Below are 115,518 nucleotides of genomic sequence, written 5' to 3' on the forward strand. Positions count from 1 at the left end.
ATTAGCGTAATGTGACCCCATTCTCGTGACTGCAGTGAGATCGTAGTGAAATCATCAGGTCCTGAAGGGGGGGTCAGTCTTCCTTATTCTCATGATAATGAATGAGTGGTTCAGTAACAGTTCAGTCCAGGTTGCTGCAGTTCTTACAGGAGAGTCTGTGTTGCTCCAGAGAGACACTGGAGGAGCTGCAAGGGGATCTCATTAACTCAACCACATGTCTTATTAAAGCAGCTATTTCCTGTTGTGTGCAATGCAGAGTAAACTATCTTCCTTCCAACACCACCAGCGGTTCCCTTGTGATGCTGCACTCAACACTTTCTTGTGTAACTCTCCTGTTTCTGCTCTTCTGTGTTCTTCTCTGTGCAGTCTGAAGCCAGAGGATGACAGCAGCCAGTCCTGCCTGCAGCCCCACCTCAACCCAGTCCTCACCTGTCTGCCTCCCAGCATGCAACAGACACCTGAGGGAAGGCAAAGCCCTCCCAACCAAACTGCACCTGCGCTCAGCCCCGGGTGTGTGGCTCATACTGGGTGTAGCTGTGGTGCTGGTGGGGATGGGTGTGGCGGTGGCGGGTTACGTGTCTGCTGTACCAAAGCCCGTGGGTGGCCGCGGCAGTACCCACGTTGAGAGGATGAAACTGGCTGGGCCCGTGGTCATGGGAGTGGGCCTCTTCATCTTCATCTGCGCCGCCACGCTGCTGTACGAGAACAGGGACCGTGAAGTCCTCAGACTAGAGACGCCTGAGGACCTTGAGGATCTGAAGGGAGGAGATGGCTGGGAGGATTCACAGGAGCAGCCCAGCTTCAGCTGTCAGGAGCAGTGGGAGTGTAAAGATGAAGAGCAGGAATCCTGGGCCACTCTGGCCCACACACTCCCCCTTTTAAACGAGAACTGGGGTCCTGCTCCTCCTCCTACTCCTCCTTGCAGGGACAGACACAACATCAGCAGCAGCACCTCCTCTGCTCCTCTGGATGCAGGAGGTAGAGATAAAGAGGAGGTGGACAGAAAGCAGGAGGGAGCAGAGGAGGGAAGGTCAACTCTTCTGGCCCGAGTTCTGCACCACCAGGAGCCCACTCCTCACTCCTCCTCCTCCTCCTCCCCTTGCCCATCCGTTTCTCAGTCCTCCGTCCACTCAGACTCATGCAACTCCAGCGAGATCAACTTTAACGTACGGACATGCTCTCCTTTGCCGCCCGAGCACTGAACTTCTCCTGTCTTATGAAACATGCATGAAGAGATAGATACATGTACAAGTTTCACGTGCAGACGCTCTAACGACACGTCTATGCATTCCTCAATAAACAGATAAAATGTTTGTTAGTATGTTTTGGATTAGTGCCTCTGATTGGCGCAGTGGCTCTGACTCACTGTCTGTAAAGAGTGTTTTTGTCCTTCATCGTTCTCTGACTCACCCACGTTTGAGAGATTGGAGCTATGCTGTTTGATGTCAACTCGCCATCTTGTTGTCTTTGAACTCACCCATGCCAAAATCCCTAAAGCCGCAGCTTATTTGACCATATTTGGACTTGGGAAGGATTGCTAAAACTTATTTGGGTGCCATTCTGTGAGACGGACACACACACTCTCTCTAGGCTTTCTCTCCCTCACACACACGTCTTCCCTGCAGAGGTACAGCATCTACATTTGGAGGATGAGCTGGTCTCAAGAGTCTTTATCTAATCTCACACATACTCTTTATCTGAGGGATTGTGTCTCAATATAAGCCCTACAGTGGTGGAATGTACATTTACTCAAGTACTGTGATTAGGTACTGTTTTTAGGTATTTGTACTTTACTTGACAATTCCCATTTTGTGCTACTATATACTTCAGTCCTCTACATTTCAGAGGGAAATGATGTAATTTCTACACCACTGCATTAATTTGACACCTTAAGTTACATTTCAGATGAATATTTGACAAAAAGAGTAATATAACAAACTTATAAAATAACAACATATTGTTTTAAACCAGTGGTTTCCAACCTTTTTGACTTTTGACATCTTACAAAGAGCAGTGTGTAGTCAGGGTTACATTTCAGATGTCTGAGTTGTTAACAGCTCCACCAAATATTGATTTTTCCCTCTAAACTTCTGACATGGTTTCATTTCAATAAATGTGAACATTATCCAACAATTCACCATATTTATTTTTTCCTCTCCCATTAATCATCTCACAACCCCTCAGACTTATCTGTTGACCCTTTGAAGAGGCCCAACCCCTAGGATGGAAACCACTGGACTAATCTAGCTAATTGTAGTTCAAACTAGCTCCACCTCCAGCAGCTACAACAGTAACATGCTGCTTACACACTGATGCTTCAGTATGAATAATATAATGATGTCATATATAACAATATATCAGTCAGAGGGACCAAACAGTAATTTTACTTTAGTACTTTAAATACATTTTACTACTAATACTTATGTACTTTTAGTTTAGGATGATTTTTTATGCAGCACTTTTCTTGTTATTGAATATCTTTACATTGCTGTTTTGGTACTTTTACTTAAGTAAAGGGTCTGAGTACTTTCTTCCGCCACTGTCAGTATAAACCAGAGAAGCATATAAGGCCAAACTCCTCTCACTCGACACCTACAACCACACTATAAATACCAGCTAGTGCTCTGTACACACTCAGGCTCTATTTTTTGTGTGTGTGTGTGTGTGTGTGTGTGTGTGTGTGTGTGTGTGTGTGTGTGTAATTCAACTTTTTTTTTTCTTCAAAAATTCACAGTGTCAGCTCCTCAGTTTTCTTTCTTTCCTTAAATGTGGTGAGGCGAGTTGTTAAAGAATTTCAATCAGAGGCCGGATAGAAAAGATCAATGATTCAAAGAAGAAGAACAAAAAAGGATAGAATAAAAGAAATCCCGTTGAGGCTGTTATGAGTTATTCCTGACACAGCTTTACTGAGATAAGCGGTCCTACGAGTCGTGTAACTGAAGCTTCACTCTCCCACCATCCCAACCTTTCATCTCTTCATCATCTGAGTCCTACGCTTTTTTCAGATACTCCAGTAGTTGGATATCTCACTCCTTGGCTTCTGCAGTAAAAAGGGAAGAAAAAATTGAGAAAATAGAGCAAAACAATGCAGAGTAACGTCAGGCACAATTAAGCAAAAGCGAGCATGTTTGAAAAGCTAGAGAGGTAAGGGGTAGGATTTTAATTATCGCCAATGTGTTCTCCTCCAGCCTCTAATTACACAGGGGTCCCCTGTGTAATTAGGTTTAGGGCTTTAGGGCTGCTGAGTATTTCCTTGTTGTTTGGGCCCATGCTGGGATCCTGTCATCCAGATGACGACTGAGACTGAAGTGAATAATCTGCAGCCACACACACTCACTAAAAAACAGTCCCCATCCACACACTGGGAGGACGAGTTTGTGGAGGTAGCTATGCTGTTCTAGGATGCCAGATGTATATTTCAGTAGCAGGGATGAGTTTGGGGAGATGTGTCTGTTCTTGACTGAATCTTGTAACATGCTGCCAGCCTCCTTCGCACTTATCGCCCAGAAAGGCAGCTCTATCTCCTCACTCTCACACATAGTCCTTCGCAGCGTGAGATGCTTTGTTGCGTTCACATTTAGGGTCCTTTTTTCAACCACGCAAGGTGGCCTACCTACCACGTGGTAGGTAGGCGCACGGACAGTGTGGGCGTCTCCATGTGCACCGGCTATTTTGGTTCATGTATGTAATGCAGGGCAACGTGCAAAAGGGCTGAGTGAAGGTGAACACAGATCAGTGATTATTGGTGATTAGTAATGTGGTGATTATTAAATACTGTCTCAGCCAGTCACATCTCTGCTCTGAAACAGTTGAGCCAAACATTATAACGAATGGAAAGTTTAACTTCTGGAAATGTCTGGATGGTTCAGAGCATCACATGAACACGTCATCACACATCTGCAGCCAAAGACAGATGGACTAGTTTTGTTCATCAGTTTCTATGATAATGATAGAAAATTTAAAAAAAATAAAATAAAAAATTGATTTGGTGAAGCTGTTTATGTGATTATATTGGATCAAAGCTATTTCAGAAATAATGTAATGTATCTCACCTCCTGTATGGTTTCAGTTAAGTATTTAATGTTTCACAACAGTGTTTGCACTGTAGTGAGTGTTTCAAAAATGAAACATGAGAGGATACTTCAGCCAAAAAGAAAGTTGGAAAAGAGGCTGATGAGTTGCTAGCCTGATTTCTCCTTCATAAATAGCAGAATATAATTTTATAACTGACCGATCTGATGTGTGTAGAGGTGTGTGTAATAATATTGTAGCAGTCTGGTGTTTTCAGACGACTTAATGAATGTAAACAGTGAACGGTCGTGCGTAACAGCACTGCGCTCTGGTGCGGCACTCAGAGGCTAAAAATGTATAAACACATGAGTCCAGCTGCCTTCAGATGCTTCAGGGATTAAATGAAGTGAAGAAGAAGCTTTTCTTACAGTATAAACAGCTGTAGACAACAGATACTGTAAGAATCACCCACACTCATTTATAGATCAATGCAGAATGACTTACTGACTTTCCTGCTTCAATCAAATTGAATGTTATTTTCTGTGTTGATTTTGGTTGAAGAATGTTTAATTTAAATAAATTATTCATATTTGAAGTATTAATCTGTTGTTGCAACACATCTGCAGCAAGTATTTAGTTTGATCCTGTTGATAAAATCATGATGTTGCCTCACAAGTAGACGTGATTCTGATGTGTGTTATCAGGGCAACATCTTGAACCAAATGTCAACCAAAATACAACAAGTGTCTTTACACTTTTTCATTTGAATGAACCTCCCATCTTTGCACCATGCTCTCTGTGCTGGTTACCAAATTTTTGTCAGACAAAATTACACATCAGAGTGTTGCTTGCACTGGTTGTTGCACCGCCATGAACATACTGTCTATTCTATTGTCAAGTAATCGATTGACCCCTCCCTATAAAATGTCAGAAAATAGTGAAAAATGGCCGTGACCAACAGTCCAAAGCTAAAAAATATTAAGTTTTACTCTCGATACAAGACAAGACATCAGCAATTGTTCAGACCTGAGAAGCTGACTAACAAATGTTTGGCATTGTTACTCGAAAAATGACTCAAGCGATTAATAGGTCATCAAAATGGTTGCAGATTTGTTTTCTGTCAGTGGATGTAACGATTTATCGACTAATTGCTTCAGCAGCAGCAGAAGTAATATCGGTTTTGGTTTTTCAGATAGCTGACATGTTGTATAAACAGTTTAATTTACCAGGCAGTAATCCTGATGATCAGAGGGAATTTCAACATCTTTATCTTTACACACATGCACAGACCTCTGCAGGGGCTCAGTACATCTCTCTGCGTGTCTAAGATGACGTTATGTAATTCACGTCTAATGCTGCATTGAGAATATGACTGAGTCTGAGAGAGCAGTTTTGTGTGTGTGTGTGTGTGTGTGTGTGTGTGTGTGTGTGTGTGTGCGTGTGCATGTGCATTGATACATATCTGAGCTGATGGACAGGAGGCGGTAAGCTGCTTAACCCTACGCTGACTCAGGACACATGCAATTCCTCTGTTCCTTAAGAGAGAGAGGAGCTGTGGTCAACATCTTTCAGTGTAAAATATTCGCTGAGGATCAACCAGCCTGAAGATGCACGTCTAACTTCACCTGTTACAGCAAGAAAAGAGATTCAGAAAAAAAACAGTTTTTGTGATTAAGTGGGAAGCATGAAGCATTAGCTGGATGGAAAGTGTGATGTGTTACCAGCTTTATTTCACGTGTTACATTCATACTGTTAAAATGAACCAAATAACATTTTCTGACACTTAAGGAGACGTAAAATCCCTCTGGTTCCCAAACTCTGCATCCTCTTCTCTCACAGTTTTTTAAGTAAAGCTGTAGTTTGCATTTAATCCCAAAACTTCAGTTGTATGATCGTCTGCAGCCGTTCGGCAGCTGTGATTGGTGCAGAACAAATAGCAGGTGCATTACTGACTAATCCAATTTCAGTCCAGCTTCCGGGCTCCTGAGCAGTCCGCATGGTGCCGTCAGTAGAAAAAGTATCCCGCTCAAAATGAAAGGACTAATATTCTGTGTTTTTGCCATCATGATGTTTACACCTGTTCGAGGTAAGACAACATTGTTTCATCGTTCGTCCTTTAATGCAGGTTTGGATCTAACACTGTTCTGGTCTAAAACATTACTACTACTGCAAAAATGTACACAATTAACACCTTAAAGTCCAAGAACTGGGAGTGAAAGTCCCAATTTGATTCATTTCTGGTTGATATTTATTCATGAGCAACATATTCTTGCCAGTTTCACAACAATTCTTTTAATTAATAGTTAATTCATTAATAGTAAATAGCTATATGCATTGATTTCTATCAAATAAATAGTCCACTTGAAGTGTGAAATATCAACAGGACCTGTTCTGTTACGCTGATATATTTTTATATATAAAAAAGGATTTGACTGAGAGGTAATATAAAGCTCTGTCTATATTGTCATACACGCCGTGGCCAGTGTATTAGGTACAATTACATAAAACTAATACAATCTAAATATCTTCAATGTCGATTGTTTTCTTGATTAATAAATACATTTGTTTGGTCAATAAAACATGTGAATATACTGAAAATGTCCATCCCAGTTTCCTGGAGTACAACTTGACATCTTCAAATGTCTTGTTTTGTCCGACCAACACTCCAAAACAAATTTCCTATAATGTAAGACAAGCTAAAGCAGCAAATTCTCCTTTAATGAGCTGGATATCTCACATTTCTGGCATTTTGCAGGAAAACGACTTACACAATGAAATAATTGCATATTTATTTATTTATATTTGTCAGTTGGCTAATGAATCAATCAATTGACTGATATTACAGTAAATTCTACCTTGATGACAGTTATAAAGTTTATTTTTGGTTAGAAATGTTTTATAGTGCTTTTGATTCAACTTCAGCATTGTTATTTTGCAGGTTCTAAATTATAAATACATAATATTCATGAAGGTTTATTGTAGAGCTGTTGCATCAGACTACATTAGTTTTAGCTGAGTGTAAAGAGTCAAATAAACTGGAAACTGAGTGCATATTAAGCCTTCAGGGTTAAAATAATGAATGCTACACGTCAGAAACATTTGTTCAATACATCTGCCCTCGCCTCACTATTCTTTGTCTGCTGGTTCACCTGAGCTGGCACTAGCTAACAAGATGAGAGGGGATCAGCATTGTTAGTTGCACTTAAATTCATCTTATGGGGCCATGAAAGAGATTAGTCCTCCTCCAGCAGCAGCCTCCAGCAGTGCTGAAGCCAGCCATTTAGCAACCAGACCTCAGAATGAACTCTATACCGAAATCTTAGACAGAGAAACGCTGAAGTCCAAAAGTACCTCAATCCTAACATGCTGTATCCAAATGTGCTGTCTTTATAGTTATTTAAATGTGAAAAGTCAGTTATTATTAACTTGAAATGTGGATTTTCAGCCAATAAATCACCAACTTTAGGAAGCTAACAGTTTCTGGGTTTAATGCAGAAACCCAGAAACTGTGTTTCGCATTTTCAGAACTTCTTTGTACATTTGAGTAGTAGGAATAATTGAGAGTTTGTGTCCCACTCCTGCCCTATATACTGCTGCCAACTCTTTCTATTAACTCCAGTATCTCTCTGGTTAACAAAAAACACGATGCTGCCCTAAGACTTGGAGCGCTCCCCGAATAATTCGAGTCATCCACTCAAAGAAACAAATTCCAGACTGCTGGAGAATTAAACAAAATATTTCGGAGATACTCAAATGCTCTGCCGAATGTGGCTCATCATCAGTTTGGCTTTCAGCAACGCTTAGACATTTCACACATCCTGCTCCTCTGAATAGTAAATGTGTCCAACAAGCGATTACATAAATGTCTCAAAATCCAGAATAATTTAAAGCATCTCATCCAATAATGTAGGTTGTTTATAGCTGAATGTTCATGATTCATTCAAGTCAGCTTCATGCTTGTCATTTGTCAGTTTTAGTCAATATACAGGACATTATTTACATTTAATTTTCAATATTACTTTAACAATTATTCTCCATTATTTAATTGTTTGTTAGAGTCTTCTTTCGCACCAAATTATGCCAGTAGAGCTTTACTGTATTAAACTGTGTGTTGTCTATGTCATGCTCTTTGGGCACAGGTGATGAAGATGAGCAGCTGGAGCAGCTCATGGAGGTGGTAGCATTTGAGGAAGAGGAGGATTTGCTGGACTGTTTCCGTTGTGACCTGGGCTTCTGGGACGCCTGTTACACCACCAAAATCAAGTGCAGTCTGGGGGAGCGCTGCTACACGGGTCGAGGGAAGGCAGGTGTGTTGGATAAGACCGTTTTTGTTTGTCAAAGAATGTGTTTACTGATAAATATTTTACTTTAATGTCATACCCAATACCATCAACTTCTCTCCCCAGCTGACGTTCTGGATATCAAGATGTTGGGTTGTGTGAAAGCAGACGAGTGTGATGTGGAGACCACGGTGGAGCTTTTCCCTAACAAAACTGTCCTTGTCCTGACCAAACACTGCTGCGATACGCCATTCTGCAACTCAGCACACAGACTTCCAGTTGACACTCTTTTATACCTCACCGTGGCCCTCCTAACTACCTGGCACCTAACTGAAGCCTCAATAGATCACAATAACTAATCTGCATTTTTACTGTATGCTGCCAATACTAATATTTGTAATATTTTACTTGTACTCCTACACCAACACACAGTAATTAGTATGAGGACTAAACCAGTAGCTTCGATTTATAACAAAATGTCCTCTTGTGACACCAAACCATTCCCAGTGACAAAAAGATTCTCAGTCTCCCCACCTTGACTGGAATTAGCCGAAAGTCTGGCAGACCATTTTTTCCTCATCTAAAAATTTCACTCATCAGATAATTCACTAAAGTTTGCACACAAATTTTACTTTACACCGGAGCGCAGCTTTAAATTAAAACTTGTTAACAGGAAACTTGTGCACTAAATGTCAAGACTCTAAAGGAGTCTACTTGTTCTGGTATTGTTCTATCAAACCCATTTGGGAACAAATCAATAAAATAGTTGGAATTATCATTGATAAAGCCCTTCCCAGCTGCTCTGCTCGTTGTCTTATTGGGTACAAATGAATATATTGTTATAGTTTCAGGAAAAAAGGATTGTATTAGCTGCCTCAACTGCTGCTAATTAAACCATTATTAAGAACTGGGTTGAGCCCATTATAGTCCTGAACCTGGCTAAACCTTTTTTCAGATGTTTGTTTACATGAAGGCTCCACTTCCAGAGTTGATACTGTGATAAACTGGTCTAAAGCTTTTGAGATTATCAAGGGGCTTAACTAAACCCAACCTTTAGCCTTGCCTTGATCTCATTTCCTTTCACATAACCTTTTCACATGTACGTGTATGTTTGTAATTAGCATATATTGTTTGATGTCTCTGTTGTCACTGTGGTTTGTTACTATGGATTTACTATTGTGTGCTGTTCTGGGTGTTTGTTTAATTGTACATTTACACTAACTTGTAGTTTTTATTTGTTTGGGCTTTTTTGTGTATAATTATTTTACTTTGTCTTTATTTTGTTTCTTTTCCTTTTTTGCATTTGTTGTTTATTGATTTATAGTTATTGTTTTTGCCATCTTTTTTTCATTCCTGCGGACTAACTCCTGTTCCCAGAGTGGAGTTCCCTTTGTGCTTGGTGATGTACAGTTTTGTTTTGCATTATCTCAATAAACATTTGATCATAAAAAAAATGTTTACTTGTATTACTGTATCTGTTTTAGTGTGTGGAGGTTTAACATGTACAAAAGCACCATACACTCATTGTGAATACTCCAAAAAAGAGCCATGAGGATAGTAAATGATGTAGCAAATGCTTTCGTGAACACACTAACATGCTGTTTTTAAAGACACATGCTTTGAAGTTCATGGATCTGGTAGAATTTAACTGCACAACTAATGTACAAAGCAAGAAATAATTTACTTCCTGGCAACATACAAAAAAATGTTATTAGACAGAGGGGGGTTAATTTAAAAAACATTGTACCACTCTGAAGAGAGTGTATTTCAGTTTGCAGGGTGAGTTTGTGGACTGGTTTAGATAAAGAACTTAAGCAAAGTACAAATATAAATCAATTCAAGAAGATGTACAAAAAACAAATTTTGGAGAGGTACAGAGATGAGGAAGGAGCCTTGTTTCTCTCAGGACTGTGGCGCTCGGTGATGTTGTTGCTTTTATTGTTGTTTTTCTCTGAGTGTTGAAAACCAAAGGAAAAAGACAGCATAAAGTGATGCTGAAAGGGCTACAACCACACAAGGTAAAGAAAAATCAGCTTTACTGGAGTTTTGTACATTTTGTTTGAGTTCTAATTTAAAAACATCATTTAGATGATGATTGCATTAAAGGTTATTAAATTTATCTTAGATTAAACTAATCTTACTAAAAAGTCGAACAGTTTTGTATAACATTTAATATTTTGTAAATAAACAAATTCTACGAAACATGAGCTGGTATTTTCTATGCAACAATTTTAACCTTTGTAAGAAACACAAACTGTTTTTGTGTTACAGTATGTTTATCCATAAAATAATTCATAAATGTCTGCTCCTTCAGTAATAGTCTTTTTTTCCCCCAAACTTGGATGAAACTAAGGAGTGACTGCACACACTGACCACAGAGCTGTAGAAATATGTTGGCAGCTGCAGCAAAAAAAAAAAAAAAAAAATCAGCTGTGATTGAGCAGCTCCCCAGAAGAGGGCAGAAGGTCCTCTTTCATGAAGCGCTGCAGGTCCAAATCTTTGTCCTCCAGGTCCAGGCTCAAGAACTTCTCCACCAGGGACCTGCACCTGTCAGGCACACGGACATGTTTAACACACGGCTGTATACTGAGGATTTGCTTTGTCAATTTGTGTAGTCTGAGTCAAACAAACCTGTTAGCCTGCTCATCTGATGATGCTTTGTCAATACGTTTGATGGGTCTTCCTGTCCTGTAGAGTTCAGACACCTGAACAAACACACAGTTAGCTTATGTGAGCATGCTGTGTGTGTGTGTGTGTGTGTGTGTGTGTGTGTGTGTGTGTGTGTGTGTGTGTGTGTGTGTGTGTGTGTGTGTGTGTGTGTGTCTCTGCCATTGGCTACCTTTTGGGACAACATTCAGGAAAACCACTACTTCGTATGGGTAAAGTTAGGGTGTCTCCAGGTAATGAATGTACATTTATGTAATGCCATCAAAAGTGACCTAAGTAAACGTGTCTGTCATAGGGTACTTTCAGGGACACATTTCAGGCTAAAGATCAGTTAATTGGAGACAGCTTGCAACTGGGGACAAAATCCATGTCCCAAATTAGAAAAAAGGTTAGGGTTAGGTTAAAGTTAGGATTAGGAAAGTAGTGGTGATGGTTAGGGTTAGCCTCCAGGAAATGAATACAAGTCTATGTAATGTCCCCAAAAGTGACCTAAGTAAATATGTGTGTGTGTGTGTGCGTGCGTGTGTTTGTATGTGTGTACCTCCACTCCTCTCTGTACAAGGCTGGTTGGCAGACCTGCCAGGGTAGCGATGTTGGCAGCATAGCTGGATTGGCAGATCCCTTCCTTCAGTTGGTACAGAAACACCAACTCATCCCCATCCACTGCTGTCTCTAGAGTCTATATACACACACACACACACACACACACACACACACACACACACACACACACACACACACACGAATATGCAACCACATACACACACAAATATGCAACCACATACACACAAAAATCACATTCACATACTTCTAATGAGGTAAAACAGATCTGAAGTGGAGCCTCATTAGCTAATTGGGTATTTGGAAGTTTGCTGTGTCAACAAAGCTCTGCACCACATTAGTTTTCCATCATATAACTTCATCTTGCATTCACACAAGTGCTTCAGGCTACGTTTAATCATTGTGCAACTTCAGATAGAGTATCTCTCAGTACCAGCAGAGACAGTAGGCCAGAGGAGGGAAGCAGGCCTAGCTGCAGCAAACTGTGGAAATTAGTAGCCAGGAGGACATGAGGGACATCTGCAGGAGCTTTTATCAGCCAATGAGAGATCGATGCAGCCAGCAGGGAGAGCCCATCGACCTGAGGAATAAACATTATACTGTTGACTGTGTTTTTCAAGGATGAAGTTGTGATGGGATAAAGATCTTAATTTAGGTTAAGCTCTTTACTCAAACCCTTGATCGCCTGATATTGAGTTGCTGCCATGAATTAACCAATTAACTGAACATTCCTGGCCTCTGTCTGCCCGCCAGATGTCCCCTTTTACTCGTTGAGAAAACAATATGTCACAAACACTAATGATCATATGCCATCAAAATCTGTGTGATCTTCTTGATTATAATGTTACTTCATCTTCATCAATGACAGTGTATTGTCTTGCAATGGAAAAATAAGCATCTTTATTATGAACATGCATACAAGAATGTAAATACAGTCGATATTTTGTATCTTTTACTTTACTTTTTAGTTTAAGTGCTTTTTTAAATAGACAGATACATTTGAAGATACACCTCAGAAAGAAAGCACTTCAACAGAACTGCTTTGTAACTTACAAACTCACTCATTCATGTTTAGCAGGCTACAGATCCTCCACAAAGGAGAGCTGTTCCCACCAACCTGCACCACCACAGCAGCAGCAGTTTAGATCTGCAGAGGCAGATATGTTTATGTTGCCTCCTACAGGCAAAGAAGGTAATGCCTGGTGCAATTTTTAATACAATACTTGCAGGTAATGACTCTGGCAATTTCTTTCTCATAGCTGTGTGTATTTGCTGTCATAAAGTGCTGCTGCTGTTGCTATTTTCTTGCTGATAGGTGGGACATGTTGGGTTGAACTGAAGGTCTGTTCATGCGGCAGCTCTAAATTGAATAATATTGTCTGGATTTGGTTTCAGTTGCTTCACATTAATGAAACTGTTTGTCCTTTTTATGTGTTTGCGTAACAATGATGGATTTAATTCACAAAGCTTCTCCTTACAGTGTTAGTTCCTTTTCCAAATTCATCGATGAGAATTAATGAGTTGCCAGTACTGCTGTTGAGAGCCTGGGCCATCTGGAGAATAGAGACACAAACAGTTATAATGCACTTTGTTGTTTTATTGTGTGTGTGTGTGTGTGTGTGTGTGTGTTGTGTGTGTGTGTGTGTGTGTGTGTGTGTGTGTGTGTGTGTGTGTGTGTGTGTGTGTGTGTGATTGTGTGCGCACACACATTTTTGTTACCTCCTAGGGACCTTTTCTAAAGTCCTGGTTCAGGTTAGGGATACGGTGTGAGTTGAAGTTAAATTAAGGTTGGGGTTAGGCATGAATTGGTTTTGGTTACAGTTAGAGTTAATGAACAGATGTCAATGCAATGCCCTAATAAGGATAGGTGCACAAACCTGTGTTGTGTGTGTGTGTGTGTGTGTGTGTGTGTATGTGAGATGGCTGTAGGCAGTAAATGCTTTTAAAAAAATGTCTTGACAGGTGGAGAGTGGGAGTGGAGCTGGAGGACAGTAGTGTTGGAAGTTCATATTTTTTATTTCCACACCCACACACTGACACACAAACACACACAGGAGCTTGTGTGCATAAACATGCGTGTGTGTGAGTGTGTGTTGGATACCTGGTTGAGGTCTATCATGAAGGTGCTGAGGCCTACAGACACAGACTCTCTGCTCTGCATGCGGGTGAAGATGCCATCCACCACACCAATCTCTGCCTCCTTTGCCGGCACGTCGGAGCCAATCAGAGCCATAAAAACAATCAGACCCACCTGCCAAAGAAGTTTCGGTTACAAGTCAGGGTTGGAAAAAAGCAACCTGCTTTTTTGAATCACTAAGCAGGATGGCAGAAATAGGGAAGATTGACATGCATCAAAATGTTCACGTCATCAGACAACTCAAAAAGATTGCAGGATTATTAAATATTATGCATTGAGAAAATAATTTAATATACTGACACTGAGGTTTTTGACATTCGAGGCAGTTCCATATTATGGGCCAAGTTGGATATATTGGAGCTTTCAAAAATATAGTAATTAAGACTTGGATGTTGATATGAACGCTATTTGGAAGTTGAACTCATTATTTCAATAACTCCAATATGACATGACATAAACTGGAGTGTAAGATGAAGACATTCTCATTAAGAAACTTCATTGCTATCTTTTAATTTATTGTTCTGATTGTGTTTTCTGATGAAGTTGTAAATTGTAGTTTCCCTCTACCAATTAGTAAAGGAAAACAGTCTGAAAAGACATACACACATTTTAATATTATCTTATTTGGTAGGGAGAGACCTGTGCGTCATGACAAGATGTCATCCTTAAAACATCATCTTGTAGATTCTGAAACGTGTATATGTAGTGTAACTAGTGGTGCTGAAGAATGTTGAAGACAGTCTGCAATTATTTCCTTCCAGTTGTTTAGTCATCTTTTGTTTCATAAAGCTCTCTATTAGTGTTGCTGTACCAATATGCCTAAGCACAGCTTATTGCTGAGTGTAGCAAACAAAAGAGGTATCACTGGGATACGAGACCAGAAGCAGTGTATCCAATCATACCTGTTTTAGGTAGATACTCTTTCCAGATGAGTTGGGTCCAGTGATGACCTTCACTCTGCCTTGCATCTCAGAGCTCTGGAAAGAGTTGGCCACAAACACCGGAGAGCACAGCTCTAACAGTGGGTGTCTAAAAAAAAAACAACAACAAAAAAACCAAATAAAAAATCAAACGTAGCAAGCTTGTACTGCACTCTTCCATAAAATACCACAAATATATTGTTTGACATGAAGTGTGTTTACCTGCCCTGTGTGATTGATATCTTCCTGTGGCTGGCTAGTTTGGGTGTGGTGTAGCCGTACTCCTGGGAGGCGCTGCTCATAGCCATCAGACAGTCTAACTCAGCAGTGAGATCCAGAATCTACATAAAACATACATTAAACAAACTGAACGTCCTGAACAGATTTTTTGACTAATGAAAACGCAACACACCACAGTTCCCAGAGCTCAAGGGGGCCGTGCCTGTGAATTGGAACAGAAGCTGTGTTTTAACTATATTTTTGTGCAAATGTGAGCATTTGGAGCATACAGATGGATAACAAAGGTTTCAATTCTTTTTTAATACTTTAAAAACTATGAGACTTTATTTTTTTCTTTTCCATTAATTTAATTGCAAAGTTGCAATCTGCAAAAATAATTAGACTATTCCCATCACAGCAACATTGTAAACACAATAATTCATCATCTGACCTTATTGCTCTCCCTGCACTCAAAAACCACAATTAAATTTGCAATTGCAGCATATCCATCTGTCATGAGAGAGTTATCACAGCACTGGAAAAGAGATTGTAATGGGATCAGGACTTGTTTCATAATCATAATGAACACAACTAAAAGAAAAACTGACAGCTAATCACAACAAATCCACCTATACACATTGGCAATATTACTTCCATGCCAACAATGATATTGTTAGAGTGGGACTCATATGAAAGTGCACCTTGTAGAGGGAGGCGCTCCTCTCCAGGATTGCATTCTGTAACTGAGTCATGACTGCTGTCTCCATGTCTGAGAAACAGGAAGTTCACTATCAGGAAAATATGTTGACAAATTATAATGATTGTTTTGGTTAAAAATGTCAGACACATATTTATCATGTAAATGTTTTGTGTTATTGAAAAAGTAAGACCTCTAATGTCACAGTGCAAGTCCCCTAAGAGGTCGTCCAGCTCCTTGGTTCTCTGGCTGCGGTAGTGCAGACGATCCTCGGACAGAAACTGGCTCCCACACACACACACAGATATACATAAGTGTTTGAACTTTTAGTACATTTTCACACAAACTAACATATTAAAAAGGCTTTAAGATTAAACACAGACCATAAAATCAAGCCCTTCTATCTCAAAATCCTCTTTCTCCACCATACTGGGCAGCCGAGGGACAGAGAGCAGGAATCCAATCTGTAGGGAGAGTCAGACAATGATGTACTGTATGAGCTCTGATGTGCAGGTGCTCTAGAGAAACAATTCCCATCAGATAACATGAATTCTGCCAATAATATAGTACATGTGCAACAAATGCTTCAATACAAATGTATTTTTGGAAACATGTATCCACCAGGGCTTTTGTAGCGATAAATCTCAGACCAGAGGGATGTAGATGACACAGCAGGAGGGGATGCGAGCATCCAGGTGCTCCAGCTCTTTCCTGGCAACGTCTGTCAGGAAGTCGGACAACCCCATCATCCTCCTCTTCTCTGACAGACAGAGAGAAAGAAAGCAGTTAAGGCTTCCAATCGACCACCATATAAAAAGGTTCACAACATAAACACAGATGTGAGACCTCTGATCAGGCTTTTTATGTATATTATATTATTATTTCTGCAATTCAAACAGAGATTATTTAGTTAGTTTTACATCCAGTATGGTGGCACTTACTCTCATCAATGGCAGGATCCACATTTGGTTTGATGGTGAAGCGTCTCTCGGCTATGCTGGTTTCAAAGTCCACCTACATTCAGAGAAGGAGCTAAACTCATTAACACTCAACATGGTGTAGTGTTGAGCGAGTCAACAAAAGCCAGAATATTTCTCAGATACGTGGCTGTGTATTAATGTGAGTGTCTCACAATGCGGCTGATAAGAGAGGCGATGTAGTGGAGGTCATCAGAGAACCCTTCACTGATGTCACGAAAGAGCTGAATGGACTGAGGCAGGTGACGCACCGTGTCTCGAATACACACTGCACTGTACACTGTCTGAAACACACACACACACACACGCACGCACGCACGCACACACACACACACATACACACACTATAAAACCTCTTTGTGCACACTTAACAAAGCTTGTCACATGGATGTAGTAATAGTGTTGGTCCAACCTTGTAGAGACTCTGCCAGTCAGTCACTTTGGTGTGAGAGAGAGACATCCTGTGGAGAAGAGTCTACCATACACACGCACGCACGCACGCACAAACACACAAACACACACACACACACACACACACACACACACACACACACACACACACACACACACACACACACACACACACACACACACACACAAAGTAAATCCCAGTAAGCATTGTGGTAAATGGTCAAAGATGTAGAAGAAAGAAAAGTCATTGTTCATAGTTGTTACTGGGATGTTTCTGATGTTGCGTAGCGAGGACTGCAGAGTGTTCAGGGAGTCTGAGTTTCGAGGTGATGTGAAGAAACGTATCACTTCCTGTCTCCTTTGTAACACGGCCAGGTCCAGTGTTGGCCGCAGAAACCACTGGCTAAGACAATGAATGGTACAAACAAGCATACATGTCATCTTCTAGTCTCTGACAGTATATTGTGTGCATGCAAAATGATAATTAAATAAATAAAAACATGTCAGATTTACCCAAATGTACATTCAAACAATAATTATAGCATAGAATTATAATCACCATAATATCATTAGTTACAGTACCAAGACAGATGATGCATTATGTTGGAAAAGCTGACACATTTATCTTGTTGCCATAGATACAAGCAGCAGTAAATCCTCTGCTTAAATCGCAAAACAGCAGTTTGTGTGTCAATATGAGACAAAAATTTCATTTTTGTTGCTTTGATAGTGTTTGTTTCTAATGTTCTTAATAATAAATGTACATTTATAAAGTTTATATGATAATTTTAACCAGTTAGTAATGACTATATAATTGTTTTGTTTATTATTATTATCACTTTCATTATTGTCTTTTATGCATTATGTTAAATAAGTTATAAACTTGCCCTGCCTATTAGAATTACTCATAGTAACAGTAGTAGTAGTGGTGGTGGTACTGTAGCATTACTAATGGTATCTGACTAATGGTATCAGTTCCATATACCAAATCCACACATTTTGCACAGCTATGATACAGCATGGCAGTAAAGACATCAGTTAAGTTTAACTGATCTATTAACTGGTCTTAAAACAGCTGTCTTTTGATTAAGTTAAGGCCCCTTTATTATTTTGTTGCCGTGTGATTCAACTCTAGCAAGACATTTCTCACCGAAGCAGTTTGGAGCCAAACTTGCACCTGCAGCGGTTCAGTATTCCTGTAACACAATAATGACAGAAAGTTAGTGTAAACAGCATCACATTGGGCAGAGAAGAGATAAAATCGTGAAAGTCAACAGTCTGAGCAGCGTACCATAAAGACTGAGTCCTTCTTTTTCCCCTGAGTGCAGCTTGTACACTGATGGGTGAAGTTCTGATTTGAATATCTGCAGCACACTGAAACAAATACAAAATCCATAATGATCTCTGAGCTACTCTTTGTGTCTTTAATTAATCTGATTTGAATAATGTATTTTATAGATAATAATTAATAATTTGATGCAAAATAATTTTAAAACTACAACAAAAAGAAAAGAAAAAGAAAATATATCACAGAACTAACAAACTACTCATCATTTTACATATATTAGTAGAAATGTGTATTAAACAGCTGCACTGTAGAAGTTTTAATTATAATTGATGAGAGATTCAGAAGATCAGTTTCAGCTTTCAGGGACATACATTTGTATTGGACAAAGGTCATTAATGTAGAGACTGTGCTTGAACACTCTTACCTGTACGTGTCTTGATCAATACACACCACACCTCTACTATATTGGGAAGAAACACAATGCATATTTCAGAGAAACAGAGAACGATGAAAATTGTTAATTCACGGATACTTATTCTGTTTCACATTAGACAGTTTTGGTTTGTTTGGATGATAGAGAATAAAAAAGTATATAAGGAAAAAAAAGTAATGCAGTAAATGTATGAATACTCTAAAAAAGCAATGCTGCAAAAGCATGATTCACTACGGCTTGCTTGACAGACTAAACGCATGTACTGTAGCTAAATACAGTGAAATAAAAAGTCATTGAAAAAACTCTTTCATGGTCCTCATTATGAAAAATGTGTAATCACAGCCCTGTGTGTGTCTGTTTGTGTATGTTACTTCATTTACGTGTGACTTACAGTGTGTAGGCGTGAAACTGTAGAACAGGAACTCCAACACTGCTGTCTTCCAGCTCTACTCCCACTCTCCTCCTGTCCAGACATTTTAGCAGAGCACCCACTGCCCTCAGCTACCCACCACACAATCACACACACACACACACACACACACACACACACACACACACACACACACACACACACACACACACACACACACAAACAAAACCAAGAAATTGATAATTCATGATCAGTTCTTGCAGATAGATGGACTGAGGGATGAGTGGTATGTACTGTAGACAGCTGACTCACCATCAGGGGTGAGTCAAAGGAGATACAGGAGGAGAGGTACGACATTTTGTCTTTTTCTGAAATGGAGGCAGGAAGGAAAGGCAGATGGGCAGCAAGTAGCCTCTGCTTACCAACCTCCAGACCTGCAACATTCATGCATATTTAATGAGATCTTGCCCAGAAATTGATGAGGATATTTGCATTTTATGAGTAGGTGTCTGTTTACCAAAGTCAACATATGGATAAGTAACCACCTCTGGTTTGTAGTCTGGGTTTGAACCTGGGACACAACGGAGAGGAGTATGAAATAACAATAAACAACAGTTTTCAGAGAGAGAGAGAGAGAGAGAGAGAGAGAGAGAGAGAGAGAGAGAGAGAGAGAGAGAGAGAGAAATAGGTGAGAATTAAAAAGTTCTCATTAAAGTACCGATTTGAGATGATAGCACTGAGCCACTATAGTGTGCTCAGTAAAGGCTGCGTATTACATCACTCTTCTCCCTTATCACACTCGCTGGCTGCAGTGTCAAGCTTCTCTAATCGCATATCATTCCCTTGACCCAGAAACGTCTTGTCTCTCACCACGTCAACAACAAAAAAAGAACTAATTCTTCTGGTGCATTTTTTCCCAGGGCTCACCCAATTGTTGCAGGAAGTGGGTCATGCAGCGCTCCTGCTTTGCACTAGTAAGGATCACATGGGGACACACCTCCTGGATGACTACACAAGAGAAAAAAGAGAGGGTTATAAGGAAAATACAAGTATCAATTTATAGACAAGATAATGGTTTTGGAGCAATTGAAAATAAAAATAAAAACAATTTAAGGAAGAGACTGGGTTAATTGCAGGGGTACTATTTACCTCTGGCCAGCAGGTGGAGCTCATGGTTGTCAGGAGTGTCTACCATGTAGTGTAAAGAGGAGTCTTTACCATCATAGAAACAAAGACCCAGCTGTCCATGCTGGACCAAAACACTCAGTAAAACCTAGGAATAAACAGAGACAGAGAGGAGGGTGTATCTCAGTGCTGCAGTCCAGTCATCTGCTGGTTTTATTTGAGATCTGAGCTGGATTCCTACCTCATGTGAGTCTTCCTCCTCTTCTTCTTCACCACTTAACCTTAGGCCATTGGGACCAAAAACGTGCCCTCCTCCTCCATCTCTTCTCAGATTTTCTATTGCTGCCATGATGTCTTATTTCTGCATAGGAACAGTCAAATTAAGCTAGTAGTAGTAATTTGGCTGTATAAAATGGGTACAATATGTAAGCTAACTAAACCTGCAGACTTTCAACTAACTTAGCTATCTAAGGTTATTCAAGATAGCCGCCATTTAGCCAGGCCAGCTATTTTAAGCTAGCTTCCTTTAGCCAAATTAACAGTCCAGCCTTAATTTAGTTAGCAAACACTTACATGATAGGTTGGGGCTTTTTAAAGTAAAGCCGACAAGTTGTGTGTATCGGAAAAAGTCCGACTTGTAACTGAAAGGAGGGTGATGATAAGATATTTGTACCTGTGTCAGCAGAAAGCTAATGCTACCCGTTTTAAATATGCTGTTTGGCGCGCTCATCCCGTTGTCATGACAACAGCGTCCTGTTACTGATCTTCATTAGTTTCACAGAACAATCAGACTCAATCAGACTTAGTAAAAGGACAAATGAAGAAAAGTTGGAAGGGAAGAAAGTGTGGAGTTTCCTGGTGAACTGTTATGGAGGAAGATAAAGGGAAGTATGCGAACTAAAGTTTTACAGTAGGCCTAATTAGGACTCAAGTGGAGGAATAATCTTAGATTTTGTAGGAGCTCCTGTGCTCTGTACACTGCATAGCTGCAGGAAAACATTGTTTATTGGTATCAAAAGGTTATAATTAATACTGTGCATGCTGCACACTGGAGGGACTAACTGTGCACATAACTTCACTCATGGTGTAAAATGTATTCTTCCATAACTGCAAACTGTAAACTACCAGAAACATTGTTGTGTTAGTGTGAAGAACAGTAACAGATAATATCTGTGGTGATTTAGACCACAATTTACCTAAATGTATGTCTGTAAACACAATGTCTTCAAAAATGCTGCGAAAGAAAATACTCAGCAGATTCATGAATAAGGAAAATAATTGCAGCCCTATTATAAATTATAATTAGGTTAGTCATGATTACAATAGAAACTGCAGTGGAAAAACAGTAATGATAATGTCAAGTCACAGTATGAATGCAAAAATAATTTATTTTATACACAAATAAAGAAACAGTCAGATACAACAACAGAACCCCCAAAATCCCAAACTTCCCCCCCAGTGAGCGTTATGTTATTTAGCAATAAATAATATAATAAATACACTTGTCATACAGTATACTTAATATTTAATATAAAAGAAATGCAAATTCTTGGTGCATTGCAGCAATTGACAATGTTTCATACTGTGTGTGTGTGTGTGTGTGTGTGTGTGTGTGTGTGTGTGTGTGTGTGTGTGTATACACTACGAGAACATTATTTTCTTAAATCTTACTCATGTCATTATAGTCCATGTGGTGATGATGACATTTTTTATGACATACATAAAGGATGTGAGTAGGTGTGTCACCCAAAGATAAATCTTAATAACAATCAATATGACAATAAATTAAGATAGATAATAATAACATTTACAGTACATATTATTAAATCATAACAGTATGCTATGATCATTTTAAATTTATAGAAAAACTTCTTTGATCCTATTTCATATTTGAAAATCAAGAGCACATTATTCACTAGAAACCAGGTATCGCTGGAGAAAAGGTGGAAGAGGCAGTTTGTCAGTCTGATTCTGCCTCTGTTGCCCTAAAACCTGACGAATGGAGAGTCCACATAAAGCCATCAGGGCAGGAGGATCACCTGAGAAGGAGAAAGAAAAACTGCATTAAAGTTTGTGTTTTTATGAGACCCAAGTTACAGTTTCCATCCTCACTGTCACTGCTGTTCTAACTGAGGCAGATTTGTTGTAAAAACATTACACTCACGCGTGGCGCCGTTCAGGTATCGTAGTCGTATGGTGGCGCCTCCTCTCACACTGCTCACCGCTGGGAACAGCTCCACCCCACGGGGAAGGTCTTTAAAAGCTACGCCGAGGAAGCTGCTATCGACAACAAATCCCAGAGTCCCTGCGTCAGCGTCCAGGACCAGCAGGACACGTTCAGGGATGGGTAGAGGTGTCTTTGCCCCCTTTGTGTCTGTCAGGATATGTGGTGAAGTTAAAGACCCATAATCTTCTATAGTCTCAGTGCAGCACCTCCTCTTTCCAGGATACAGTTTCAGACTCTGTCCATCGTGCCAAAGCTGATTGGTTTTAAGTTCCCAGCCCCAGGACTGCGAGTCTCCGCCCACCAGCACCTTGTACCCCGAGGCCTGCAGAGGACAGTTCTGCCTGGAAATACCCACGACGGCGTGACTTCCTCTGTGATCAGGGCTCCACACCACCTCCCAGACGTGAAGCCCACTCTTCACCCCCTTCTCCGCCCTCACCCCATCGCTGCTCCGCTCGACAGGTGAACGTGTCACTTCATGTTTGCAGGCAGAGAGCGGGAGATGAGGGGAGCGGTTTTCTGAGCTCCAGTGTGAGCGACTGTCTCCAGGAGAAACTGGGGAGGAGTTCAGAATGACCATGAGGCGAGAGGATGCCGGGACAGCCCGTGAACAGAACGCTGATGGAGAGGAAGGAGGGCTGTCAGCTGATCTGCTGTACAGCCAGACAGACAGCGAGACACCCATCGGTAGAAGCGAGATGAGCACAGGACGCACACGGGCAGGGTCACCAACGCCTCTGTCAGGTGTCGTCAGAAGGAAACTGAGGAGAAGAAAGACAATAAAACTCTAATTAACACAAAAAATATATACAATGAATACCTTTGTACCAAATTAAATATCTAGGTTAAGTAGCTAATTCAATAAGGGGTTATTTATGGAAAACGAAAAAATACAAAAATTGCTCAATTTTGCTGGAATTGGTGCAAAAATGATCAATGAGATGTTCACCTGGTAGAAGTGACAGTCTCCTATTTTCAATATAAAAGTAAAAATGTCGACTATTAAGGCAAAATGTCCTAAATTTCATATTGTAAGATATACTAAAGGTTAATGATTACTGGTGCATGTAAACAGCATTGTAGTGTAATTGATCGCGGTGGAGTTAATTCTAGGTATTCATACTGTACCGAACAATACTTTGTGCTGTTGATGGATTTAATTTACATTTTAAATGCTCATTATAGATTTTAAATGTGGTCTGCTGCATCTGTCAGTGTAGATTTAAAGGTAAAATGTAGTGGAGTAGAGCTATAAAGTAGCTTAAAATTAAAATAAACAAGTAAAGTACAAGTACCTCACAAATGCACTGAAGTACCGGATTTTAGTAGTTTAGTTTAGTTGAGTTTGCACAAGTTAAAATTTACACAAAAAATGACATCATATACAGTGCAGGGAGAGGCAGAAAACACAAATGGGCTTATTTAAAGCTGCCACCCAAAACATGTTAAAATTTCACAATATTACAGAAATAATATGACCACATAAAAGTGAGAACAAACCAAATTAATATTACAACGCAGTACTACTTTCATATGGAGCAGATTATAGGGGGACAGATAAGAGTAGAAATGAGAAGATAGACAGTTTTAAGAAGTCTCATCCACACATTTAAAGATGTTTCAGGCTCCTTCACTTGTTGGAGCAACTCAGAGAAATAGCTCACAGTAAATCTTAAATCTTAATTTTCAATCTTACCAGCTGTTTTTGTTGACTCCTTCCCTCCAGTTTCAGGATGGTGTCTTTCTGCATCTTTCTGTGCTTGTTTCTGTTTATAAATGACTCTTATCAGACGTCCTGTGCGTCTTATCGCTGCTCGGTAACGTAGCTGCTCCATCCACTTTGGTGACGGGTTTGGGACGACCTCCGGGACGGGAACAGCACAGTCCATCACCGCGATCTGACGACAGTGATAAGGACGAGGGGCTCCGTGACGTGTTTGTATAAACTGGAGCACCAAAACAAGCTGAAATACAGGCTGCAGTCTTAATAGATCACAGGCTGCCTTCCATTTATTCAACCTGGATTTATTTCCCTTTTTAACGCGTCCGGTAATGAATGTAAACGTAAATGGCGAAACATAAGAAGAGGATCAAACTCGGGCTTTTAATTAATAAGACGATGAAAATGAAATAAAACCCAAAGCGACTCATTATTCCGGACAGCGCATGCGCACACAAGGCGAGTAAAAGTGGGTATGTTCCCTCAGTGCTGACTTGCAGGCAGTGCTGGCAGGTACTCGTCTGCACTCAAAAGTATGTTTTTCTTATTAGGGCCCGAGCGGCGACTGCAAGTCGCCTGGCGAAAGCCCTATTGAAATTCGTTCATGCCCCAACGTGCAAGTGACCCCAAAGTGCAAGTGACCCCAAAGTAATCAAGTAATCAAGTAATCATGTGGTATGGAAGACCCCCGGGGAAAAATGCTATATTGAAATTGTAATGTTTATTATTATTATTATTATTATTATTAGGGCCCGAGCAGCGACTGCAAGTCGCCTGGCGAAAGCCCTATTGAAATTGTAATGTTTATTATTATTATTATTATTATTATTATTATTATTATTATTCTGACATTTCGTGCCCCAATTTCGCCCCTTTCCCAAATGCGAAAATGCTTATACTTTTGCACGGACGTCCGGCCTCATCCGAAATTCGATATTTTTGGGTGGTCGCACATGGTCGACGCAGAATGGCGGAATAGCGCCCCCTACAAAGTCCAAAAATGCCCATAGGGAATTTTGCTAACTTTGTCCTATGCTCACAAAATGCTACACATATGTATTATACCCACATATGCAAAAAAGCCTCATGACCTCATGACCTCAACCCAACAAGAAGTCGGCCATTTTGGTTTTGATTTTTCCCGCCTAAAATTAACTCCTTCCACAGCGTTCGCCCGATCAAGTTCAAATTAGGTACGCAACATCTCCAGACCTAGCTGAGCTTAAGTTGTGCTCTGCGCATCCGTAGGTCAAAGGGCGTGTCTGCCAGGGCTCAACTAACTTTGGCGTGCTCACCATGTACATACGAGTGGCTCTCACGCCCACATACTTCATCCAATCAGCTACAAACTTGCTGGACATGATGATGGCTCCGCCCTCAACGTCCCAATATATTAACTTCCCACGTAACTCATAGCGCCCCCCGGTGGTAACAGGAAGTGAACGTAAATTAATGAAAAATACATAGTTGACCCCATCAACTTCATTCCACTTCTAAAACATGCAGAACCAGTTGGTGAAGCTACATTATGAACACTGTGAAGCTACGAGTAATGGCGTCCCTGTGGGGGCGTGGCTACCATCAATTCCTCGCCATGAAAATACGTTAGGCTTTTTGATGGCTTTATTGAACACGTATCATCATGAAAATTGATACACAGGTCCAGGGTGGAGACCTCTTCCATCTGATAGGGGTGTCGCTCATGTCGCCCCCTAGTGGAAACAGGAAGTGCCATTTTTTGCATCAACATTGTCCGATTTCCACGAAACTTCACATGTGTGATGAGGGACTGACCCTGAACACACCTGCATGCATCCCATTACTGCCCCCTGGTGGATGAACCATCAACCTCTCATAACTCCTTCATGCTTTGTCCAATTCACTCCAAACTTCACATAACTGATGAGTGGCCGCCCTGAACACACCAGACCACACCAGACCATATGTGTAACTACCTGTGACTGCCCCCTACTGGATGAACGAAACATTGCATTTTTAGCCTCCTTCCAGGTTTTTTCTCACTTTCTGCTTCACGCCACAGCCCCGCCATGCCTCAGGCCCCGCGGTGGCATGGGTGAGCGAGGCCCGCCATCGCCGCTTGCGGCTTTAATTATTATTATTATTATTATTATTATTATTATTATTACGACATTTCGTGCCCCAATTTCGCCCCTTTCCCAAATGCGAAAATGCTTATACTTTTGCACGGACGTCCGGCCTCATCCGAAATTCGATATTTTTGGGTGGTCGCACATGGTCGACGCAGAATGGCGGAATAGCGCCCCCTACAAAGTCCAAAAATGCCCATAGGGAATTTTGCTAACTTTGTCCTATGCTCACAAAATTCGGTACACATATGTATTATACCCACATATGCAAAAAATCCTCTTGACCTCATGACCTCAACCCAACAGGAAGTCAACCATTTTGTTTTGATTTTTCCCGCCTAAAATTAACTCCTCCAACAGCATTCGCCCGATCAAGTTCAAATTAGGTACGCAACATCTCCAGACCTAGCTGAGCTTAAGTTGTGCTCTGCGCATCCGTAGGTCAAAGGGCGTGTCTGCCAGGGCTCAACTAACTTTGGCGTGCTCGCCATGTACATACGAGTGGCTCTCACGCCCACATACTTCATCCAATCAGCTTCAAACTTGCTGGACATGATGATGGCTCCGCCCTGAACGTCCCGATATATTAACTTCCCACGTAACTCATAACGCCCCCCGGTGGTAACAGGAAGTTAACTAAGATTCATTAAAATTACATACTTTGCCCCATCAACTTCATTCAGAACCAGTTGGTGAAGCTACATTATGAAGACTGTGAAGCTCCGAGTAATGGCGTCCGTGTGGCGACTCAGCGACCATCAATTCCTCGCCATGAAAATACGTTTGGCTTTTTGATGGCTTTATTGAACTCGTATCATCATTAAAATTGGTACACAGGTCCAGGGTCCCCCTAGTGGAAACAGGAAGTGCCATATTTTACATCATCATTGTGCGATTTCCACAAAACTTCAAATGTGTAATCACTTTTCCACCCTGAACGCAACCGCTTGTGTTTTGTTACACTCTACTGCCCCCTGGTGGATGAACCATCAACCTCTCATTACTCCTTCATGCTTTGTCCAATTCACTCCAAACTTCACATGACTGATGAGTGGCCGCCCTGAACACACCAGACCACACCAGACCATATGTGTAACTACCTGTGACTGCCCCCTACTGGATGAACGAAACATTGCATTTTTGGCCTCCTTCCAGGTTTTTTCTCACTTTCTGCTTCACACCACAGCCCCGCCATGCCTCAGGCCCCGCGGTGGCATGGGTGAGCGAGGGCCCGCCATCGCCGCTTGCGGCTTTAATTGGCCCTACAGTTGGATGTTTGAGCTTCACTGTGCAGAGTTGGAAACTAAAAAAGCTGTTTTCACATTCATCTGCTTAAAGTGGAAAGTTTCTCTATGTCCAATATAAATTCAATTTTAAGTGGTGGGCCTACAAGCATGATTTGTGACATCAAAGATAGTTTGGAAGCCATTCATGGTCCAGTATAGGGATGTACCAATCTGACTTTTTCAGTCCCGATACTGATCCAATACCATTGTTTAATTAATAAACTGTATAGCCACCACACAACATGATACCAAGCCAGTGATCCTGCTGAACACTAAAATCCGCATTGTAAAAGACAGGAGTTATTTTTTCCAGTGTTGTGGGATATAGTGCAGGTGGATCGTTAGTATTACACCTGAGGCAGTGTTTCCAGGTTATTTAAGCCTGGCTGCAGTGCAGCTCTTGCTCTCACTAAATGACTCTTCACTCAGCTGCTGCTGTGGTTGCTGCAATGTTGTTCCTCGCCTGTTTGGTTTAGTTATTTTATTTTAGCTATTTAGTTTGCTTTTATGGCCTTCACAACACTAGCACACATCCTCCACTACTGACTTTACTGACATTCACACTCCATTCTTTAAATATTTAGTTCATTTTGTTTAAGTTGGTTTAATAAAACATCTTTTTTTATCTCAAAACGTAATGTGTGATACCCCACAACGCCCCAAAACAAAGTCTTTATTTTACTTTTGTTTGCCTACATGAGAGTTAATCCTTCTTATAACACATCCTCACTCTTTGCCTCCTCATATGAGTATCAAACCAGGCCTGTATGCCCCACTCAGCGAGGGTGCCCCCTTACCTGTAAGACCACACTGAGGGCTTAAATGCCTCACAGTATAGTTGATGAGAGCAGTGATAACAATAGGCCACAACATGTTGTGTGTTGTAGGGATATACAGAAGAAACCAGATTTTATTATGATGTCAGTTTTTATTTTTTTATCACTGATTTGAACTTTTAGGCCCATCAAGTTGTAAATTCAGTCACTGTAAGTGTAAATGTACATATTTTCCTACAAAAGCACAAAGAATTAGTGAACTGAACTTATACCTCCCTTACAAAATGTACAAATCTTATGAACAATCTACAGACTTCAGACTATAAATGAAAGTGATGCATTCATATACTAATCCACTGCACTTCTCCACTGGTAAAATAGTATATCAACTTGTTGGTACCTGCATTCGTCCTAGAATAAAAAGGAAGAAAAATGAGTCACATGTAGCTGACAGTTATTTGATGTTCAAGCGTTAACAACTACACTGTTTAGTTGTCTCAGAGGCTTTGATTAAGATGTGGCAATATGATTTAAAGGTCAATGAAACTATACATCTTCTATAACAGGAACACATTTATACAGGGACGTCATGGCATGTAATGACATTTTTCAGGTGCTAAAATCGAATATAGAATGGCATCAAAACAATTTGTGACTGCTTGTGTCTTCAAAGTCTTAAAACATGCAGATCGCATGTATATTGACCTGTTTTTTTACCACACTTTTGCATTAGCTGCCAACATTGGAGGCCCGAAGAACCTTGTTATTTTTTTTGGTTAATTTGGTCAATTTTCACACCAGTAGTAATTATAAATAACAAAATAGAAAGACACAGTCAGAAACTGTTTTTAAGCTGCTATCATTTCGGCAGAATCAATTTCCGCCATTTTTTAAATGTTAATTTGAATTAATCTCTCACCTCTCTTAGTGTTCCTCATGTAGCAAGTCAGCCCAGCACTGAAAAAGGCCAGACCCAGCACCAGCCCTGCTGTCCCAATAGCAATCTTATTGATGTTTGACTCAGGCATGGGGTCTGAAATCACATTAACACTACATTAAATCCACACACTATACATTAATTTATTAAAAGACCTTGATGTAGAAATCCTCTCCTTTATACTAACATACAGCATATATTTAACCAGCTTTACTGTACGTGAAGACGTCATTAAGTCATTTAAAATGTATCACAGATGATAAAAACATAATGAGGTCCATTGTTTGAAGATGATGAATTAATTTTGCACTGGTTTAAGTTAAACTAATCTATGCTGTCACACCTTACAGCTCCTTCACTCTCCACCTGTCCACATGCACACTGACCCACCCCAGTCATAAAACTTGGGCTCCATGAGGCTGGCATGCTCCACCATGCAGGTGATCTTCTCTCCAGATATGGGTGTGTACTCTAGATAAGACTGGATCTGGTACAGCCAATTCCCATTGGATATCTCCTCAGTGGACGTCACATCAGATGTCACCTCCTTTCTGTCCCTAAGCCATGTCACTCTGATTTGTTTGGGATAAAAGCCGTACGCGCTGCAGACGAGCATGGCTGGATGTCTGCTGCTCGCTGCCTCAACTGACCTCATCTTGACGTTGGGCTCGACTGGAAGAAATAACCCAAACATAAAAGTTTGTCATGAAATAACTTATCTTTTATAAATATGTTTATTATGCACCTGTTAATACTGAAAGTCGCCAAAATCACCTGATTTCAATAAGACATCAGCTACAAATGGGATGCTGGTTTTGCATGCATTTGTATTCTTTTCTTCCTGCTTTAAAAAAGCTTTACTTTTGTTGAGACCATCTGCAATATCCTTTGTTTTCTTCGTGTAGCCGACATACTCTCCCAGAGTGCTGTTGTATTGGACTAGAAGCACCTTGTTGATGTAGATCTGCTCCAGGTAAACAGCATCATGGCCATCATTTGAAGTAAACTGGCAACGAACCAAACCATGACCATAGCGAGCGTCTGTAACACAAAGCCAATAAATATATTAATAGCTTTCTGTTAACACAAATAAACAAAATAAACAGCAACACAAATAAACAATGATATCTTCCATTTTTGTGTTACTTACCTGCTCTTGACAATAACAGACACAGTAGTGAAAAGAAGCTGATAAAATGCATGTTGAGAAACGAGAGCGGAGTCATTTTGGCATGTTGAGGCACTGCCGGCAAGCAGGAAGTGAAGCAGTGTGTGTGACATTTCCAATAAGTCCTCTAAAGTAGGTGTGGCCCTCTGTGGTAATTTACTTCCATTTTCATGCTGCTGCTCATGCAATGACAACATTGGTTCTCATAACTTGGACATGGTTGACGTTACGTTTTAATTCTTCTTTACTATCTGCAGATTTTGCCATACTTTATATAAGCCAAACAAAAGTGTTTGTGTTCTTTTTTGTCTCATTTCATTAAAATTAATTACACGATTTGGCATTTGATACAAGTATTAATTGATTAATTTGTAAAATATTTATATTAATTTCATATATTGAAAGCCTTGTAATCTTAAAGTCAACTTTATTGGTTTGTTGCAGAAACTTAAAGAATAATGAATCACAAACAGCACAGTGATAAATCTTTACTGATTTCTTTTTTCATTATTTTATTATTTCAGAACCTCAAAAGTTGAAGTAAATTTGACATACCTTACGTTTTACACAGAAATAAAAAGTATATTAAAACAAACTTAACCATAGTTTATCTGTCATTATTGCCGTTGCCACAAAGGAGCTCAGGCAAAATCACATGACCAGACTATGTGCAGAACAAAGTCATAAAAATAAATAATATATATATCATTGACCTGTCAGAGATATATTATTGCATTTATTTGATTAGAGGAGACAAATAAAGTAGCAAAAAACTGAAACAACAATAAAAGTTTACGTGAGCAAAATATTACATACTTCAAAAGACTTTGTTTCTGTACATTTTACACAGAAATAAAAAAGTAAGTTAAAACAAAATTATTTTTGTAGAAAGAAGAGCTTAACCAGAGTATTTGTGTTATGCAGGTTTAATAAATGTGGAAGTTAAAACAGCAGCCCAACTAGCAACTTCCTAGAAATGACAGTGTCTATAAATAAACTACCTTTATCTTTTTATGAGGAATGTAAAGTAGGACATTTGAGTAGGAAAACATCTGTTTGTAGCCTTTTAACAGTGTTGTTGGTTATTGTTGCTGCATACTTCAAGCGTAATAATTTATAGCAGTATATAATAAAGGAATTACATTTTTCCTCAGGCCAGCTATTTGTATGGAGGCTGTGGAGGCCCATTTCTGGCAGTAATTGTAAGAAAAAAGAGGTCCATGGTACCAAGTCTAAATTGATTTTTTAAAAATAGATCTTTTAAAAAAGTAAAAATTAACAAGTGATCATTTTGACTTATCTCATTGTGACTATTTAGACATAGTACACATTCAAAAATGTTTTATCATGAATATCATGACTTTTTTGTTTTCAAAATCATGAGATAAAAACCTCACAATTATGAGACAATTTTAATTTTCATCTTTATATCTCATGACTTTATACGTATAGGTCGCAGTCTATTGTGGGGGGTGTCATGCGGGGAAAAACGCTTTTCTATTAATGACTGGTTTATTTGAATGCAATAGTCGTTATTCAGCTGTTTAGAGGACGCTCTTCATGAGTGTGGACGCTCACATCATTATATTTATAGTTACAGTTATTGTTATAGTTATCATTCTTAGTGTGGACGGCCTTTTAAAGACCTATGATCATATCCAGATCCAACCTCTCTCTGTATTTTACTGGTGTATAGGACACACCGGTGTATAAGATGCACCCCACTTTTCAATGAAAAGAAATTGCGTTTAAGGTGCGACTTATACACCGGTTTATACAATAATTGTTTTGTCTTACTGAATCAGTTTTTTTTTTAATTGACTTACTATGAGCAATTTTTAAAAGAATTTTCACAACTACCTTTTATTCAGTTTTTTCCTATTACTGGCATAAATGATCTTCCATACATTTGACTCTTTTTCATTCAATGTGTAAACGCCCCCTTAAAAAAAAAACTACTGTCCTGGAAAAAACCCTCAGCTAGGCTGGTAGAAATTTCAGGACTTCAATGCTGAGTCAGGCAAAAATTCCTTATTGCTTTCACATATTTATGGTATTTCCACAATTATTTTCTTCACTCAGACTTGACGTCATTGATGACCTTTAAGGTTATAGTATTGTACAGTATTGTTATTGTATCGGCAGCTTTAACCCTCTGACAACAGTCAAATATTTCAATATTAATCACATGATTATTGACCTTATACATATGCTGGCTTGTGTCTGCTATAAGTTTCAGTTCTTCGTTTATATCTCTGACATTTCCATCAACTATGAGAGTATCCTAATGAAACTAGCCAACTTCCTACATTTCCTAAACCGCATTTCCTTATTTTAGAATAAATGGCAATATTGCGATGCCAGAAGCTGCAGATTCAGACCTCTCATAGAAGTATTTCATGATTTCGTGGTGCATTGTTTAATTTAATTAGCAATTTCTATTCTCCTATTAAATACAATCTGTTGAATCATAGCTGCTGAACTGCTCTGGTTTTTTTTGTTCTTCCTCGTGGTGAAGAAGTGTACCTGAACACTGGCTTTTTCATTTCATGAATGTGCAATATGTTGACAGAAGATGATAATAGAGCACTCCAAAATCATATGTTTTATGTATCATCATCAAATTAATCTGTATAATCTCTTAGACAGGAAAATTACGGTCCATATTGTGCCTTGGCAATTAAAAATACTCCAGCTGCGACCCCCAACAAGCCCACAGTCAGGCCCACTCCACAGTAAATATTTAGTCCAAGACTATGATGACTGAAGTCAGGTTCTGTGGAGGAAGTAAGAAAATGTTTATTATTTCAGACACAAGAAAGAGTTTCACAACAAGCTGGTGTATTATTTCATATTTAAGTGTCTTTGTAAGATAAAACAATCACCCCAGATTCTTGTTGTAGGATTCTCCAGGGCTGAGTGCTCCACCGTGCAGCTGTAAATGTCTCCCTCCTCTGGTTTGAATGTCAGGGTTGAGAACAGGTGGAAGGTTTGATCATTATTGGGATAATATCGACTCAGAGACACCCCCTCCGACACAGGATGGCCATTTTTGGTCCAGTGGACTTTGATGTCAGGTGGGAAGAAATGATTCACAAAGCAGACAAGACTGTTTTCAACACCGAGCTCAACGTCCTCAGAGGGGTAGAGGACACTCTCAGGTGGGTCTTTGGTGGGTCAAAAGACAAATAAAAACTTTCATTGGTGTTTCATTCATCAGAAATAAATATTGAAATGATTACAACATACACTATATATTCCTTACCTTTCACATCTGGTATCACCTCGTCTTTCTCCTCCACTGCCACCAATACTTCACACACTTTCTTGTTTTTTAGAGCATTTTTATACAAATATATATTCTTAAACATTTCACGTGGGTCAAGAACCATAAATTTGGGCACAGTGTATACAATTTCCTCTCTCTTGAAATCCACGTATAAAATCTCCTGAGCGTCAAATGTAAATTGTGCCTCAGTTGTGCCATTCTCAAAGCAGCCCACCAAATAGACAGCTTCATGTTGAACTGAAACAAAATACAATAGAAAAAAAGAAGTGAATAAATGTATTGGAAAAACCGTTATCAACAAAATGCTAATCTTGTTTAATCCATTTCTCTTTCAGCCATCTGAGTTATCCACAGAAACTCTCAGGTGATAAGGCTACCTCATATTTCAATGCTTATGGAAACTTACTCTCAATCTTATTATAGCAGACAAGTAAATTTGAAACTCGTTCTTACTTTCTGAAAAGGCGTAGAAGGTGTTGAGCAACAGGACTGCAATAGCAGAGCTGAAAGTTTTCATTGTTGGAGTCTCTCAATCTGCAAAAAGCAATGGTTTATCGGTCATTATTGCTGACAACTCAAACAAAACCACGTGACCACACTGTGCAAAACAAAGTCATAAAAAGAAATTAAACATTACTTCACAGATAAATAATCACTGACCTGTATCCAGGTGTCCTTGAGTTACCAAAAGTGCAACACTATAAAACAAAATCTTTTGAAGAAAGAAGAGCTTAATCAGAGAGTGTGTTACACGGCTCTAATGAATATGGAAGTAAAACAGCAGTCAAACCAGTTTGTGCAACTTCCGAGAAATGACAGCATGCATTAGCATACTATGAGGGGCCGTACAAGCCATAATTCATTCTGGCCCTCTCACACACATACATTCTCCTCTCACACACATACATTCTCCTTACACATACATATATTTTGACTCTCACACACATACATTCTCCTTACACATACATATATTTTCACTCTCACACACATACATACATTCTCCTTACACATACATATATTTTGACTCTCACACACATACATTCTCCTTACACATACATATATTTTCACTCTCACACACATACATACATTCTCCTTACACATACATATATTTTCACTCTCACACACATACATTCTCCTTACACATACATATATTTTCACTCACACATACATATATTTTCACTCTCACATACATACATTTTCCTTTTACATACATATATTACTTATAGTATGAAAATGTTTAAATATGAGAGTAAAAATATATGTATGTGAAAGGAGAATGTATGTGTGTGAGAGTGAAAATATATGTATGTGAAAGAATGTATGTGTGTGAGAGTGAAAATATATGTATGTGAAAGGAGAATGTATGTTTGTGTGTGTGAGAGTCAAAATATATGTATGTGAAAGGAGAATGTATGTGTGTGAGAGTGAAAATATATGTATGTGTAAGGAGAATGTATGTGTGTGAGAGTGAAAATATATGTATGTGTAAGGAGAATGTATGTGTGTGAGAGGAGAATGTATGTGTGTGAGAGGGCCAGAATGAATTATGGCTTGTACGCCCCTCATAGTAAACTACCTGCATCATCATATGAGGAGTGTAAAGTAGGACATTTTTCTGCGTTATAATGGTGTTGGTTATTTTCTGCTGCATATTTCAAACATAATACTTTTACAGCAGAGCAGATCTTTAGTTTTTCTAGCTGTGAGTCAGTGCTAACTGCACCACCGTTCATTTGCCCTTTTTTATCAATCACTTATTTTTATTTTGTAATGCACCACAACACCAAGGCAAATTCCTTGTATGTGAAACCCTACTTGGCAAGAAACCTGATTCTTATTCTGGAAAAAAACATGTTTTATATTAGTATATTGTAGAGATATACAGATGGAAACCATAGTCTTTAGTTTTACTGACATTTACGTTTTTATTGATTTCAGGCTCAGTGACATAGTCATAGATGATGAACATGTATAGTTTAAGGCATGTATATCAGTATATCAGAATATGTATGTAGATGAAGATATATAAAACAGACTTTTCTAATGGATTTAATCAATATTCTCAGTGAATCCACATAGGCTTCTCTGACTTATAGTGTGTTCTCTGGACAAAAAACCTGCAGGAAAGATTAATTATTGAAGTAGACAAATGACTTCACTTTATGAACATTTCAGACAAACTGATGGAAAGACATTTGTTAAGATATATGAAAATGCATACCTCAGATGTTGGCACCAACACCCGCACTACAATTAGAAAAAAAACGAAATATAGACACATCTTTCAATTGCTCTATCCAGTGTTGTTGCATGGGAGACTGCGAGCTAGAAGTTAGAAGTATACACATGTTTAAAGTTTTATTCCAGGCTGTTGTATGGGAAGATGTCTGTATATATTACTCTACGCTGGTTTTAAATGTACACTATTTGTCCACACATCACTTACCCCAGTCATAAAACTTTGGCTTCATGAGGCTTGCATGCTCCACCATGCAGGTGATTTTCTCTCCAGGTATCGGTGTGTACTCCAGATAGGAGTGCATCTGATACAGCCAGTTCCCATTGGACAGCTCATCAGTATATGACACATCAGATGTCACCTCCTTTCCGTCCCTCAGCCACGTCACTCTGATTTGTTTGGGATAAAAGTCGTACACACTGCAGACGAGCATGGCCGGATGTTTACTGCTCGGTGCTTCAACTGACTTCATCTTGACGTTAGGCTCAGCTGGAAGAAATAACCCATAACATACATTTGTTATTGATCTAATTATGATATGATACACTGGCTTCGGGTCAATTTCTGTTCTGGGGTCACCAAAATCACCTGGGTTTAGAAAGCATCTGCAAAAAATAATACAAACCGATATTAATTGATGTGGATAGTTGTAGTTGATTTAATATTCTCACACAGATTTTAAAGCTATAAATACAAACAGAGCCTTCTTTGTTTTTGTATGCACCACTGTTTCATTCATGTTCTAGCAAGTCAACATATGTCTCTTTACACAGCAACATTAAGGACATAAAGGCCTGGATGACCTGTAACTTCCTGCTGTTAAACTCAGAAAAAACTGAAGTTATTGTGCTTGGCCCTAAACACCTCAGAAACACATTATCCAATGATATAACTACTCTGGATGGCATTACTTTGGCCTCCAGTACTACTGTAAGGAACCTAGGAGTTATATTTGACCAGGATCTGTCCTTTAATTCCCATATAAAACAAATTTCAAGGTCTGCCTATTTTCATCTGCGTAACATTTCAAAAATCAGACATATTCTGTCTCAAAATGATGCTGAAAAACTAATCCATGCATTTGTTACTTCTAGGCTGGATTATTGTAATTCATTATTATCTGGCTGTCCTAACAAGTCTCCAAAGACTCTCCAACTGGTCCAGAATGCAGCTGCACGCGTTCTGACAAAAACTCGAAAGAGAGATCACATCACTCCTATTTTAGCTTCACTGCATTGGCTTCCCATAAAATCAAGAATAGAATTTAAAATCCTTCTCCTCACTTTTAAAGCTCTTATTGGTCAGGCTCCATCATACCTTAAAGAATTTATAGTACCTTATGTACCTACCAGAACACTGCGCTCCCAGAACGCAGGCCTACTTGTGGTACCTAGTATCTCTAAAAGTAGAATGGGAGGCAGAGCCTTCAGTTATCAGGCTCCTCTCCTGTGGAACCATCTCCCAGATTCGGTCCGGAGGGCAGACACCCTCTCTACTTTTAAGAGCAGGCTTAAAACGTTCCTTTTTGATAAAGCTTATAGTTAGCCAGCTCCTAGTTTATGCTGCTATAGGCTTAGACTGCCGGGGGACTCCTACCTCCATGATGCACTGAGCTCTTCTCTCCTCCTCTCTCTCTCTCTCTATCCATCCATCTATATCCAATAACATTCAAGTACTATTAATGCATTCAATAACCTACACTTCTTCCCCGGAGTTGTCTGTGCTTTCTCGTCTCACAGGCAATCTGGGCCTGTAGACGTCCGGATGACAGATTCCAGTCCCGGACCTTCTAGCTTCAATGTTTATGAACTATGTGCTTCTCTCTGTCTCCTATTTTTGCTCTCTCTCCCCCCTACCCCGACCGGTCGAGGCAGATGGCCGCCCACTTTGAGCCTGGTTCTGCCTGAGGTTTCTTCCTGTTAAAAGGGAGTTTTTTCTTGCCATTGTCGCTAAGTGCCTGCTCATGTGGGAATGTTGGGTCTCTTTAAAATTAAAACCTGAAGAGTTCGGTTTGGAACCTGCTCTGTGTGTAAAGTGCCTTGAGATAACTTTGTTGTGATTTGGCGCTATATAAATAAAGATTGATTGATTGATTGATTGAACACATATAAACATTCACTCTTTCTATTTTCATGTCACTTACCCGCTCCTAAAAATGCCAGCAACAGCAAGAGGGAAGTACAGACGCTCTGAGCACGAGACATGTTGTCAGCTAAATGAGAAAAGTCCAACTGAAGCAGACTTGTTAAACCTGTGCTGGAAACAGGGAAGTTAAGAAAGCCCATCTATAAACAGAATATTTTCTCATCAGGCGCACTGACTTGTCAGTAGCTAAACTGGTTTGTCTTTCATGTTATTGTTTTTGTATTGTTAAACTACTTCTCCTCTCTTTGCATAAAATGGTGGTGTAAGAAGTATCCAGATCCTTCATATTTAAATAAAAGTATCCTCACAGTCTAATGCTTCATTACAAATAAAATGCATGCTCTACAAATGTTATATCGTGCTGTGTTTAGGAATTTGATGGACACATTTGAGTCAGTTAAATGAATCTAAAAATCTAAAAATTAAATCATAGTGACGTTAACTGAGCCTACAAAAAGTGACAAAAGTTACTCTTGTTGTTGGACGCACTGAACACATGTTATGAATAAGAGTTGAACAGAGCAGGATTATTAATAAAAGAAGTGTTTAATGTAAGGTTGAATACAGATGGAGGCTGATGGCCGGGGGAAGGGGGCCCTAAGCTGCTGGGAGGAATGGTGGATCCAAGGAGAGAGGCTGGCGTAAGCAGATTGAAGTGGGGGCTGGGGATGGGCTGGGTGGCAGACTGAGGATGAGACGAAGGTGATTTTGAGTCACAAGAAAGAGCAGGTTAGCACACATCAAGCAAAAAAAAAAAAAGGAGCAGTGAATTCTCAAAAGCAAAACTAGAAGAGAGCCTGACGTGTATCCACCACTGAGGTGAGAGCCAACAATCTTTCAAGGAGTGGTTGGAAGGGGAGCCAGGAGAAGGACCACGCCCACGCCAGATTCACATACATTCTGTACTGTCCTGTCTTCGTATTGTAATTTACATTTTTTATTAATGCTTTATTTTTATTTAAGTAAAAAGTATGCCAAATAAATGCAAATCATGCAGTCATGTTTTCCAGTAAGTATATAAACATTTATTCATACTTTGATTTTTTAACAGTAATCAAATTGCCAAATAAGACAGAACCAAACATACAGTTTGTCACATGGAAACATTTTGAAGTATCAGCTGTCCTTCAACTGTACATTACTTGAGTATGAAAACACAGAGGTGAGTAGCAAAAGAATAAATAAAAAATGTCCCATCATCTTCTAAAGACAACATGTATGCAAGAAGACAGAAACGTTAGCAAATTAATCATAAAAGTCTGCAAATGCTTCTTTATCAAAATGTTAATGTAAGACTGTCTGTCTTATTGTTCTCTTGCTTTGCTTTATATATCCTCTTTAAAGTAAAATAAGGGTTAACAATATCATAAATAGTGCATATTTGTGTTGCACTGTAAAGTCATGCAGTGTATAATTAATTAGATATGATTTGATGCTGTCTTCAGTTGAAATCTTCATCTTATTTAGCAGCAGATACATTACTGCCGGTGGTGTCCTTTGGCAATAAAGAATACTCCAGTTGCGACACCAAACAAGCCCAGAGTCAGGCCCACTCCACAGAAAATATCAGGTCCAATACTGGGATGACTCACGTCAGGCTCTGTGGAGGAAGTTAAAGAGCATTATTACAGACACAATAAACAATTCAACTATTATTTTAAATGTCTTTACAAGATAAAAAAAAAAATCACCCCAGATTCTTGTTGGAAAACAATCTCCTCTCTTTGGAGATCCACATATAACATCTCCTCAGCGTCAAACTCAAACTGTACCTCAACTGTACCATTCACAAAGCAGCCGACAACATAAAGAACTTCATGTGGAACTGAAAAACAATATGAAGAAGATGAAGACAATGATAAATATGTACAAATATGTGTCCAATATCACTGAAAAAGTTCTGTCTGACTGCATGATAATGTTTTTCGTTTTCTTTCAGGCATTTGTATTCACCATATACAGAAACTGAAAACACTATTATTTTTTACTATCATTTTCTTTTTACAACTAGTCTCAACTGGAAAGAAAGACTTATATATATGAAGCTCATACTTACTTTGTGAAAACGTACAGAAAGTGTTGAGCATCAGAATTAAGACAGCAGAGTGCTTCATATCTGGGCTGCAGATCTTCAACTTGGAAACTCTCTGTACGAATGGACCGTCTGAACATGTTTATCTTTCTTTATCCCTGTGCCATTAAGGAAGCTCACACTCACTGATCACATGACCGAATTGTGTGCAAAAACTCTTAGAATGTTTTCTTTGAAAGAAATTTTGGGTCCCTGGTGAATAATCATTGAACAGTATCATATTCGCATGAGTTAGCATAAGATTTATATTGATATAAAACTAAGTGAATAACTTTGTACAAACTTTGTAGAGTTTGATCACAGTCTATCACAACTTCCTCATTATTATAATGTGGACTGCAGCCTAACCTGTTCTGCAGATAATGATCTGATCTCTCAGCTATAGAGAAATGAGCATGAATAAAGCTTTTTTTAGAGAGTGGGAAAAAACCAAGTTACTCATTGATATTTACCACAAAATACATTTTTTAAGCCCATTGGCTGCATTTTCAAATGGTTTAGTGTATTTTCCATCACATGACATTCAAGTATTTTTTAGTTCAGTTGAAATGTTGTGAAGGGAGAGATTAAATCACATGCACAATCCATACTGTGTCCACACAGTCATGTAAAAGCTGATGTGAAGCTTGAGGCTTCATCAGTCTGAGATAGTCATATCAAGTGGTTATCTGCCACATTTAAAGTCTTTTAGCATCAAATTCCCTCTTTGTGTTTCTTCGGACAGTGTTTCCCTGTTGAGCTGCAGTGGAAGTAGGCCTATAATAACAAAAAGAGGGATTTTGGCACTAAAACGACTGTAACATTGAAAGATTTCTACTTAATTTATTTGGACAGCTGAAGCTTCATATTAGCTTCAGATAAACTTTTAAATACTTGCATCTTTTGCTTTTGTGCTTACTTATTATTTATTGTTCTTTGTTCTTTTTTTTATTACTGTCCACTTTTGCTGCTGCAATAATGTAAATGTCCCCATCGTGGGACTAATAAAGGAATATCTTATCTTCTTATGTTATGTTGACATGTCTACATTAAACCAGCAGGTGTCGCCAGAGCTCCACAGATGTGGCACGGTGCTGCGTGTTGGAGAAGCCGCCTGTTGGTGCTGTTCTACTGGGGCATGTGGCTCAGAGGAGTGGGGCTGTCTTCCTCTCTGACCCCGGCCCGTCGATGAAAAAAAAAACCGACCGAGCGGCAAAAAGGGCTTGGGATGCACAACGGGACAGAGGAAACACAGCTTTACGGGCAAAAAACAGGACTGCTGATGCTGCTGAACATGGAGTGTCTCCTCCTTTGCAGAATAAACCGAGTGTGTGCGGATGCGGTCGGTCAGTGAGTTTAAAACAGAGAAAGATTGGGCTGCTACTTTGATTTTTTTTAACTCCGTTTGCGTTGTTACACACATCTGCAATGATGTGGGCTGTGGACCGGAGCAGGACCGTACTCTTCCTTCTCCTCGGATACCTCGCCTCCAAAGCTGATACCAAAACACTCCCGGAGGACACAGCCACCGAAGGTAAAGCACATTAACCCGCTTTGGCCCGCTTTGGCCGGTCCAAGAGGACGACTAGCGGGGCTGGAGGCTAATGGAGCCGCTAACTTAGCCTGGATGCTGATGTGACCTAAACTTAGCTAGCTAGCAGGTTAACTTCAAATTTCTCTAACACAACGCCTGGTTCTCATTTTATTCACTTAACCACATTTTAAATAAGCCTTTCCCACTTCAGACAGCTTTTTATATCTGTGGAAAATATGTTGTTATTGGTGACTTAGTGACTGAAAACATGTCCTTGTTGTGCACAATAATGTAGCCGAGGTCCAGCTGCTGGGGTTTGTCACACAGGGTGTCTTCAGGTGTGGAAAAGTCTTAAAAATAATTGATCCAGGTTTTCTCTTTAAAAAAAAAAAGGCCTTAGATGGCATTTAAAAGTCTTAAATTTCATTTAAAACGTCTGGAATATTTTTTCTACCGTCTACCAAAAACTGGCAGGAAAATCCCAAGTGTTATTGTCCCAGCTACCTCTAACTTTAAATTATTCATTATGGGTATTTTCAAGCCAGTTAACCTAACCATTAGGGTTGTGCAGTATATTAATATTGGACTGATATTGTGATATGGGATTTTGGATATCATACTTTTGTGATATGGCATAATTGTTGTCTGTTCTTCTGCATTTCAGTAAAGTGATGTAAATGTGTGAACCCAGCTGTTCTATTATTTGTCTTTACCCATTTAGTCATTTTATCCATGTATCCAATGTATTTAAAGTGAGTTAAATTAAGTTGGTGAAGCCAGCAGAAACGCTGTCAAGTCAAAGTTGCAAGGAAAAGCACTTTTTCTCATTTTGTATGTGTTTGTCTGGGAAGTGGGGGTCAAACTTGCACATAAATCTTTCATAGTATGCAGAGCTTCCCTTTGTTTAAAAATGTTGATCTGACTGTTTTGTATGGAGGGTGCTGTGTGCTTGTGTTTATGGTCAGTCCTTTTCAGGTGTCCCATTGAAAAAAGAGTAGCCAGGCACATTTCTAATAAATGTTTTTTCCCCATTACCTCTTGTAAGAGAAGATAAACTTTACTGATACCATGCAGAAAAAGTACAACACCAGATGCATAGTGTAGATGAAATTTATAGATAATTAAAAAAAAAAAAAAAAACTAGAATAGTATTACACTGAAGATACACAGAATGAAGCATAAACAACAACTAAAGATATTGAATACTCTTCTATACTACACTATTTTGATAATTCTTTGTATAATGTTTTTTTTCAAGGTTACAATGAAAAGCTTCCTCTGGTACTACAGTATGTAGAGTCAAAATAAGAATAATCTGAGGAGAAAAAGCATTTACAATAACAAATCACATACTAAAGTTGCTCTCGAGGGTGAATTAAAGTGTAATTTGTCTGCAGAGAGCAGCTACTATGAGAGGGATGTGGTGAGATACTTCACTAATTTCCCCTTAGTCAAATCCACACACCAAACTTTGTAAGATTCAGGCCTGCAGAGCTCCTTCACAGGGAATCCCGTGCACCACAACATCATACTCCTGCAAAGTTTGAGGGAAGCATGAATCACAATAATCTGATGACATTTAATTCAGCCGTTCACTTCAAAGCTGCCCTGTCATAGCAGCCTCCATCTCTTTTATCCATCTCTCTCTGTTATCTCTCACCTGCGTGCTATCACATCTCGGTCGCCTGTGCTCACGGCCTACATTTGGTCCTCTCTCTGCAGTAGTGTTTACAGCAGAAGTATGAATGTAAACGTAGGGTAAATCTCGCTGTAAATCAGTCAGGGTTTTGAAAAATGCAACACATTCTTTTTTTGTCACTCAGTCAGCTCCTGATGTTTATAATTTTAAGATTAGTGCAGGAGGTTGTAGAAAAAAAAATTTGAGCTTGAAGGCTTCTCATCAGTTGTTTTTCTGCCTCATGAAAACAACACAACAAACTGTTCAAGGAAGACAAATTGAGGTATAACTGCCTTGATAACTCACAAGATTGCAGCGCTTTGAAGTCTGTTTTGGCCTCCACCCCCTCTCTGTTTTCTCTCCCTCTCTCTCTCTCTCTCTCTCTCTCTCTCTCTCTCTCTCTCTCTCTCTCTCTCTCTCTCTATCTCTCTCTCTCTCTCTCTCTCTCTCCCTCCCTCTCTTTCTGAGTTGTTCACTTTGCCTCAGATTGACCTTCAGTTGTCCCTCTGGGGGTGTGTTCAGGTCGATACTGAGGATTTCTCCTGGTCTGTCCAACAGACAACATGGATGAGTGGAGCCAGACAATCTACCCGCAGATATAGATCTCACTCACATTACTGCTGCCCATAATAGGCATGGCATGGCATCTCCAACAGACAAACATTCGCTGGAGCTGGACGGGGGCTGCCAGGAAGTAGACGAGTCAAATCATATTGTCACCAGCGAGCCAAGCTTGATTACAATCATGAGATGCTGGTGTGAGCGCTAACAGAGGCCCACTTTGGAGAGGATACATCAGGTCCTGAGAAAGGGGGTCAGCTAGCTCCTTACCAAAGAATCACAACCTGTAATATCTGTGTTTGTATTTAGAGTGAAATATCTATTGAAGTAAGATGAAGAGAAGTATTTTATTCTCTGACTGAAGAGTGGAGACCTGGTGATGTAATCCCATGTCTCCAGCTGAGTTAATGGGATTGACCATCGCTATCTAATCTCACTTTTAATCCACATGAAGGAAAATAGCAGGCTGACCAGCTATTGATAGTCCTTTCCTTTGTTTAAAATGTCTGTAACTGTAGTTGTTTATTTTTCTACGTCAGGCCTTGGTTTGACTCTGCACCTGCGTGTTTCATGCTGGGACATGTCGAGGAGTGTTTGAGTCCCTTGTCCTTGCTGGTGATTCATTCTGTTTCTCATGTAATCCTCCTTTTGTTTTGTATCCCACAACTTTTTTAAAAGCTCCATTTTTCTTCTCACAGCGCTGAAAATCAGATGTTTGTCATTTATCTGAAGAGCACACAAATAGCTTCAGTAACTGTTTTTCTTTTGCTGTGGTCGAACAAGTTATTACATCCAGAAACACAAAAAACAGTCTGTTGGTGCTTGAAGTTAAAACGACTTGCATGGTGTTGTTCTCTCAGACTTGAAACCCTGAACTGCATTTCTTTTTCTTTTAGTTATCATGTGATATGTAGATAAATCAACCTGTGATTCGACACACGGGGAGCTTTAAAATAACATCATGCTGCAGGGTTTTGTTGTGAACACAATGCCACTGAATACAGAAATACTTTGAACCCTAATTTGGCCATTCATTTACTTTATTATTAAGACACATTTCTGATGTTTTGGCTTTTACTGGATGCTCCAGTGAAACATATATGCTTTGCTGTGTTTGCCTTCTTACAATACCTAAATATTACTGTTATTTGTTGAAAGTCTGACCTTTTTACAGAAGTCACTCCCTTTTTGGAACAAACTCCCCGACAGCATAGCCAGTAAAAGTGCTACTAATTCCTTCAGTTCAAGCCTGCGACTATTATTTTCATAAACTGCTAATTAAAGTTTTTCAGTTGATCTGTTAATTGTTGGGTCTGCAAAATGTCTTAAGTAAGTTGTGAATTATGCCCATCTTGTTTTCTTAAAGCCCAAAACAGTCCAAAACCCAAAGATATTAATTTTTAAATCACATAAGACGGAAAAAACCCTGGTGAATTCTTACAACCGAGAAGCTGGAACTAGAAGATATTTATCATTTTTACTTGAAAAAGTAAAAAAAAATTGAGTTGATTTTCCAAATAATTGCTTATTCTTTTTTTCTTGATCGACTATTCAGTTGATTAGTTCCTCTCTACTTTTAGCAATTGTTGTTGCTGCTGCACTTAGTAATGACAAATACAAGTCAGCAGGTCCCAATATTGTTAATATCATGATATCATTATTATTATTCACATCAAAGCTTATACTTCATGATAGGTCACACACCTAATTGACTGTTTTTTTTAATACCATCATTTTGGCTGTTGCAGCTTCACAAATGTGGACACTTGTCTGCGTTTTTCTTTTTAATATAATTATGAATTATACTGACATCACTTTGAACTACAGTAATGTACGATAAGCCATCGACTCTAATGAGCAGTCAGCGCTGGCGTGGCTGCATCCACAATACCAGCGAGCTTTCCAAACACACAGAAAGCATCTGCTCCCCCCACCCCACCTCCCCCTCCTCCATTTGGAAGATCCCCAAACCCTTCACACACCCAGCGGAGTCCAGCCATACCAGGCATTTCTAGTTTATAGCACCTCACTTTCCATTCCTGAAACTCCTGATTAATACACAGCAACACGTTTTAATTCAAGCTGTAGTCAGCCAAAAAAAACATGCACACACTTAGTTTGATTGCCCTGTTTTCTCCTCTTAGGTCCATCTTTTTATACCTGCAGTCAAACACACACAACCACCCTGCTGCTTTGGCTGCTGTTGCTGGGGATAATTGGTCTGAGATTTCAGTGCTGGTCAGGAGAAATTCTCTTTGATGCCTTTATTCTCCATATGGTACTCAAACACACTCAGATAAGGAGTCGATACAGTGAGAGGCCGTTATGGAGGTACTGGTTTGTGGTCATTCTTCTTCTTCTCCTCCAAGCTTGTTTAACAATGATGTCACTGCACGGCTGATTTATTGGATAAAGACTGGGAGGGGACTGTTGCATTTGTGTGTGCTTGCATGTCAGTCTGGTGCTCTCCCAGGGGATTTCTTTTAAAGTGAGCACAGCTGGTACCCCTAACAGCACATCACTGGGAGTGGGACAGGAAGTGATGTCATGATCCCTCCAACGCGCGCGCACACACGCACGCACGCACACGCGCACACACACACACACAGAAAAATCTTACAGGCTGTGTGGAGTTTCTGTCCAGGGGAAATCCAGCCCTCTTTTTTTTTTTTGTGCAATCCTCTGCTGTGACAGTACAAATGTAATAAAGGGAGGAATGGAGTGAAGGGTCAGGAAGCAGCAGCGGAGCAGATCATCACACCCTCAGAGTAATGATGTGTTTGGTTTGAAATTGACATGTTGCTCTGCCAAACCTCGCCGCACACACAAAAAGCACCACATAACTTCCATCTCTGCAAAGGTGTTATTTGGTGGTGCGCAGCTCTGTTTTTAGGTCGGGCCTGCACTCACGCTGAACTCCTACCAGATTGTCAGTGGTTTCTCACTGACCACAGGATCCCTGAGTGGGGGAGGGGGATTTGTCTAGCCAGGGGTATATATGTGTTAGCGTGTGTGTCACGGAGGGTGGGGTTACAAGAAAGAGTTACGACAAAAATTCAGTGGCAGTGAGTATGGGGGAGGTGGGCATGTTCAGGTCGATGGAGAAGGAGAGGGAAACCCTTTCAGCCTTAATTGAGAGGTCATCACGGGTCAGCCAGCTACCAATGATCAAACATAGCCCACGTTGTCAAGTGTGTGAAGACTTCCCAAACACAGAGAGTCACTGTGAGCTCATGTGGTTGTAAAATTACAGTGTTTGTTGATATGATACTGAAATTAACCTTTTGTTGGTTTTGCGGCTGGTGAAACATAGGACATAACTATGTTTGAGCTGCTTGTTTTTATACAGAACTACAGGAAGCTCTCCATGGTAGTAAATACATGTGTGGACATACCTCGCTTGTTTTGTTATGTGGTTGTGTACCTGGTTGCATGGAAGTTTCTTAAATGCCAATTTAGGCCCATTCATACTTTGTGATTTTGTGATAAAAAGTTGGTAATAGTGAGAAAAATGTTTCTTTTGTTGATTCAGTTCCCAAAGACAGGCTGCCTCAAAGGTTAGTGTCAGAATTTCAGACCAAAATCCCACAATGTGACCCATGTTTCCAAACCAATGAAATAAGAAAATTGCAGCTTTACTGTATTTACCTCAAACTCTCTTTGTAAAATCTACATGTCATGTTGCTCTCCTTCCCGGGATACCCCTCCTTTTTGAGGTTTTTTGATGCATGAAATTGTCAACGTTGTGGCCAAAGCTTGTTTACCGTTGTGCTTCATTTTGAAATCACAAGGACAGCACAGATGGTTTGCATTTTGGACAGGAATTTCAATTATTTATTTTCTTACTTACATCATCGTACTGCTATTTACCAGGCGTTCTTAACAATCTGATATGCCTCAAAACTGATATCATCGAGTCTGAGTGAGAAGATTTGATTTGATCCACCTCTTAGTGTGACATGCAGTGAACTTTTAAGAGTGTTATTTCCTCATCTATAGGCACCTTTTTTCAATCAACAGGCAATCTGTTTACATTTTTGCATCCGTCATTTCCATTTGGAGAAGATGTTTATATATACAGTTGTTTTTCCCCGCTGGTCCAAGGCTTCTTTGAGAGAGGGAAATGGTCCATTGTTTTCAAGGGGAAGTGCTTTTGGCAAGAATCCGGGAAATGGTCAGACGGCCGTCTCTTTGTGATTGTCCAGGACGTGGAGTGCTGTCTCTGTGGATTGGAGGCAAAGGGCCTGGCGCTGAAACAAAACCCACTTAAAGAGACGACTGTATTTAACACAGCTGCGATTAAAATACCTTTGTTTTTTTAATGCCTGTATGTCTTTCCCTGTCATGGTTGTCTGGAATGTTTCTGCACTTTTTTGTTGTCCCTTCACACCAACACAAAGACGTGCACGGCTTAGTAAGCTTTGTGTTTGTTCACAGAGGTGACTCTGAAGGTTCACCTGAGCGATGCCAGCACTCACCAGCCCCTGGGAGGAGCCACCATACAGCTCTTCACCAACCACACTTCGGTAACCACGGAAACCTCACTGGCTGATGGTAACACCTACCTGCGCTTTCCCTACCGCCTTGGGACACTGTTGGTCGTCACCGCAACCAAACAGGGATATGTGCCAAACTCTGTGCCCTGGACACCCTCCAGATTACCTGGTAGGTGTGTGTGCTGTAAATGTGTAAGGAAAAAAAGAGGTCATTATAGATGGGAAATGTTGGTGTAAACTATGTGTTTGCAGGTTATTGATTTCCATGCATGCTGCCAGTTTAATGTGTGTGTGTGTGAGTTTGTGCCAGGTGTGTGAGCTAATGATGAGTGGAGTGCTCCATTACTAATTTATTATAGTAAATGCCAAAACCCAGCAAGGGGTCTGCTTAAGCTTCCCTCACAAACGCACACACTCACAATACCTCCCAAGAGACTGTGTGTGTGTGTGTGTGTGTGTGTGTGTGTGTGTGTGTGTGTGTGTGTGTGTGTGTGTGTGTGTGTGTGTGTGTGTGTGTGTGTTTGTGTGTGGCGGTGGACTGGGAGGTTATTATGAGCCAACGGAACGGCGGCCAATTGGATTATCACGCTTACCAGCCCTGAACAATAGAGGAGTGAAAGGAAGGAAGGAAGAGGGGAGAGAAGTGCAGTTTGCTGGGTCAGACTTCTGTCCTGCACCGCAGACAAGATAAAAGCAGAACTATTAAAAATGTATAAAGTTGGTTTTAATGATTTATTATGTCTGATAGTGATCAGGAAGTGGCCAGGTGGATTGTAGCTTGTTTCCTATCTTAATTGTAGACTTAATCTTGCAGTTAATGCACTGACAGCGCACACTACGTGGTTTTGTTTGTGTTCCAGTTTTTTCCTCCATCAGCCTGGACCTGCTGCCAGAGAGAGCTGCTACTCTGATGGTGTATGATGACGTTGTGGAGATTGTGTCAGACTTCCAAGGTAAATGCAGTGTGCGCAGATCAATATTATGCCTTTTTGTGTTTAGCAATGAATTCAGCTCATTGTTTTCGATTTTTAACTGTTTCCGCCCCAAATAACTGATTTTATGTTCCCATCATGCGTCCAAAAGACATTGATCACTGTAGTTCCCCTCTAAAGAGAATGACCCACAATGTGCTCTAGGTAAAAGAAAGTGAAGAGCTGCTGATTATGCGTCATAAAAATAAACAGTTGAACTACAGAATATTTGTGCTGCAAAAGATGTTTGAATAAAAAATTCACCTGTTCTATATATTTAAATCAGATTAACCCCCATTTTCTCACATGAATGTGAATAGGGCTGCAGCTAACATCATCATTGATCATTTAATCATTTAGTCTATATAACTGTCAATAATTGCAGGGAAAAAAATCACATATTTCAGTCCAAAACTTAAGATTTTTAATTGACAGTCACTTATGACAAAGAAAAGTAGCAAATCATCATGTTTAAAAAGCTGAAACCAGACAATATTTGGTCTTTGCTTGAAAAATGACATTATTATTCCATCCAAGTAGCTGTAGATTAATTTTCAGTCAACCGAGTAATCGTTGCAAATCTAAACTAGAATAAATAGATATATTCACTATTCATTTTTAAAACTTAAAATAATTAGCCCCAAAGGACCTGTTGTCAAGTGAACTCATGCATTAGATAAACTGCACACCCTGTTTGTACACGTGCGCACACACACACACATACACACACACACACACACACACGCACACAAGAACACACATACAAATATAAATCACTAGTCTGTCTTTGTGAGTCAGCCTCTTTGTTAAGGTGTGTGTAATTATGTTAGATAAGGCTTTCTCAGTGAGGAAGAATCAATTTAGTGCCTTTGTCCACCGGGTCTTTTGTATTTTCGTGACTGACAAGGGAGTAATTGAAAGTGTCGGCTGTTGTCTGGCTAAAAACAACTTCCCAGACGCACACAAAAACATACAGACACCATTAATATGTAAACCCCTTGAGTACACACCGCCTACAGCACGTGCCTGAGCCAAGTGTAATTTCTGCCCTCTGTCCAACACACTCTGTTTGTCACGATGTTGTGAATTTGGGAGCCCAAGGGAACGATAAACCTTGGCGTGTGGCACGAGGAAAGAGAATAAAAAAGGGGGAAGTGAAGAGGAGGAAGAGGATGATACAGTATGTGCTGGAAAGTGGGGATGTGGGTGGAGCAGTTGGAGAGAATAGGGGAGAGGGGGGGGGGAAAGGGGGATGGGCAGAGCAGTGTCCAACAGAAGGAGGAACAGATGAGGTGAGAGAAAAGTGGAGGGAAAAAAGACAAGAAGAGTTGAGAAAGGGAACACACAAAGAAGAGAAACAAGAACAGCAGCCACAAAATGAAATGGACATTCACACCTGCGTTTGAAGAACAAGCTTTACAATGAAACATGAAATTCAAAAGATGTACGCACCGCAGACTCAAAATGATCATCTGAGTTCATGTTGAACTAGAAACCCAAACACAGTGAACACTCGTTTACAGCTGGATCCGTGTCTCACTGCTCAGGAATGTGTGCTCGACCACAATGACATCACCTTGCTGAGTCCGGCTAGGTTAGGTTTAGGTTAGGTTATCTTTATTGTCCCACCAGGGGAAGTCTGATTTGTAGTCAGTTTACATAAAGAAAGAATACAACAGAACAACATCAACAACACATCAACACACTAAATCACAGAGAGATTGGGAAATGGAAACTCATACCAAGTACAAATGTGCAAGCGTGCAGATGTGCAAGTGTGCAAATGTACAAGGGTAGTGCAGGGAGAGCAGCCAGAGTGCTATTTGCCATTAAGCATATCAATAGTACTTTGGATGAAGGAGACATGGAATCTTTTAGTCCTCCAAACAGGGGCCCTGTAACAACAGCTGAAAGCAAGAGCTTAAACTTCCTCTGGAGTGGAGGGTCCTGGCAGGCCCTCCTAAGAACCTGCCTGTTATAAATGACCATGAGCTCGGCCTGACTCCTTCCTGAAATCTTACTGGTCGTTTTAACAAGACTTCCAAGTCTGTCTTTATTGGACAGATTTAGGTTTCCAAACCAAGCAGTTATTCAATGGATATGATGGACTTTTCCTGATGCATTTTTTTTTTTTACTGTTTATGGCAATTAATTGAACTGCAGTATTTGAAAGAAGCATCACACTGGCAGAGAGCAAAAGTTGAGCAAAGCAGTACTATATCGATCCAGAGTTATGTCCATTAAGCCTAATTTGACGGATGAATTGAAAAAGAGGGATAAAAAAATAACCTTGTAAAACATCCTGAAACATCATCATCATCTTAAATCTGAAAGACTCAAGACAACTGACATTCACATTCTTATGTAGACATGGAGGGTCCGGAAGCCTGAGACTGCTTAATGGGAAAGTGGTCTCAGACTTACTTGGATCTGTATTTCCTTGTACATACTGGTCTTAAATGCCAATGATGAGGTAACAACACGTATATAGTAGCTTACAGTGTTTAATCCTAAAATCCAAATTGGATCCTTTACAGGATAAGTCTGGCAATGTTGCATATAATTCCTCCTGTCAACAAATCACCAAAGACCAAAGCCAACAATGTGTTTGTCTGTAATACTAAACAACTTCCATATCCTGTTTAAATCTGTGTAAATCTTTAAAAGGTTGTTAGAAATGTATGGTTTAATTTACGTATGAGATAAGTATGTTTCCTAAAACAGTGAGGCATGTTTCCACAAATCAAATCAATCAAACAGAAGTAAGTAGTGCATTTGTTGGGGGACTATTTATAGCTGTGGATTAAGACACATTTGGTGCACTAGTCTAATGTGTGTTTACCAGGACAGTGCACGCTATGGGGAATTGACTAAAATAGACTACAGTTCCCATGTTCTTTGTAATGTTTTCCAGTGCAACAATTTTGCTCACTGATGTGTTTTTAATAGTTGTTTGACAACAATGGAGGTTAACTGCACAGAGGAATGAGTTATATCAGACTTTGACTATCAAGTATGTTGAACTCATTGTTGGTTTTGGTTCTTTGTGGAATTTGTAGCAATAATAAGTTTCACAATGGCATTCAAGAGGATTAATAGCTTAATAATCACAATTTCAGATTGCGTTCTGGCATATTTTGCCTGGTTACTTTAACAATTTAAAGTACCTAATGTTGGCACTGTTTATAACCCAGAGAACAATATGACATACAATTTTGTTAACATGTGGAAAAATGAATAAACTAGTCCTCTTTTCTTGGCTGGTTTGACTTTCGATAAGACATTGTTACTTGTCATCCTCTTATCCCTATTGTCAAGTATCACAATGAAGGTGAAATGCCAAAAATAAGTAAAAAATGTAATAATTGTCTAAATCCTGACACTTAAACACTGGGTACGCATGTATTATCCTGATGTCTGCATGTCTGTCACTCTATTAGGTTTCAGAGGTCAGCCCAGTGTTCATTTCCAGCGCAGAGCCTTGAGTCTTCCCTCCAACACATCCTACGCCAACCTGACCGCTCTGCTCACTGTGGCCAGCTCCCCTTCACACATCCAGCACTTCCCCTACCTGCAGGTCCTTGCCGGCAACGGCACAGGTGAGGCCTTGAGCACGGTAACCGCACAAAGGAGTTAAAGACTCCTTCATAGAAATAGGGCCAAGGAGAAATGGGCACAGATGACAGGGGAAGAGTCTGCTGAGTGGGGGTGGGGAGTGAAGGCAGTGGTACATCAGAGAGACACTACCCTGCAGAGGCCTCTCTATCTGACCTCCTGAAACACAATAACCCCTGTGTGTGCGCGCTCTGTTCTAACACCAGCCCCGTGCCTGCATGCACTCGAATCCACATCTTGATTATGTGTGTGTGTGCGTGTGTGTGTGTGTGTTGTATGAATTTGTGTGCACTTCTTTCTCCTTCAGCTTGAATACCCCTCAAAAGATCCCCCCTCCCTGCAGCACGTACGTTCTCCCTTCGGGCAACACAAGCGTACTTGTGCTTTGTGACACTTTCCAACCTCACATTCTCTCAGTTTTTTCACTCTCCACTCTGTTTCCTTCTTTCCTGTCTTTCCCTTGTTTTCTTTCCTGTCTGTCTTTCCCCTGGCAACTCTCCTTTATCTATGGTGTTTTATGTTACTCCACCCCCCGCCGTCTGCTCCTTTCTCCGCTCCCCCCTCCTGCGCACCTTACTCCCACTCCTTTCCTTTTTGCCGCATTTTTCTCTCTTACCCGCTCCTGCTTCTCTCACAGGGACCGAGAAGAGGTTTGAGTTGACTCCTGTAGCAGCAGTTTCTGTTCACTTATTGGCCAGCGATGGAGTGGAGCTGCAGGTGACTGAGCCAATCACGGTCTCCGTCCCCCTCTCAGCTGACAGCGGCCTGAAGGAAAATGATCACATCTCTGCTTGGAGATTTGACCCGCGCTTGGGTATGCACTGACACAAACACACACACACAAAGCTTTCCTGACTTAGTAAACAAGACTTCTGATATCTCATCTAGATATCTGTGTTTGTTTATTTGACTAAGATCTTTGAAAAATAACTTTTTGACAGTCCAATGCGGCCGCAGAGTTACCTCTATGTAAATTAGACCTATTTTCACGGGTTAAATGAATTGTGAAATTATTGGAAAAGGAGCATTAACACGAATCACATGCACATTTGCACGCGGCTGCTAGGTCACAGTTTGTAGCTGTGTTGCAGCGGGATGAATGAATTTATTCATAAGGTCATAAAAAAAATTACCAACATACAGCACCACATTAATCTGCAAATCAAAACACAAATTCTGCCACAAATCACAAGATTGGACCGTGGATACATAATCTTCTTGAGCTCGGTCAAATCCTGAAATTAACTGAACAATGGGGACGTGCTGGCGTGGACGGCCGAGACCGTTCAAGCCTCTCTGGGCTCAGATTTATTTGACCATCCTAAAATGTGTGCTGTCAGACGTCCCGCTATGCGACACACCCAGCTCCACTTGGAGCTGAAAGACAGTGATTAGATCATCAGTTGAGTCAGAAATGTTTGCTACAAACCAACCTTCTCCATGTACATTAGTCTCACATTTCCAGAAATACTGTCCTCATCACTTTTGTGCTCTGGCAGCACAAGTTAGGACCTGTTATATTTCTTGTAAATGTATTGGATTGTTTGACTGTTAGCTGAAACAACTTAGTAGTATTTTTTGAGTCATCTTTAAACCTGTCATAACTGATTTTTTTTTGCCATTTGGGGGCAACAGAAAAACAACCTGAGATCACAACACTGACATCTGCTCAGACTGGATTTAAAAATGGATGTAGCAAGGTGTGGCGTCACATGACAGGAATCTTAATCAAGCAACATTTAACTTACAGAAATATTGCAACAATAGTCCAACTCAGTGAGCCCGGGAGCAAAGGAGAGCCAGCAGGTGTGAATCGGCGTCTGTGTGGTAGACATAAAAGCTACTTCAGATCTTATTAAAGGAGCAGTGATTTCCAAAATGACCACCAGCATACTTATTAGAGGGCTTGGATTCAGCAATTGAAACCATAATGACCTGCTGGAAAACATAGTGACTCAGTGTTTCTTGAGAGAAGTTGATGCTTTTTGAGTGGGAGTCAGTTGGAGCCGGGTTTTTTTTGGAGCGAACATCTTGCGGCCGTCAGTGGCGATGCACTTTAAGGTAGTTCCACAATAGCTTCAGCCTCAAGCCACAGTACTTGTGGCTTACATCAGTGCCTGCTGCAGCTGAAAATTGTGCAGATGAGAGCGGTGAGACTGAATCAAAACTGTAAAATGCGCCATAGAGTTGAGGGTAACTGCAGAGTCGGGTGATAATTATCTGTGGGTTTGTTCCCACTAACCATTGTGAATATCTGCTGATTTTTTTTCTTTAACATCTTTATGATTGTAAACTGAATGCATTTGGTTTTATGTTGGGCTCTGCTTGCTATTTTCAGTCATTTTCTAGACTGAAGGATTCATCTATTAATAAAGAAAATAATCTACACCCGAATCAATAATGAAAATAATTGGTAGATGAAAACTTGTGTAGGACTTGTTTAATAAACTGGTAGAAAACATAATGTAATGCAGTTGACACAAATACAAAGACTCCTTTTTTAGATGACACATTTTCTTTACATATTCTCGTCAACTAGAGGGAAGAACGGGAAGAAACAGAAAACAGTGGTGTCTAAAAGGACAGAGGCCTTCCCTGCAAGCCACATGTGTTGAGTCAGACTACATGAATGTTAACAGGAATAAAAGGATTCTTGTGATGGGCATAAATGTCTCCTACATTAAAGATTTGTAGGTCTGAACTGCATGTGTGATGAAACTAACCTTTCTTGTATTCTATGCATAAAATAAGAACAATTTTATGAGTTCAATCAGTACTATAAATCTAGAACATTTTTGCTCTTTGGGGCTTTGATAAAAGCTGAAAGAACACACACACAGCACAGCCTGTAGCGGCGAGTATTTCCACAACAGAAGCCATACCCGGACCCCTCTCCGGGCTACATCTTGTGTTCCTTAGCAACCCACCAAATAAGTAACACAACAGTGGCCCGTCTCCTGATTGAGTTTCTTCTCTGAGTGGTTAAGTGTGTGTGTGTGTGTGTGTGTGTGTGTGTGTGTGTGTGTGTGTGTGTGTGTGTGTGTGTGTGTGTGTGTGTGTGTGTGTGTGTGTGTGTCTGTGTCTGTGTCTGTGTCTGTGTGTGTGTGTGTGTGTGTGTGTGAGTGGGTGTGTGTGTGGTTATGTATGTGTTAAACAAAGGATAAAAAACAGACTCAAAGAAAGAACTTTGTAATCCGTCTGGTGCCTGTTGAAAGAAGACATCAGGCTAATAGAAATGTTCTTCACAAAGAAGCCATTTTTGTTTACAAAGTGCGCACATGGACGACACACACACTCACAAAAACCTGTTTCTCTCAAATAACTGACAGCCTCTCATGTTTTGTTAGATGTTTAGCGAATGTGGGGCAGGTATGTCATTTCCCCATGTCATGAACAGATCATATTCACCTGTTGTGTGTGTGTGTGTCATTCATGAACAGACACACCTTCATCCTGAGGGGCGTTTGATGATGCAAAGAAGGACAGCTTCCTCACATGAGCAGACCACTACCTACACTACTACGACTTTACATGGGCGAGAAGCAGAAGTAATATATGAGCCATACTGACAATATGAATGTTTGCGCTGTGGCGAAGCAGTTGCCAGACTCTCTGTGTTGGGGTTTTGTATGGAAACGTGGGAACAGAGTCATAAAATGTCAGTATTAAACAGGTCAGCCTCACAGAGAGGACTCCCCTGTGGAAACGATTCAGACAGGGCTAGGGTGAATCTGGGCAGGGCTGGGCACAGTGAAAAAGAGAGGGAGAAAAAGAGAGAGGTGCTGAGTCACACAGCTTCTCTCATTTCTCTCTGCCTCTCTTTCCCTTATCTGTCCTTCCATCCCTGCTCTTCATCGCACTTATTTCCTCTCCTTGTAATGTTTTTTTTCCTTTCACCATCTCTTGAATATTTGCCTGTCCTCCTTGAACATCCTCTCCTTCCCCCTTTTTTTTGTTTCCTCCCCTACTGGATCAGTGCTGATTCCTGACTCCTTCATGTTGCTTGATGTCGTAAAACAGCCTGTAAACATAAGAACAAGAATCACTCTCACCATGCTAGCCCTGAGACCCAGAGGAGGGGAAGTGTAAAATCACATGTGAATGTTTCCTCTTGGAGCAGATTTACTGTGAGCCAATCAATCAGTGCCTTTTGGCTTTGTTGTGGTTTTGTTACTGGCACTGCTAAAGTTGCTATTGTGCTCAGTGTTGTCCTTTTTCATAGACTTACTGCCATTTGACTGCACGCTGCCTCCCTGTGGGTGAGTCGGGTACTGCCAAAGCACCTTTCTCTCCTCGCTCACGCTCAAGTTTGAATATATGGTTTACAACCTATTAATGGAGAGTTTACTTCTCTCACATTAACAAATAGTTTGGCCTTTAAATATAAATGATTTACCCTGCCTTGACACGTATCTAAATGAAGGTAAGTGGACTGCTGCGCTGTCTTTACCGACTTAATCAGAGTCAAGTGGGGAACATGTCACCTGTCATTTTGTTGCTTCTGCGCTCTGTACTGTTGGCTCTAATACAGAATAATTGTCAGTAAATTAGATTTTCAAGCTGTGATTGTGTGTGTTTACAGGCGCCTGGATAAAGAGCAGTTGGGGTCACGTGCGGCGGGAGGGCAACCAGCTCAGTCTGACCTACATTGCTCCTCAGCTGGGATATTGGGTGGCAGCCATGTCGCCACTACACTCAGGTGAAGGGGGTCTGCTTTAATGCAGGTTATAGACCTAGAGTATATTTTACAATGCACACATTCTAACACCTTTTGCATATCATATATTTGCTAATTTCACATAACTCCACAAACTTGTAGAAAGGTTTAGAAAATAGTCATATTTTGGAGTAAAACTGGAAATTAACATGAAAATGTGTTTCTTTCTAAGCTCATGTTTTTCGTATTTCTTCTCCACCTCCTGTCCTTCCAACAGGTCCAGTACTTGCAAAGGACATCAGCACATACCACACTGTGTTTCTGTTGGCTATACTGGGAGGCATGGCTCTCATCCTGCTCTGTCTGCTCTGCATCCTTCTGTACTACTGCAGGTGTGTGTGATACTCTCTCCCAAATTTTCATATTTCAGATTTTTGACATGTCACATATTAAAGGCAGTCAGAAGTTGCCAGAAAAAGAAAAGAAATGCACTATTTTGATATGTCAGAAATATGCAATGGTGTGAGAGGGTGCCTGTGGCTGGTTATATGTAAATATACTATACCTGACTGTTTTAGACTTTAATTTTTTGTTTATATATTTCATGCTCTTTCTCTACCCTCACTCTCACTTATCAAATTTGCAATTGTCATATCAGTACCAAATAAATCAAAATGCTTGGAAATAAAAGCAGCAGGTCTCATTAAATAAGCTGTCCTGCTTGCAGCAAGATGTGTACTGAGATGAAATGTGAACAGCGGTGCTAACATTAGCCAGCTGAAACTACAATATCACAATATATTTCACATGCTTTGCAGTAATTTTAGTTTACCTAACTCTGTGTTATGGTGGCTGAGTGGGTCATTTGTTAATGTTCATATGACTCCATTTCTAAGCTAATGTTAACTTGTGTTGAGAGGCAAGCCACTGGGGAGCGTGCATAAACATCACATCCTTTGAATTTCATAGGAAAACTAGCCGTCGTCCGGCACATAGAAATCAGTCCACAGGCTGTTGTAGGCAACCTAGAAAGTTGTGCAAGGTCTCATTTTTTAAGTTACTTTTACAATATGTTCACTCATTGGCAATAGAAAGTGATTAATATTTAAAATTCTTACACATAGCACCTTAAATGCAATTATAAGCAACCAAGGAAAGCTGTCATCTAATCCAGACGTGGTTGGAATGAAATGTTACGTGACAAAGGGTTTTTTTGGTCATGGTCTCCACCGTCCATTTGTTTATCAGTGTATTGATTCTTCTGAATGAACCACAACTTCTGCTGTGTCTCTGTGTTCTGCAGACGTCGCTGTTTGAAGCCTCGAACATCTCACCGCAAGCTCACCCTGTCCTCTGGTCTGGACAGCAGTAAAAGAGACCAAGCCACCTCCATGTCCCACCTGAACCTCATCAGCAACGAGGTCCGTCGGATTTTATGTGAACTGTTTAATCACCAGACTGCTCTGTCTTAAGGAATATTTAACAAAGAGAGCACTTCTTTAAAAAGCTGACCAGGACTATTTGGTGTTTATTGTAACTTATGCCTTAGCATCTTTGTGGTTAGCAGAAAAAACTAAGATTAATTTCTCAAATCAATACTGTCAGAAAAATGCTCTCTCTGTTTTTGTCTGCGATAAAATTAATGTGATAGTTTTTTTTGTGTCTGTTATATTGGTTATCTTTCTTAAGATTCTTAAACTGAAATATTTTACCTTTCAGGTTCAGCTGGAACTCGTTTCTACAGCAACTGAGCCTGACATGACCACGCCGATGCTGAAGCCTTCCTCATACGAGCAACAAGACAATCAACGTCAACACAGCCTAGTCCACATCAGCAAACACAGCCGCTCTTCTCTGGGCAACAACAGCCACCATGGCTCATCTCTTGGCAACCTGACGCCTCGCAGCAGAGACTACCGACAGTCTGTGGAGACGTTCCAATTAAAGGCTGCCCTCTCGAGTGGAACAGACCGGGGTTACCGTCAATCATACACGTCCGTCTGCTCATCCAATCATATTTCAGACGGCAATCATGGACCGATGTCAGCTCACCAGCTGAGCAATGTTGGGATTGTTGACTGCATCTCCCCTTGCTCTCCTCCTCACTCCCCCAGTAGAGGGGAAGGAGTTGAGTGCAGGGCTCCTGACTACCTTCTGTCCCGGTCTGTAGACCACCTGGAGCGCCCCAGTCCCCCATTGCTACTCTCCCAGCCGGGCCAGCTGCTCTGCTGTGGATCTGTCGACCTGCTGAGTGGGGGGGAAGGTTACCCGAGGGTGCGTCCTACGCTGGTGATCCCAGCACACTACATGCGCCTCCCTGGGGAGCACCCTCTGTCTGGTCAGGCCCTCCTGCTGCAGACTGACCAGCAGAGTGACTTAGAGACCATCCAGGCTGAGCTCAACGCCTCGCACTCCCAGCAGCCCCTCGAACAACCCCCCACAAACCACGCCCCGGGTCCCACCAAGAAGGTTGAAGGAGAGAAGCTCGGCCTGTCTGAGTCTCTGTCGATTCCGGCAGCACTCGGGGAAACAGGTCTTGTGGAAATAAACAGCGAGGACACCCTGCTGGCTGAAAAGACTTTAATGGAGCTGCGAGGAGGGAAGCCCCTCCCTCACCCGCGAGCCTGGTTTGTCTCACTGGATGGACGCTCCAATGCTCACATTCGCCACTCCTACATAGACCTTCAGCGGGCGGGGTGCCACAGCAACACGCCAGGTGCAGGAGGTCCGCAGGGTAACAGCAGTGGCGGGAGGCGGGGCAATGGCAACGATGCAAGTCTGGACTCTGGTGTGGACCTGAACGAGCCAAGAGCGAGCCGCAGGGGGAGAGACGCAGAGCGGGAGGAGAGAGAGATCGAGAAAGACAGCTCGAAGGGCACAACACCAGCCATGGCTTACACTCAGCTGGTGTACGTGGATGATCTGGATGGTGGCGGAAGCGAGGAGGAGACGCCCAAATCCAGTCCCCAGGACAGCAAACTAGGGCCTGTCTTGTCAGACAAGGCAGAGGGTGAGAGAGGGGATCAGGTGATTGGAGATGCAGAGGGCATACAAATACAGGAAGAGCCCCCCTCATTGTCTTCTTCGTCCCCTGCTTCTCCTCCTCCCCTGCCAACACCAGAGGGTGTGACTTTTAGGACTGATCACACGCTGCTGTCAGTCTCTCCTGATGACGACGCAGCACATGAGGACGCAGAGGAGGAGAAGAAGAGCCCCTGGCAGAGGAGAGAGGAGCGACCCCTGCTGGCCTTCAACCTTAAATGATCCACAGACGACCACTTGATCACGACTCCCCTCTGCCGGCCCATAACGTGAAGGATATATCCATTTAAACTGAAGCCCGTTGTTCTTGATATAGCACTGAGAAAATATTTCAGCACTGGGATCCCTCTTAGTTCAGAAATGAATTCAGATCCTTCACAATCTTCAAGATCCGCTTTTATGAAATGACCACTGTCGTACTCCATCACACACTACTTAACAACTCACTTTTTAGGCATGATGTACACATTTGCCTGAGGGAGACGTTAGAGGCAAGAATATTTTATGCACAACAAATATATGCCTTTTTTTTATAAATAGCCTTTTAAGCATAAAGGAACTGTAGTAGAAACAGTTGATGGGTGGTTCTCACATATGAAAGACTACAGGAACCTTTTTCTCTTGAGCCATATTGGCCTCAGTCCACTGACTGTAAACGCTAGGAAAACACTACATTCAATCAAAGTGAGATTATTACCCTAATTTGGCCACGCTGACTGATTTTTAAGATTGCGGAGCATCTGCAAAATACGGCAGGTGATTCTGATCTTTTCATTATGATGAAAGTGAAATGAAGCTGACGATTTTCTATACTTTTCTTACTGTCAACTAATCTCATTTCTAGAGCCAAACCAACAATGACCTGATCCTGCTTACAAGTATTGCGTTTGTATCTGGTATATCATATTCCTGTGTGCTGCAGAGCTGTTGCACTTGGTGACATGTTCCATCACCTCAAAGATTACGGTCACGTTAGTTTGTTTGGAAATGGCTCCAAAAAACAACACAATGGCTGTTATTAGAGGAGTCGTGATATAAAGGAATGTGTAACATAGAGCAGGGTGTGGCTCATTTACATGTTTTTTGACTACAGTACAGATAAAAACATTATAACAACACCTTGGTGACATACACAGTACTTTTAAGTAGGAACAGTTCATTGTCGGTGTGACACATGAGATTTATTGACAGTAGGTAAAATGTGTTCCTGAGTTTAATGAGAGCCAGAACAGCAAGAATCACCCCAGACATAAACATGTAAATCGTGTACTTTGAATGTTTTTTTGAGTATATTGCTGGAATTGAATCTAGCTGTAATCAGAAGGTTGTTTATACATGAACTACATGTGGTAGGGTGGGTGGGGGGGTGTTTTTGGACTGATGAAATTAAACCACTATCTGCACTGCAGTGTAATCAGATAATGTGACATACCACTTATGCTGGTGGGTAAGGATATAAGACCACTACTATACTGTAGTTCTGCCCAAACTAATTGTGAGATGTAATAATATGAAGGGTTTTGTATCCGTTGAACCACTGACTGGCATATTTTGCTCTGAAGGCTATGCATCACTTTTATACGGCTGCTTAAGATGCCTTTGTTTTTTTTTTTCTTTTGTAATTTTAGTCACTATGATTTTAATTGCCAACATGAAGTATTTTACCCGAAAATAGGCTATTTTTCTTTTTCTTCAAATATGTTAAGGGCTTTTCTTCTTCACTTGCCTTATTGTTAGTTACAAAGACACACATGATGCATACCTTTCACCTGAAACCAAACGATTTTAGCTTGCTTTGTTTCACCTTTTTTTTTTACCATTTCCTCATGTTCCAAGTGCCTTTGAACAAGCTCTACAACAGATTTGTGGAACAGATGACCTTATTTATATATACCTTATTTATTTCTCACCTTCTTTTGCCTTCAGCTTTCCTCCTCTACCTCAGCCCTCCCTTTCTCTCCCACTCGTGAAAGAAAGCATGCAGTAAACTTTCCTCCGCACTCGTGTATTACAAGCTACACTGCAGACATCTTAGGAAATGTCTACCAGCTGCTGCAATCGTTTAAAAAAAAAAAAATCCTCCACAGTAATCAGCAATCTCTTGGAGTAAGCAGTCAAGGATTTACAGAAGTTTTCAGTGTAGCTCGGGATAGATAAAGCAAAGTGCGATTGTATGTGAAGCTAAACTGCAGGTCGTTTCAGTGCTTGTTTTTTTTTCTGTGTGTGTGTGTTTTTGGAGGGTGAATGTTTGTCTCGAATGTGTTTTTATGTGCACTTGAGTGGTGGTGGTGTCCATCGATTACGCTGCCGAGACTGTTTGTCCACGTGAGCGTGCTGAGAAATAATCAACATACATCCACTCAAGGTTCATATAGTTATAGCAATCATATTACAGAGTGTGTATAGTCTTTTCTTTTCCTCTACCTGGTTAAAAATGATGTGTGAGTCGGTGTCGTGAATGGCCTCTTCTCTCATAGTATCCCAGAGCAACCTTCCAGTTTTAGGGTGGAGCTGCAATACAGCATCCTGAGTGTGTAAAATTGGTTGCTTGCATTATATTTCAAGCCTATTATTCTGAATAAACAGCCAAACTGGAATGATTTGTGTGTATTTGTGTTTGTATAACTGAACGAATATGAAAGGGATCATTTGCAGACAATTTTTCATGTCTGGTCATTGATGCATTCACACTTATTTTGATTGTGTCTTCTTTAGGAACCACCACTTGAGAGATGATCAGGGTTGAATTCTGACAATATCAAACATCTCAATGTGTGATGAAGTACCTTTTATGTGACAATATTTTGAAAACAATAGGAAATGTTATGACTTAACATAGTAATAAGGAAAAGTACTTGTTGGGATAAGACTAAAGTTATATCTAAATTAAGTGCTTTTTTGAAGTTATTTTGACCTCTGTTTAAGTCATTTATGTTGCACTTCACTCTAGCCATGTGCCCTTGTTTTGTATTGTTTGCTGTTTGTACTCTACACCAAGTGTCCATGGTCTTTAGTTTTGGGAAAATGTTCAGTGGTGATGTTTTTAATGACCAAAAAACTAATTAGATTCAGAATTGTTACATAGTCCCGTTGTGTAAGAAAAAATAACATCAAATAAATAGAACCTAAAGACCCCCCAAAAATGTTAATTGGTTTCTGATAATTTGATTGATTGCACATCTGTAAGTGAATTTACACCACGTAAGTACAGCATCAACAAAGATTGTCTCTGAGTTATTATATAATGTTATGAACCTGTCTTGTAGAAAATGTAGTTAAGATCGATATGTTTATTTAGCAATATGGACCATGAGGGCACATCAGAAACTTCAGTTGTATTTAATCAAATTACCACCAAACTGACAGAGTAAATCTGGGACCAGGTAGTATTATTTCAGTACAGGAGCCCTGGTTGGTTTAAAACTGCCATGGATACTGTACTTTAAAGGACAAGTTCACAATTTTTCAAGTCTGTCTTAAAACAATAGTAAGTATTCTTGCCATAATTGTTCCTCTCGTTCATATTGATCATTGTGTTTTTCAATCCTGGTCCTGAATCACCCCTGCTGTGCATGTTTCAGATGTTTCCATTCTCCATCACAATTCAAATGAATAGGTCGTTATCAAGCTTGATGAATAGCCCATCATTTGAATGAGGTGTGTTGGAACAGGAAAACATCTAAAACATACAGGGCAGGGGTGCTCCCAGACCAGAACTAGGACTGAAAAACACTGCATTAGACTTACTGTACAATGTAAGTGATGTGAGGGCCAAAATCTAAAATCCTCTTTCTGTGAAACAATGTATGTAAAATGGTCCAAACTTGTCAAATAAAGTAGATATCTTTCAAATTTACTGTAATTTTAATACTTACTTTACTTTCACTGCAGCACACTGACGAAGGAAATGCAAAGAAAGGAAATGTAATGCAAACAAGTAAATGTGGCAGATATCTTCTTGATAGGATTAACTCAGACTGCTGAAGCCTCATATAAGATTTGTATAAACTTTTAAATCCTTTTTTTATTTTTATTTATTTATTTTTTTTTACAAAATGACTGTGTGGACACATTATGAAGGGGATCGTTTAATAGCCAGTATGCTGAACAGGAGGAATGATTACAGTGAGGAAAACCTCTTTGAGTGCTCATATGACTGTTGTTAAACAGATTGAAAAATTGTGAACGTGTCCTTTAATTGGGATTGGCATTTTCCTGACACCTTGACATATGAAGGGCACTGGCGCATAGATAATGAAGTGAATAGAGGTCTGTTGTTTATCTTGAAAATGAACCAGATAACAGTTGAATTTGTGTGAACTGTAATTCAGGGTGGGAGTCTAGCTGTTTTTCTTCCCTCCATTGGCCTCTAGGCGGTGTTGTTTCCATTCGGATTTTCTTTGTTTTTCCATCTCTCGCCCGTTGCCCGTGATCTGTATCAGACGGTGGCTGACTATTTTTTTTTTTTTTTTTTTTTAAATAAAACACATTTTTTATGATGGCGGAGGACAGTGAATCCGCGGCCAGTCAGCAGAGCCTGGAGCTGGACGACCAGGATACCTGCGGGATAGACGGAGACAACGAGGAGGAGAATGAGCACATGCAAGGGTGAGGATGGCCTGTGCAGCCCGGCGGGGAGACGCAGTAACGTTACTCCAGGATGCCTGTTTATATGTGGGAGCTCGGTCGGGAAAGGCTAGCGCGGTTAGCTGTGCTAGTTAGCCGACACAAACACAGTCAGATTGTCCGCTGCAAGGCCGTCATTTCAAGCCAGCAACCATAAGAGAAGTGTTTATTTGAAACGTTCATGGCGTTGTCATTTTTTATGTTTTAACCGTGTGAGCCCTCCCGGTGATTGAACGGCAGGATGACAGCCAGACTGACCGTTAGCTACCGTCGGCTTAGCTCAACTGTCAGTCGTTGCTATGGTAGCTAACGTTAGCTCTCTGCTTCTGGCTGTGTGCAAGGAGTCAGCCTCCCTGTTCACAACAATGATGTGCTGTCTGTTTTTACGTTTGTAGGAGTCCGGGCGGAGATTTGGGGGCCAAGAGGAAGAAGAAGAAGCAGAAGAGGAAGAAAGAGAAGCCAAGCTCGGGGGGAGCCAAGTCTGACTCTGCCTCTGACTCTCAGGAGATCAAGGTGTGATGAAGACCCATCCAAATACAAGTATTATACAACTAGTGCAGTGGCTCGAATATGTTTTTTTACACTCCATAACCTACTAACCAACTGTGTCACTGCTCAGGCTTATTGTAGACAGGAGACTGGGAAAAGGATAAAACTCTTTTTGGACTTGGCAATCATTTAGGACAAACCTGTCTGACTTCAGTGTGAATGGGTCAGTATGGGAGTTATCCAGCCGTAGCCTCTACCTTTCTACCTTGCTGGTAACCCCAATAGATAATGGTGATGACTTCTAGCCACATAAACACTGAAGCACAGAGTAAGTTTACATTGACATTAGTAGTCCAGTCGTGATTGTGGGTTTGGAGTATGTCCAAGTCATTATCTAGTATCACAGACCATGCTACCTGGAGATTCTGATGGAAAAGGGGGTACTATTTCTGATCACTGTGTTGTCATTTGGACAGGTGCTTTCTCAGTATGTTAGGTTAACAGTAAGTTTAAAACAGAGAAAATATGATGATAAACAATGTAGTGATGTTTGCAATGATTTGCTGTTAAATGTGGTAAATTAACTGAAGTGGGTTCCTCTTTTGTGGAGTAACCCAATCACTATGGAAAACCAAAAACCAAAACCACAAAAGTTCTATAGATATAAAGTTTCAAACAGGAAAGTACTAACTTAACTTATCAGAAACAATACAAACATAGAAAACTAGCCCACATCATCAGAAACCTACATACTGTACATTAACATAATAAGAAGATTTATCATTTAGATTTAAATTTAATATTCTGAAAATGATCAAAACCAGAATGAGACTCAAAACAGGGATACCAGTGTGCATGCAAACATACTCATAATAAGAGTGTTAAACATGCACATGTGTGAAAAAGGTATAAATCTCACACACGTCCTCCATAATATCTTTTGACCCTGGTTAGATGATGAAGGATCTTCTGTTTTTAGATAAACTGTTGAATGCTGCTGCACGTCATGTCAAGAGAGAGAGATGCATTTGTGTTGTCTTCAAATTTAAAGACCACTCACAGTGTTTCGTCTCATTTGTGTACATGTCCCTTCTTTGTATGCAGAATCCTGGCTTGCCCATTCAGAAGCTTCAGGACATCCAAAGAGCCATGGAGCTGCTGTCCTGCCAGGGTCCAGCAAAGAGCATTGACGAGGCAGCCAAGCATAAGTACCAGTTCTGGGACACACAGCCAGTGCCCAAATTAAGTAAGTACTTACTCTGCAGATAAACTTTTGGATATTAATAATAACAGCATGAGGAAGATCAGTAACAGTAAGGACACATTTTAAGTGTGCTGCAAAAATAGTCTGTCCTGTTTAAATAAAGCTTTCATCAAGGAAATGCACACATTGGTACTTTATAAGCTCTTATTGGATGATGACAGAAATTTCTTATTATTCGCCTCCTTAATTCAAACTATCATCCTCAGCAGAAGGTTGTTTATTATTTTGCTGTTACACTGTTTCTGCGCACCAGTGCCATCTAGTGGTGTAATCCTGACACAGTCTGTGCAGTTTGAAGCCAGCATCCCAAAAACAAGTCAGCTGTGAAGTACAGTGGGGGCATACTCAATAGGCATGCTTTGTGGCATTAGGTTAAGCTGGTTTCCATGACAACTATTGGCTGAAGGGTCAGGTCTGTGCACGAGGGGGAGGTGCCATGGGCTTGCCTGGTCAACTCTGGACCGACAGAAGCAGATTTTTATAAGTGTTTGTGTGATGCTGTCAGCAGTTTTGGGTTTAATCAACTTGAAAAACTTTATTTTGGTGTTGACTCAGGAAAAGTGCAACCTGAGCAAAGTGAGATGATTGGAAAATAGTTTTAGATAGTTTGACACCAGCTGTGCTGTTTGTGCAGATGAGGTGGTGACGAGTCACGGGCCAATTGAAGCTGACAAAGAGAATATCCGACAGGAGCCATATTCCTTACCTCAAGGTTTCATGTGGGACACTCTGGATCTCAGCAATGCAGATGTAGTGAGTACAGTGGTCGTCTGAAACATGAAAACGATACATTTTTTAGAAATGAAACAAGAAATAACTAACTGGCTGTGTGTTTTCCAGCTGAAGGAGCTGTACACATTATTAAATGAGAACTATGTGGAGGACGACGATAACATGTTCAGATTTGATTATTCACCAAACTTTCTCAAATGGTAAGCTTTCAGTTCTGATATTGTGCTTGTTTATCACTTTGATGTTCAGTGAATTGTCACAGTATGAAACTCTGCTCTCCCTTCTCAGGGCTCTACGTCCACCTGGTTGGTTACCTCAGTGGCATTGCGGAGTGAGAGTGTCCTCAAATAAGAAGCTTGTTGGGTTCATCAGTGCCATTCCTGCAGATATACGCATTTATGACCCGTGAGCACTCACAACTGATCATACACATTTGGAGCAGGGATAGAGATTCATGGAAACCTCTGTACTCTAAATCTTTCTCTACTCTAATTCTCTCTGCTGCTTTAGGCTGAAGAGGATGGTTGAAATCAACTTCCTGTGTGTCCACAAGAAGCTGCGTTCAAAGCGTGTTGCTCCAGTGCTAATCAGAGAGATCACACGGCGAGTGAACTTGGAAGGGATATTTCAGGCGGTGTACACAGCAGGAGTTGTACTGCCTAAACCTGTTTCCACATGCAGGTAAACTATCCACGAAACAGGAAAACACACAGGATATTGAGCCAGATTTAAAACCAATAAAAAGATTATTATTGGTACAAACAAACATCCATGTGAAAGAACAAGAAGAAAAACACATCCTTTCACTGACTGTAATTGTTCTGTTTCTCTTTTTCTCTCTCGCGCTCTCTTTTCAGGTATTGGCATCGTTCTCTGAACCCCAGAAAGCTTGTGGAAGTTAAATTCTCCCACCTGAGCAGAAACATGACTCTGCAAAGGACCATGAAACTCTACAGACTACCAGATGTAAACATTCACACCTGTCAGTCCAAGATCTCTCTTTACAGTACGTATTTCACTGCAGGAACTTGTAGCAATTTTGTCCCTTTCTCCACCCCATGCAGAGCATCAAGACTCCAGGTCTGCGGCCGATGGAGAGGCGTGACATCCGCCAGGTCACTGAGCTGCTACAGAAATACCTGAGACGTTTCCAACTTGCACCGTCTATGGGAGAAGAGGAGGTGGCTCACTGGTTCCTGCCACAGGACAACATAATTGACACATATGTAGTCGAGGTATCGGGGATCAGTTTAATGCCTCAAACTATATCAGTGCCTGTTTGTTGATTCTTCTGTCCGTTTAAACAGTTTCTCTCTTTTTCAGGGTGCTGGCGGTGTTCTGACAGATTTCACTAGTTTCTATACTCTGCCCTCTACTGTGATGCATCACCCTCTCCATAGGAGCCTGAAGGCTGCGTACTCTTTTTACAACGTTCACACACAAACCCCACTACTGGACTTAATGAATGATGCACTGATCCTGGCCAAACTGGTAATTTTGATCTCTATTGATGTGATGCACGTGTTGCTAGAGAAATATTTCTAATGTGTTAGCTGTTAAAGTGCTTTCTGACAGGAAGTGGTTGCTGCTGTCGCCTCCATTGTTTCCAATGTAAACACAGCACTAAGGCAAGGAGAAAGAGGGCGGCTGCTGCTCACAAGAAGGCGAACTGCTAATTGCGGCTGCCATCAGTTCAGCTTATTTGTGGCTCACTGTGTGTCCAAAGTGACAACTGAAACCATCCTCAAACAAACAATACAGGAGCTAATTTCAGAGATGTCAGCTACTCTCAAAACATGCTGTATTAATCACGTCTTATTGATAATCATTTCTTCTATTTGGTTGTGTGATGTAATTAAAGTACACTGTAGGTGGATAGCATCATCCTGTAGCATACGATACAAGTCATTAGTAGGATTGGAGGTAGTCCGCAGCTCCTGCAAGATGCTTCTTTCAATTGAACATTTACGTTGCTGGGTGTCAGACGTTGCAGTGACCACTATTGTCTGAAATCACCTTCAGCTTTGATGATTTTTATGATTCCACATTTAGTTTGTGACTTCTTGTTCTGTGTGTTTTTAACAGAAAGGTTTTGACGTGTTCAACGCCTTGGATCTAATGGAGAATAAGATGTTTCTGGAGAAGCTCAAGTTTGGCATTGGAGATGGAAATCTGCAGTATTACCTCTACAACTGGAGATGTCCCCCTATGGACCCTGATAAGGTCAGTAGCAGGATATATCTGGGATACAAATGTCCCATCAGCCACAGTGTGCTTCAGTGTCTGATGTTAAGACCCAATAATGAGAGGTGAACTAATTTGATGTGATTGGAACCTACAGAAAACCAGATTTAGAATCAAATGTCTCATATCACCAGAATCTGTTGACTTTTGTCAAGTACATTCAGGATAGGGCAGTATAGATGTTAAAATTAGATGCAAATGAAAAGGACTGCGGGAACAACAAGGCTAGTGCCGTAGGTTGCTATGGCAACACAGCAGAGCAGCGTCACTGAGTTCAACAAAACAAGAAACCTATTTAGCTACAGATTCATGATTTGGGATTTTCTTCAAAATCTTTAATAAAGCTACTGCTTGTTGTGCTGTAGCCTCTGTAAGTTCCACACTCAAATTAAGTGGAAGGATTTACTGTAGGCTACAGGATTAGTAATCAAGAGTGGGCACATTTTACTGCCCAGCCCACAAAGGCTCAATTGTGAGAAGTCTTTATTTGACACAGTTTTGAAGATATTGATATCAGTAGTAGTGCACATTTTATTTATTTTGTGCTCATTCAGTTCATTCCAAAATGTCATTATTTTTGTGATGAAATACTATAAATTCAAGGTTCATGTATTAGCTTAGTCTTTAACTTTTCACCATCGTCCCCTCACCCTCTTAAAAAACAAGTTAACAGTTTTTTCAACTTTATTAAAACAACAGTCAGGTGCCACAATAACCCCTTGAAACAAGTTTTCCTTACTTAATCATTCCTTCTGTTCACACTGGCCATTAGATCATCCCATCATAATACACAATGTAAGTGATGGGAGCCAAAATCCACAAAAATGTATTTGAAACTTTATTTAAAGATAATATGAAGCTTCAGTCATTCAAATTAGTCAAATCTAGTAGATTTCTTTCAGCGTTACAGTCTTTTTATTGCCAAAGTCCCTCTTTTTGTTACCCAGCCCAACAGGGAAACACTGTCCGAGGAAACAAGGATCAGATATCCACTTGATGAGCCCCTTATCAGCTTCAGATAAACTTTTAAATGCATTTTTGCACAAAATGACGTGTGGACACACTGTGGTTTTTGTCCCTCATCACTTATAATGAAAGCACATTTGAAGGCAACTTTTAACAGTATGAACAGGAGGAATGATTACAGTGAAGAAAACCTCAGTAAAGGAAAACAGTGGGATATGGTCAAAAACGCTCCAGAAAAAAGCTGGTACGTGAACTTGAAATTGAGTCCTCATGTTCATGAATGAATCTCCACACTCTTATGATCACAGTCCTGTTTAAAAAAACACAACTAACAGCAGGTGAACTTGTGTTTCAGGTTGGCCTCGTCCTTCAGTAGCGAGTCTCTTCATGGCTGCTACACACACACTGATCAAGAGGTCGTCAGCGACCTCTCGCTGTTCCGTACCTGGACACACAGGTAGCCCAAGCTAGACAATGAGAACTACTACAACAGTTAAACCAACCTGGTGACCGGGAAACTCGCCTTGCTCGAAGCGGGTCCCCCGGCACTTGTGTCATCAAGAACATTCTCAGCTCACCTGGAGGTGAAAACTCTTTAAATCATCAACATCCTGAATGTGAAGTCATGCTATGCCTGAGATACTCCTACAGTACAACGCTCTTGACATGCACACTCGCATTTAAAACACACCAGTTTGACATACAAGAGGATGCCTTGTCATTGTGAGTTTTGTTTAGTTTTTCTTCCTTGTTACAAGGGACCGGCATGTCATTTCATTTCACTGACGTGGATCTATGTAAATGATAATCAATAAGTAAACATGACCAGATACAATTTGCAACTTTTCTCCTTTCTGAACGATTATTATTGTATCCAAACTACAAAGGCAGTTGAATTATTATTTCAACCACCTTGTATCATTTCTGTGGTCAGTGTCTCTGCTGGGAGCTTTGATGAGATATTCAGTCTTAGTGGAATTAGATGATATTAAGATGATGTTTCTTGGATAGCAGCTTATAAAGGAAGAAACATTTTTCCCTCAAACATTCTGGATAAAAATATCTTTTAAAAGTCAAACTATAAACATCTTCACGCACACATACAAACACTGTCAAATAACATGTTCAAAAAGGATATCTTCATGGAAGGACTCATCCAACTGGTGCATTGATACACACGTTTTAGTTAAAAAATATATAGTTACCTGTACATTTAAAGCCAGATCATATTTATTCCTGCGTGTGAGTTTGGGGTTTGGGAGGGCTGATCCAAAGCATTTTCCTCATAAGTAGTGTAGATGTCACCGAGTTCGTTCGGACCGTTCAGACAATGTTGGCTCAAGTGGTTTCTGATGAAGAATGTAATGCATCGATGAAGCACAATTTTTGAGTTCCTAAACAAGCGAAACATTTCCTTTTTAAGGGTCAGTTTTAAGCCCAGATTTCAAATCAGATGGGTTGCAGTACATATAGTATAACGTTTGTTTTTATAAAGAAAGTGAGCTGTGGTCACATTATAAACCTGTTTTTGGAGCTGATAACAGAACATTCAAACCATGTTTGGTTATAGTAACTGTTGCTCTCATGCAAAGCTGTAAAATATAAACAGTCAATGGTTACTTGCATGTCTGTGGCGTCCTGTCTAGTTAGCAAGGCTCTTAAATTAGAGGCAAAAAAAAGTAGCTAAATAAAGTAGGAATGACTCGCTCTGTTCACAAACCGGGCAGGAAAACACAAAAAAATACCAATTAAATGAAAGCCAGGCTGGATTTTATTTCAATTTTGTACTAAAAAGTTTTCCAAAGGGTCTGTTTTTTGTGTGTGAGATGGTTTTATAGCGTAAAGATGGCTTGCTTGCTTTAAAAGACGACATGGCCTCAGTTGTTTACAGCAGCTAAGATCAGTTTTCTTTTGTTAATTTAGTCACTCAGACTCACTTGTAGAAAAAGCTCATTTACCTTTTTCAGTAGCCTGTTGCAAAGTTGGAATTAAGCTGCCGAAGTTCAACACTGGTCGAAAGCATTTAAAAATTCATTTTCAATTAAACTAACCTGTGCAAAGAGAATTGAGCACAACACTCAAAGGGTCTGGGGGATTATTTCACAGCATGCATTCAGGGTTCAGTGGCTGAACGAACAAAAGCCTGTATCGGTAACGGAATCAATTTGAAATTTGAGCTTTTTCCGTTCGTTTCAGGTCAATTTTATTGACTTCTTGATTTTGTTTCTAATGGTACTGTATTTGTGTCTGAAAAATATACTGTAGGTCATTTTTTTGTGTGTTTTGCAGCTAAATGCGTGAAGCAATTCTGATATTTATTACTGTACTTTCAAAATGTCTCAAGACACGTCTTGTTTCTTTCCAGTATCCCCCCACCCTCCTACCCACCTACCCAAAACATCCCAGTTAAATAGGGAGTTCAAAACTGACATAGAAGGGTTTGGAGTATTTGGCCATCGGTGTACACATAAGGTTAAAAATGTTTTTTTTTAATTGTCTTTTTTGGTCTGACTTTGTTACTTTGTTTGATGTTCCTGTTTTGTGGCTCTGCATAACTTAAGAGGTAAAGGCTGCTGTCATTTTTGTCATTTTTCTCTGTATGTGATGTAATTTTCTTCTCATCCCTTTATAGATTAGCAAGGAAAAGCAAGAAATAACTGCAGTCACAGCAGTTCAGAGATTTTCTTTTACTTATCCTTGAGCGGTTGAGTGAGTTACATTCACAAAGAAGGACGTTAACGGCATTAATTTCACTAGAAATGGGTTTGTGACTCAGCGGTGTGCCTCATGGATGTTGGTCGTGTCACAGATGTTTTGCCTGCAGCTGTTTGAATGAATTTTGAGCATGTCTGTTTTGCTGCCGTGATGATTTTTAGCATTGATGTTACTAGCCACACCCTTTAGTGAGGAGTCAACCCGAAGTACCTGCCTTATTTAAAAAAGAAAAAGAACAAAACGTTTGTTTTTTGTTTTTTAAGGGTTTGGGGGGGGGGGGGGGGGGGGGGGGTGTACTTTTGAAATGACATACAGCTTTCTCTAACTGAAGAACAATATTTTTATTCAAATCCATTGTAAGCTGTGAAAAAGCTGAAGAACTTGTACCAGCATCATTTCGACATGACCCCATGCAAATAACAATATGTTTCAACACACGTCAGCTATACCAGCATGGATATTTGATTGAATAAACTCACTTTAAAAAGGAACATGAGCAATGCATTTCTTTTTTTCTTCTTTGGAAATACAAATAGTCCTTCTTCACAGCAGACATGTAGACTCATAGGAAACACAGGTGTTAATAATAACATTCAAAATAACACATTAATGGTATGTTTTAAGTTTTAACAGAATCACTTAATTGACTCAAGACATTTTTATCTGCTTTTGGGGTCTGAAATTGACGTGACAAATTATATCCCACCATCTCTCACACAGCTGTCAGCAAATATAAAATCATACCCACAAAACACTGAAGCTGTGTCAGTTTCTCATCTTAAAGGATCAGATCGGAGCTCAGAGATTACAGATAATTGAAGCCGCTAATCACTCTCCAAACCGCACCATGAGTTCATTTCTTTCTACCGTCCATGGAGCCTTTTGTTTCAGGTCATTTCAGTACAATGTGAATTGTATTTGCTTCAGAAATATAACTTTCCCAATGAACAATGTAACTTCTATTTTTGTTTGAATTAAATTATGTTGATGTGTTACTCTGTGGGTCGGTCAGTGGTGTAAATTGTCTCGACCCGGAAAAAAAACAACTGATGAAAATAAAAGTTTATTGTGTTCACTGAAACTGATTAACATCCAAACAAGTGTTGAGTCTGTAAATGTATGAATATTTCCCAACCTGGAGGACTGGACTAGAACTCATTATTGATTAATCTATTGCTTATTGTCTTGATTAATTGTTGGGTCTATAAAATACCCAAAGCTCAAGACATATCCTATAATGTCTGTCGGAAACTACTCATATTTGAGAAGCTGAATTTGGGGATGAAAAAAAGACTCAAAACAACCAATTATAGATCATCTAAATAGTTGCTACTTAACTTTCTGTCAGTCAATGAATTGTTACAGCACCAGGCTTTTTTTCTTGTTAAATATATAACATTTTTACCTCTTCAAGCCTCTAAAAATCCCTTAAAAAAACAATCTGAGGAGGAAAAAAATCACTAATTTTAATGGGAGACAAAGGCAAAATAGGAACAGGCAAAACACACAGGAATGTTCCTTTAAATATCTAGGCAGAGTCTACTTCCTTTGACTTAAGCTATGACTTAAGCTTACTTTTTCTTTCCTTTGTAGGGTTAGCTACAATTTTTTTCACTTTGAGAGTTTGCAGAGTGCAGGACGAGGCGGACTCTGTGACCTCAGATTCACTCTCCAGTTTCCTTTTCATGCCCCTCTTCTCTTCATCTTCCTCCTGCAAGTCATCAGGATGCTCGGGCGTCATGCCGGCTGCCGCACCTTGTAGCCATGAAACACCCAGTGAAGGCACTCTGGGTGTAATGGCATCTACAGTGTCGGTGAAGAGCTCGTCGTCTTTGGAGGTGCACTGCCTGAACCCCAGGGCCAGCACGCTTTTCAGCCCCAGCGGCTCTGACACGCTCTGGCTCAGCCGGGGAACCTGGCAGGCCGGCACGCCTCTCGTTGCACTCAGCGGGATCAGGTGGCTCGTCATGTGGTTCGGCTTCACGGACTTGCACACAAGCACCAGTTTGAGTTCATTCCTCTCCAGAGCTTTGGTGACCTCGTTGATGCCAATGGCCAGTTGTCTTCTGGCCGCCACATCTGTCCAGCCGGGTTTCGGAGAAGAATCGTGTACCTGTGGATCCTGGCTCACCTCAGGAACTGGCTCTGACGTGGCTGAGGGTGTTTGGTCTTTCTTTTTCTTCCATGGGCGAAACACTTTCACCTCTTTCTTCTCAAGACCTGTGGAGACCAGTTTCTCCTTTAAGGTTTTCAGGATGAAGTGCATGTCTTCTTGAGGAAGTGAGGTCCACTGCGGGGTGAAGGGTGAGGTGAAGGAGGTCTTCGCTTGAATTGGCCTTTTGTTGTCCTTTTTGCTCTGCTTTCCTGGAGTGGCCATACTGCCTCTGAAATAAAGACACAAAAATAGTACAAAAGAAATACATTAAATACATTCCCATGACAACCATGGCAGCTGGTTGTACCTTTTCAGAGATGTATCATCATATGCAGATCTTCTGGATGATCAATGACCACCAGAGAGCTCTTCATTTTTCAACTGTAAACTGTAACACTTAGTCCATATTGTCACAATTCTTTAATAAATTAAATTATTTTATAAAAAGCAATTTAAGCCCCCACAAAACTGTGTTTAAAATATGAATATTCTTTCTTTTTCAAATATGCCTAATTTGGAAAACTTAATTATTGTTGGTAGCAGCCTTAATGAAAAATCCAGTACAGTCAGGCTCTAATAAAAAAAGATTAGATATCACCAGCACAAATAAATATAGTGTTGGAAGAAGTACTCAGATCCTTTACTAGCTAGTTTAGTTCAGTGGTGCCCAACCATAGGGGCGGGATCCTCCAAAGGGTCGCCAGATCAATCTGAGGGGTCATGAGATGATTAATGGGAGAGGAAAGATTTGATTTTTGGTGAATTATTGGATCATTTATTGAAATGAAACCACGTGAGAAGTTTAGAGGGAAAAATCACTATTTGGTGGAGCTGTTAACAACTCAGACATCTGAAATGTAACCCCGACTACACACTGCTATTTGTAAGATGTCAAAAGCCAAAAAGGAAAGAAGAAATGGTTTAATCTTTAACAATATGTTGTTATTTTAAAGATTGGTATATTATCCATTGTGTCAAATCTTCATCTGAAATGTAACTTAAGGTGTCAAATAAATGTAGTGGAGTAGAAAGTACAACATTTCCCTCTGAAATGTAGGGGAGTGGAAGCATAAAATAGTATCAAATGGGAATAGTCAAGTAAAGTACAAATACCTAAAAACTATACTTAAGCACAGTACTTGAGTAGGTAAAAGTACCTTCCACCACTGTAGGGCCTATAATGAAACACAATCCTTCAGATAAAAAGTAAATTATAGTATGTTTGAGATTAGATAAAATTGTATCCAAATGTAGATGCTGTACTTCTGCAGGGAAATAATAATATATAATAATATCATATTTAAAATGTAGCACCTTTATCATGAATGTGACATGTTAGCTGTGAGAATGCAACATTAAGTCAGAGGTAAATCACGTGTAATATATATATATATTGAGATCAGACAGACCAATTTCACTCTGATTTGACCCAAATTAATACATTTAAACCTCAGCTGTCAACGTCATGACGGCCAACAACAAACCTGACAAACAAGAAATGACGTTTTAACTTTACCTGAGTTTTTACACAGCCAAAGTTATGTTCTATTATAAACCTCTGCAGTCTTCTTCAGCTCAGACACAACACGGGGGGACACACGGCGCCACCATTTTGTTTGAATTTAAATAACTTTATTTAAAGAATGTGTCTAGCGCCGCCCAGCGTTAAAGAGGCAGCAAAACAATATTTCTTTATTTTACTCTAGTGGCTGACACTAAAAATGTGTTATCTGCTAAATAGTATTTTAAATTCCCCACAATATATATATATATATATATTTTAAATCTCTTTACTGAGTGCATGAATGAACATGAAGTCATAAAACAGCACAGGAAAAGAAATACGATGAAAAATAGATTTAAAAAAAAAAAAAGAATTTAAATATATAAATGTGTGGAATAAATAAAGTAAAAACTAGTAGTAAATTAAAAGCAATACATTCAGTAACAGTTTTTACACCCTTCGTGCAAGATTTAATTGTGTGTAAGTACTGCTCACATTGTTTGTGAAACAATTTGAAGAGATTTGGGCCTAGATTTAACAACATTTAGATTTAATATTTAGATTTAACATTTAACATCAAGATTTAATGTTTAGGCTACATTTAGATTTAACTTTAGATTCTGTTTTTTTTGTTTGTTTTTACGTATACGCATTTTTAACAATGATAGGCCTATATAACGTGTGGTTTTACATGAATTTCTGTTTCAAATGAAAGAAAAATGAACTAAATGTGAGTAAAGTGAGCTGAATATTCAAAATATATAAGCTTTAAACTGCAACTGAAATGTTTACAATCGGCACCCCATAAAATATTGTTTATGACAAAATGAGAAGAGAGGTTTTATTGTTGGCAAACTTACATTTATGAATATGAAATTGAGCTTATATAATTATAATATTGATGATGTAGTTTACTTTCCCAATCTTTATGTTGTGACTTTAAAACCCCAGACAGTGGCCTACATGTTTGTACAAAAAGCAACAACAGCCATAAATATAATATTAATGCACTTTCTTTTAGTGTAGCCTACATAGTGCACATTAATATGAATCCTGTGCGTGTGCATGCGTGTGTCGCAGTGCGTGAAGCGGACAGGCAGCCAATCAGCTCCTCCGCCGCGCTCTGCTCCCGCCTCTGCAGGCCTCTCATTGGCTACGATAATATTGCATTTATCAGCTGTGCCGCAATTACAGCTGCTTGAAGCCGTCCAGCACGACAGGGCGAATAAATTCATCTGAGCTACGGAGCTGCAGCTGCTAAAATGTCTCTTCAGGTAATACATATCGCTGCTTTTGTTGCCATTTTATTCATCAGTAGGCTGATATGTATGTGCAGTGAACCGGATAACGAGTGTTAGTGGAGGGTGTAGCCTTTATGCCATCTACTGTGTAAGGTGTCATCCATCTTTGACAGTGTGGGATTGGTAGATGCAAGAAAAGGGAGTGTAAAAATGTTTAATCTCTGGCTATTTGGTCCTGATGCTGCAGCTGCAGTTATTGCAAGCAGACTAACAAGAAAATATCCTGCATGGAAGTGTCTAACAGGCAGTGGAGGAGTGTGATTAAATACATTCATTCATGTACTGTACTTGGGCCTATAGGTACACTGCCTTTACTTGAGCATACTACTTTATACCTCCACTACACTACATTTATTTCACAGCTATAGGTTCCCAGTTACCTTTTAGATCAATATTTTACATGTCAGTCAAATGATGTATTCTATATATTCTTAATATTTGTAATTAATGTAGATCCGTTTGTAGGGGTTTCATCCTGACATTTAAGGGTATTTTTCTCTTGATAAGCGTCAAAACAAAATCCACATTATATACACTTTTATCAAGTATTTTAAAACAGTAAAACACTACAAACTCCAAAAGTGGTGAAAAAAAACTTGTTGTAGAGATTAGCTTATGCAGCATTTGAACATGGTTTCATAGAATGTATGAATACATATAGTCTTGACGTTTTTTTTAGGTTTAAGTGTGTCAGAAAGGGTTTCCTGTGGCCTATAATGATCTGTCTGCAAGTCTGCAATTTCCCAGATCCTTTGTAAAGTAGATTATTCAAGTAGGCACAAAAGCGCTGGAGTCTTGAATAAAAGCCCATTGTTTATCTCCCAACTAGTGCCACAATAGGTTTCCCAGGCTCTGCACTATGGCTCGAATACTATGCTCAGATGTCTTAATCACTATTGTTTGTAACTAATTAATATGCACTTTCTCATATTCTGTCATTATAAACTGCACCAAATACAGTATATCTGTCACACTTGGCAAACAGCAGAAAAAAAGCTTTCCTCGTGTAAACATTAACTTTGAATAATTATTTAGAAGTATGGAGAGTTATTATGGAGAATAGTATTGACTGATGATCCATTACTTGCTCTTCCACCTGCAGGAAGAATTTGATAAGATAGCAGAGGATGTGAAGAAGGTGAAGACGAGGCCCACAGACCAGGAGTTGCTGGACCTTTACGGCCTTTATAAACAGGCAGTCGTTGGAGACGTTAACACCGGTATAACAAGCAGCAAATGAACAGAATCACTTCCATGCATTGTTCCAAGCAGCAAATGAACAGAATCACTTCCATGCATTGTTCCCTGAGTTATGAACACCCCCCCCCCCCCCCCCCCCCCCCCCCCCCTGTGTGCTCTCATATTTCTAGATAGACCAGGAATGCTGGATTTAAAAGGAAAAGCCAAGTGGGATACCTGGAACTCCAGGAAAGGTAACAAGTTGAAAATGCTCGTTAAATGGAAAGATAAGACTTGTTTAATCTGCGTCACTATGATGCCGACCTTCTTATGCATATCAGTGAGAGTTAAAAAAATTTAAAAAAAATAAAAAACAGCAACAAAATGAGTCTTTGTCTTGTGTCTTTAATTCAAGTCATTTTTATTCATGTACTCCCTTCAGGAATGTCCAAGGACGATGCCATGTCAGCCTACGTTGCACTGGGGAAGGAAATCATCAGCAAATATGGGATGTAAGACTTGAAATAAATGAAAGTTGCACAGTTACAAAATAAAAATTACCATGTTCTTCCAACTAAATAACTGAAACAGTTGCTGCTGTCTTTAACAATAACAAGTAGCCTTCTGCATCCAGAGGCCATAAATTATGCAGGTTAAAATGTGATTTCACCTTTACTGTGTGTCTTTCTGCTGTATGTCTTTTTTTTACATAGATTTTTCCCATTCATTTATTTAATTGAGCTATTTCTATGCAACCTTCAATGTTAGAAATATCAATTTTGCCAATGGCCCTTTTATCTAATGTGTTTTAGTATTTTAATCCAAATGTGCACAGAAATAACACTGTTCTGTATACTTGTGCACTTTGATACGTAGCTTCAAACTAAATGCTGTCAAATGTGAACATAATCAATGCAAACAACTTTGAGAATTAAACTTCTTTCTGCTCCGTTTTGTGTCTGTTATTTGTGCTTCTTTCAGAAAGCAAATGAATAGACAAATCTGTGGAAATTATCACAAAATGAGGAATAGATATTGAGGTGTTTTTGCCTCATTTAATACACCTCTATATGGACACCATTAGTTGCATGAAGCACATCAAGACGGTACTCGATTTCTTGCCATGTTCTGGCAAGTCTTTGATGTCCTGTATCTTTGTTCGATACACGATATCTTTAACCCCATAGAAAGAACAAATCTGATTAACATATCTCATCAATTGCTTTTGTAATTATTTTTTTTTATTGTACGAGACTTTGTGGACACCCCGTATTATGTGAAAGCTAATTCTCTTACTAATTTTAAGTGTGAGAGCACAGTGAGAAAATACTCTACTTTGATTATGAAATCTTACTTTTATACTATTTCTGAGTACTATCCAAATAGTGTCCAAGAGTATACAGTATATGAAACCCTGGGCATTAATTGGCTGCTGTAACAGCCTCCACTCTCTGGGAAGACTTTATACAAGGTTGCGAAACCATGCTGCAGGGATTTGCCCCCATTCAGCCACAAGAGCTTTAGTGAGATCGGCCACTGATGAGGGGTGATAAGGTCTAGCTCACAGTCTGCTTTCCTGTTGGTGCTCTGTGCAGGTCAGTAACGTTCATCCACACAAAACTCAATAAAACATTTCTTTATAGACCTGGACTGTGGGCACATTAGTAAAATTTTTGTGATGTTGAAAACCCCAAACCATGACTTCAAATTTGGAGGCTAGAAAAAAATATAATATGCTGTGGAGTTGGAGGGGATTGAGTTCAAATGGAAAAACAAGACCAGACCAAAAATACTTGCAAAAACTGTGAGAAATGTTGATTCATTTCATTATTTTTTCAACTATACAACTACTTCAACTATTTGTCAGTTACGCCCCAAAACTATGAACAAACTACCAATAGATATCAGAGAAGTTAGTTCACTTAACATTTTTAAGAGAAAGCTTAAAAAGTATCTCTTCACTTCAGCTTTTAAGCCCATGCCAGACTTTTGACTTTTTTCATAAAATATCTATTTTTTATATTCCAAAATCTACATGACCTAATGAATACAATTGAGATATGAGAGATAATGAGAGATAAATCTTGCTTTATAAGAAATGATCTCCCTTATACATCATGTCAGTATCCATGAAAAACACCTGAATTTATATTTTGGTGGGCTTAATGGGTACACTTACTCTAATAGTTGAAAACATTCATTAGAAAATAAAAAAAGTAATCAAAAAGTGATCAGATGTAATAAGTAACATTACTTGGATTAACTTATTGAAATAATTACATTACTTATTACTTTTTGAATGATTTAATCTGTAATCTATTACATTTCCAAACTAACCTTCCCAACCCTGCATGTATTGCACGTTTTTATTTTAAACTAAATCAATATATATAGGCTATATGTCTCATTATCTCTGTTCTGGTTATTGCTACAGACCCTAAAGTTGTCCCCCTCTTACCTCTATCCAGCCCACAAACTCAGCAGACGGGTTGAACGGGTCATTATGTCCCTGATAAAGTAAAATGTATGTCAAGTGCAAGGTCAGGTCTAGATGGCCCTAGATCCCGCGGAACTCTCGCGAGAAATTTGGTGTTTAAACCTAACATTACATTACCTAAATATATATCTATGACCTTAACCATAGCGTTGTCACCATAGACATATATACGTCTATGTTTATATGTATATATGTATATATGTCTATGGTTGTCACAGCATGAAACAGCGAGACAAGTATATTTTGAGAGATTATCGCGAGAGTTTCTCAAATATAGGGTTACCATCATAGACTGTGGTTACCATGTACACACGACCCAAGCACAGCCTCCACGCATGCGCAGTGTGTTTTTCTGTGCTGGCAGCGGGACAGTGGTTCAGTGGTTCAGTGGGGTAAAGGTGAATAGCTGCAGCTGGGAACAACAATACACCGAGCTGACTACAGGGAGCACACACCTGCATCTTTTCCGCTGTGCTTGGACTTGTTAATGTGAAGTTATCATATCCTGAAGGTAAGATGACTACAGCTCTGTGATTTTAAGTGAGGATTTATTTGTTTAAAGCAACGTTAACGTAGCGTGTACAACCTTTTGTTGATGAAGGCAGCAGAACTTCACGTTTCGAGCTAACTGTAAACAGGAAACACTTTGGTCTTATTGAGTGAATTACTAAACAAGTAAAAACTTATTTATCTGTCTGCTTTCAACACACACATCTGTAGTTTGTATTTCCGTGAAATTAAGGCGCTTTTAGCCAAGTTAACGTAGTTTCGGTTTTGTCTTGTGGTCCTAAAAAGGTGTTTAATGGATTAAAATGGCAACACAGCCTTTTAAAGCTACTTAATATGATATAATAGCGCTGTGGGTGTGGAAAGCTGGCACCAAAAGGCAGATCCGTCAAGGTATTTTATCAGATATTAAGTAGACTGTGTCCACAGTGAAAGTCTTCACTAAACCTGCACAGGTGTCACAAAGAGCTTCAAATATGAGTTTACTGCTGATGTCTTACTGGTTATGACTGTATGCACTCCATATTTGATTGCATTTATGGCTGTAAATAACAGCTGTTTTTATTATGGTTTACTTTGTCAACATTCATATTTCAAATGATTGTCACATCATATTTAGATTAATTAATTCATCTATTAGATATCAGAGATATGAATAGTAAACAATTGACTGGGTGAACATTGAAGTTGCTTGTTTTGTTCAAACAACTGTGCAAGGCATGTGAGGGACTGAAACTCATAAATGTTTGCAATTTTTGTTTGGCAGACGACTTGAATTAAGGCAGAATTTGCCCAAATTTGATTATCTAAATTTGATAATTTTTTATGTCGTTTGGCTTATTGATTAAATAACTAAATGTTTCAAAACTAGACAACTAACTAAAGGCAAAAGTTGACCGTCTAAATCAAACCATAAATACCAGTGATACCAGTGTTTAATTAATAAGCTGTATGCCTCACAGATACCCAATCCAGCCAATTGAGTCAGTATTGGACTGATATCCTATATCAGTATCGGTATCAGTGTATTTCTAAAATCGAAAGAGCCTGATGATGTCCACTTTCATGCAGTGTGGGTTTAAAACATACTTAGAAAATAGAAAGGGAGGTGTCAAATGCAGAAAAGTGTTAAAAAATTAAATAAGCTCAATATGTGCATGAATACAGGCACTAAAGACAGCAGCAGCAACACACGTTTAAAACATACAAACATATAATGTGAAATCTGTATGAAAATGGTAATAATCACGTAAGACAAAATACACATTGCATGCACTGTAAAAACATTTTATGATGTACAAAGTGAATCTTTCTACAGTGTACTGCTTATTCAGTAATAGATTTAGAAAAAGAGATTTTTGGCTCACTATTCGGAGTAAACAGTTACATGTAAACTTTAGTGGCTGACATGCATTTTTTGGTCCATATGTTTCGAATTTTCTGCATGTTTTTGAGAAAATCTGAAACATTTGATTTAGGACAAGATGATGACAGTTGTTAAGTTTTGTATCAGTTGTTACGTAGAATATTCTTCAAGAGCAACTTAAAATGTGGTGGGCTGCAAATGAGACACACTCGGTCATACCAGTGATCCCAGTCACAGCAATGACAGTAACATTTTTTTGTACTGCAGACAGAAGAAATGGCTAATCATTTGTCAGAGTCTCTGCCAGAGCGGACCTTCCAGTACCAAAGCAGCCTGCCTCCTCTGCCTGTACCGTCACTAGAGGGCAGCCTGACAAAGTACCTGGATGCAGGTAGGACAGTAACTGTGTACAAGCTGCTGTTTCACAGAGGTGTTCTGTGTGAAATAATCAATTAACAAATGCCATCGTGGCTTTTAGTGCTCACTGCATTTACTGCTATTTGATTTTAGGCAAATATCAAGTCTCCTTCAAGAAATATCACAACTAATGGTGTGAGAAGTGATATTTTTTGCCCTTCAACCCTGCAAAGCTCTTATCTTTGTAGAGCGTGGGTTGAAGTAGTTACTGGTGGATTTGGCCACTAGTCAAGAAAAAATGTTCCCAGTGACTTTGATTATGCCTGAAAATGTGTAATTTTAGAATAACTTAAGGCCTAGAAAGCTTTACAAATGGAAGGTTGCCTCGAGTTGTTATTGTTTTAAATTAAAATAGGTAATAAACTCATATTAAAATAAAGCAATTCAATTATCAGTGTACACCAGGTCTTCAGATCTCTTTATGTCAAAGGTGCAAAAATTGTTCTCCCTGGAAAACTTTGCTTGGAGGCATTCAAATTTCTATCAACTTTTTTACCAAATTCAGTGTGTGTTGAATTTAGAATATTATAACAGGACGTTTGCAAATGTTTTAGTATGTTTGTGTATTTCATGCAAGCACATTTACGTGAGCTGCAAAGTTTGAATTAAATCAACAGATTCTCAAGTTCTCAACACAGGATACTGTTCAGTGTTCATAATAAGCAGCAGCTGGTGCTCTTTCTTGACAGACTGACTGACTAATTTGGCATTGCCATGTTTTCCATCAGTGCATCCATTTGCATCTGAGAAGGAGTTTAAGGCTACAGTGGAAATTGTGAGGACATTTCAAGAGGGTGTTGGCAAAGAGCTGCATCAGAAACTACTGCAGAGAGCCAAGACAAAGAGGAACTGGGTATGTAACTGAGCTGTAAATGTCTTGTTTGAGTCTTACAGATAATCTCTGTAACTCAATTGTTTTGCTTTTTTTATTCCTCAGCTGGAACAATGGTGGTTAGACAGTGCGTATCTGGAGCTGCGTATGCCCTCTCAGCTGAATGTGAACTTCGGTGGCCCGGCTCCCTACCTGGAGCACTGCTGGCCCCCTGCTGAGGGAACTCATCTAGAGAGGGCCAGTATAAGCACATGGCACATCCTGAAATACTGGAACCTGATCCGCACGTAAGTCATGTTCTCACACCCTCTTAAAAGCTGCTCACCTCTCACATGAAGTCAAATACTGTATGTATATCATGCTTTGTTCTGATTTTCTTCTTATCCTCTGCATGTTTTAGGGAGAGGCTGGCTCCACAGAAAGTCGGCAATACAGCATTAGATATGGACCAGTTCAGAATGCTGTTCTGCACCTGCAGAGTACCTGGAGTAACAAAGGATACCATTCATAACTACTTTAAGACAGGTAGAAAAGACTCAGCTTTAATCTCTGATTCTCAAACACATCTGTATAAACTTTAGCACACTCTGTCAGCTCTTATATCACTCATAATGTGCACTTTTTGCTGTATTACAGAGAGTGAGGGTCCTTGTCCGTCTCATATAGTAGTGATGTGCCGTGGACGGTCATTCGTATTTGATGCACTTTGTGATGGAGAAATCATCACACCCCCAGAAATACTCAGGTATTAGTTACTCACAAATACACATACAAAAACACCTCAAGAGTAATGCCCAAATATGAAACGTAGTCCCGAAGACAATTAACTGGGAGAGGAGGAAGCATAATAAGTAGAATGGAAAGCACTGAGGACTCAATGTTGCCTTGTTTTTACCTCTGTAGGCAGCTGAACTATGTGAAACAGCGTTGTGAGGGAGAGCCAGAGGGAGACGGAGTGGCTGCTCTCACCTCAGAGGAGAGGACTCGTTGGGCGAAGGTGAGGTCCCTCATGTTTGGAGAATTCTGCGTTCATCTCTGCAAATAAGATCCCCCCAAAAAAGAAGAATGAATCACCCCTGTGAAAAAGTTCTTGTTTAATAAAGGCATAAAGGAGGATCAGCATCACTAGTGCATCTTTGTTTGCTTCCTCTGCAGGCTAGGGAGTATCTAATAAGCATTCATCCACACAATAAGACAATCCTAGAGACTATTCAGAGCAGCCTGTGTGTCATATCTCTGGATGACACCAAACCCTACTCCAGTCCAGACAACTACACAAATGTATGTGCTGCACAAATTGATATTATTTCTCATTTCATGACTCACTTTTTGCTGCCTGCTTTGAGTTGTGTGTGAATGTTTGACTTTTTAATTCTGTTTTCAGATGACCCTGGAAGCCCTGACAGGCGACCCTACCATCCGCTGGGGAGACAAATCTTACAATTCAATCGTGTTCTCAGATGGCACTTTTGGATCCATTTGTGATGTGAGTTTGTGTGTGTGTGTCGTGCTGGAGGAGTTTACATTTGTAAAAAGCCTTTGTGACCAGTTTTGCGATTCAAGGTATTCATGCTGCTCATCTTCGACAGATGTTGTCCAAAAGCAAATCATTGAAAGTTTAAACTTTTTATTATTCTTAAAGGATAAAAAGTAATGGATTAAAATTGTTTTGCAGCATGCACCATATGATGCCATGGTTCTGGTGTCCATGTGTTGGTATGTAGACCAGCAACTTAAAGCTACAGAGGGGAAATGGAAGGTAAACACGGCTTTTCTTTATTATGTAATTAAATTGAGATAGCCATTATTGCTAAGGATAACTCAATGTATTCCTTCACTTTTCCACACATTAATGTTTTTGCTTTTTAGGGCTCAGACTCGGTCAGACCCATGCCCATTCCTGAGGAGCTGGTTTTTACTGTGGACCAAAAGGTCCGGAGTGACATCAGCCATGCCAAACAGCAATACCTGGAGATGGTGAGCCAATATTAAATAGTTAAAAAAAATTAGAAATATGACATATCCATATAATGTCACAACTATATGGCTGATTTTACAGACCCAGGATCTCCAGATTGTGTGTTACGCCTTCACTGGATTTGGAAAAACAGCCGTCAAACAGAGGAAACTGCATCCTGATACATTTGTTCAACTGGCAATGCAGTTGGCCTACTACAAAATACACAAAAGGTCTGATATTGACCAAAAAAAGTGCCTTTCTAATATTTGAAATCTGCCAGGTGAATGTGAAATGTGAATATCTCTTCTTTCCTCTCTCAGGCCAGGAAGCTGTTATGAGACAGCAATGACTCGCAAATTCTACCACGGCAGGACAGAGACAATGCGACCCTGCACCCAGGAGGCCGTGAAGTGGTGTGAAGCCATGACGGACCCAAAATGCGATGTGAGTATTTGTGTATATGTGAGAACGTGCACTGTGTGAAAACTACAGAAAGGAACAAGATATATGCAGTCTTTGTTCCATGTTTTTCTGTCAGGTTAATGTGAAGAGGAAAGCCATGTTGCTGGCCTTCAATAAGCACAACAAACTGATGGCTGAAGCCCAGGAAGGAAATGGTTTGTGTATTTTACATGTATGTTATTGATTGAATATTGTCATGTCATTGTTAAATAGTCAGATCATCCTTTCTTAGCAGCTCTCGTTATTCCATTAATGGGAATAGTTTGTAAGCTAACCTAACTTAACACACTTCCAATAAAGGTTATAAACAAGAGTTTCATCCTACATTTGTACAGTAACAAACAAAGGATCACCAGTGAAATGCTCATATAAACAGGAATGATTACAGTAAGCAAAACGGTTTCACTGTTCATGTGGGCGTCCTGGCTGTTGTTTTAAGACAGACATGAACATTTGTGAAGCTGTCATTTAAGTTCCAGCAGTGAGTACAACGCGGTTAAGAAAGTGTGTACATAGAGTCCAAAAGATTAAAAGTAAAAAGAAACAAAACACCCAATAGTATTTTATCAGTTACTTGCTAGTATGTTTTATTAGCAAACACATTAGCTTCGAGTGGCTAGTATAGTGGTTAGCTTGGTTAGCCGTAAACTAAATTTAAATCTCAGATTAAAACAATAATCACAAAACAGTTAAAATAGGGGCAAGGGGATTTTGGGAGTAGATAAAGATGCCTAATAACATTCGCCTGGTCACAGATATGAGAAAAAGTCGATGTAGTGCAGTGGTTGCTACTAGCAACACAATGTTCAGCTGAAACCAACTACTGGTGGCAGAACACTTTCTTTTTCTTTGTGAATGTTTTCATTGCTTACATGGTCTTTTATATATTTCATTTATTTTTTAATGCCAGGTTTTGACAGGCATCTTTTTGGGCTTTATCTAATTGCCAAGGAGGAGGGACTTCCCATTCCTGATCTCTTTATGGATCCCCTCTACGCAAAGAGGTAAAAGTTTGTCAAGTTAATTTATTTTCTGGAAACTGTGCATCTGAAAAGTTTTCACTCGCTTCATAGCTTACATCAACACTTTATAGTGTTGCAAATAAGGTAAGTACAATTTAAAGTTACTGTAAGGAACTTTCATTTCGTGTTTTTAGACTTACAAAAAAAAGTAATAACAAAAACTGTACTTTTATTCTCATCTTACATAAACACAGAACATATACTATATTTATGTTCAAGTAATTTTTTGCCAAGTGAGTTTTAACATAAGCTGCTGTTACTCAGCACCTGAGTAAGAGCCACACCTGTTAAATGTCAGCCACACAGTGAACAATAATGAAAAAACTGTCCCATGGTTAAACCTGATTGCTTACCCCAACTTTACTTATATCAACGCTTACCTCGAGGTGTACAAAGACCAACCTCTCTGTTAACAATGACTCACCCAAACATTTTGTTTCACCAGGATAGGAATAATGTTAACAATGCTTCAGTCTCACATGGTCCCATTAAGTCCTGACTGTGATTCAACATGCCGACCAGGAACCAGCCATTAATTAGTGTTATTAATTACACCTGTGCTGTCAAAGTGTCTGCTGTGTAAAATGTCTGTGGAAGCAAAATATATACTGGCAGGCCCATAATGTCAACTGAGTAATCACTGGCAGAAATTTTTTTTTTTTTTTAAAGAGTGTATCTGTCATGTGTTTGACAGATCAGTGTTGGCCTCAAATATCCCACATTGGTTGAGTTTGTACAGTACATATATGCAGTTTTTTTGAACAAGTTGATTTGCAAAGATTTTTAGACTTAAAGGATAGAAGAAAACAACTGCAGCATAACAAACATTTTGGTAAATGGTCAGTCTGATAAAACTGAACAGTAATACAGATATTATCAAGCAGACTTCGGACATCACATTAAAATTGAAGTTCCTGCGAGGTCTTCCTGCCTTTCTTAATTGTGTTTGTGTTTGCAGCGGTGGTGGCGGGAACTTTGTGCTGTCATCCAGTCTGGTGGGTTATACTACAGTCCTGGGGGCTGTGGCTCCCATGGTGCATCATGGCTATGGCTTCTTCTACCGCATCAGAGATGACAGGTGGGCAAACAAGACAAAAACATATTGTTTCCCCTCTGAAATCCTTTTGCTGCAACTGTCCTGATTTCTGTGTGGGGTGTTTGAACTTCAGTTGAATCATTTCTGTTAAATTCTACGACTTTCAGCAGATTAACCCTTTTAAAAACAAATCAAGCAAACAGCTTTTTGTGGCTTATATAGATCTGGCTCAAATTTAGACAAAGGATGGGAGACAACATATAAGTTACTAAAAACATATTTATTGTACATAACTAAAAGATAAATAAAAATACACACAACCCAAACTAGACATGGTGGAAGCTAGACGAGAGAGGGCAAGTGACTGACTTCAGGTGAGCTGAATCTCTCCGCCCACCAGGCTCCTGCAGATAGAGGACAAGGGCCCAATCCCAGATTGACCCCTAACCACTTCCCCTTCGTTTTTACGTTCATGTGGAGGTTCGCCATATTAAGGGCCGTCCCATTCAAATTAGCACGGAGTGTAAGTGGACGTAGAAACCCTCAAATCGTGAGACTGCATCAGTGCATGCTTACAGTTGTCCTAAAAGGAAGTGCATGTGCAACAGGAGAATGGAGAAAACAACACACAAATGTAAGAGTAACATCTCTACTTTCTCAGGTATTTTAGATCAAGCACACACCTTTGAGTTCCTCCAATAACTTGACAGTCTCAGACAAAATATCAGACCATGTGGTGTGAAAAGATAATTAAAAAATAAGGAGTGGTTTGGAAGTGGGCCATGGAGTCTGTCCAGAGTGGGTCGTCGCAAGACATTTTTTTTAGAAACTAATGTTCTGTATTACTGTAAGTTTTCAACATCATAAGAAAATCATCTAATTATTGATCAAGCAGTTAAACATTTGAAATTGTGTATACTTTCCCTGAAATTCATGCTGTCTCTCCTCCTTCCAGGATTGTGATTTCCATCTCAGCGTGGAAGTCTTACCATCAGACAGACGCGGCAACATTATTCAACAACTTCTCTAACTCCCTGCATGAGATGCTTCACCTGGCCACCACATCTCAGCTTTAAGGGCAAGACAGAGGAGCTGAGAGCAGGCTGATATACACATTTAACCTATCAGCTCTGTTTGAGCACTAATGCACACACAGTTCGCAAATCCTCAGTTTATAGCCGACAGCCAGTGATAGTCGTGTTTATTCTAAGCACAGATCAATGCAAATGTACAAAAACAATACCACCAGGGGTGATATTCACTGGTTTTGGCATTTTAAAAAAATCACTCAACTTTTCAGGGTTTATTTTTGGTGTCGGCAAATTGTTTTTTGGATGTATGTTTTTTTTCCTAATTCTCTGATTTTTTTATGATTCCTGTAGAAATTTTATCGAGTTTGTTTAATTTTTAAACCTGACAGTATTAATCTGCATTTAAACTGAGCTAATATTAAGGCACGTGACTTTAAAAAAATGTTTGGCAGAAGCTGAAACCGTTCTAAGGTGGAGAACTGTAGAAAATAACTTCTGGTTCTGACTTGGCCTTATACTGCTGTGATATTAAAGATTAATCCAAGTAAACCCATTAGAAGTTACTTTGATAGTCACTAAATGGAATTTGCTTTGTTTTAGAAATAGTTTTCCCTATGGAAATCTACAGAAATATGCAACAGCAATACTCAACTTTTAAAGGATTTGGCTGGTGATTTTCTATAATTTATGCCTCTGTGCCTGTGTCCATCCATCCTGTTCTCCTGAACGCGTTATCTCAGGAAAGCCTGGAGAGACTTTCAGTACTCTGCTCGATATTTGTTGACAGTAAGAAAAATATAGAAAAACACCAGCCGCATCCTTTAAGTTTATACAGAAAAAAATAAAGGCCTTCCACTCCACTGAGGTACTGCACATTGTTTACTTCAGTACATCAGGGAAACAGTTTGTTGCATCCTTTCCTGAACCAAAACCTTACTAATCATGTCGCTGCTCCTTATTGAGCACTGTCCAGCTTTCATTTACTTGTGTTGTGTCGAAGTTAAAGATGACTGAATGTTCACTTCGCTTTATGTTAGGACCACAGCTGTAAAATGTCTCTAGATAGTGGATCATTTCCACACTTATGCTGCATTTGAAGCCTTAAACTAATCTGTGATTATTGATGTTTTTTTTTGTAAAACTGGCAAATTGTCAATAATAACATACTTCCTTCAAAAACTGCACTAACTGTATGTGATTTTCAAAATATGTAGTATGAATGATCTGACAAATAAAATTGGTGGATTTCCATCCTTTTGATTTTAGCTTTGTCTGGTTAAATGAGTGAAATTATTTTGAAATGAGGCAAAGTTTCAATAATCGAATATAAAACTTTAATAGTTAAGTTACATACAAGCATATTCTGCAGATAGGTTAGTCATTCTGTTCATTTCTTGTAGAAACAAAATGGGATTCTTCATGATTGCAGTTAAAGTGCTGCTTGGTCCTGTGTATAAAATACTTTCTTTGGTGAAACAGTTCAGGCACTTCTGCTCAATTATGAACTCGGACTGTTGAAAAAACATTAAACTGCAACATTACAATCAATAAAGAATTTCCCTAAATACAAACACTACTGTAGAACAAATCGTATTTGTGATGAGCTCAGTGTCAAAGGTAATCCAGCTTTAATTACTGTCCATTGGTCATAGTATCAAGTATCTCGCACTAAACAGAAGATGGTACCAGAAATCAGCAACTGCTAAGGTTTGTTTCCATCAAGCGACTCCATCTTAAGAGAAAAAAGGACTGGCCATAAGAGAGTCCCAGTTCACGAGGTATAGAACTGAATGGATAGTAAAAGTATAAAGAAAACATGAGAGGGTACAAAATGCATTTTTCACAGTGGACATTTCGACTTGCAGTAGGAAAAGCACAAGTGTTACTATTAACAGCAACAAGTCAACCCTGAAGCCAGAGCCTCTAAATGGAATTGAGCCGTTATTGATTTTATTATTGTCAAGATGTCTTCTGTGAAAACTCTTTTAACTCACACGGCTAAAAGATCACAGAGTCAAATCTCCAAGTTTGCAGTCAGTACATTCAATAAATAACCAACTGCTCTGCTGAAGCTGCTTGGTCTGAAAATGAGTTGAGGATAAGATAGGGATTAATCCAGCTCTTTGGAAACATAAAGTTGACAAAACAATCAGTGTAGTATTGCTCTCAGTGTCCTCTCAATGACTATCGTGACCCATCTGTGTGTTGACCAGCATGTGGTAGATGCCTTTCTTGGCCAGCAGCTGTTGATGTGTCCCCTGCTCTACCACCACTCCTGCCTGGAAGACAGCGATGCGGTCTGCGTTTTGAATGGTGGACAGACGGTGAGCCACAACGATACACGTCCTGCCCTGCCTGGCTTGGTCCAGCGCATCCTGCACCACCTAGAGAGAGCGGAGGGGTGGAAGAGGAAATGAAAACGAGCCAAATCTGGCAGTATTCACAATCAACCGCCAGTCAGAAGAGGAACCTGATTTTTTTTTTTTTTATAGCGTTTACTTATAAAATACTTAAATGGTGTCTTGTAATTATTATAAATGAGAATTTGTGTGTCTGTGAATTATCTGTGTGTCTATTTTAAGCCCCTCCCTGAGCTACTACCTTATCGTGGTGGAGGGGTTTGAGTGTCCCAATGACCCCAGGAGCTCCGTTGTCGGGGGCTTTATGCCCCTGGTAGGGTCACCCAAGGCAAACAGGTCCGGGGGGAGGGACCAGACAAAGCGTAGCTCACAAAAAACCCCTTATGACGAGTAATATAAATGGAACCTCGTTTCCCCTGCCCGGACGCGGGTCACCGGGACCCCCCCCCCTGGAGCCAGGCCTGGGGATGGGGCTCGATGGCGAGCGCCTGGTGGCCGGGCCTGCACCCATGGGGCCCGGCCAGGCACAGCCCGAAGAGGCAACGTGGGACCCCCTTCCCGTGGGCTCACCACCCGTAGGAGGGGCCAAAGGGGTCGGGTGCAGTGTGAGCTGGGCAGCAGCCGAAGGCGGGGACCTTGGCGGTCCGATCCTCGGCTGCAGAAGCTAGCTCTAGGGACGTGGAATGTCACCTCTCTGGCGGGGAAGGAGCCTGAGCTGGTGCGCGAGGTTGAGAAGTTCCGACTAGATATAGTCGGCCTCACCTCGACGCATAGCAAGGGCTCTGGAACCAGTCTTCTCGAGAGGGGTTGGACTCTCGTCCACTCTGGAGTTGCCATTGGTGAAAGGCGCCGGGCAGGGGTGGCAATACTTATTGCCCCTCGGCTTGGCGCCTGTATGTTGGAGTTTACCCCAGTGGATGTAAGGGTAGCCTCCCTCCGCCTACGGGTGGGGGGACGGATCCTGACTGTTGTTTGTGCCTATGGCCCAAACAGCAGTTCAGAGTATCCACCCTTTCTGGACTCCTTGGAGGGGGTGCTGGAAAGTGCTCCCTCTGGGGATTCCATCATTCTGCTGGGGGACTTCAACGCTCACATTGGCAGCGACAGTGAGACCTGGAAGGGTGTGATTGGGAGGAACGGCCCCCCCAATCTGAACCCGAGCGGTGTTCTGTTATTGGACTTCTGTGCTCGTCACAGATTGTCCATAACAAACACCATGTTCAAGCATAAGGGTGTCCATATGTGCACTTGGCACCAGGACACCCTAGGCCGCAGTTCGATGATTGACTTTGTAGTCGTGTCGTCGGACTTGCGGCCGCATGTCTTGGAAACTCGGGCAAAGAGAGGGGCGGAGCTGTCAACTGATCACCACCTGCTGGTGAGTTGGCTCCGATGGTGGGGGAGGATGCCGGTCAGACCTGGCAGACCTAAACGCATTGTGAGGGTCTGCTGGGAACGTCTGGCAGAGTCTCCTGTCAGAGAGAGCTTCAATTCCCACCTCCGGGAGAACTTTGACCATGTACCGGGGGAGGCGAGGGACATTGAGTCCGAGTGGGCCATGTTCCGCGCCTCCATTGTCAAGGCCCGAACCCGCTGGTGGACACCGGCGGTGAGGGATGCCGTCACGCTGAAGAAGGAGTCCTATAGGGCCTTTTTGGCCTGTGGGACTCCGGAGGCAGCAGGCAGGTACCGGCAGGCCAAGCGGGGGGCGGCTGCGGCGGTCGCTGAGGCAAAAACCCGGACATGGGAGGAGTTCGGTGAGGCCATGGAGAACGACTTCCGGACGGCTTCGAAGAGGTTCTGGACCACCATCCGGCGTCTCAGGAGGGGGAAGCAGTGCACCGTCAATACTGTGTATGGGGGTGACGGTGCCCTGCTGACCTCGACTCGGGACGTCGTGGATCGGTGGAAGGAATACTTCGAAGACCTCCTCAATCCCACCGACACGCCTTCCGGTAAGGAAGCAGGGCCTGGGGACCCGGTTGTGGGCTCTCCTATCTCTGGGGCTGAGGTCGCCGAGGTGGTCAAGAAGCTCCTCGGTGGCAAGGCCCCGGGGGTGGATGAGATCCGCCCGGAGTTCCTCAAGGCCCTGGATGTTGTGGGGCTGTCATGGTTGACACGACTCTGCAACATCGCGTGGACATCGGGGGCAGTGCCTCTGGATTGGCAAACTGGGGTGGTGGTCCCTCTTTTTAAGAAGGGGGACCGGAGGGTGTGTTCCAACTATAGGGGGATCACACTCCTCAGCCTCCCTGGTAAGGTCTATTCGGGGGTACTGGAGAGGAGGGTCCGTCGGATAGTCGAACCTTGGATCCAGGAGGAGCAATGTGGTTTTCGTCCGGGTCGTGGAACTGTAGACCAGCTCTACACCCTCTGCAGGATCCCTGAGGGTGCATGGGAGTTTGCCCAACCAGTCCACATGTGCTTTGTGGACTTGGAAAAGGCATTCGACGGGAGTACGGGGTATCGGACCCCCTGATACAGGCCGTCCGTTCCCTGTACGACCGGTGTCAGAGCTTGGTCCGCATAGCTGGTAGTAAGTCGGACTCGTTTCCGGTGGGGGTTGGACTCCGCCAGGGCTGCCCTTTGTCACCGATCCTGTTCATAATTTTTATGGACAGGATTTCTAGGCGCGGCCAGGGCGTTGAGGGGTTCCGGTTTGGTGACCTCAGGATTGGGTCACTGCTTTTTGCAGATGATGTGGTCCTGTTGGCTTCATCAGACCGTGACCTCCAACTCTCACTGGATCGGTTCGCCGCCGAGTGTGAAGCGGCCGGGATGAGAATCAGCACCTCCAAATCCGAGTCCATGGTCCTCAGCCGGAAAAGGGTGGAGTGCACCCTTCGGGTCGGGGATGAGATCCTGCCCCAAGTGGAGGAGTTCAAGTACCTCGGGATCTTGTTCACGAGTGAGGGAAGGATGGAGCGGGAGATCGACAGGCGGATCGGTGCGGCGTCTGCAGTAATGCGGGCTCTGCACAGATCCGTCGTGGTGAAGAGAGAGCTGAGCCGAAAGGCGAAGCTCTCGATTTACCAGTCGATCTTCGTTCCTACCCTCACCTATGGTCATGAGCTTTGGGTAGTGACCGAAAGAACGAGATCGCGGGTACAAGCGGCCGAAATGAGCTTCCTCCATAGGGTGGCTGGGCTCTCCCTTAGAGATAGGGTGAGAAGCTCAGTCATCCGGGAGGAGCTCGGATGTAGACCCGCTGCTCCTCCGCGTTGAGAAGAGCCAGATGAGGTGGCTCGGGCATCTAGTTAGGATGCCTCCCGGACGCCTCCCGGGTGAGGTGTTCAGGGCACGTCCCACCGGTAGGAGACCCCGGGGAAGACCCAGGACACGCTGGAGAGACTATGTCTCTCGGCTGGCCTGGGAACGCCTCGGGATCCCCCGGGAAGAGCTGGACGAAGTGGCTGGGGAGAGGGAAGTCTGGGTTTCCCTGCTTAGGCTGCTGCCCCCGCGACCCGACCCCGAATAAGCGGAAAGAAGATGGATGGATGGATGGTCTATTTTAAGCTGAATACTCTGCTGTGTGTTATACATGGATACATTATACAAAGATGTTCTTTTTAAAGTTGAGATGTAAAGAAAGATGCCTTTTTAACCCTTTTAGTTCACATCCACAGTCATATTGTAAACCTATCAATCAAACTTCAACTTTTAGCAGCACAGAAATACAATTTTTCATTTTTTTAATGTGATTTATTAAAATAGTACAAGGTGCTAGAAGACTGGGTGGTGAAAGGATAAAGAAATATTTCTACTCATTCAGTACCAGTCGAAAGTTTGGACACACTCTCTCAGTACTGTGTATCCATAAAGTAAAATTAACACAAACTAACTCCTACTTGAGAAGATAATATTTGGTTTGGTCTAAACTTCTAATCGCTGCTTGCATCTTTGATGGGGGGGGACTCATTTGAAGCCAATTTTTTTTCATATTGACCACCATTCACAGGTCATAAATCCCCCCTTGATCAGCCTCGGAAGTGAGAAATAAAACCAGGAGACACAAACTCACCTTCTCACTCTCAGTGTCGAGTGCAGATGTGGCCTCATCCAGCAGCAGCAGTTTGGGGTTGCGGAGGATGGCTCGGGCAATGGCTATACGCTGCTTCTGACCACCTGACAGCTGGGTCCCCTTATCACCTGCCTGAGTGTTGTACCCCTGCTCATACAAACAGAGAGAGAACATTTTTGTTATGTTGCCAAAATAATCACAGAAGCAAACTGTAATCAACACATTTTTTACTGAATGTTTTGTGGATTGTCCTGAATAAGTGGGAGCCTTCTCCTGAAAAGAGAGATTTTTATTGAATTTTAAAATGTAATTTAAAATGTAATTTATTAAATCTGTGAGCCCCACAGACAAAATTATATTCACCAGATACACACAAATTTCTATTAACCTGGGCATATAAAGCCAAGACTACCTGCATGACTGGATACCAGCAGAAGCACGTGAGGAGAAATGTTTTTTTAACTTTGTAATTTTAGTGAATGATTCTTTTTTATTAACTCTGGTGAGTCAGAAACTGAAGTCGGCGCTCTGACAGACACTATATCCCAGTTGGAGCAATTTATGTGTGTGACTAAGAGAGATTTTATAGATGTCCTTGAGATGTTGTAAAGATAAAATGAACAGTATTTTCATGATTGGGTGTGTAGAGCATGACTGAAACATCATGACATACCTTTGGCAGGCCGTCTATGAAGTTGTGAATGTTGGCCGCTTTAGCAGCTGCCTGTATCTCTTCCATAGTTACAGTGCGGCTGTTGTCTCCATAGGCGATGTTCTCAGCTATGGTGCAGTCAAACAGCACAGGCTCCTGCGATACAATGCCTATCTGGGCTCTTAGCCAGTGGATGTTAAGCTGGTCCACACGTTTGCTATCCAGCACCTGAAGGATAAAATGGTGGCAGAAATTATAGCAAGAGGAGAGGATTTCTTAAAATGTCACTATATCACAGTCAGTGGGAATTTAGATAAAAATGAATGTCTTATTATACTAGAGGACTTGCAGAAGAGGGCCTTGAAATGGTTGTGATAACGTGAGTCCAGGAGATAGCAATGAATACTACTCTTTTTCAGAAATGTCAGCAGCTTCAGCAATCCCATCAAGATAAAATATAGTAATCAAGATAAAAATGCACGCTAAATAAACCTCAAGGTCCCAGTCTCATTAGCAGAGTGCTGTAAAACATCTATAAACACACAGGCCAGCTAACCATTAGCTCAATAACAGTAGGTTAACAGTCACAAGCGTTATGAAGCTAGTGACGCTGAACTTGCGTGTGTGTTTGTCTTCTCACCACTCTCCCTTGCATGGGGTCGTAAAACCTCTCCAGAAGCTGGATGGTCGTGCTCTTTCCACAGCCGCTGCTCCCCACCAAGGCCAGAGTCTCTCCCTTGCTCACCTTCAGGTTGAGCCCTCGGAGGATGGGTAGGTCCGGGCGTGATGGATAGTTAAATTTAACACCCTCAAAACGCACATTACCATCGAATTTGTCCTGGAGTTTTAAGAGATGAGACACGAAAAAATTACTTTATTATCATGTGTGTAAGGAGCTGTATATTAAGTATGGTGTGTATTCTTGTGTTAGGTACCGGTGACTCTCCCGCCTCTGACAGGTTATCAATGGCAGGCTCTCTGTTCATCAGCAACATGAGGTGGGAAGCAGACATTTTGGCCTTAGCGTAGTTGGGAGTGAAGGAGTTGGCCTCGCCGACGGCCATAGCACCGAACAAAACAGCTGAAATCACCCTAAGAGAGGAAGTCACATTAAAAAATTAAACAGACTTTTTTTTTTGTTGCCTCACATTAGTTTTACCTTTCACATTTAAGAGTCAATGAGATTACATGGGATTGCATAATTCTGACCTAGCATGAACAATGGCATCTTGACCTGTGTGCATACAGCAGGTATTCAAGAAATTCATGTGTCAACAGGCCACCATTTCCCTTACTTACACACCTACACAAGACAGTTCAGTTTGAAGTGAAAATATGAGTTGGCTGATATGTTTACATGAGGTTTAGTCTGTTCAGCTCACATGTTAATTATACACTGCAGGTTATCATGATAATAAATCTGTCTCAGACTGTTTCGCACGCTATCACAATGGGAGGAGAAGGTAATCAAGCCAGTTGTATTTCTTCAATTTTGTACACATTATTTCTAAAATATGGATGATGAATATGAGATGAATAATGGATAAAATAAAGTTATATTATAAGCTGACTGGAAGGAGGCCATTAACCTTTATATTTAGCCACATTACCCCCTTTTCATTTTCCCTAAACTTGTGTCAAAGTTGGGACATTTTGGTCCACACTGTTTGATAATTTTCTATATGTATATACTTTACACCCTGTATCTGCATGTTTTAGTGCTTCATTAAAGCTATATCCATTCTCAGTGAAAATATCTTTTTAATTGCACCATTACAAAACTTTGGGATTTTGGAAAGAATCAAGGTCTGAGGATTTCGATAGTACACATGCTTGTATTGATGGACCTGCTAAATGCACACACACAGAGACACACATACACACACACACACACACACACACACACACACACACACACACACACACACACACACACACACACACACACACACACACACACACACACACAGAGACACACAGACACACACACAGAGACACACAGACACACACACACACACACACACATGCAGGTGAGGAGTTAATATTTCAGTGTTTTATAATTTTATGGTCCCTCAGAAGCTCGAGGTGTAATGAACTTTGGACTTCCTCACAGTGTAACAGGTAGAATATAAATGTAGGCAGTGGCTCCTCCTAACAATGACACTATAAAATACGTCATACATATCCTAAAACATGTGCGTGTGCCAGCTTGATCACTAAAGCTGCAGGTTTCTTGAATTGCGATGAGGGTCTGGCTGGCCCTTCACACACTTTAGGTCTGACTAATGATTAAAAGCAATATAAACAGCCTCTCCTCCCAGCAAGAGTTCTTTGTTCTGAAGGTATCTGTTATAGCCTACGAGTCACGCAAACTTTTGGACAGCTTCTCTATCATGAACTAAAAGTCCAGACTGTTGATATCCTGTATGAAGAGACAAGACAAAATCATGCTGTCACTTTACTCACAGGTATACCCCTTCGACATCCATCCTTCCATGCTGAATGAGCCAAGCTCCAAAGCGGAACGCGCCCGCATAAGCAAAGTAGATCATGGCCTGGGAGAAGGAAAAGGTTAAACCGTACACATGGGCCTTTTTCTGGGAGTTCCTGTACAGAGAGAGAGAAAAAAAGATGGCATCAGAAAGAGCCCTCCCCAAATTAAACATATAAAATAATGTATTCATTTTGTTCATATATGACATGGAGATGAAGGATCTGTGATTTAAGTAATGTGACTTCTCATACTTGAATGGCCCTTCGAGGTTTTCCTCATACAAAGACTCAAACTTGGGTTCTCTGGTGAGAGAGGCAACAGTGCGGATATTCTCGATGGCCTCTGTAGCAATCTGCAGAGACACACCACACAAACATCACATCTACTGTATAACACAGGGGTTCAATGTATCAATAACTGCTGCTCGGACTTACAGGGTCATAACAGTCCTTACCTTTCCAGCCTTCTCAAGCTCCTTCTTGTCTTCGGCAGCGTGTCCAGCAAGCAGCTGCATCTGCACAGATCCGGCCACTGCCATGACAGGCACCACAGACAGGATGAGCAGGGTCAGTTCCCATCCATAAACAAAGGCGATGATCACACTGGTGCCCAAGTTGGCTAAGTTCTGGGCCAGTGTGGCCATGCGTACTCCTGTAGCCTGAGCAGAGGTGAAAGATGTGAAGACAGCAGACAAAAAGTTCTCCCATCTTTTTAAAGCTTTTCCTACGTCAAATGGCTTAGTGTGCTGTGTATGTGTGACTGCTGTTGAGACTTACTCCTTGTACTTGGGCAGCGTCTGTGGCCAGTCTCGTAGTGAGCGCTCCAATGCTGTTTTTGGGGTTATCAAACCAGCCGAGGTCCTATAAGAAAACAGGGATTACCACTTTCCATTAGCGAAAATAAATTCACTTATTAAGAATTAAGAGACCTAAAACAAACAATATCAATTAAAAATGTGCTAAAAGAAAAGTTTAGCATTTTGGGAAACATGTTTGTTTACTTTCTTGTTTCAAGAGTTAGTTGAGAGGATCGGCTCAAGTCTGTCCAGTAAATATGAAGCTACTGCCATTCACAGTTTTTCAAGTGCGTCTTAAGACAACAGTCAGATGTCCAAATGAAAACTTAGAGGTTTTTTCTCACTGTAATCATTCCTCTTGTTCACACTGGCTGTTAAAGATCCCCTTCAAACATGCTTTCAATATAAGTGTGAAAATCCACAGTGTGTAAACACAGTCATTAAAAAGTTGATCTGAGTTGATCAGTCTTTTTAGCATCAAACTCACTCTTTGTGTGGAAGAGTAGTAACAAAAAGTTGAGTCACACACACACACACACACACACACACACACACACACACACACACACACACACACACACACACACACACACACACACACACACACACACACACACACACACACACACACACACACACAGTTTCATTGTTTTCACTGTGACTACTGCTTTGCTTCCCGCTTCGTGTGTATTTGTCTTTGGTAGAGGGGCTCAGCCTTTTGCCTTCAAGCAGAGACAGAGGAGAGGGCAGGGGAGAGGTAAGAAAAGAGAGGCTGGACTTCACAAATGACTGTCAGTTACAACAAAACCATATTTTACACCCTGCTAATATCAGGTCCTGGTTTTTTCAAGTACTGATAGAAGAACCAGCCTTTAAAATCCTCTTTGTTATCATTATTTCAGAACTGATTCCCCTTTAGAGACCTGTCTTGATCTCTTATTTCAGGTAGCTGCACTTACCTGTCTCATCATGGACTTAAAGGCCCCAAGTCTCAGTTTCAGGGTCAGCATCTCTCCAGATTTACCAAAACAGAAACCCTGTAAAAAAGTTACAGGCATGTTACACAAGCCTACCTGGGTATTGGCATGAACTTCTGTGACTTAACTGTCACCTCGCCATTGTGAGGTAAGATGAGGTGCGACTACAACACTTTCATGTCAGCATGTATGTATGTTGGTGACTATTTTGGATACATTTGATACATCAAGCGGTGTGACTGTAATTGGTAATAAGGTCCGTGCATTTGAAACCATTGGTTAGATATGTATTAAAGTAATTTTTGGGTTTAGGTATGTAGGGGTTATGGCTGATGAATGAGTTAGACATTTTTGGAAATTTGCTGCGAGTTATGAGAAGATTGACTTCAATATCACATGTCCAGTTAGCTGGTTGGTTTGGCTTCCAGGTAATTTAGATATGCCTGTAGGTGGACTTTGTTACCTTTGAACAAAGCCAGGCTCGGTGTTTGCCCCCTGTCTTATTGTAACTAACTGTATCTAACTTTAGCTATATTCTGTATTTATACTTGAGAGGAGTATCAGTCTTCTCATACAATACTCAGCAAAAAATTTTGCCAAAAAAGACAAAATATTTGTTTAAAGACAATGTACACACCGGTGAAATTAATGTAAGTCAATGCAATGCCTTCACAAATACAGTAATACCAACGTGCATGTGTGTGTGTGTGTGTGTGTGTATGTATTGATGCGCACCTGTAGAAACATGGTGAAAAAAGTTACACCTCCAATCGCAGCAAACATGAGGGAGAAAAATTCAGACCTTGCTCGGACAATTTCTTGATTTTTTTCTGTAAACACCTGAGAGGATGGAAGAAAAAGCTAGTTAACTCTCTTCATTCACTCTCATACCATTGTACATTTGCAAACACCATGGTTCAAAATTATTCACACCAAAAAAGTTCTCATGGCCATTTTTATGACTCTTTGTTGTGCAACGACAGTAAAAGTAACCTACAGTGATGATTTTGGAGAAGATGACAGCAAACAGAGGCTGCATTATTCCATTGATGATGGCACAAATGGTCCCCACCACAATGTAGGGCCACTCAGGAAGGTTGAGACGCATCACTTTTAGGAAAGACACAGGAGGAACATTTTCTTCCTGCAGAAAGAGGGAGAGAGAGCTGTGTCACATCTTTCTTGCTTTACCTGTCTTCCTTTTTTCTTTGGGAGAAGATTCAGTGTGAGCAAGCAAATGATCAAGCAAAAAATCAGAAATTCTGTTCTTCATGAGGATTTCTGAGGCTACTTGAGATACAAATGTTGACCCCTACAGCCTAATATCCTGAAAAAAAAGTGTAACACCACGGCTCACCTCTTCTGGCTTCTCCGATATATCCTTCAACTTTTCTTTCTCCTCTCTGTCTCCCTCTGAACCAGCAATGGAGGAGCCTCTTGTGGACTTCCTCCTGTGCAGAGATGACTGAGAGAAGGACTTGGCTAACGGTCTCTTTTCATCGTCGGACTGCACAAATTCACCCTCCTCCCCATCGTCGGCTTTCTGAAAGGTCTGCAGTAGAGAGAGACAAGAGGGAAACCACAGAGCCAAACATCAAAGACCATTCTGAAAGTTCTCCATTAGTCCAACCAAATGGTGTGTGAAAGTGTTAATGGGTACATTACCTGCATGGTGACGAGTGTATAGTAGACACCATTTTTTTCCATCAGCTGGTTGTGAGTCCCCAGCTCTACAACTTTGCCTTGATTGAAGCCAGCAATGACGTCAGCATTCCTGATAGTTGACAGGCGGTGGGCCACAACTATGGTGGTACGACCCAGTCGGACCTGCACACAAGGACACACTGAGGTTTTGTGTCACTGCTTACATTTACAAGAGGGGGATAAATGTATTTGTATGTATATAGAATATGTTTGCAATGTTAATGTGCTTGCAGCTTTGTGAGACTTTACTTTGGGCCCAGCTAAATGTTTACGTCAAAATACGTACATGCTGATGTTTAGCAGGTACAGGAATGTGATTAGTTTAGCTAATATATGGACAAAAGCCAGTGTACAGGACAAAGTCAAAGTTCAATTTGCTGGTTGCCACAAATGTAAAAGTCAGGGGATAACCAAAGTTGCTAGGTTTTGTCCTCTGGACACCATGGATACTTGTACCAAATTTCATGGATATCCTGCCAATATTTGTCAAGATCAAGCCTCAAGGTACAGGTCTGTCTGATGCAATTGGGTATCTCCGGGTCTGAAAAGTGAAGCCACTGCAGAAAAGCCTTAAACATGCATTGTTTCTAATCAGGGGAAAATGACCCTACTTCTCACTTGATTTATTACCTCAGTAAACATTTTCTTAATAAGTTTATGGTCTCAATTGCTAGTTTCAAGTTTTCTTCAATACAGCATGATGTTCATCTTGTAAATTATGGTCCCATTTAAAATTGATTGAGAAGTTGCTTAAAGTGCTGTAGACAGCTCTATGCTCTCATTCAAATATGGAGATTTCTTATCACCTCTGGTTCGAAAAAACAAACAAACATTGTGATGGACAACAGGAGCCCATCTTGGAATGCAGTATCCAGTTTTTTATTCATGCTTTCAGGTTCAAAACTTGCTGATTGTGCTACAGGAACAGTCATAGAATCGCCAAAGATATCAGGATAAATCTTCTGGGCATGATGAATATCTGCTCCCAGTTTCATGACAATCCATCCAGTAGTTACTGAGATATTTCAGTCTGGACCAAAGTGGTGGAGCGACTTACAGATAGACCAACATTACCATCCTTACAAAGAGTAGTAAAAAATGGAATCTAATTTATCTCAACTATATTTAGATAGCATTTCTTTTAAATGGCACAAAGTTTTTGGTAACCGGGCTCACTCAAGTGTCAAAGTACAAAGTTGATCCCTAAAGCTGTATTCTGAATGAAGCAGGGTCTGTATGTCTGTGTGTGATTGTACCTTGTCAAGGGCAGATTGCACAATTTTCTCACTCTCAGCATCAAGAGCAGATGTTGCTTCATCCAGCAGGAGAATTTTTGGGTTGCGGACCAGAGCTCGAGCAATTGCAATCCTCTGCTTCTGTCCTCCACTCATCTGAGTCCCTCGGTCACCGACCAGCGTCTCAAACTTCTGCTCAACGATAAGAGACTCATTATTAGCAAGTGGTGGACAGAGTTCTTTATAAGTACAGAGGACGAGGAGTCATGAATATTCATACATCAGGAAGGGTCATGATGAAGTCGTAAGCATTGGCCTCCTTGGCAGCTTGCTCAATCTCCTGCCTCGTCACGTCAGGTCGACCGTATTTGATGTTCTCTGCAATGGTCGTGGCAAAGAGGATTGGCTCTTGACTAACCACTCCAATCATCTCTCTCAAGTAGCGGACGTTAAGAGAACGAATGTCGTGATCATCAATGAATACCTACAAAGAGGGAGCCAAACACACACAACCGTGCATATTTGAAACATCTCTTAATGTAAAGCATCTTACCAATTGACAAAACCAACTATATTTTTGTGGATATACTGACAAACTTGAGAGACTGGAAATGTCACTTACTGATCCTTCATGTGGATCGTAGAACCTCTGCAGCAGCTGGATCGTGGTGCTTTTACCACAGCCGCTGCTACCCACTAAGGCAATGGTCTGTCCACTCTTCACACTCAAATTCAAGTTAGTTAAAATCTACAAATAATAACAACGTCAGTTATGAGACACTGTTTAAATAAAAACAAGTTTGTCAGAGAACAGCATACAGTGTCAGTGGGGAACATACTTTGACATCGGGCCTTGAGGGATAGCTGAAGTGGATGTTCTTGAACTCAATGTTTCCAGTGATTGAGTCAGGCTTGAAGCCAGTATCTGAATAGCTGTCGATGACCGGATCCTGTTGAGAAAAAGTTAACAATATTTCACTTAACTTCTAAAAACGTAGCTCAGTTCTTGTTTGTTGTTTGGCTACAGTGGGATAAAAAACCTGATTCTTATCATTACCTCAAACAGACAATAGGAGGAAGACTGTTAGCCCTGCAGGTTAGGGTTAGCGTATTTAACAAGGCTAATATTTATTATTTATACAGGTCTAAGTTTCCACTGCTTCTCTCTTTGTGCGTTCACACAAACACACACTCTCTCTCTCTCTCTCTCTCTCTCTCTCTCTCTCTCCCTCTCCCTCTCCCTCTCTCTCTCTCTCTTTCTCTCTCTCTCTCTCTCTCTCTCTCTCTCTCTCTCTCTCTCTCTCTCTCTCTCTCTCTCTCTCTCTCAATGTCCCTCTTGGAGTCCTCACCCTTCAGTATTTCAGACTAGAGAGTAAAGTTTATTTGTACAGCGCTTTTCTAGATGCTTCACAATCGAAAAAGATGAGGAGAGGGCCGAATGATTAAGGCGCATATCATATAACCACAACGTCCACCGCTTGACTCCCGATTAGAGGACCTTTGTTGCATGTCTTATCCCATGTTTCCTTTCTGTCTACTCTGACAGTTAAATAAAGGCAAAAGACTGAAAAATATCTTTACAGAAAGATATCGTTGTTTACTTTTAAAAAACATGAAACTGATAACTTCCCACTTCCCACTTCACACTTGTAATGTAATTTGTAATTCTGTTTGTCTTGTCTTGAGTTTTCAGGTAAGGTCTTTATATAAGCTTTTAGTTTCCTAGCCTACAGCACAAGTGTTTTTTAATTTGAATTCAGGTTTGCTGAGTAAAAGTGTGTTTAAGTAATATGTGAGTGCCCTTGTATACAACTCATATAATAATCTTTCATTTTTTAAGTGCAAAAAAGAAAGATTCAATATAAAAATCAGAAATGAAATAGAGGGGGAAAAAATAAATATGCTAGTCTAAACTGGTGGGTCTTTAGTTGCTTTTTAAAAGGTGCCCACAGATCTTAAGTCTAATGGAAGAGGTCGCTAAAGTTTAGGAGTCATGACTATGAATACACAGTTTCCTTTTCCTTTAAAGCCTGGAGCGTGGCACAACCAAAGAAACCCTGACAGGAGATTTCACACTTTTTCAGTTTTGCTTGAGGTTGTGCTTATGCTAATTTGTGTTCACGTGCAAACAAGCGTGCTACTCGTCAGTAGTTTCTAGAAAGCAGTATCCTGTATCTGTGCTTGATAAACTCATTCAAGTGTGTTGTCATAGTGAAAGACTAACAGGCACACTGTAAACTAAACACAGGCCCTCGTCTCAGAATAGTAATAGACTATACTATGAATAGACCCAGTGTGGGATTCACTAGAATAAACTGGTCATGCTGCATTTCTGAAACTATATGGATTATTTTAAATTCCACTGATGTCTCTGTATATGTGACAGGAGTGTGTGCAGTTTGTGGTGCTGTATGCATAATCTCACACCCGTAAAGTTTGAATCTTTTGGTAAATTTGTTAAATTCACAAAACATTCAGGAAATGTAGAGAACGGCAGCTGTGCGATATCAACCAGATGACCTGCAGTTTCTTCATTCAAACAGCAGGTGCTCCAATTAGAGCAAATTCCAACATCTCATTACTGACTCCAGGTTGTCGGCTGCATCAAAGTGGCTTCCTGGAGTGCCAGAGCACAGTGGTGCGTGTTCAGTGATAGAAACTGACAACTGTCCAGTAGCAAAGAAAATCTGTGGTGTTTTCTTTTGACATGTGTGCTCTAAGGAGAAAATGTTGCATTCCTTACATGATCAATGATGTTGTAGACTTTATATGCAGCTCCCCGGGCGCTGGCAAAGGACTGGATGTTGGGAGAGGTCTGTCCCATTGTGAATGCTCCAATAAGCACGACGAAAAACACCTTAAGACAAACACGTACATCACTCTAAGCTCTATCAAACTTCTTGTTGAAGGTCTCCCTAATGTCAAGAGTTTCAGTCATAATGTCACTACTCACGGTGAGTACAGATCCAATGGTGTACTCCTTACTCAGGATAAGTGTACTGCCATACCAGAAAGCCAGAGCATAGGACATGTAGATCATCAGGAAGGTGAAGCCCATGGCAATATTGGCAGAAATGGCCTTCTTTATTCCCATGTTCTTTGCATCTTCCAAGTTCTTATTATATCTGTGGTGCAGCACACACACAAAACAGACACAGAAATAAGCACTGATTCAAAGGACAGCAAAGAGTCCAGAAGCTATATTGGTAAATATATTTTAACTGAAATTAAGACAACAGGGCCCTTTAGCATAGAAAAATGTTTTGTTTTGTTCATCCAATTATTTAAAAAGGTTTTATCCCATTACAGCTTTCGCAGGGACTTTGATCATTTTATATTGATTTATCCTGCACAGATGTTTTGCACAGCATCAAAATGCAGTTATTATTTGAGAGCATACTGTACACACCTCTTGATCTCTCTGTCCTGACCACTGAAGGCAAACACTGTCCTGATGGCAGAAAGCACCTCTTCTGCCACGGCACCAGCTTTGGCATATGCAGTCTGCTCTTTAGCGGTGAAGTTGGTCAGCACCTGTTTATTAAAGGAGAAGATCATGTTGGTAGTAAGACTACCTGCAGGGTGTTGTGTCCACATGATAAACATAGGAAAAAATATAGATAACGAGAAAAAGGCAGATTTTAAAAGAGAAGCTTACTTTGCCGAAAATTGCAGCTGAAAGCCCCAACGCGGGGCTGACGGCCAGGATTACAAGAGTGAGTTTCCAGCCTTTGATGAAGCCAATGATAAAGGATGTGATGAAGGTGGAGAAGGCCTGGATCAGCATCCCCACCTTGTCTCCAATTCCCTCTTGGATCTTATAGACATCACTGCTCATGCAAATATAAAAAAATTACTGTGATATTTGGATGCACTTTGAACATCCTAAAAACTTTCTGTCAGAGATGCAAAGGTACTTTAAAATGATTTAGTTGCTTAATTGATTAGTTGAGCAACAGAAGCATCATCTAAACCTCAGTATTACAGTGTCTGATCTATATGTTACATACTCTGTGAGACGTGTGTTGAGCTCTCCTGTCTCAGTGACATCGAACCAGCTGATGTCCTGCTGCATGATACGATGGAAAAACAACTTGCGGATGCGTTTGACCTGCCGCCCGGCTGCCAGAGCCCAGAAGGAAACCTGCATGTAGGCCGCCACCAACACGACAAACCCCATGATGGAGTAGTAGATGGCAAAGCTGCGATGAAGAAGAGAGAAGAGGTACTTATGGCTTAAAAAAACTTTAATTTTTTATGCTTGAAGAAAAGTATGTTAGATTCTAAAGTTGTATTTCTTAGTTCCTGAAAATCGAATATTTGAGAACAACAATGCTTAATCTTTTTAAACGAATAATATAAAGTCATACCCTGTCATATCCTCTTCTAAGGTGCTGTTTATATAGATTTTGGTGAGCTCTGAAGAAAAGAAAATAACAAGAAACATTGTCACAAGGTGTTACATTGTTCTTAATTATTTATGTTAGGTGTGCATGCCTGTAACTGAAAACTCACTTTCGTATGACGTGTTATTGTTTGCTTGGCCATTATGTATAAAGCTGTCTGTCATGTCCCCAAACACTATACACATGAGAGGAAGCACCGCCCCGTGGACCGCCGCCATCACTGTCCCCAAGATGATCAACACAATGTCCGAGGCTTCTGCAAACCTGAACTGCAATCATGTAAAAAAAAAAAAAAAGGGAGCGTGTCGAGAGAAGATAGAAAGCAGAAATTAGTATCTATGTCTTGTGGATGCTCTTGATCACTTGTTAGTTACATAAATTTCTCCAGGATGGAAAAAAAACTTCAAACTGCACAAAGCAGCTATTATATTCTCCCAGTAGGGGACTACCGGAGTACACTCAAACAACAGGAGGATGTGCCGCACTCCCATCCTCCCCTCTGTGCTTCCCCTCTCACTTTAAACACACACACAAATCTAGACACACAAACACCTGGCCTGTTACACATGTATGATCACACCACTCACAGTCTAATAGCACCATCAACATCAGTCTGTTAATCTCTTTCTAATTTCAAAAACACTTCAATAACACGTTTCCTGTTTTCTTTCCTTGTTGCGCACACACACACACACACACACACACACACACACACACACACACACACACACACACACACACACACACACACACACACACACACACACACACACACACACACACAGGTGAGGAGTTAATATTTCAGTGTTTTATAATTTTATAGTCTCCAGGTGCACTATGGTGGTAATTTGATCAATATTTTGTAGCAACACAAACAAAGAATTACAAAGAATTTGACAAATTTAAAGAATGTACATTAAAAGACGGATTCACAATTTTTAAAGTGTTTAAAACAGGTGCTCAAATGAATATTAAAATAGGCTTTTCTTGCTGTAATCATTCCTCCCAGTTTTGCTGGCCATTAGAAGATCCCTTCATAATGGACTTATAATGTAGGTGATGCGGGACAAAATCCACAAGCCTCCATCTGTGTTAAAATGTATTTAAAAGTTAATCTGAGGCTAATTCAACATTACTGTTTCCCAAAGTCCAAGACTCGACCTTAAAACATTTTGTTTTATCCCAACCAACAGTCCACGGTCAAAGATAATCAGTTTACTGTCATTAACAACTAAAGAAACCAAATAATATTCACATTTAGGAAGCTGGAATTAGACAGAATTAGACATTTTCTTAAAAATGTCTCAAAATGATCAATTATCAAACAATTGCTGATTCATTTTATAGTTGTCAACTAATTGTCTAACTGACTTATTGTTGCTTATCTAGTGTTTTTAGTGCCAACGGTTCTTTTTGTTACTGTACCACCTGCATCATAGCTCAACAGGGAAACACTGTCCAAGGAAACATGAAGAGGGAATTTGATTTTGATTTTTTTTTAAACTGTAAATGTGGCAGATATCCCCTTGATATGACTATCTCAGACTACTGAAGCCTCATATTAGCTTCAGATACACTTTGAATGTGTTTAACACTAAATGACTGTGTGGACACATTGTGGATTTTGGCCCCCATCACTTACTATGAAAATACATTTGAAGGGGATCTTTTAGTTATCAGTATGAACAGGAGCAATGAGTACAGTGAGGAAAACATCTTTCAGTGTTTATATGGACACCTGACTGTTGTTTCTAGAAACACTTGAACAATTGTGGAGCTGTTCTTTAACCGTTTCTAAAGCATAATAATTACATTAAGTGACAGAGACAGATCACAGTGGGATGAATAAACTCACCAGAGCAAAGACGCCAACCAGAGGTATCTTTTCCAGTTTATCTTTCTTCTTCTCTTCATCCTTTTTGTCATCCTCTGCCTTGGTCTCACTGGATGAGTCGGATATAAAAGGAGAAAAAAAAAGAAAAAGAAGAAGAAGAAAAAAGATGAGGTCTAATATAAAGTCAGGAGGATAAGTGAGGTTTTGAAATAATCACGCAAACCCACTGAACTTGATTAGAGGAAGACAGAATGTAAAGTCTGTTTACCGTATTCGCCCATTTTCATGGGGTTTGGCATCAGCCAGCATTTCCATCTCTTCCTTCCCTTCCATGGTTGGGTCCTGTCAGAAGAAGAGGAAGAAGAGATGAACCTCTCTGAAATACAAACCTAATCAAATCATGAAACAGCAGCCTGAAGATCACTGCTCATTATGCGGATAATTGATCATTTAAAGCGGCGCCAATCAGAATAAAGAATAACATTGAAAGAATGAAACTGAAAGAATAAAATAAATAAAACCTGGGTAAAGCTTTGTCAGCTGCTATTCCGCCAGACCCGTGTTAGTCCTCTGGTCTATTCTTAACAGAGGTAGTGATCACATACATACACACACTCACACGCCTGCACCCAGAACTGTCTCAGTCCTCCCTCTCCCCTCCCCTCCCCTCCCCTCTCCTCCTCTCTCGTCCTCTCCTCCCTTCTCACGTGGCTTTACACTGCTGCAATACTCTTGCAAAAGGAACCTTGGCTGGTAACGAGAGCAGTGACCCTCTCCTCTCTCCGACCACACAGAAATTAACTGTGAATTTGATGTAAGCAGCTATCGGTGGTCTATTGTGGTGTTTTTGATCCTGGCTGTCAGTTCGATAATCTCCTGTTTATTTTTGCTCTCTTTGCAAATCATTGACCAGCTCACTGTCTGTCAACAGCTGGCAGGGGCGGGACCGACATTTCCTTACAGGTGGTTACTCTCTTCGCCTGTTAATTACAGAAATATTGACGAATATATTTTAGTTGAGGATTTAAGACAACAGTCAGGTGTACAAATGAAGGGTGAAAGAAGTTTTCCTCACTGTAATGATTCCTCCTGTTCATACTGGCTGTTAAAAGATCACCTGTAAGTGACTGGGGGCCAAAACACATTTAAAAGTTGACGTGAAGCTTATATGAGGCTTCAGCAGTCTGAGTTAGTCCCATCAAGTGGATATCTGCCACATTTACTGTATTTTTTTTAGCATCAAATTCCCTCTTTGTGGTTCCCTGTTGAACTGCAGTGGAAGAACAGTTACAAAACTAACTACATACACACTTTGTTTTTTTCTTCTTTCCTCTCCCATTAGTTATCTCACGACCCCTCAGATTTCCTGGTGAGCCTTTGATGGGGCCCAACCCCTAGGTTTGGAACCACTGGACTACACTGCACTGGACTACACTGTACTAGCTGACTGTATAGTATAAATATAAGAACAGTTAAATGCTGCTAACCCCTCGATGCATCAGTATTAATAATATAATAATGTCATACAGTATATAATAACATATCAGTCAGAGGGATGAAACAAGTACTTCTTTTTCAATACATTTAGTACATTTTGCTGGTAATACTTTTGTGCTTAAGTAGATTTTTTTCATGCAGGACTTTTGCTTGTAATGAAGTATTTTTATATTACTGTGTAGGTACTTTTTACGTATAGTTTTGCAAGCTGTGTAATGTATGTATGTTCTATTTATAGTAAATTTGTCCTTACTGACGTCGTGTGTACCTGGGTGTACTCCAGGACCCCAATGACATCATTGTTGGGTGTGGTTACAGGTGATTTACTCCCTAAAGTCCATCGTCAATGCAAAGTAGCAGTTCTCAAACCAAGCTTATATCACCAAGAAAACACATTTCAAATATCTAAAAATGTTGTTCAGCTCCTTCAGTGGCTGACTTCGGCCTACTCTGTTACAAAAGTATAGCCTATTCTATAAAGTATATATAAGATTGTATATATAAATCTACCACTACTGTTATTATTTCTCAGGACCAATCTTGGCCTGGCCCACAGTGAGTGGGATATACAACTACCACAATGGAGTCTTTCATGTAATCATCATTTTTACATTTAAGACTATTGCAGTGATGACTTTCGAGCTTCAGAAAAAAGCCGCCTTTTTCCCTCAAAAATTCAAACTTTAAGAAATTCAGGATGTTTGACAAACTTATTTCATATTTGCATAAACGTCACAGACTTTCCCTAACTTGTTGATAGAGTAAATATTTTTTCTGGTGTAGTCAACAACAGGTTCGACCTGTTCTTATTGGTTACAACTCTTCAGGCAAATTGAGATTGTAACAGGAAATGAAAGCTGGCCGACTGGCAGTTTGGGTCGAGGAATATCATCAGTAATGTTTACTTTACTTTACATCAGCAAATATTGTGACCAATTAGCTCAGAGAATGAGACAGCAACAATCAAACATACAACTATCTAAGTATTTGAAATAAACTCTTCCAAAACAAACAGCAGCATGTGGAAATTGGTAAAGAAAGCATTGAATGGAGGTGTGAGGTGATGATGACGATGAAAAAGATGATCCAGGGTGGATCCATGTTAAAGGAGAGAGATGTAGTATGTAGGTGGCTCAGGTGAGACAGTGGTCTTGAGTTGGACTTGCAGACCAGTGGTGGAAATTAAAGTGCGAGGAAAGCGTGCTGTACAACTTTGAGGTACTTAACTTGACAATTTCCAGTTCTTGCCAGAATTAGTCCGTTACATTTCTATACTTTCTACCTGACACTAGATTGAAATAGTCAGATTAGATAAGAATCAGATAAGAATTACATAAAAAATAATGCACTGTTAATATTTAAACCAGTGGTCCTAACGTTTTCTTTCATACGAGTTTAGAAGGAGCTCCATCAAAGAGTGATTTCCCCCCTAAAGTTTTCAGATAGTTTCATTAAATATTTGTAATAATCACCAAATATTTCACTAAATATAAACCAAAGATTAGAGAAAAGTCACAAAATGAATACTGTAACTGAAGACTGTAATGTGGTTAAAACAACTTCACCTCAGTAGTCTCTCCACCACTGACCAACTACAGACACAGTGAAAGACCAAAATAATGAGACATCTTGGAAAAATCTAATATTTGAAAGGACAAAGGGTAAGAGGAAAAAGCAACAAATAGAAGAGCACAGTTTTTAACAATGAACAGTTACTGCTGAGTCATGTGTGTCTGTGTGTGGTATCAAATCATCATATAACTGCAATACATGCGGTCGTAAAGTTTCCTCAATCTGGGCTAAAGTTGGGCTTCGTCAGTTTCACGTGTCTAATTAATCTATGCTGCAACTTCAACCACACAGAGGACACCGATATCTAGTGAACATGTGATGAAGGAAGTTGCTTTTACAATCACAAGATATCCATCTCTTGTTGACCTCTCATGTCGTGTGACTCATTGATAAAGTGACATAAAGACAGAAATTTCACATATGCCCTCATATTTTAAAAACTACCAAAATTACCTTTTTCTGTCATCTTTTCCAATTCTAAGTAATTTTCCACTGACATTAACTGATAAAAAAACCTAAAAAACAAACCTTGTTTGAAGGCAGCTTTTGATCCCTCTCATTTGTTTTTATAGCAGGTCCAACCAACGCAGAAGAGAGTCATACATCTCATCTTCATAAACAACCCAGTCATAAGTGAGTGAACTTGATAAAGGTCATTATATTTACAACTGTGTCATGTGTTTCCTTTCGAGAGAGTGGTTAATGTTGCAAACTATCTCATTGGAAATGTCACTCCTGTGGTTTGTCTGTCTGTGGTTTCATACGTGTCTCAGTTTGTGTCAGACGAGCTTGCTGCACAGATGTCTGAAACTAATTGCACACATGCAGTTGATTTATCACAACACATGACTGCAAAGTGCTGCTGTTCTGAAAAATGATATGGCAAAAAAAGAAGGCAAGTAAAGTCTTTCTGGAGGGTTTTTCCAATATCTTTGTGTTGCTTTCAAACCTCAGAATTAGATCGATTTTCACCTCAGAACACAATTAATCTTCATACCAAAAAAACAGAAAACGTGCAATATAATAGCCCTGAAATAAACTACCGTATT

General features: G+C 40.4%; 11 protein-coding genes across 11 annotated transcripts; 5 read left to right on the forward strand and 6 right to left on the reverse strand.

Moving 5' to 3' along the window:
- Positions 1 to 380: 380 nt before the first annotated feature.
- LOC133982848 (uncharacterized) lies at positions 381 to 1,271 on the forward strand. Its single transcript, XM_062421689.1, has one exon. The coding sequence runs from the start codon at positions 381 to 383 to the stop codon at positions 1,200 to 1,202; it is 822 nt and encodes a 273-aa protein (XP_062277673.1). The 3' UTR covers positions 1,203 to 1,271.
- A 9,446-nt stretch (positions 1,272 to 10,717) lies between these two features.
- Positions 10,718 to 20,445, reverse strand: msh5 (mutS homolog 5). The gene is made up of 25 exons (XM_062423097.1): positions 20,338 to 20,445; positions 20,121 to 20,244; positions 19,899 to 19,979; positions 19,489 to 19,542; positions 19,284 to 19,405; positions 18,993 to 19,102; positions 18,593 to 18,628; positions 18,172 to 18,254; positions 18,031 to 18,076; positions 17,145 to 17,283; positions 16,882 to 16,944; positions 16,625 to 16,753; positions 16,434 to 16,506; positions 16,143 to 16,252; positions 15,870 to 15,956; positions 15,686 to 15,773; positions 15,497 to 15,564; positions 14,799 to 14,917; positions 14,559 to 14,685; positions 13,621 to 13,770; positions 12,998 to 13,072; positions 11,953 to 12,099; positions 11,500 to 11,637; positions 10,923 to 10,996; positions 10,718 to 10,838 (listed from the first exon to the last, which is right to left on the reverse strand). Exons 1-25 carry the CDS (start codon positions 20,443 to 20,445, stop codon positions 10,718 to 10,720), a joined length of 2,472 nt encoding a protein of 823 aa, XP_062279081.1.
- Positions 20,446 to 22,004: 1,559 nt separating this feature from the next.
- Positions 22,005 to 23,008, reverse strand: si:ch1073-228j22.2 (SPRY domain-containing SOCS box protein 2). Its single transcript, XM_062423098.1, has 2 exons — positions 22,261 to 23,008; positions 22,005 to 22,135 (listed from the first exon to the last, which is right to left on the reverse strand). The coding sequence occupies exons 1-2, from the start codon at positions 23,006 to 23,008 to the stop codon at positions 22,005 to 22,007; spliced, it is 879 nt and encodes a 292-aa protein (XP_062279082.1).
- Positions 23,009 to 28,598: 5,590 nt separating this feature from the next.
- On the reverse strand, positions 28,599 to 30,376 carry LOC133983883 (DLA class II histocompatibility antigen, DR-1 beta chain-like). The gene is made up of 5 exons (XM_062423099.1): positions 30,301 to 30,376; positions 29,925 to 30,191; positions 29,541 to 29,822; positions 29,133 to 29,246; positions 28,599 to 28,624 (listed from the first exon to the last, which is right to left on the reverse strand). Exons 1-5 carry the CDS (start codon positions 30,374 to 30,376, stop codon positions 28,599 to 28,601), a joined length of 765 nt encoding a protein of 254 aa, XP_062279083.1.
- Positions 30,377 to 32,135: 1,759 nt separating this feature from the next.
- Positions 32,136 to 34,377, reverse strand: LOC133983856 (H-2 class II histocompatibility antigen, A-U alpha chain-like). The gene is made up of 5 exons (XM_062423068.1): positions 34,268 to 34,377; positions 34,061 to 34,141; positions 33,584 to 33,844; positions 33,204 to 33,485; positions 32,136 to 33,094 (listed from the first exon to the last, which is right to left on the reverse strand). The coding sequence occupies exons 2-5, from the start codon at positions 34,122 to 34,124 to the stop codon at positions 32,973 to 32,975; spliced, it is 729 nt and encodes a 242-aa protein (XP_062279052.1). The 5' UTR covers positions 34,125 to 34,141; positions 34,268 to 34,377; the 3' UTR covers positions 32,136 to 32,972.
- Positions 34,378 to 41,259: 6,882 nt separating this feature from the next.
- On the forward strand, positions 41,260 to 61,877 carry fam171a1 (family with sequence similarity 171 member A1). The gene is made up of 9 exons (XM_062422591.1): positions 41,260 to 41,596; positions 48,273 to 48,500; positions 49,192 to 49,284; positions 52,743 to 52,901; positions 53,555 to 53,731; positions 57,500 to 57,616; positions 57,852 to 57,966; positions 58,878 to 58,995; positions 59,294 to 61,877. Exons 1-9 carry the CDS (start codon positions 41,491 to 41,493, stop codon positions 60,836 to 60,838), a joined length of 2,658 nt encoding a protein of 885 aa, XP_062278575.1. The 5' UTR covers positions 41,260 to 41,490; the 3' UTR covers positions 60,839 to 61,877.
- Positions 61,878 to 65,023: 3,146 nt separating this feature from the next.
- On the forward strand, positions 65,024 to 73,890 carry nmt2 (N-myristoyltransferase 2). The gene is made up of 12 exons (XM_062423037.1): positions 65,024 to 65,224; positions 65,638 to 65,755; positions 66,836 to 66,977; positions 67,630 to 67,748; positions 67,836 to 67,927; positions 68,016 to 68,132; positions 68,238 to 68,408; positions 68,585 to 68,693; positions 68,792 to 68,962; positions 69,051 to 69,218; positions 69,813 to 69,950; positions 71,293 to 73,890. Exons 1-12 carry the CDS (start codon positions 65,112 to 65,114, stop codon positions 71,311 to 71,313), a joined length of 1,479 nt encoding a protein of 492 aa, XP_062279021.1. The 5' UTR covers positions 65,024 to 65,111; the 3' UTR covers positions 71,314 to 73,890.
- An 824-nt stretch (positions 73,891 to 74,714) lies between these two features.
- Positions 74,715 to 77,410, reverse strand: rpp38 (ribonuclease P/MRP 38 subunit). Its single transcript, XM_062423038.1, has 2 exons — positions 77,324 to 77,410; positions 74,715 to 76,036 (listed from the first exon to the last, which is right to left on the reverse strand). Exon 2 carries the CDS (start codon positions 76,027 to 76,029, stop codon positions 75,211 to 75,213), a length of 819 nt encoding a protein of 272 aa, XP_062279022.1. The 5' UTR covers positions 76,030 to 76,036; positions 77,324 to 77,410; the 3' UTR covers positions 74,715 to 75,210.
- A 1,084-nt stretch (positions 77,411 to 78,494) lies between these two features.
- On the forward strand, positions 78,495 to 80,769 carry acbd7 (acyl-CoA binding domain containing 7). The gene is made up of 4 exons (XM_062423311.1): positions 78,495 to 78,585; positions 79,715 to 79,832; positions 79,983 to 80,045; positions 80,234 to 80,769. Exons 1-4 carry the CDS (start codon positions 78,574 to 78,576, stop codon positions 80,305 to 80,307), a joined length of 267 nt encoding a protein of 88 aa, XP_062279295.1. The 5' UTR covers positions 78,495 to 78,573; the 3' UTR covers positions 80,308 to 80,769.
- A 1,900-nt stretch (positions 80,770 to 82,669) lies between these two features.
- crot (carnitine O-octanoyltransferase) lies at positions 82,670 to 92,186 on the forward strand. Its single transcript, XM_062423310.1, has 17 exons — positions 82,670 to 82,799; positions 84,429 to 84,552; positions 85,307 to 85,431; positions 85,516 to 85,697; positions 85,811 to 85,935; positions 86,047 to 86,155; positions 86,314 to 86,407; positions 86,566 to 86,691; positions 86,795 to 86,896; positions 87,086 to 87,169; positions 87,280 to 87,387; positions 87,470 to 87,600; positions 87,691 to 87,814; positions 87,909 to 87,987; positions 88,743 to 88,836; positions 89,813 to 89,932; positions 90,846 to 92,186. The coding sequence occupies exons 2-17, from the start codon at positions 84,438 to 84,440 to the stop codon at positions 90,964 to 90,966; spliced, it is 1,839 nt and encodes a 612-aa protein (XP_062279294.1). The 5' UTR covers positions 82,670 to 82,799; positions 84,429 to 84,437; the 3' UTR covers positions 90,967 to 92,186.
- A 46-nt stretch (positions 92,187 to 92,232) lies between these two features.
- On the reverse strand, positions 92,233 to 112,050 carry abcb4 (ATP-binding cassette, sub-family B (MDR/TAP), member 4). The gene is made up of 28 exons (XM_062423309.1): positions 111,922 to 112,050; positions 111,669 to 111,742; positions 111,422 to 111,509; positions 109,676 to 109,835; positions 109,531 to 109,579; positions 109,171 to 109,362; positions 108,819 to 108,990; positions 108,570 to 108,694; positions 108,114 to 108,285; positions 107,904 to 108,017; positions 106,000 to 106,110; positions 105,783 to 105,908; positions 105,441 to 105,644; positions 105,182 to 105,352; positions 103,887 to 104,048; positions 103,579 to 103,773; positions 103,219 to 103,365; positions 102,957 to 103,061; positions 102,204 to 102,281; positions 101,225 to 101,308; positions 100,903 to 101,106; positions 100,700 to 100,800; positions 100,421 to 100,561; positions 98,890 to 99,046; positions 98,595 to 98,792; positions 97,976 to 98,182; positions 97,303 to 97,449; positions 92,233 to 93,305 (listed from the first exon to the last, which is right to left on the reverse strand). The coding sequence occupies exons 2-28, from the start codon at positions 111,731 to 111,733 to the stop codon at positions 93,099 to 93,101; spliced, it is 3,882 nt and encodes a 1,293-aa protein (XP_062279293.1). The 5' UTR covers positions 111,734 to 111,742; positions 111,922 to 112,050; the 3' UTR covers positions 92,233 to 93,098.
- Positions 112,051 to 115,518: the final 3,468 nt, after the last annotated feature.

Source organism: Scomber scombrus, chromosome 7 (genome assembly GCF_963691925.1).
Source record: "Scomber scombrus chromosome 7, fScoSco1.1, whole genome shotgun sequence".
Taxonomy (NCBI): domain Eukaryota; kingdom Metazoa; phylum Chordata; class Actinopteri; order Scombriformes; family Scombridae; genus Scomber; species Scomber scombrus.

Coding starts and splice junctions, on each gene's coding strand:
- nmt2 (XM_062423037.1), top strand. CDS start 65,112: ATGATGGCGGAGGACAGTGAATCCGCGGCCAGTCAGCAGAGCCTGGAG. Junction 65,756..66,835: donor CTGACTCTCAGGAGATCAAG/GTGTGATGAAGA, acceptor CTTTGTATGCAG/AATCCTGGCTTGCCCATTCA. Junction 68,694..68,791: donor AACTCTACAGACTACCAGAT/GTAAACATTCAC, acceptor CACCCCATGCAG/AGCATCAAGACTCCAGGTCT.
- acbd7 (XM_062423311.1), top strand. Junction 79,833..79,982: donor CGTTGGAGACGTTAACACCG/GTATAACAAGCA, acceptor TCATATTTCTAG/ATAGACCAGGAATGCTGGAT. Junction 80,046..80,233: donor TACCTGGAACTCCAGGAAAG/GTAACAAGTTGA, acceptor TACTCCCTTCAG/GAATGTCCAAGGACGATGCC.
- abcb4 (XM_062423309.1), bottom strand. CDS start 111,733: ATGGAAGGGAAGGAAGAGATGGAAATGCTGGCTGATGCCAAACCCCAT. Junction 100,562..100,699: donor AACCTCGAAGGGCCATTCAA/GTATGAGAAGTC, acceptor CTCTCTGTACAG/GAACTCCCAGAAAAAGGCCC. Junction 99,047..100,420: donor GATGTCGAAGGGGTATACCT/GTGAGTAAAGTG, acceptor TTCCTCTCTTAG/GGTGATTTCAGCTGTTTTGT.
- crot (XM_062423310.1), top strand. CDS start 84,438: ATGGCTAATCATTTGTCAGAGTCTCTGCCAGAGCGGACCTTCCAGTAC. Junction 84,553..85,306: donor GACAAAGTACCTGGATGCAG/GTAGGACAGTAA, acceptor GTTTTCCATCAG/TGCATCCATTTGCATCTGAG. Junction 89,933..90,845: donor TACCGCATCAGAGATGACAG/GTGGGCAAACAA, acceptor TCCTCCTTCCAG/GATTGTGATTTCCATCTCAG.
- fam171a1 (XM_062422591.1), top strand. CDS start 41,491: ATGATGTGGGCTGTGGACCGGAGCAGGACCGTACTCTTCCTTCTCCTC. Junction 49,285..52,742: donor GATTGTGTCAGACTTCCAAG/GTAAATGCAGTG, acceptor TCACTCTATTAG/GTTTCAGAGGTCAGCCCAGT. Junction 52,902..53,554: donor CCTTGCCGGCAACGGCACAG/GTGAGGCCTTGA, acceptor CTTCTCTCACAG/GGACCGAGAAGAGGTTTGAG.
- LOC133982848 (XM_062421689.1), top strand. CDS start 381: ATGACAGCAGCCAGTCCTGCCTGCAGCCCCACCTCAACCCAGTCCTCA.
- LOC133983883 (XM_062423099.1), bottom strand. CDS start 30,376: ATGACTCCGCTCTCGTTTCTCAACATGCATTTTATCAGCTTCTTTTCA. Junction 29,823..29,924: donor TGATGTCTTATTGAAATCAG/GTGATTTTGGCG, acceptor TATTTCTTCCAG/TCGAGCCCAACGTCAAGATG. Junction 28,625..29,132: donor CATGAGGAACACTAAGAGAG/GTGAGAGATTAA, acceptor TTTTTATTCTAG/GACGAATGCAGGTACCAACA.
- msh5 (XM_062423097.1), bottom strand. CDS start 20,445: ATGGCAGCAATAGAAAATCTGAGAAGAGATGGAGGAGGAGGGCACGTT. Junction 15,957..16,142: donor GTGTCATCTACATCCCTCTG/GTCTGAGATTTA, acceptor CTCTCCCTACAG/ATTGGATTCCTGCTCTCTGT. Junction 13,073..13,620: donor TCATGATAGACCTCAACCAG/GTATCCAACACA, acceptor TCTATTCTCCAG/ATGGCCCAGGCTCTCAACAG.
- LOC133983856 (XM_062423068.1), bottom strand. CDS start 34,124: ATGAAAACTTTCAGCTCTGCTATTGCAGTCCTGTTGCTCAACACCTTC. Junction 33,845..34,060: donor CTTCTACGCCTTTTCAGAAA/GTAAGAACGAGT, acceptor ATTTTGTTTCAG/TTCAACATGAAGCTGTCTAT. Junction 33,095..33,203: donor TCCTACAACAAGAATCTGGG/GTGATTGTTTTA, acceptor CTTCCTCCACAG/AACCTGACTTCAGTCATCAT.
- si:ch1073-228j22.2 (XM_062423098.1), bottom strand. CDS start 23,008: ATGGGTGTCTCGCTGTCTGTCTGGCTGTACAGCAGATCAGCTGACAGC. Junction 22,136..22,260: donor ATACCTGAACGGCGCCACGC/GTGAGTGTAATG, acceptor TCTCCTTCTCAG/GTGATCCTCCTGCCCTGATG.
- rpp38 (XM_062423038.1), bottom strand. CDS start 76,029: ATGGCCACTCCAGGAAAGCAGAGCAAAAAGGACAACAAAAGGCCAATT.